Source organism: Mauremys reevesii, linkage group 5, assembly GCF_016161935.1.
Source record: "Mauremys reevesii isolate NIE-2019 linkage group 5, ASM1616193v1, whole genome shotgun sequence".
NCBI classification, from domain to species: domain Eukaryota; kingdom Metazoa; phylum Chordata; order Testudines; family Geoemydidae; genus Mauremys; species Mauremys reevesii.
The window spans coordinates 33,907,159-34,026,761 of NC_052627.1; the positions used below are offsets into that span (position 1 = coordinate 33,907,159).

The 119,603-nt window shown below is 42.2% G+C and overlaps 2 protein-coding genes across 5 annotated transcripts; both read left to right on the forward strand.

Annotated features, from left to right (window-relative positions):
* The first annotated feature begins 576 nt into the window (after positions 1–576).
* UBE2D3 (ubiquitin conjugating enzyme E2 D3) lies at positions 577–29,950 on the forward strand. The gene is made up of 7 exons (XM_039540234.1): positions 577–1,138; positions 20,828–20,891; positions 20,990–21,021; positions 24,742–24,819; positions 25,193–25,298; positions 26,747–26,840; positions 28,646–29,950. Exons 1-7 carry the CDS (start codon positions 1,115–1,117, stop codon positions 28,689–28,691), a joined length of 444 nt encoding a protein of 147 aa, XP_039396168.1. The 5' UTR covers positions 577–1,114; the 3' UTR covers positions 28,692–29,950.
* A 26,752-nt stretch (positions 29,951–56,702) lies between these two features.
* Positions 56,703–113,869, forward strand: MANBA (mannosidase beta). 4 transcript variants are annotated; one of them, XM_039540636.1, is made up of 17 exons: positions 56,703–57,131; positions 67,126–67,220; positions 67,714–67,819; positions 70,515–70,685; positions 73,472–73,595; positions 77,075–77,250; positions 80,889–80,999; positions 87,691–87,842; positions 88,735–88,852; positions 90,291–90,377; positions 91,205–91,372; positions 97,477–97,695; positions 99,184–99,348; positions 99,985–100,129; positions 106,951–107,093; positions 107,599–107,650; positions 109,310–109,414. In XM_039540636.1, exons 1-17 carry the CDS (start codon positions 56,946–56,948, stop codon positions 109,366–109,368), a joined length of 2,277 nt encoding a protein of 758 aa, XP_039396570.1. In that variant the 5' UTR covers positions 56,703–56,945; the 3' UTR covers positions 109,369–109,414. The 4 variants fall into 4 exon arrangements, with proteins under 4 accessions (XP_039396570.1, XP_039396571.1, XP_039396569.1 ...); XM_039540637.1 differs by lacking the exon at positions 109,310–109,414 and adding an exon at positions 109,442–109,633 and having other exon boundaries at positions 56,704–57,131; XM_039540634.1 differs by lacking the exons at positions 107,599–107,650; positions 109,310–109,414 and adding exons at positions 109,442–109,699; positions 111,896–113,869 and having other exon boundaries at positions 56,707–57,131.
* Positions 113,870–119,603: the final 5,734 nt, after the last annotated feature.

The following is a 119,603-nucleotide window of genomic DNA, read 5'->3' on the forward strand; positions in this document are numbered from 1 at the left end:
CAGGACAGAAGAACCCAGCTGGGGACGGGACTGACCTCGACTCCACTGAGGTGCAAACCTACTACGTCTACACTGGAGGTACAGGGACCTGGAAACACACCCAGGGTCGATGGAGACAAACAGGAAGGGGAGGGGCATTCGTGCCACTCCTCCTCTAGCGCCGCCAGGGTTTGTTTCCCCTTCGCAGCGGCTGAGCGGAGGGATACCACTACGACGTTAGCAAAACACGAACGCAGATCCGGTCTCGACGGCCATTTTGTGAACACGCACAGAGGAAGCCGCGGGGCGGGGAGTAAGGAGTGACCACGAGCCAAGCACGCAGGAGAATCGAAGGCCCGGCAAGAGCCTTCGCTTTGTGGGCTACTCCGTTGCCCGCACAGCGACGGACAAACCGCCTACTCAAGCGCAGGGGGAAATTGGGCCCTGCCTAATGCGCCGGTTTCACATTGTCTGCGAAGAAGGAAGCACGGGATTCTGATTGGCGAAGCGGCGGCGCCTCTTTCCCCTCCCCAGAACAGGGACGCGTGCGCTCTTACTCTCGCGAGAGGGGGCCCAGGAGCCTTCCCCACCTCTTAATTCACCCCACCACCGCAGCACTACAAGGCGCGTGCGCGCAACTTGCACGAGCCTGAGTCCCCCCGCGACCACCCCCCCTTCCATCAGTCGTGGTAGCGCGTGCGCAGATTCCCAGGCGGCGGCGGCGGTTAGCGCGCCCCTCCCAGCTCCAGTCAGAGCGGGGTGCAGGCGAGGTTCCTCAGTGACCCGCCCCCAGGGAGCGGGGGGCGGTGCCTGCTGTCCCCTCCTTTCTTCCTCGGCCTCGCCACCGGTGGCGGGTGCGCAGGGGGGCTGAGCTCGGTTTCTTCCGTGGCGGCGGCGGCTCAGCGCATCGTCTGTCCTCGCCGAGGCGGCAGCAGCCAGCGCTCTCTGAAGAAGGGGCCGGACCCGCCCGTCGGGAGGAGGCTGTGGGCGGCTGCGCTCCGTGCGGGCGGGCGCCCCTGGCTGTTTCCGGAGGAAGGAGAGACGCAACTACCCCCCTCCCCCCTCAGCGCGAGCGGAGCCCGGAGTCACCGCGGCGCAGAGACAGGCCCGGCGGGCGGCGGCGCGCACACACACAATGGCGCTCAAACGCATCAACAAGGTGAGCGAGGGCCGGGCCGGGCCGGGGAGACGACGCTGCCCTCCCCCTCCTCCGGCCGACGCCGGGGCTGCGCGTCAGGCCCCGGCGGGGGCGAATCCCTGGGGCGGTGTTGCTGTCGCGCGGGGTTATTGGGCCCCGCACGGGTGTGTGTGGGGGGGGTGTTGTCTGGTGTGTGCGCGGTGCCCCCGGCTCTGGGTGGGGAGTGAGGGAGGCCTCCGGCCGGGGCGGGTGACTCCCCTCCCCCCGCGGTGAAGAGCAGGGGGCCTGATCTCCTTCCGGGGCCTGGGCTGGCTGTGCGGGGCGAGGTGGGGAGAGCGGGTCATGTCGCCCGGGAGCCCTTTTTTGTCGCAGTCACCGGGAAGGTCGCGGTGGCCCCGCGAGGACGCTGTGGGTTGTCTGGAGGGCCTGGACAAGGGCTCTAAATGTCAGTGTCACCCGGTGCAGAGACGGTGTCGGCTTCTCGCCTCTGTCTCTTGCGCTGGTGCTGTTCCTGATTCCCCGGCTGTGCTGTGGCTGTATTTACATCGCAGGGACAGTCAGTGTTGGGTCGCTCCTTCCCGAGGAGGGAATCCGCCTCCTGGCCAGACTGGTTTCTCTTCCCTGGCGTGTAACTTCTTTCCCGCATTGTAAGATGGCGGCGGGTTTGCCTAGTTCAGGCTCTTTCCGGGTCTCTTGCTTTCTGCAATAACATCACACACACACGTCCACGCTCCCGTCAACTCACACTGCACAGCAGCAGCTGCTCCTATTCCTCTAGATTTCCACTTCCCCCTGGAAACCCACCGCTTTCATAATGTCGTAGAGGAATGGCTTTTACCTCATCTCTTGCTTTATTGGGGGCGGAAGACTGTTGTGTGATGATCTATTGTGCAAGGATCAAATTCTCAATCCAGCAGGGTGGAGTAACTTTACAGCTAACTCAAAAAAAATGTTGGGGTGATGGAAGTTTAACCTTTCAAGAGAGGAAGGTTAGTGACAGAGGGTGGGGTTTAGGTAACTTGTAAATCTTCTCAATTTCAGTTGTGACGTTCCTGTGAAACAAAGGTTTAGTGTTATAGTGCAGCATCCAAGCTTCCAAACTGTTGGTGTCTTAATGACAAGCATGATTAAAGATAAATAGCTTAAGCTCTAAATTGGTGTTGATCTGTACTTACAAGCATTACGGCATTTTAAATATTTTGAGACTGGATGGATGATTTTTGTCTTTGTCACTTTACAGCTTGCCAACAAACCAGAAACTCATAGTGCCATTAAATCATGCACTGAAAATGTCAATTTTGGGTACAGTGATTGGGGTTGTCATATTTTTCTTAAATATTACAGTAACTTGACACTCTCTTACTGTGGAGGTCTGGTGGCTTGACTTACTAGTTTGGTTATCTAACAGGAGCATAATGTGGTTACTGTGTCTTAATTTATTGCTTACACTCAAGACTAATAAAACTCTTAAATTCAAAACTGTTTTAAGTAGGAGAATGTGTACATTTGAATTAAAATGACACTCTTAAAACACTTTAGTTTCTGGAAAACTTGCCACCAAAACTTGTTTCCACTGTAAGTGTGGATGATATAACTTAAATTAAAATTCAGCTGGGAGACTCCCTGGTATGCTTTGTCACCAATGTATGCAAGTGAAATGTATCCTGAACTCAGACTTCTTTAGGTCCGAGGAATTTGTCAAGTATAAATCAAGACAAACCTCTCAAATGCATAATCTATACTTAACCTGCTATCTTACTTGGAGCCTTAGCACATTTTTAAAAGTAATTTTAGACTTCTTGGTACATTTAGATTGTAGGATTTTTGGAGTGTAGGGACTGTCTACAGTGCCTAACAAAATGGGGCTGCATTCTTGGATAGTTTTTAAGCACTGTCTTAATAAACATAACTAATAATAAAAGTGTGTCCAGGGGTTCAAATCTTTCCTGTCCAAGGTTAGTGGTTGGAAATGATAACCATTTTCGACTAGTGTAGCCAAACCAGGCTGCAAGATGTGTCCAAATTTGTTCTGTTTACAGTAGTTATGACTTGATTTTCAGCAGTTGCTATCTGAGACCGTTATAGTTAGATTAATCCTTTATCTGTAATTTGGGATTCTGAGATGCTTTCTAGGCCTGGCAAACTCATCCAAACATCAGTTTCTAGCTTTTGTGGTGCAACAGATCAGACTTTGAAACTCCATGCTTCCTTATAGTATGTGCTTGGCACTAGTCCAGGGCTGCAAAATGCAAGTCCAAGACCTCAGAGCACTGTAAGTGTACATACCTGATTCAGTCTAATTTGCAAGTCTGTAGAAATTTTACCTGCCAAGGTCAGAGTTCATTGTCTTCAGCAGATGACATTACAAACACACAAAGGAGAGGCATTTTTCTTTCAATTCCTGATCTGGTTTGATTCCTTTCAGGACCATGCTTTTTGAATGAACCAAAATATTAAACTTGGGGCTTGGCAGGTAAGTAAAAATAGACTTTCAGGTCTTGCTAATGTAGAAATTTGTTCTGAAAAGTTGGGATTTAGGATAAGCCTACTTTTCATTTATTTACAAAGGCTATCTAATAGTGACTTGGCACTTCATCAACCATTTTGAAGTTGCATTTTAGAATATGTGAAAACATTAGGTCAGTGATCCCCAACCTTCTCTGGGTGGCACACGACGAGCCAACAAGGACACTGACTGGTGGACAAGCATCCACTGAAATGCCGCCGAGAAGCAGCAATGTCAAGAGGCATTGCTGCCAAAATGCCGCTGAAAATCAGCGGCATTTCGGCGGCGATGCCTCTTGGTGACGCCACTTCTGGTGGATGCTTGTCCACCAGCCAGTAAATGGCACCCGCGGGCACCGCACTGAGGACCACTGCATTAGGCTATGTATTTTTGGGTAACTTTTTAGGAAAGAATCTTCAATTCATCGAGTCTTCAGTTTTAACCTTGAAGCTACAGTTTTCTTGTTTAAGGATTAAATTAACATTAAAACAGAATACTGACTTTGGTATTTGGGATGAAAATGTTATAACTGACAGCATTAACTTTTTACACACACTACATTACTACCAGTGTACTGGTATTAGGTAGCTTTTAGTTTAGTGGCAGTTTGAGATTATTTCCCAGTGCAAACTCTGTCAGTTTCTGCCCAAAGAAGTGGGATGGTTTTGATCTAATGGGAATCTGACTACATCAGACCATTTTTATGGCAACTACTCTTAAAATAAGGAAATTAAAATACTAATAATCTATTTGTGCACTATGGGACCAAGGATGCCATAATATTGTTCAGGAAAAGTTTTTTCTTCAGTCTAATAGTTTTGGAGAGAGTGCAGGAGCAGGATTAAAAAGCCGATTCAAATGGAGGATGTACACTGCATTTAATGCCCAGAGAGGAACAGTGTGTTTATTTTTATATTATATATAAATAATAAATTATGAAGCAGTATATTTTTCAGATTTGTTGAGGGAAGTTGTCCGTTCACACCTGATAAAGGGTTAGTAACTTGAAATCATACTTTAAAAATTAGTCTTGCTCCAGAGCAAGACTAACAAATATTTTTGCTCTACTATCATTTTTCTAATTTAAGTTTTATTCTGTTGCTGTCTGAGAACCCTACACAAATAAAGGAAAACTGGTTATGCAAGGCAAATGGTGAAATTGACTCTGATAGCCCTGTGTACATATATGTGGAGTACACAAATTGGGCAGACGGGACAGAAGTTTTGTCTAATCTTTTAGTTTTAGTAACCTTAGATTTTGTAACAATACAAACACAGAAGCAACTAAGTGTCTCCTTAAATTAATCAAATGTTTCAACAGACTTTAAACAGATTTCCCACTTCTAGTGCATTCTTATAACAAACTACCGTTCCTGTGCATCTGTTGAATTGGTCTTCAGTAAGAGGTCCTAAGAAGAAATATACTGAGATGCCAAGGTTGTTCAATATGTCAAGCTGAAAGAGGTCCCATAGTTCTTAGTCACTGTATTTATTTAGTACCAATATAGCTATTTGAGGTACTAAAAGTAGTTGCTGAGGTTTCTTAAAATGGCTTCCTTCCAAGTAAGGTGGGAATTGCCACTATACAGCAATCCTTGTTGTGAAGTTTATATCTTGATCAATGATTTGCTCTGTTTGCCTTTATCATGTGATTTGGAGGCAAGGGTTTGAGCTTGTTACAGGAATTGGGAGACTATGTGCTTGTTAAAAGGTTGGGCAAATAAGCGATGTTATAAGAAAATGAGTATTAAGCAGTTGAACAGATCCTGGAAAAAGCAATTGATAACAATAAGATATATCTTTGTAGGTCATCTTTGAAGCACAAACTTTGAGCTTGTTTCTTTCTTGCAGCTTTATGACAGAAGCCTGAAAGGTTTAGACTTTTTTTTTCTCTTTTCGTTATTACTTTTGAAATTCCAGCCCTGTCTAGGCTGACTATGACCATTGTGTACACCAGGGATTTTACAAAAAACCCCAACCTCTGATGTTACCATATTTTCAGCTGAATTGGTGGTAATGCCTCTTTTGTAAAATACTTCAGTTCAGAAAAGGCTTATTCCTGGAGAGATGTGAAAGGGTGCATCGCAAGAGCAAAGAGTGAAAGTTGATAAAGAAGAAGGAAAGGGATTTTCTGTCATTGTTTTTTTTAACAGGTCATTAACTACAGTGGCTAATATTTTGGATAAATGAAGGCTTTGTTACTCTGGCCCCTTCACTTGATGTGTTACATCTTACAATAAACATTCCTGAGAACTGCCACAGGTTCTCCAGCAAGACCATGGGCTTGGCTACACTTACAAATTTGCAGCGCTGCAGCAGGGTGTGAAAACACACCCTCTGCAGCGCTGCAAATTGCGGCGCTACAAAGCGCCAGTGTAATCAAAGCCCCAGCGCTGGGAGCCGCGCTCCCAGCGCTGTCCGTTATTCCCCACAGGGAGCTGGAGTACGGACAGCGCTGGGAGAGTTTTCTCCCAGCGCTGGCGCTTTGACTACACTTAGCGCTTCAAAGCGCTGCCGCGGCCAGCGCTGCCGCGGCAGCGCTTTGAAGTTTAAGTGTAGCCATAGCCCATGACACTTCTGATATTTGAGCTTAAAGAGTAAGGCTGTGTCTACACTACAAAATGTCAAGCTAATCTATGTCAGATTATAGCCACCTCAGATATTAAATAGTTTGTGTGTGTACACATTGGCTGCCGAGGTCAATGGTGTGTTTCCTTACCAGGAGCACTTGTATCGATTGTATTGTCAGTGTGGGGCATTGTGGGACAGTTCTTGAAAACCAGTAATAGTTGACTCAAGCAGCATGGTGTCTATACTGACATTGCGTTAACCTAATTGCGTCAGTTATGTTTCAGTGCCACTTGGGGACATGGTGGTATAGTACTAACTCGGCATAGAGAAGCACTTACGTTGGTGGAAGCCAAATTTAAGGGAAGACCTTCCATAGTGAGGTTGACACAAGGCAGTTTCTGTCACCCTAACCCTGTAATGTAGACCAGGACTAATAAATTTTCAGGCACTCTTTAAACACACACTCACAAAGTGAAAAGGAAAATGTTTTAAAATACTTTTGCAAATTACCTTTAAAATTCTTAGACTCCAGTGTGTTCCTGGTTGAGTGAACTGCAAATATTTTTCTAAAAAGTGAATTAAGGTCCAGATTGCACAAAGAAGTAATGGTGTTCAGCACACAACTAATTTTAAACCTTTTCTTTTCAGCTTGCTAGAAATCGCACTGATAGCCTTCCAGTCACTTTGATCCTTCAGTATGTGTCATTCTTTCATCATACTTGGAGTCTGTTAGACTCTGGAGCTGGCTTTTAGGGTCTCAGCAAATGGGGTCTAGCTGTATAGTATGGTGGTGACAAAGTATCTGTCCATACTTCTTGAGATTAAGCATAACTGTTTGCAAAGTCACAATTAATAAAAAATGTCACTTGCCTGTTTTAAAGCACAGTGGGCCTCTGAAAGTAACTGAAGGCCAAGAATGAATTGTGTTGGTGTATGCAATGTTGTAGCCGTATCAGTCCCAGGATATTGGAGACAAGGTGGGTGAGGTAATATATTTTTTTTTTTATTGAACAAACTTCTGCTGTCGAAAGACAAGCTTTCGAGCTCACAGAGCCCTTTTTCAGGACTGGGAAACATACTCAGCGCTTGTCTACGCTACCACTTCGGTATAATTTACGTTGCTTGGGGTGTGAATAATCCATGCACCTGAGCAAGGCAAGTTACACTGACCTAAGTGCTGGTGTAGACAGCACTATGTCGGCAGGAGACTCTCCCACTGACATAGCTACCACCTCTCACCATAGTGTAGACTACCCCTCAGAGCGTCACAGCTAAATACAAGATGAAACTTCAGGTTAGATAGTACCTTGAAATGTGTTAACACCCCTCAAGTCATAGGGAGGAAAGGAAGGTGGGGCAGAGAAAAAGTCACGTGAGGCTTGGTCTACATTACAGCCTTGCTCCTGCTGATGTAATTGCCCTTCTACACTGATATAACTCCACGAGAGGCGTAGGGCTTATGTCAGCGTAGTTAGGGTGACGCAGTGTCCGTGTTTTGGTGTTGCAGTCTGTGCTCCAACATGTGCTTCACTTGCCTTAAAAACACCAGGGGCATAAATTCTGTCTCTTATTACTATGGGTGAGGAGAGAAGAGAAACAGATTTTGCTCCTTACACCTCGTTAGTTTCACTCTTGTCTGTGTAGATGCTATGTTACTTATATCTGGTGTTGGCTAATATTCTGCTGGTGACGTGAAATGGACAAGAAAGCTGGCTCCCAGACATGCTGCTACTGGGTCTCCGCTATAAGCCAGGCTGTCACCCAGGCTTTCGGCTTGGGCTGCCACTTAGGCTCCCTTCTGGGAGCCCTGCTGTCCCCTGGGGTCAGCAGCCAACTGGACTCTGGGTGCAGATCTCCCCACTGGAGGCGAGAAACTACAGGCAGCTTCTCCCCTGCTCCCACCTAGGAGTGGAGAGGTGAGAAGCCTGGCTCTCAGAACTCTCTCCTCTTTTCCTTTCCCTCCTGCGCGCACACACGGCCCCTCTTCAGTCAGTGGAAGTGCTCCTGGTGAGGACGCATGTCACTGACAGAAAAGTGGGTAATGTGGACATGAGCCACTGCAGTAATTACATAGGTCATCGATTGTAGTGTAGACATGCTCTTAGTCTGGTATCCGGTTCTGCAGCAAAGCAGAAGTTCAGTCCCTCAGGGCACGTCTACACTTAAATTAAAGACCCTTGGCTGGTGCTTGGGTGAAGAGGTTTTTTAATTGTGGTGTAGATGCTCGGGCTGGAGCCTGGGCTCTAGGACCCTGTGAGGTGGGAGGGTCCCAGAGCTGCAGCTGAAGCCCAGATAAACCCAAATGTCTGCACCGCAGTTAAAGGGACCCTTAGTCCAAATCCTATGAGCCTGAGTCTGTTGGCACAGGACAGTTGTGGGTTGTCAGTTGCAGTGTAGACCTACTCTTAGAGAGTGCAGATAGTTTGGTTCATTAGCAGTAGTCTTGATAGATGTTCGGGCATCATGTAGTGTTCATTTAGTAGATATTGGTGCCATGATTTCTCCTGGAGGTAGAGGTTTTTGTAGGTTGTGGAGTAGTTAGTTCCACTTCTTGGATTTGTGTTAGATGGCTGTCATCAGCTTTTCTTGATAGTTTGATTTCTTGCATGATCTTTTTTTTTCTTCCAGTGTGTGGGAACATGTGGTGATTTCTTGTCTGAGGTGGTTCTTTCTGGAGTATGTGAGGTGCAGTAACCTCAGTTTTTATGAAGTCCATCTGCAGAGCTGTTCAGGATATTTAGTTTTGTACATAGAGGTCAAGAGTTATTTTTCATTCCTTGCATTTGCTCAGGAAGTAGATGTCGCTGTTAAGCTGTGCTTCATTTTTCTTCATGTTGTGGAGTTTCTATTTCAAATGGCAAAATTTGGTACCTTGCATTGTTGTATGTAATGTTGTAGCTGTGTCAGTCCCACGATATTAGGGAGAAAAGTTGGGAGAGGTAGTATCTTTTAAGGGACCAACTTCCATGGATAAGAGAGAAGCTTTTGAGTTTACACAGCTCTAAAGTGCTCTGTAAGCTCAGAAGAGTCTCTCTACCCAACAGAAGTTGGTCCAATAAAAGATATTACCTCAGCCACCTTGGTTTTGGTGTTGCAGTCTGTGCTCCAACATGTGCTTCACTTGCCTTAAAAGCACCAGGGGCATAAATTCTGTCTCTGACTACTGTGGCTGAGGAGAGAAGAGAAACAGGTTTTGCTCCTTACACCTGGTTAGTTTCACTCTTCTGCTACTTGAAGCATTATGTATGGCAATAGAAGCATGATGCAATCTGCAACTGAGATGAAAAAGGCAGAGGGATTCAAAAAACATATTGTGTGTTGAGGAGGGTTTGGGTAGCTGTCAAATTTCCTCCTCTTCTTTCTCTCTCCCTTGCCCCCCCCCCCATCTCCCCAAGAGGGGTGGGGTTCTAAGTGGAAGGTTTGAGAGGAAACCAGAGTTTCAGCTGTCTAGTGAAGTCAGTTTGGAGATGTGAAGATGCGGTTCTGCATAAAGCCTACAGTATGCCTTTTCTGATCCCTTCACAATCGCAGATCAGAGGGTCTTTGAGAGAGTAGAGATGGTCCTGCCTGAGGGTTGGTCCTGCCTGAGGGTGGAGAGTTTGGGATAAGTTGACTTATCGGCTGACTGAGCTTCCCTGGAGCATTTCCTTGGAACATGCCTTTTCCCATCACTCCCTTCAGTGCTATACCATCCTTTGTGTGGGTGGAGAGTACAAGTACTTTTCATCTTCCCCCAGTCAGCCTCTTTTGCATTTGGGAGGTGATTAACCATTTCCAGAATTATCCCAGTAGTTTTGAGGGTGCGCTCCAGTGGCTGTTTATGCATAAAACAGTCTCTTCTGTGGAGGCAGCTTCTGCCTCAGGTGGTGGTGCTACATCTTACACCACAGCCAGTGATGTACAACCCTACTTGAGGTCACAGCAGGGCATTTGCTCTTTGAAGGGATGAAAAAAGAGAGGGCCAGTCAGGGGCCCCTTAAACTTCAAAAATCTTTATTTATCCTCTCCAAGATTTAGGGCTTTTCTTCACAAGGAAATATATCAGTATAATTATACTAGTAAAATATATATTGCTACAAGTGTACTGGTGTAACTTCCTGTGTGGACATTCTTTCAGAACATTTACATGCTGGAAGTTACAGCAATATATCTGTAGCAGTAGTATAGTTACGTTAAGTATCAGAGGGGTAGCCGTGTTAGTCTGGATCTGTAAAAGCAGCAAAGAGCCCTATGGCACCTTATAGACTAACAGATGTATTGGAGCATGAGCTTTCATGGGTGAATACCCACTTCGTCCGATGCATGTCATATAGTTATGTTAGTAAGTTTCCCCATGTACATGAGCTCTCATTCACATTCTTGTATTCATAAAAAGTGAGGGTCCATAAGAAATCAGTCACTTGTTAAGTGGTAGCTAGGCCTCACATGAATGAAAAGCTGCACTAAGAATTTCAAAAATTGACCTTGAATACTTTAACATTTAAAATAAAAGAATCCTGGATTAATAAATCAAGTGACATGCTGACATGAGGTTCATTGTGAATCTAAATAGCGATTGTGTGTTCACTAAAAGTGAAAGTTATGATGCCTAACATTGCCCATTATAAAACATCTTCAGAATATTCTGAGAAGCTGTAGTGTCTCTGTGCTTTATTACAGGGAATTGAAATTTGCTGTCTCTGTGGAAAATTTACCCAAGCTTGGCTGAACTACCAGTATGAAAAATCACAATTTGTTTAGTAGAGGCTTGTTTATTTGGCAGAACATTTCTCTTATTGGCACTGAGTATGCTCCAGCCCAGGACACAAGGGCCTGAGCGGGATTCGGTGTTTTAGTTGTACTTACTAGTTGCAGGGGCATCAGTGTGAGAACATGGGGACTCTATCCTGTGTTGTCAATGCTGCTTCTACTGGCTCAAGCAGCATGGAGAAGGGAGGATAAAACTTGGTTCAGATGCAGAGGGTTGGGGACAATAGAGTCTGGGGTAGTGGTGTGGTTAGATAGGAGCAGAGGAAAACAAGAACAAGGAGGCTTGGGGGATGGGGACAGAAGAGTCTGAGTAGAGAACACCACCTCCAGAAACTAGAATTGAACCACGAATTCCTGAGTTTGGACAGTCCTCCACTTACTAGCAAATTGCCAGTGTGTTTTTTACTGTTACCTCAGGTGGTGGTCTATGCTGTGGTTCTAAAGGTTCCAGCTCTGCTGATGACCCATGTTGGAGGGGAAGGGAGGGGTGTCAGTATGTTCCACATGATAGTTTGTTTTTTTAAATTAAAAACATTTCCAAGTTTGTTTGTTTTTTAACATAAGGATTTTCTTGTACGTGAAGATTGCAAAGCTTCTCAAATTGGAGAAATGCCAGAATTTAAATGTACAGGATGGACACTACTCACTAAATGGGTAGCTATTCGATATACTGAAAGATAAGGATAAAAAGAAATGTTGTCCTAGTTCTTATTTACTGCACACTGTCCAAACTGCACTGAATACAGATTAATTAATTTCCACCTAGTCTTTCTGTGGTGTCTACTGTAGCATCTGAGTGCTTCAAACATTAATGAAGTTGTCTTCCCAACACTCTTGTGAGATAGGGATAACCCAATTTTATGGAGAGTGAGTTGAAGCAAAGAGAATAAGGCTGAAAGCATACATTCATATTGCATGCCTAATTTGAGATGCATATGGCCATTTAAAACAAAATTACTTAGCCTTTTTGTAGTACTTGATATGTTGAGAGCACAACTACAGCTGACTTCAGTTGCAGTAAGTTCAAGATGTCTTGAGTTAGGCATTCAGAAAATGAAGAAAACAGGTAGTGGTCACCTGTGAAGTTTGGTTTAAGTAATTTGCCCAGCATCAGGAACTGTGTGTGAAAAGTGGGAATAGAATCCAGTTCTCTGGAGTGCCATTCAACTGCCTTAACCATGAGTCCTTTCTCTTTCTGTAATCCCTGCCTTATTCTCTGTACCCATTCTAACTTCTGTAACAAATGAGACAGGTCCTCAACTACACAATCCTGTGCACTGATTGAGGCAGGGGTCCTGTCAATTAAATAGTTTGTGATCATAATTAGACTAACATAATTCATGCACGTGTACAGGGTAGCTGAATTAAAGTTGCACCTGAGGTCTGACACTTCCTAACTTTTGAGTACTTGACTTACAACCTGCATGTTCTTTTAAAGTAGGGGTTTTCTTTTTATATGTAACAATTATACCATGGTAGCATCCACTAGTCCTGACCAGGACCACATTGCCAGACACTGCATAAACTTAAATTTTGCCCTCAAGAGCTTAGGTTCTAAAGACAAAACAGGAATGTACCTGAAAGGTATGGAATGTACTGGCAAACTAATGAGAATGAAAATGTGGTGTTTTTAAATATATCTGTGATCCTTGGGCTTGTCTTCAGTGTTTTCTGTACCTGTTTTTGTATGATGGCTTTATTCCTTGCCTGTTTGCTCTGGTCACTTTAGCACATGTTTACTTTCTTAATAATGTAATGCCTTTTTCTTATGTAAATATTAACATTTCTGACTGACTTGTTACTTATAAACTGTGACTTGTTTTTAATTTTATATTTGTAATAGGTATAATGAATTTTGTTCCATTATATTTTATTACTTTCCAAATAACTGTCTCTTTGTATATATTTTTGATGGTTATACTTGCATTTGAGAGACCACCTAAATATGAGTAGCACTGGAACTATTATGACTTTATCTGGTATTCTGCTCCAATGATAACTAATTCTAGTACTCTAATGGCTGCTATGAGTGGAGGTTATGGGAAAGGCATTTAACTTCCACTTTTAATCTTAACACAGGCTTACATTTTCTGTTTTCCTTATCCCTCTTTTTAGACCCTTTCAATCTTTCCTGTCACAGAGTAGTCCTCAAGTCTCCTCCAATGAGGGAAGATTAATTTAATAATGCATTCTTGGGTGTTGACATTTTAAGTGTCAAGTTAATGTACTATGAGAAAGCTCTCTGATTTTTAAATGTCTTTTTGCTAGGGCTTAAATATTCCTGGAATTACATTTTGGTCTGTAATTTCTCATTCTTAGTTTAAATAAATTTATTTGAAACGTTAGCAGATCAATTCAGCTTCTTCTATTGTGCCTTTTTCACTAGTTACCAGAAGACTGCAATGTATTTTTCTAATGAATAATCTATTTTAATTATTTAATCTTCAAAATCAAGTCTTAAACTCCCCATTAGATTATTACACTTTATGAAAGTAGGAGAGAAAAAGGCGCCCGCTAGAATCCATGGGGTAAAGTCAGCTGGCATTCATGTTTAACTAGTAGAAGTTATTTCAACTTGGACCAGGGAGGAGCAGCAGCTATGACATGGAATGCAAACTCTAACAGTGAGGGAGAGAAGAGTGGACACAGAGCCTGTTATGTAAGGTGTCTTGCAAGAAGGCAGCTGTAATGCATTAAATTCTAACTTCTAAATTATCAGGTCTCTAACAATTTTTACATTAGCTGCTATATTTCTGAAATGTTCTTAACTGTACCCAGTGTATGGAACTGTATTAGCACACAAGTGCTGTGCCATTGATCCTCTGAGCGGTCTTCATTCTCCCTTCAGATGTCTTTTCTCTCAAACCGTTTAAATAATATCTGAAAAAGGGGTCTCAGTTGAGTTAGTCTTTTTTGTTGCAAAATTCAAGCTTTTCATGCTCCGTAGAGTGGTCTGTACTTGGAGCACAAGTCAGTGTTTGAAATTACATGTGATCCACACTTATAAATGTTTGTACTCAAATACAGTAGTACAAAAATATTTAAGCAAAAACTAGTGTTAAAATTTTGGTTTACTTTCCATCCAAACCCCAAGAAATTCACTTATGGTTCCCAGCATCAACAATGACTTGGCCATTTTGCACAAATATAATTAGCAATTAACTTTTACAGTACAGAGATGGAAAATGTTTCTTGTCTTGAAACCACTGAGTTGCTTTCATATACACATGGAATATTGGGGAAATGGCTGCCTCTGTACTGTCATTTCTTCCCCCCCTTATTACTACTTAATACAAAGTTATTGTAAAACTGCTAAGCCAAATATTTAGCAAATTCTTAGTAAATGCTGAATTTGTGTTTTAAAATCTGTCATGATCATAACTGAGGGTGTCTTTTTTTTTTTTCCACTTTCCCAACTACCTTGCCATGTTCATAACTTTCCCTACTGGGGCAAATTACTTGTACTGCTACTTAGAGCACTATGGGGTGCAGTGTATTTAACAGGAACAGTGGAGTGTAATTAATCCTTAATTAGTGCTTTAAAATGCTGTACATTTAATCCTTAATATGGCTATCACAAGTTTCTAGATTTGAAAACTGAGATACAGAGGTGGTTTGCCCAAAGCTACACAGGAAGTCCATGGCAGATCCAGACAGAGAACCAGATTCTTAGCCCTGTGCTTTTATCACAAGACTAATCCTTCCCTCTATTAGTAGTACATCCAAGTTCTGAACCAAGACTGGTCATTCATTTATTCCTTCCCATCTGGGTCTGAAATCTCTGTAGATGAGTCAGCTGCTTGGATATACTGTTCATGTTTCTCAAAACTGTCCCTGTAAACTGAAGAAAGGTATCATTAGCTGTCTCAAGATGGTGGTAGGTCTATTCTTTATCAAATGGAATCTACACTAGGAATTTTTTGAGGAATCCTAATGGAGTATCCTTAAATATGCCTTCCAAAAAAAGAAGAGGAGACTAAGACTAAAGGGAAACAAGAAGGGAACAGAAACTAGAGGGAACAAGCAGAGTGACACAAATAAGGTATCAAAAGAGTAAACAGGGCCCCTCGTTTTCTGCAGAGAGAAATTACTACAGAATGGTGCTTCATTTTAATTTTTAAAAAACTGCCAGGCCTTATGATTGTAAAGAGAACTTTAAAGTACATCAAATGTAAACATCTTCCTTAGTCAGAGGTGAGGTGCTCCTATTCAGCTCAATGAAATATTAACTTTCAAAGTCTAATATTGAAACTATATCACTGACAGGCTGAAAGGTTCTGCCAGAATATTTGCCCACTGCTGCTGTAAGCAGTGGTAGGTATTGGGGTAGCTGGTCACTGACCTGAGGAGGAAATATGTCCCTTGTCCTCTTCCCCCCACTCCCAAATCAGTCATTCTTGGTCTCTTTTCTCTCCCCCCCCCCCTTGCCTCAGAGGATGAGAGGAAAGATCAGATGTTTGCCTTCCCTAGTGTGAAAAACCTCAATTTTTTTCTTGAATGCCATAACCCAAATGGCCTCACGCTTTTCCAGGTTCCATATGCCATCATGATTTTTTTGGTTGTCTGTAGGAGGAGGTGCTTAGATAATAGCGATAGGCATCTCTAAGAGCCAGCATGGAACTTTTCAACTACCCAAATGCAAAATACTTCTATCTTTTCATTGACAACTTCTTTAATGTAGCTGTAACATAAATGAGCAACGCATGACATTTGAGAATATCATAAAATAGAATTCAGTATTACTATAAACATTGGGAAAACTAGTGTTAGAGGGCTTTCCCTTCACCCTTCCACTTCCCTGGTTCTTGTCACGCAGACGGCTAACAAAAAGACCAGAAGTCCGAAGTGCAGACAATGCAATGTTTATTGGGGTTAGTTTCCAAGCAAGCATGTTCTGAAGCCCTTTACACCAGTCAGGCTTATTTCTTTATGTCGATAGTCTGTTCCCTAGTGTTCCTTTCCCAGCTCTGATGCTGCAGAGTGTTTACCCCTTGTCCCTGTTCCCGTTTTCCCCCCCTTAACAAAGGTGATTCCAATTTCCCTTCCGCTTCCTGTTTGACCCCAGTTTTTATAATAATCTCTTCTATACCTTAACCAATCAATCCTAACATATTATTGTAACGTAGTTCTCTAAGCAATTATATCCCACTATCCTAATTAACTTAGACCTAGCAAAATTAATTATACAGCAGACAGAAACAATTAGAGAACCAGACAGATGAACAGTAGAAAAGTGTGGGCCGTAAAGATAAAACAGTACAGAAATGAGGGTTCACAACAACGGTTGTTAAGTTATTTCTTGCCAGACAGGATGCTATCAAACTAAGTTTTCTTTAAACATCTTAATATCTGTTTCTTTATCTGGTGGTGATGGGAACTTATCAAGACAGGATCATCTTCCTAGCAGCCCAATACCACCTTACTTCAGAGTGACTGGTTTGGATGTGACCCTACACTTCACAGCTTATGGCTGCCCCTGATGCTTAGCCAAAGGCCTTAGCCTAAGAACAAGGTCTCAGACTGTCCTAGTGGGAGAAGTCCCATACACAGGCAGACTGATTTTTGTATTCTTTGTTTTTATACCCCTGTAATTAGCTAAGTGATAAAAACAAATACACTTAGGTTCTATATTCTAACAACTAGGTTGATTATATTAAATGTGAAAATGAACTTAAAATTTTGACTGACTCTTGTGCAGAATTCTCAGGTTCTTGCTGGAGCACTTCTGAAATCAGTTGGCCTTGCTGCACAATTTATTTCTAGCTTGCCACACAAGTAGTGGGGCTAAGAGGGTTGAAAAATGCATCTTTCCAAATGGGGAATGGAGGCGCACAAGGAGTGTTAACCTAATCAGGCTTTTGAAGTTTAATGTTTGTATAGCAGTTGAAATGTGATGTGCTATATGATGCTTTCTACACAGGAATTTTTACCCATTAAATCTGTTTAAAATCAAGACATGTTTTATCTAATCACAGTAGGCCAGCCAAAACCATGGTCCTTCAGGCTGTTGAGGCTACTTATATGCTGACAAGGAAAGTCATTTTTAACCAGTATCTAAAACCATTTTCTTAATGGGTAAAATGTGTACCTTCATATTGGAGTAAATACTTGTGGTGGGTGTGACTTGAGGAGTAAAGAGTCCTGAAACTCAAATGTTATAACTTTCAAACTGTTAGTATTAGCTAAGCTATATATACGCACAATCTTTCTACATATACACTTTGCTTTGAACTTTGCTTTATCCTCCGCTTCATTTTTTTTTTTAGATGGGATTTCTTTTACTGGTAGTCAGGTGTTTCTACCTCTAGCTTAAGTATTGGCATTTTTTTACTAGATTTATTAGAAAATCCCTCTTACACTAAAAGAGAGATCTCATGTCTCAGTTTTTAGTCTGAACTTATTGCTCTGAAGACCTCCAGTATCCTTTGTAACTCTCTCTGGTCCATGGAATTTGCCTCTTACAACCTTTGTGAAGCTGCAGTGCAAACCTCAATTTTTTCTTCCTCCAGTACAATCTCACTTATTTTTGTGTGTTTTTTTTTTTACAAACTAAAGAGCCCACCTATGGCTCTAGGTGCTGTTGGCAGTGTTTGGTAAAAGAACAACATATCAACAGATCTGTTGCTTCTCCCAGATCAAATTAGATAGTCCAGTGATAGTGTAAATATAAATGTATCTCAGTTGTTAAATGCCATATGACTGCTTCTACTCACTGTAGATGAGTCATCTGTTATGATACTTCTAGTATTTAGAGGGGTTCTCCAGTGGAACTCAACAGATTTTAGCTAGACTTTGAGAAAAGTGACCATTCTCATGTACATGGATGTAATCTCATTTCTCATCCACACGTGCCTTTTTAGAGGAATTGAGACCACACATTGAACCTAGGGCAAGGGTGGGCAAACTATGGCCCAGGGGCCGCATCCGGCCCTGCGGACATTTTAATACGCCCTCGAGCTCCAGCTGGGGAGCAGGGTCAGGGGCTTGCCCTGCTCCGCATGGCTCTAAGAAGCTGTGGCGTGTCCCCCCTCCAGCTCCTAAGTGTAGGGGCAGCCAAGGGGCTCTGCATGCTGCCACCGCCACAGCTCCCATTGGTCAGAAACCATGGCCAATGGGAGCTGCAGGGGGCGGTGCCTGCGGACAGGGCAGTGTGCAGAGCCATCTTGTCATGCCTCCTCATAGGAGCCAGAGCGGGGACATATGCCGCTGCTTCTGGGAGCCTGCCCGGAACCTGCACCCCCAACCCCCAATTTTGTGAGCATTCATGGCCCACCATACAATTTCCATGCCCAGATGTGGCCCTCGGGCCAAAAAGTTTGCCCACCCCAACCTAGGGCATTCTTTCTCCTTTCCCTAGTATCATTTCAAGAATTAAAACGAAACCACTTCTCATCCTGTTGGGAATGTTCTTAGAGAATAACCCTGTAACAACATAGGGATCTATCAATATTATGTACCAGGAAATTACCTAAAATCTCTTAAAATTGAAGAATCTCTGCCATTTAATAGAAAACATGCACAAATTGAGTAATTAAAGACATTTCACATGGGATTTATCTTGATTTCTTTGGAAAGAACAGCTGCCCCTATGTCTGAATAGCAGTAGAAAAATTGAACATAATACTATTAATTTCACTCTGCCATTGCTTGGCAAAACTGAACTGCAGGAGAAACATTGCAATACAAAATGTTTGAAGTCTCCAACTGTAAATTCAGGCCTTGTTGATCCATAATTTGTGTGATTTGTTGCGAAAGCAAACACAGGCCCGTTTAGATTGACTTAGAGATGCCACACTTACCTTTCTAGTTACAATGGCAAAGTACCATAAATAAAAGATAACAGAATATTCCAGTCTAGCCAGTATAACATGTCCTGATTTAGAGTGAAGTCATAGAATCTATTGTAAAAGAATGGGAAGGGTGGTATATAGTGAACTTGCCTGTTGCTGTTTTTGTTAAAATGCCTAGACTGCAATTGATTGCTGTGCTTTACATTAGCTCTATAGATGGTCTGAACTATGCTTTGACATTAAATTAAATGTTTAGGAGGGAAGTAGGTCAACTTTGGTTACCTCTGTTTTGCTATATGCAGTGTTGATGTAGCTGTGTCCCTCCCAGGATATTAGTGACAAGGTGTGTGAGGCAATATATTTTAATGGACCAACTTCTGTTGGTGAGAGAAACTTTTGAGCTTCCACAGAGCTCTTCTGGGTTCTTTTCCCAGACCTGAAGAAGAGCTCTGTGGAGGCTCAAAAGCTTCTCTTCCCCCCCAGCAACAGAAGTTGGTCCAATAAAAGATAATACCTCATCAACGCTGTATCTGTTTTGCTGGACAGTTTTCTGCAGTGTTGAAGGAAAAACTACAAAGTGAACTGGTTTATGTTGTCAGGACTTTCTAATGGAGCAGAAAAAAAATTACTACTTACGAGTATTTTGAAGAAACTTTGAGAGGTGAGGCAGTACAGAAAAATAGGTTAACTTTTTTGTGTGCCTTCCAATAACTGCTGTCCTACATAGTGATACTCTTGTTTGACTGAATGGACAGGAAAATTGAAATCCCCTTTAATGCCACATTGGCCTGCATTTTTCTCTTCTGCTGTTAAAGTATTAGCAAGTGGTGAGTTTGCTAAAACCATAACTTGTCAAGTGTTTTTATTTCAAGTGTTTGTAAAATCACCACAGACCAAGATGAATGTGAAAGCTACTTCAGCTATAAAGCTGTTAAGCTGCATCGTCAAAATTTCCATGCGTCTGTGCATCACAGTACTCAAGTCTAAGTTTCTTAAACCTTCGACATATAGCAAAGTGCTTGGTTTTAGTAACTTGTAAGTGAAATGCATGTGATTTCTAACACTAATCCATTATAGGAAGAGGGGCTAGTTTGCTTTCCTTTCACTCGTGACTTCTTGATGTCTTAAGAGGTTAGCTGTGAAGAATTTTTTTTTAAATCCCTCTGCGATCTTTTAGTATACTAAGAAGAATAAGTAAACTGACTTACTTTTGACTACATAAATGGCAGTTGACACTCCCTTTTCAATGAAATTCAAGACAATTGCTATTTTAACTGAGAAATCTGAGATTGAGACTTCTGGTTTTACTGTGTTGATTTCACAACTGCTATAAATGGACTAAAATTTTTCATTCTAAATCCCTATTTTATTCCCTTTTGTGAAGCCACTCGAGAAACCATGTCTGCTGTTCAGATTTCTCAGGAGTTTAAAAACATATTTGAGTGAAATTGTTACATAATGTTAATTGCGTTTTTTAAAAGCATGTTGTATTCCTTTTGTAATCTTTGTTCTCTAAAAGGTGAACTGAAAAGACTGATCTATGGGTGGGCCTCTTTTTTATATATTTTTTTATATAGATATAAAATTGCTAACACCATACGTAGGATCTATCTTACATCGAGGTGGAAGAGGAAATGAAACAACTGTGCTGCTGTTTGTCCAGAATAGAAATGATACATTTCAGATTTTTTGCACAGTGTGAAAACATTTTACCTGTTCTTTGCCTCTTGTGGTGTTAAGTATTTTTAAGGAAGGAAATCTTAAACATTTGTTGGGCTTCATTTAATTCTTAACGCTATTTCTCCTCCCCGCATTGGGGTATCTAAAAACTACAAGTAGTAATTCTGTTTTTACTGTTGACTTTCCAAGTATCAGCGCTCAATTTACTAACTTACTTAAATTGCCAGGGCTAGCAGGTCTTGTTACTCTTTAGTGAAAACATTGCTAATACCAACCACAACTGCTCCTGTTGATAGGTTTGCCAAATCATTCTCTTTATCCAGGAAAAACAATGTAAGGATTTTCTGTACATCCAGTTGGACAGTGGCTAAGGCACTTCACTCACTCTCTCTGAACACAATGTTTTCTATTTAGGAACTTAGTGACTTAGCCCGTGACCCTCCAGCACAGTGTTCTGCAGGTCCAGTTGGAGATGATAGTAAGTAGTATTAAATTTTAATGTAATGTTTTTCATTTTAATTCAAAAAGTATATAGTGTCTAAGTAATAACACTAACACTGACTTTTTCCGTTTTAGTGTTCCATTGGCAAGCCACAATTATGGGACCTGTAAGTATTCTGACTACCATGAATGTTAATACTAACTTGAAATCATAGTTCTTGTTGAATAAGAATTGTCTTCAGATTTCTCCAGTCTTTTTTAATTTAGACATTCTCAAAAATGCCAGTTTGAGAACATAGTGGGGAGGAGGGAAGTGAGTTTTGAGTTATGCAGATTCCTCATTGTTGGCGTGTCACTTCCATAATATGACATGTACCTGAATTAAAATGTCCTGCATAGCAATGCAAGGTGTTGTCATTTTGTCATGTAGAATGTTTGTATGCCAAAGAGTTTCTGTAGTTATGATCCCCCATGGGCCTTGTCTGCATGCTGAATTTCAGTTATCGATATAGCTGCCCTGGTGCAAACCCTTCATGTAGATGAGGAAAATTGAGGTTTGGACTGGTGGAGCTTACCATGGTTTCAAGCATTTCTGTAAAAATAGAAAAGTTTTTCTGAAGTGCAAAGTGTTCTGAGTGCATACAGGAGGAAAATATGCTGTGCATGCTTATTATGCATTTTTTTAAATTTGAATGTGATTTGTATAACGTGACTAGGAAGAAGGTCTAAAGCCCCTTGCCCTTATTAAGGATTAAGAGCATTACAAGTTAGACTTCTTAGTACTTCAGTTAACCAAGTAGTTGAAGCGTCTAGGAAACGACACTGAAACACTAAAGCATATCAAATGGCCAAACATAACTTTATCAAGTTTTTTTAAAAACATGCATATTTGGATTAAAGCTGTTTAAAAAAAAAATACCTTAAGTAGTCTTCCAGGAAGCTGTGGCTAGATACCTTTATAACAAAGTTCTCCCTTCAGTAAAAATAGTACACTGGTGCATGTTTTGTATTTGGGATCTGAAAACAGCTTTTTGTATAATGAAGAGAATTATATTAATGTGCATTTCTCCTCTAAAAAGAGATTTTTTTTAAAAAGATATTAAGGTTCCATATCTAGAACAACTCCAGACTTGCTTAGTTTACAGATGGAGTGATGTGATTGCCAGGTGTGCATACTCAGCCTGGGATCTGAACATTGGATTAGATTCTCTCTGTTATGCATAATGAGCAATAAGATTCTGCAGGTCAAAATCAGGTCTTGGTTACACCTGTACAACCTCACTGAAGGCTAATGGGGTTGCATGTATGTAACTGAAGGCTTGTTTCATGTGCAGTGTCACTGTTAATGGGGTATGAGAAGGTACTAGGTCATTTTCAGATTCCAGGCTCTGTCAGGGCTGGCAGTTCATTCAAAATTTAAAAATCTGAGCAAACTGAATCAAGTGCCAATAAACATGGAACCCCTTCAGTGACACTTTTAGGCCATGTCTAAATTCCAGCTTCTGTGGTGGCATAGCTAAGGTGTCATAGTTATGCTGTTGTAACCCTGGGTTATAGGTGCAGACTACAGTGGCAGAAGGAATTTTTCTGTCACTGTAGGAACTTCACTTACCTGAGTGACAGCAGCTAGGTCTATGGAAGCATCTTCTATCAGCCTAGCTGGGTGTACAGCAAGGGTTAGGTTGGCATAGCTATGGGGCTCCAGGGTGTGGATTTGTCACGTGTGTGTGTTTGTGAGACATAGCTATATTGACCTGAATTAAGTGTCGATTAGGCCTTAGTCATGTGAGAGTAGAACTTAATTATCAGATCGGTGTTAATGTACTACTTTGAGCTTACACATATGTCCAAATGTGGTTTAGATATTCTGTTGATACCAGTTAGTGCAGAGCTTCTTTTGGGTGTCAAACTGAAGAATCCTTTTATCTTCAGTTCAAAGTTCAAATGCTGGATTTGTTCTTATAGCTTGTTATCCCTTTGTATGCAACGAAGTATGCACTCCAGAGAGACCAGAATGTTTGCTTAATAGCTATATTAATACTTGAAGTAAACTTCCAAAAGTATGGAATGATCTCCATTGTATGTCATTGAGTAATACTTACATGATTGACTCTGCATGGTCACAGAACACTAAAAGTATAGTTGGACTTCAAATTCAGAAATATTTTCTTTTCTACCTCTTCCTGCTCATTCAGTGTTTCTCCTCTTTTCTCACTTAATCTTTATGCTATCAGGCAAGAGGCTTTTATTAGTTATGCCCTTTGGAATAGCATGAGCACATACTTTAGAGCAGAATTTTAGCTAGAATTATCCTAGCTTTAGGATAATAGCTTAGTGGTTAGTGGTCCACTAGTGTTGTAGGCCTCATACCTTAATGACAGGGTAGGCGTTGGTAGTCCAGATAGATGACTTAACATATTCCACATCTGAGATCCACTACTGACACAGAAGTCTAATAGTAAGGATTGAGTTCTCATTGTCAGAGACATATTAGGAAGCTTTCATAGTTCTTTTCTACACTTGTTCTAACCAGTTCTGTGACTTCACATTAATAACTACTAAGACTTGCCTTCAGCATGTATACAGTAAAAGGGTTGAAGTAGTTCTTGAACTTCTCATTTGCCAATATAACAGTTTTTCAGTGACTGCTACATGATGCTCTTAATCTCTGCCAAGGCTGTCTCATTGAAGTGTCAACTCTAGCATTACATTTTTGCCCCTTGACTTATCTCTTGGCTTTTTACTACATTGCTTCATTTGCAGATATTAAAGGATTTATAAACTAAAGGAATAGGATGTAGCTAGTCTGTATATAAACAAGAGATTGGCCTTAAAGGATATAACACATAAAAAAAGATCAACAGAATAAAGCCATCTTCCAGTATTCCTGTAGACCAAGTATGTGAAACCCATTGTGACAAGGATCAAATTACCCTTTTTTGCTCAGTCCTGAGGGGTGGGTGGGGGTGTGTGTGTGGCTTAAAAAAAAAAAAGCAATAAGAAAGAACTACAAAATTTGCCTATCGCGGAATGTGCTTCTTTAGCCAGCAAAGTTAAATATTGCACTTAAAGACTTTTTAATAAAGCTTATACTTTTTTCTAAAACTTCCTCTTTTGTATGTGCTTCTCTCCTTCCTCCCTCCCCCCCCCCCCCCAACCTCCCAAATGACAAGTCACTGGCTCAATCTCCACCTTTTGAGAGTATTCTCTGTTGCCGTACTTTGGGTGGTAATTCCACCACCACTTGAACCTGAGAATTTCCCCCCCCTTGAGGTTATCATTATGATTGCCTTTTCCCTGAGCAGGGAAAAGGCAATACATTTTCAGGAACCTGGTTATGTGTAACCCAGAGGCAGGGATCCAGGCATGTGGTGAGAAAGGACTGGAAAGCTAAGTAGTGATGATGACAGGGACAGAATGTGCAGAACACTGGAAAGGACTGCCACTGGCCTACAAAAAACTGCTACAAGGGCAGGGGGAGTAGGGATCAGTTGCTTGTGGCTAGTCAGGCACTTACTCCCTCCTAAGCTCCTCTCATTCCAGCTTTCTCCTGACTCTCTGAGCTGCTGCAGTTTGGATACATCTGAAATTGCAGAGGGAACTGCAGGGTGGAAGAAGCTGTCAGAACCAGATCTGGCCTGCATGTGACACTGACTAATACAATTGTTTTTAGGAGGAAATTCATTGCCAGTGACCAATTGCTGCAGTCAGTTATCTCTTTTTTCCCCAATATTAAGCCCAGGTGTCATCAAAATTCAGTGCTTACATTGTGGATTAAACATCTTATTTGTGTTTAAGTGAATGATTTGCCTTGATAATTGAGTAGTGTATCTTCTTGCAAAAGTTAATTCAGGCGTATAATTACAGTGGACATGTTTCTTCGACAGAATGACAGTCCGTATCAAGGCGGCGTATTCTTCTTGACAATTCACTTTCCTACAGACTACCCTTTCAAACCACCTAAGGCAAGTAGTCTTTTCTTGGTGAGACTAATGCTTTTTAATGAACCGAGCATAGGAATGGAAATCGGGAACATCTGAATTCTAATAGCAGCCCTGCTTCACTTGGGCTTTTTTGTCTTGACAAATCATTTTAACTTCTTCACTGCCAGACAAGTGGAGATGATACTTAACTATATAAAGTGTTGATAACTCATGTTTGTACAGTGGTGAGGAAAAGTAGCATGTAAGTGCTGAGTATCTGATTCAAATGTTTGGTGTTCAGGAGCCACAACACATATTTCAGTAAATCTGGTGCACCTTATCTGTGCTTATGTGTAACTCTTAATTACGCTATTTAGCATATGTGAAACAAATACTTATCTATTTTTTGTTATAGGTTGCATTTACAACAAGAATCTATCATCCAAATATTAACAGTAATGGCAGCATTTGTCTCGATATTCTAAGATCACAGTGGTCTCCTGCTTTAACTATTTCTAAAGGTGAAGAAAACATTACAATTTCCATCTTCCTTTTGATACTGTAATTTTTTTGCTTAGTTTTTCTTGGCATTCCATTAATCTCCCATTATACTTTAGCCTGAGAAGGGCATCTTGCATATGTGGTAATGATTACATTGTTGTATGCGTATTTATTTCACCTTTTATTTAAAAAAAAAAGTGTGTGCAGTTTTACTTTAGCTATTGCTAAATCTTTTTCTACTCACCAACATGAACCAGTGCAGCTGAATCCCTGTATGGATGGACACTTCTATTAGAGTGGTTTATTTCAGTTTTAACCTATTCCTAAATGAAGATAATCTGAAATTAACCTGGTTTTAAACCAAAATAAGAGTCTACACAACCTTTTGCATTCGTTTAAGTAGGTCAGTCTAAAATTGTAACTTGGTGCATCTGTGCTCATAAACTTCCAGTTTTAGATTGTGATTAGTCTAATGCTTTGCAGTTAATTGCTAGCTGCTAGCATGGAGTACTAATTTCCATATATGAATTTAGTAATCATATTTTAGATTGTGATCAGTATTGCTTTATGGTTTTTTCACTTCCATTTCCTGTAAATGTGAATATTCTCATTAAATCTAATGAATTCAACTCTTGAAACTAATTGACTTCAAGAAAAGCTCACCAGAGCTCACTTCCCTTTTTTGGTTTGGTAGATTCTCTCTCTTCCTCCCCCCCTCCCTGGGATCAGTTGCACTAGTCAGAATAAGCAAAGGGTTTCTTTATCCACAGGACTAATGATTCCTGCCTATTCACGGAGCAAGAACCAAGCTTGGGTCTGCATGTTGTGTTGACACTATATACCCCCAGCTTGCTTGCTTCTGAATTTTACACAGTTTTTTAAAAACCACTGATGGGAAATGAAGAATGTAAAAAATAAGTTGCTTCAAACAGTATTTCTCCATAGTAGTCTTGAGTGTTTCCTTTTATCTTATCAGTATGTATCTAGTTTGATTAGCCTAGAATATTACTGTATTATTACTGTTGCAGAGAAGAAATCCCATCTGATTCTAATCTGTTTATCAGAGACTTCTAGCTGTGAAAGAGCTGACCAGCTATATAACATGGCTCAGTAGATTGCCACTCTGTAACGTTATAGTTGGACAGCGTTACCTTTCTCTGTGTATATTTGTAGGACAGTGGGAGCTGCTAGAGTCAGAGGAGCTCAGGGACAAACAAAAGGGGGAGGAGGGGGTTAGTTAAACACCTTTATAAATATATTTTAATGACTGTGAGCCACACATTTAGAGTTGGGCTATGTAATTTGCCTCTAAACTTACTCAGCATGCATCAAACAGAAGACTAATGAATCTTTTCTTTATAGCATACTGAGGTTGTCCTAACAAAGCAAATATCTGTATTTCCATTGTATTTAGTTGAGATCTTTGTTCAGATTTGACTGTTGAGCAATCTTTTCGGTTATTTTGCAGTTCTCTTATCCATTTGTTCACTGTTATGTGATCCAAATCCAGATGACCCCCTAGTGCCAGAGATTGCACGTATCTATAAAACAGACAGAGACAAGTAAGTACAGAATTATATAAGGATAATTTACTAATATACTGTGAAACATACTCTTCTTGTGTTAAAAAAACAATGGTAGGGAATGAATGAGTTACTTGTGATCTCTCCATCTTAGACTGAATTTGTGGCATAGGAAGAAGTAATTGGTATTTTTTTGGTTATGGAAACATGCAACTATGAAGAAATGTGTGCTATCTTTGAAGCTGCAGGGAGGTGTTTCACTAATGTTGTAGCGATTTGTATTTGAAAGTTTATCTAAATTTATTGGTTTACTCTAAGCAGTCTCATGTGAGACTCTGAAATAGTATCAGTTCATATAAAGCCTCTAAAGTTTGAGGAGAGAAATTACCCTTGTAAATACTCTAGTGCCTTCTTTTGATAACTGCATACTTTTTCCATTTTGACGCTTCCCATTGGATAAAGGCTTTATCTTCTATCTGCGTAGAAACTGTTTTGTCTCAAACATGGTTTTTACAGTTGTACTCAGATAGATAGAACTCAGTGAAATAGCTGTTGAAGTTTGTATATTAATATTAAATATACTTGTCCAATTAGGTACAATAGGTTAGCAAGAGAGTGGACAGAGAAATACGCTATGCTGTAGGGTAAGAATATTTGCACTTGACGGTGCATTTAACAAAATGGAGACGGTCAGCACTTGAGTGCTGCATGCTTTAAGACACTGGATTAACTAACAAAGATAATGGATTTATCAGTTATTGAACCTGAATATTTAACAGCTTGATCTGTGATTAGTGTGAAATGTATTTGCCAATTACTATATCTCACAAATAGATAATATTCTTGCATGGCAAAACAAACATAGTGGTAGTAAGAAACAGATTTTTCTTAATTGTTGAGGTTCTGAGATATCTTGTACCTTTGTCCAGGTAAGTATTTAACCAAATTTTGTAGAGACTGGGGGTGGAGGGAACTGGTCTGTTTAGTCAAACCACCATGTATAAATAAAAATCTAGGTGGTCCAAATTCAGACTCTGTGTGTACAGGCAAAATTGAATGCCCTAAAAAAGGGATAAGTACTGTTTTTGGTTATTTGGGGTTTTTTTACTTTATGCTTGTATAGTTAATTTCTAACTTAATACTGACAAGCATGCTGTTAAGAAACTAATTGTATCCGCCCAATTCCTGTAGATTAGTGTGTTGTACAAAAAGTTCATGGCCTATTTTAATAACCTTTTCTAAAAGAAACACTGGCTGGAATTCATTGTCATTATTTTTCAGTTAAAACCTCTGTGCCTGGGCAGAATGCTGGTATGAAAAATGGGTCATCATTCTCCAACTGAAAAGGAAATTGTCAGGACATAACTGAAAATCCACCAATAACATAATTGACTGTAGGGTTCAATATATCATCTCTAATCATAGCATGCAGTATTCTTTAGACTTGGTTCTAAAATCAGGCTCCAAACAACCTAATATATCTATCAAAAAAGTGAACTTTTAATTTTCACCCCTTTTTACTCCCCCCCCAATGCAATAATCTTTCATAACATGCTTCTAGCAACTTACTTATCTTCTATGCAATCTAAGTGCGTTTCAAATAGTCTCAAAATGTAGGCTTTTGTTCTAAGTTTCTTGAAGACGTTCTAGTAAGACTTCTTTTTCTTCAGTAAAAGATCACATGTGAAAGTATAGAAAGAACTGGAACAGCCAGTTGAAAGAAGCAGCAGCAGTGAATTTCTTCAGTAAGAAATTACTGAAAACTTTCTTCTAAAAGTAGTATATTAAATATCACTTTGTGCTTTAACTGGACCTGTTTAATGTGTGTCCTCCTTTATTCACAGATACAACAGAATATCTCGGGAATGGACTCAGAAGTATGCCATGTGATGATACCTTAAAGTCAGAATAACCTGCATTATAGCTGGAATAAACTTTAAATTACTGTTCCTTTTTTGATTTTCTTATCCGGCTGCTCCCTATCAGACCTCATCTTTTTATTTTTTTGTTTACCTCCTTCCATTCATGCACATGCTCATCTGAGAAGACTTTAGTTTTTCCAGCTTTGGACAATAACTGCTTTTAGAATCTATAAAGTAGTTACACAAGAACAATTGCCCAACATTCAGAATTTTTTTTTAAAAGGAGCATGTGTATTATGTGGCCAATGTCTTCATTCTAACTTGGTTATGAGACTAAAACCATTCCTCACTGCTCTAACAGATACTGAAGATATCACCTGAGGGGAGGGGAGATGGATGTTCAATTTTCTCACATCAAAGGAAGTAACATTGCAGTAGCAACATCCATCCTGTTTTAAACCTTCCAGTGTTAGAGATTTGAGGTTTTATTATATGCTTATGCTCATAACTGACGTGGCTGAAGAATTGGTACAGAATCTATAGCATCAGAACAGAAAATGTGATGTATCTTATGCATGTCAATAAAAGAATGACCAGTTCTTGTTCTACAGAGAGTGAAAATTTGGAAGTCAAACATCCCTTGTATTCCAAAATAGGGTCTCAGAACATTTTTGTAATTCATTTAAAATTTGTTAGGAGGCTTGGAGCTATTAGTTAATCTGTCTTCCAGAACACTGTTTAATATAGCACTGAATAAATGAAGCAAGTTGTCAATGGATGAGTGATCAACTAATAGCTCTGCTAATAACTGATTTATTTTCTTCAATAAAGTTGCATAAACCAATGAGTTAGCTGCCTGGATTAATCAATATGGGAAACAATCTTTTGTAAAAGCAAAGCTGGTTTTTGTATATACTGTTGGGATTTGCCTCATTGTTTGACATCAAATAATGATGTAAAGTTCAATAGAGTGAATCTTTTGCCATTTTCAGTTATAATACTTGGTCTGTTGCAGGTTGACACATTGATCAGCCTGATGTATGCAGAATTAATAAGCTAACCTAGTAGTGTAGCCTTAGTGTGCTATACTTGGTACTGGGAGCCCAGAGTTCAAGGATGGACTTGGGACCCAGCAGATCTGAAGTGGTGTATTGTGGAGGCATTTCCAGATGCACCCTGTTTGCTGACTGAGAAGCTTTTCTTCATCTTGTATACACGATAGCTGAAAGATCTTAATGTGGGAGTAATAATGGGGCAAAAACTGCAAAATAAAGTACTGTTTTGATGTGGGAGTTGTCATGAGGCTGTGTTGAAGTGACTTTACTATGTGGGATGTTTGTTATTCATTGAAAAGGACTTGTTCTGCCATGCTGCCATTTACATTAATGAATATTTTAATACAATAGACATTTATTTCAGGTGACTAAACGTGAATGAATAAAGAGTCATTGCTATTGGATTTTTTTATCTGACAAGAAACACTGTCTTGTGCCATTAGTTTCTTTTCTCTGCAACAAGGGCATTATTAATCCTGCTCTTTTCTTTCCTGGCATTTTCCTCATGGATTTCCTTATTTTTTGTCTCCATTCTTACTGTTCATAGCTTTCTTTTTTTTTTCCTGGTCCTATGCTATCAGTTTGTGCATCTGTGACTTCTCTCTGGCACCACTTTTTGCACTGCTTATAGTTCATGTGCATTCTAATTCCTTGTCTCCACATGGATATGGAAAGTTAGATGTAAAATAAATGTTAAACCTTAACTTTTTTATAAAATATTTGAATATGTAGTTTGGTACATGGATTTGTTCTGGTTTTAAAATAGAGGTGCAATTGTAATTTCAAATACCATCTAGTTTTCTTAACTCTGCTTTCTGGAATACTAGGCAAAGGTGTCATTCCTATTACTAGTTCAGTAACCGGATTCTTGTGGCGTTCTTTTCCGTTTCTACAGGGTGTATCTGTCAGTTCTTTTGGGATCAGGTGAATTTTTAAAGATGCAATTAAACTTAATGTTAGCTGAGCATTGCAATTTAAGATTGAGCACATTGTCTTACCTCTCACATAATGTTTGCGAAACAGATGTTGCTCAGACAGATGTCTTTATTGCTTGAGTGTCCATTTGATATATTTACTACCCCCTCTCCCAGGTACAATGTACCCCTCTTCAAACAAGTTATGGGCTTGTTGCAGGAATTAATGGGTGAAGTTTGTAGCTTGTGTTATGCAGGTCAGATTAGTTTGTTACAATTAATAGATTATGCATCTTTCTAAATTTGAGGTTCAGCAAACGCTTGCTTGCTGTAAGAGCAGTACCATCTAACTTGAGCAGAAAATCAAGCCAGAAGACTATGAAGTGACCTGATTAGGAAGAGAAGTAGAATCCAGTTGAGATAGTGAGGTCACTCTCTTACCTGCCACAGGAGAAAAAAAAAAAAAAAACTTGGTCCTCAATCTACCTGAGTAATTCACCTGCAAAGGCACCTACAAATTGAAGCTGGATTAGGTATGTTAGAGTGAGGAAGCATTGTGCAAAATCAAGATAGGATCTATATTTTAGCCAATCAGAAGTTTTCTGATGTTTTCTGTTGGTCAATGTCAGTTTGCTGAAATTGAAAATTTCAGGTGTTCAGTGTATTCCCACTCATGGGATGTGCCAGACAGTGCTGCCTGAACTGTGTGCATAGTGTGAATTTACAGTGCATTTCCATGGGAAGATGTCAACTTCAACTAAATTTAGGATGTAACCCTGCCAGTTTGCCGGCCTAGCTCCTTGGCAACTTCTCCATGAGAGCCAGGGAGCATTTTTTTTTTGTTCTGGAAATACTGAAACATTCTCATAGCAGGAACATTTTGTGGTGTTTCTAAGACTAAATATTATGGAATTTCAATTCTCAAAAGTTTTATGGAGAGAGTTAGGCTTTTGTCTATTGGGATGAAGCTTTTTTCCAGAACCTCAGTTTTTTGCAGAAATTAAATTGTTTCCCAGCCAGCTCTAAGATTTAAGTCAAGGATGGTGCATATAATAATGGAAGTAGCTCCTATGTTCTGAAGCTACTTTACAATTCAGAGGCTTAAATTGAATAGGAAAAACTAGGACTTTAAGACTTAAATATTCTAAATTACTTTTCTCTGATACAGCTGCCAATTAATCCATTATGTCGTCATGGCATAACAGAAAATATCAAATCAGTACAGGTCAGAATTTTCAGTGTTATGACAGCTTGAAGGAAGAAATTGACAAGTCAATTTTAGTGTTAAACTCATACAGTAACTTGCTTGATAAGCATAAATAATCTTTAAAGGGCATGCACCTTTCAGTGGGGTTTAGATTAGGCCCTAAACAAATATTAGTCAAATGTCCCAAATCTTCTAAACCTGTATCATTATCAAAGGTGTTTTTGATGTCAGTTACTTTGAATATGAGAAGCAAAAGACAAGTGGAGAATAACTTAGGCTTTTAGTCTTTAAAAGCTTGTCAGGAAACAAGGGAAGTTGAAAAATCTAGGGTATGTCTACACTACAAAATTGTCAATTTTATAGAAGTTGATTTTATACAGTTGATTGTGTGTCCCCTGTAAGCACATTAAGTCGGTGGATTGCATCCACAGTACTGAGGCTAGAGTCGACTTTTGGAGTGTTGCACTGTGGGTAGCTATCCCGCAGTCTCCGTTGCCCATTGGAATTCTGAGTTGAGCTCCCAGTGCCTGATGGGGCAAAAACGTTGCGGGTGGTTTTGGGTACCTATCAGCTTCCCCCTCCCCCCCCCTCGCGAAAGCAATGGCAAACAATCGTTTCTCACCTTTTTTACCTGGGTTACCCGTGGAGACGACGTACCACGGCAAGCATGGAGCCCACTCAGCTTGCTGTCACCGTACGTCTCCTGAGTGCTGCTGGCAGATGCGGTACTACATTGCTACACAGCAGCAGCTCCTTGCCTTTGCGGCAGCAGACAATGCAATACAACTGCTTGCCATTGTCATCGTCTCCTGGGTGCTCTTGGCCGACCTCAGTGAGGTCGGTCGGGGTGCCTGGGCAGATATGGGTGCTCCTGGGCGACCTCAGTGAGTGGCGCCTGGACATAAATGGGAGTGACTCCAGGTCATTCTCGTCTTAAGTTTTGTCTCATGGAGATTGTCTTGCCTGGAATGTCATGTGAGCTGAAGGCTTCTGCCTCAGGCTGCTCTCCCAGCTGGCAGCACCGCACAGTTGCACCTACCCCTTGTTCCCATGGCTCATGAAACCTGGACAGTAGTAAAGAGCAGTTCAACTATAGGCTGAGCAAGTGCAGAATGGTGTTAGAATGTGCTTTCGGACATTTAAAAGCTTGCTGGTGCTGTTTGCTGACTCGGCTGTTTGTGATTAGAAGAGCACAGCAAGGCGCGCTGTGCATCAGAGGCTTTGAAAACCAGTTTCATGACAGGCCAGACTTCAGTGTGACAGTTGTGTGTTTCTCCTTGATGCAAACCCATTCCCTTTGATTTTAATTCCCTGTAAGCCAACCCTGTAAGCCATGTTGTCAGTCGCCCCTCCCTCCGTGAGCAACAGCAGACAATCGTTTCGTGCCTTTTTTCCGTTCAGACGTCATACCATGGCAAGCATGCAGCCCGCTCAGCTGCTGCTGTTGTGTCCTGGGTGCTGCTGGCAGCAGACAGTGCAGTAGGACTGCAAACTGTCGTCATTGAATGACTGCTTCTGTTGCCACTCTGCTCTCCTGCAGACACCATACCACGGCAAGCATGGAGCCCGCTCAGATCACCGTGGCAGTTATGAGCACTGTAAACACCATGTGCATTATCGTGCAGTATATGCAGCACCAGAAACTTCAAAAGCAGGCGAGGAGGCGACGGCAGCGCAGTGACGAGAGTGTTGAGGACATGGACGCAGACGTCTCAAAGCATGGGCCCTGGCAATTTGGACATAATGGTGGTAATGGGGCAGGTTCATGCAATGGAACGCGGATTCTGGGTCTGGGAAACAAGCACAGATTGGTGGGACCCCGTAGTGTTGCAGTTCTGGGATGATTCCCGGTGGCTGCGAAACTTTTGCATGCATAAGGGCACTTTCATGGAACTTTGTGACTTGCTTTCCCCTGCCCTGAAGCGCAAGAATACCAAGATGAGAGCAGTCCTCACAGTTCACAAGCGAGTGGAGATAGCTCTCTGGAAGCTTGCAATGCCAGACAGCTACCGGTCGGTCGGGAATCAATTTGGAGTGGGCAAATCTACTGTGGGGGGCTGCTGTGATCCAAGTAGCCAACGTGATCACTGAGCTGCTGCTATCAAGGGTAGTGACTCGGGGAATCCCATTGCAGCAAAGCCATCCACTCTGACCTGCACATTTCCCAAACTGTGGTGGGTCGATAGATGGAACCCATATCCCTATCTTGGGACCGGAGTACCAAGGCAGCCAGTACATAAACCTCAAGGGGTACTTTTCAGTGGTGCTGCAAGCACTGGTGGATCACAAGGGATGTTTCACCAACATCAATGTGGGATGGCTGGGAAAGGTACATGATGCTTGCAGCTTTAGGAACTCTGGTCTGTGTGAACGGCTGCAGCAAGGGACTTACTTTACGGACCAGAAAATAACAGTTGGGGATGTTGAAATGCCTATAGTTATCCTTGGGGACTCAGCCTATCCCTTAATGCCATGGCTCATGAAGCCGTACGCAGGCAGTCAGGAGCTGTTCAACTTTAGGCTGAGCAAGGCAGAAAGGTGGTAGAATGTGCATTTGGATGTTTAAAAGCACACTGGCGCAGTTTATTGACTTGGTTAGGCCTCAGCGAAACCAATATGCCCATCGTTATTACTGCTTGCTGTGTGCTCCACAATATCTGTGAGAGTAAGGGGAGAAGTTTATGGATGGGTGGGAGGTTGAGACAAATCGCCTGGCTGCTGATTGCATGCAGCCAGACACCAGGGTGATTAGAAGAGCACAGCAGGGCATGCTGCGCATCAGAAAAGCTTTGAAAACCAGTTTCATGACTGGCCAGGCTATGGTGTGAAAGTTCTGTTTGTTTCTCCTTGATGTGCCCCCCCCCCCCCTTTGGTTCACTCTACTTCCCTGTAAGCTAACCACCCTCCCCTCCCCCCTTCGATCACCACTTGCAGAGTCAATAAAGTTGTTTCAAATTCATGCATTCTTAGCCACCCATTTGTGTGATGAATTAATAACTGCCAAGGTAGCCTAGGAGGGGTGGGGAAGGAGGGAAGCACCGGGTGGGGTGGGAGAGGAGGGAAGGACAAGACCACACTGAACTTAAAAACTTATTGAATGCCAGCTTTCTGTTGCTTGGGCAATCCTCTGGGGTGGAGTGGTTGGGTGCCTGGAGGCCCCCCTACCGTGTTCTTGGGCATCTGGGTGAGAGGCTATGGAACTTGAGGAGGAGGGCAGTTGGTTACACAGGGGCTGCAGCGGTGGTCTGTGCTCCTGCTGCTTTTCCTGCACCTCAACCATACGCTGGAGCATATCAGTTTGATCCTCCAGTAGCCTCAGCATTGCTTCCTGCCTCCTCTCATCACGCTGACGCCACCTATCATCTTGTTCCTGCCTCCTGTCCTTGCATTCATTTAGTGCTTTCCTGCACTCTGACATTGTCTGCCTCCATGCATTCTGCTGGGCTCGTTCAGTGTGGGAGCACCGCATGAGCTCAGAACATTTCATCGCGAGTGCGTTTATTTTTGTGCCTTCTAATCTTTGCTAGCCTCTGGGACGGAGAGGATAGGGCGAGCGTTGAAACATTTGCAGCTGCGGGAGACAAAAAGGGAGAGTAGTATTTAAAAAGACATTTTAGAGAACAATGGATAGACTTTCACAGTGAACCAAGCTGATAACATTACATAGCATGTGTGCTTTCTTTACAAGGTCGCATTTTGCCTCTTATAGTGAGGGCCTGCCAGTTTGGTGTGAGAGATCACACACACAGGGCCGGCAGGCAACAGAATTCAGCTTGCAGGTAGACTTGGTAAGCTGTGGTCTTTTGGCTTCTTTAACCTTCATAACATGTGGGAATAGTTTCAAACAGCAGCGCCCTCATTTCCCATACCAAGCACCCGTTGGGTTGGCCATTTAAAAGGAGGGGTTTTGGGGTTAACATGCAGCACAAACCCAACTGAACCCCTCACACACACCCAATTCTCTGGGATGATCGCTTCACCCCTCCCCCCACCGCATGGCTAACAGCGGGGATGATTTCTGTTCAGCCACAGGCAAACAGCCCAGCAGGAACGGCCACCTCTGAATGTCCCCTTACTAAAATTCCCCTATTTCAACCAGGTGACAATGAATGATATCACTCTCCTGAGGATAACACAGAGAGAGAGGATTTCTGCTCATTCCCCATACACATTAACAGATTTTTTCCAGTTGCTGTACTGGCTGTGAATGCATCCCAAGTCTTCAGGGCAAATTAACCATTAAACATGCTTGCTTTTAAACCATGTATCATATTTACAAAGGTACACTCACCAGAGGTCCCTTCTCCACCTTCAAGGTCTGGGAGCCTGCCTTAGATGGATTGGGAGGGTACTGGCTCCAGGGTTATAAACAGTTCCTGGCTGTCGGGGAAAAGGGTTTCTCCACTTGCTTGCTGTGCACTATCTATAACATCATCTTCCTCGTCCCCAAAATCCACATCCCTGTTGCGTGAGAATCCTTGATGGAATTCATGCACAGGGGTGGGGTAGTTGTACAGGCACCCCCTAGAATGGCATGCAGCTCATCATAGAAGTGGCATGTCTAGGGCTTTGACCCAGAGCTGCCGTTTGCCTCTCTGGTTCTTTGGTAGGCTTGCCTGAGCTCCTTAAGTTTCACATGGCGTTGCTGTGGGTGCCTTTTATAGTCTCTGTCCTTCATGCCCTTGGAGATTTTTTTTTTCAAACATTTGGGCATTTCGTCTTTTGGAACGGAGTTCTGATAGCACGGATTCCTCTCCCCATACAGTGATCAGATCCTGTGCCTCCCGTTCGGTCCATGCTGGAGCTCTTTTGCGATTCTGGAACTCCCTAGTCACCTGTGCTGATCAGCTCACTACGCTGGCCAAACAGGAAATTACATTCAAAAGTTCGCGGGGCTTTTCCTGTCTACCTGGCCAGTGCATCTGAGTTGAGAGTGCTGTCTAAAGCAGTCACAATGGAGCACTCTGGGATAGCTCCCAGAGGCCAATACCGTCTAATTGCGTCCACACTACCCCAAATTCGACCCAGCAAGATCGATTTCAGCACTAATCACCTAGCCGGGGAGGAGTACAGAAATTGATTTTAAGAGCCCTTTAAGTCAACAAATATGGCTTCGTGTGGACAGTTGCAGGGTTAAATCGATCTAAATTTGACCTAAACTTGTAGTGTAGACCAGGGCCTAGAGAGGTAAGTTAGAGGATCCTTTTTTTTTAACCTTCTGGTGATTAGAAACATGTTTTAAAATGTCCTAGTCTTTATGTAATCAGGAAAAAGTCTTAATTCAGATACTATCTACCCCTTTTAATGTTAGAACATCCAAAGCTAGAAATCTCCTCATGTTCGCTGCTATTCCCACTCAATTGCCAACATTGGCAATTATTAATCACAGTGGATCCAATCTGGTACTTTTCTTAAGACCACAGATAGCTGAAAGACTTGATTCCATTGAGCCATTGGATATGGTAAGTGGTTCAAAAGAGAAACTTTATCTGCAAGTATGTCTAATACAGTGAATGACAGCTAAGGGAAACTGGTGGAGATTGGAGCGCAAATTAAGATTTTTTGCTGTGATAAGGTTATCTGAGAATTTCTTAAGGGAGCTTCAGCCCCCCCCCCACTTTGATTGCATCTTTACATAAAGAAAAAATCACCTAAGACCAGTGTTTCAAGCGATAGTAAATGCATTATATAAATTTAGCATGAGAATGTAATGAGTCACAATCTACAGCCAGTTCACTCCTAAAGTACAAATTCTTTACTGCTAATACACAAGCAAAAAGTATACCAAAAAACAAGATTCCTTTCATAAGTCTAAAAAGATATTGACAATGGAGGGTTCAGTGCTCTGCTGAATATTTTCACTTTCAATATAAACCTTCAAACCTGAAAAATCTATCATTCTTTTGTTATGATTGCCACAAAAGTGTTTTGGTGGTGCATGTTTACAGTGTGTTTGAGATAATTTGTCATAATCCCAAGCAGGCTGAAAGCTTCCATATGCTCCTGCATGAAGATTGTCTTAACAGAGTGGATTTTGGACTCAGAACTTGTTCTGTTTGTACCCACCGATTTTGTCGTTTTAGGCAAGTAATTTGGGCACTATTTTCAAAACTTCTGAACTTCTTTGACTTCAGTGAGTTGTGAATGCTGATTAAGTCTTCTGAGAAAGGCAAGTGCGAAATTTTATATAAATCAGCTTTAGCCAAAATGATCCTCTGTACAAAACAAACCTTAAGGCTGGGATTTTCAGGCTCTACTGTTTACCTAACTGCCAACACAGTCCTGAAAATCCCACTCAGCTATCTCACTTTGGAAGCTACTCACCCTTTAAGGTGAAGTAACTATTATTGTCAAAAAGTGAAAATGGCCGATTGAAAAGCTTCTACAGTGTATACTCATTATTTGCTTTTTTTGCAATGTCATATTCCTTTCTCTAATATGACACAGTTTTTGGGAGTTTATATTAATGACCTACTACTCCATCTGCTGGGCTTTTGAGTATTAAAATTAGTTAAGCTGGAGGTCCTTCTACCTTGTATTGTGTCCCTAAATAACTCAATAAAAGTCACTGGAAGAATCTTATAAACTACCATCAAAGGGCTCCATGTGATAAACAATTGAATTGTAATAGTTTTGAGTGAGTCACGGCAGTGCCAGTACTAATTATTTTCCTTAACTCCTATAAATACTTAAAATCAGGTATAAATGCAAAAGTTGCTATAACTGTCTTTGGAAAAACTTCAAGTTTACCTTTTTCCCCACTGTCTTCTAGATCATTTTGTATCTAAATACCAAAGCTTTTACTGGTACTTGGGGAGAGGAAAGAGTGAACATAAGACACTCTGCTTCTTTCCAGAGGCCTTGTTGAACCTTCACCATAACTTGGTTTTTACAACTCCATGAGGAAGTCCAAGATGAAAATTTACTGCTCCTGTGGCAACCCTGGCACTTGAGGATTGTAGGATAAACATAACATGGTGTGCTTATCTGTGCAATAAGACTATTTAAATTGACACATCTAGGGTTTCACAAGTGACTTACTAAAGAACAGGGCTATTCAGACCTCTTATTTTCATGCTGTCTAGCCTTATGATTCAGTTAACTTTTTGAAAACTAGTATCAAGCATAATGTTCACAGTCATGAGAGCTACACACCCAACTTGTTTCAAACATGAAAAATTAGACTTTGGAGCACAACTACACCAAGAAATGAGGTAAACTGAACAACAAAAGGGGTCTGGCCAAAGTTTTTGTTAACCCTGTCTGTTTGTAAAATGACTTGCAGACCAAAATGATTAGCTGTCAGAAGCAAGGGCTCCAATCTCTGCTACGCAGAATCTTAGTCCATTGAGGCCACCTGCTTTTTCAACAGCAGTGGAATCTTACTTCTTTAGATTGTGTAAGATCCGTTCTATGTGGTAACTTCAGAAACTCCTCAAACATCCCCATCTGTCCCCAAATATCATTTGTTCTGTTTCCTGGAGATTGCCTATCATTGGTTAATAGACTATAGTATTACCTAAAATAAAGGTGATATTACTCCCCAGAAATGAACAAAGACTCTCATCCATTTCTTATCTAATGGGTGCTGATCCATCATGGTTTTGAAAAGATTAAACATGTTCATTGCTTTCTGCCAACATGAAATGAAGTCCAGCATTGAATTGGAAATTGTTTAAGCATTCTTGGGGTAGGTCTATACTCAACGTCCGGGTTGACGCGGTGAGTTCGACTTCTCGGAGTTTGAACTATCGCGTCTAATCAAGACGCGATAGTTCGAACTCCCCGCGCGCTCCGGTCGACTCCGGAACTCCTCCACCGCGAACGGCGGTGGGGGAGTCGACCTTGGAGCCGCAGAGTTTGACCCCGCCGCGTCTGGACAGGTAAGTCAGTCGAACGAGGGTACTTCGAGTTCAGCTACGCTATTCGCGTAGCTGAACTTGCGTACCCTAGTTCGACCCCCGCCCCTTAGTGTAGACCAGGCCTTAGAGACTCAGGGATGCTGATTGGCACATGCTGCTTGTTCAACAGCAGCTGTGCCTTGTCAGACTGCATCTCCAAGTCATAGTCTCCCCATGGGTTCTAAAGATGCATTTAAAGCCATGGCATTTGTACTGCTCACCTCAAGCTGTAGAGTGTGGGGCTGCCTTCTAAGTAAGTGACTATTGTGGAGGAGCAGAAGTATACCCATGTTTTAAATATAGTCTTAATCCTGGGTCCGGGAGGAGGTTTGTAGCTCCTGCTCGCAATCTCATGCAGCTAGGTATTAAACTTTATACAGAATCTGGGATTGCCTACAGTGGAGGTGATCAAAATACATTCAGCTATCTAGGAGCTGAAAATTGTACAGCAGTTTACTCTTAGTGGAAATGTAGCTGCTCAATCTTCTTGTTTTGAGGTAGACAGCTCGAACTCTTCTCTAGCTCTCCTTCCATTCATTCCTTCTGGATGCCAGAGCCACTTGGGAGCAGAATTTGGACAGCCTAATAGCTTTATGTGGGGTGAGATAGTCTTCCCCCGAAAAAAGGGAGGGCTGTTTGCTGGACTTAATACCAAAATGTGAGTCCAACTAGGGGAAATAGGCAAGGGAAAGTAGCCTTATATCAGTTTGATTCTACATACCTCTTGTAGCAGTAAGGGTTAACAGGCCATATTTCCATCCTGGGGAATTCTGATAGATGTATAATTACCAGTTCAGACACAGAGAATGTGGTTACGTCTCAACTGTCCTGAGGTAGAAAAAGAACCTCAGGCTTACCTACCTCTAACTCAAATCTGTTTTGTCTCTGGCCAGAGACACTTTAGTGCTGCCCACCTCACAAAAAATAAAACCTGTAGAAACCTTCCTGTGGCTGAGAATTCTACTTCCTGCCCACATTCATGGCTTTTTTAATATGCATGACTTCTGAACCCAATGCATTGGTTTGTTCTAGGTCTCCCATTCCTCTAGGTAGGCAGCTGCAGGATGCCATATCAATCCCAGGGGCCCAGAATCTTCTGTATAGCCTGCCACTCCTTACTATTAACAGACTTGTTTAAAAAAAAAAATGGAAGACACATGCTAATGTTGTGGGCAAACAAAACTCTTGGTGTGGTGGTCTAGATCAACTCCATAGGATTCTGCTGCCTTAAGTACACAGATTTCTTTAGCCTAGACATAGCCTAAGACTTTAGCAGCACAGCTACAGTACCATAGCCGTGCCGCTATAGTGCAGACACAGACTACAGGGACAGAAGGGTTTTTTCCGATGTTGCAGTAATTCTACATCCCCAAGCAACAGTAGCTAAGTCAATGAGAGCATTATTCTGTCAACTTAACTGTGCCTACAGGGGGTGAAGGTCAGCATATCAGTGGCATGCTGATTTGGATTTTTTATACCCTGAAGTGCTGTAACTATGTTGACTTAAGTTTTGAATGTAGACCAAGCCTCAATCAGAACAGGGCTCTGACATCTAGACATGAAAGATTAATTACAATTCAAAGGTATTTTAGAAAAGGAGATCCTATTAAAAGGAGATCCTATTAAAATCCACTAATTCTATGACTTTTCTATTGCAGGGTTTGGAGTAGGAGGTCCATTAAACATACCAATGGAACTCTCCATAAATATACTAAAGTCTCTCCTCATCTTCACAAAGCCTTGCTCGGGATCACTATTGGGGCAGAGAGACTCTACTCTTGTCCGATAAAGTGGGAAAGAAGCAAAAATTTAGACATACTGTGTAGAAGACAAATTACAGGTAAATACTCTTAGGAAAGAAAATGCAGTCCATCTGCAAGCTTCCTTCTGTATTTCACATTCTTCCCAAGGCTCTGATCTGACTGAGCTAGAAAAGCATTCTGAATATTGACATGAAAATCAGCAGATGGACTTGTACCGCTTTCATCCTCAGTTTCAGTGTGAGCAATTTCTTAGAAATAGTGATATATCAGTTAGTAATTGCAGCCTAGTGTAAACACATGAAGACCAAGCTAAACTGTATAGGAAAAACAAAATGGAAAGGGAAATTCCCATTGCAATTCTAGTGGGGCCAGGCTTTGTCGCATGGTCTCCCGGCCTATCAGACTCCCCGGCTTTGTTTTTCTTCCACTACACTCCCTATTCTTTGTCCCCCTCCTCTAGTGTCACAGCCCTGACCTTTGTCTTTTCTCTGCCATCAGATATGAGAGAGACTACTTGTTGCCTGGACTGGTCATGGGGGTCAGGGGCTGGCTGGCAAACTTGGCTAGATTGTGTTTTGGAGTGGCAGCTACTCCTGGTACTCTGGGTGCTACTGAAATGGCTAGGGCTGCTAATGGTTAGATGGAGATGGGAAATGAGGGACAGCTGCTTTGAGAAGGAATGCTGCTGGGGCTCACGCTGAGTGGCTCTGTGAAGGAGAGGAACTACCATACAGGACTGCTAAGGTTATGTTGGAAGGGGTGGGCTGGAGTCTCTGACATTTTTGTAGGCTTTCTTTAAAACCTAGGGATGAATGAGATGAAATGAGGAGCAAGTAAAATACATTAGGGTTTGGCAGTAGGAGTGCAGGCCTGTCAGGACAGGATAAGGAGGAGGTCTTGGATATTAACAGTAATCCAACTGAAAGTTTGAAAAGAAATGACTATTTACACTCACTCTGCCTCTATAGATATGCAGGGTAAAGAAGTCAGGGTGTGTTCAGCTATGTTGCTGCCTTCTGAAAAAGCTGCAGCTAGCAGATAAGCTCTGCTGAGGTAATTGCAATAATCATATCTTGTGTGCTGAGAGGTCAATCTGTGATTTTTTAAAAAAGGGCTCAGACTACCCAATCAAAACAAACAACCCATTGTGTCACGTCTTTTTATGAAAGATCATGGTTAAAGCAGCAGCAAGATTTTTAAGGTGACTTAAGCCAGGTCTATACTACAGACCTATATTGGTATAACTATGTCGCTCAAGGGTGTGAAAAATCCTCACCCCGAGCCATGTAGTTATAACTGACCTAACCCCTCCGTGTCAACAGTGCTATGGCGAGGAGAGAGCTTCTCCCGGCAACATAGCTACCATCTCTCGGGACAGTGGATTAACTGTGCCGATGGGAGAAGCTCTCGTGTTGGCATAAAAGTGCCTTCACTAAAGCGCTACAGTGGCGCAGCTGCACATGACAATGAGCACTAAGAGACTCTGAATAAGCAGGCATACAAATTGACAATTTCTATCTACTAGCAAAAGTTTGCTTTGATGGTACTGTGAAGGAAGCTCTGATAGATCCAGATGCTCCTGTCATCTACGCAATCCTTCATGGCCAAGACTGAACTTGCTAGGTCCAAGGAGCATGGGAATATACAGTTGTATATCAGAGTACTGGGGAAACTACCTCATGTTTACAACTGACGTCACTAGGTGGTATGATTGACTTCAGTACGTCCAACACAGCTACAACACTGCATTCAATAGGCCAGATCCTTTGGGGGAATGCTGCCTATCAAATCAAATGGGAATTCAGAAACTCTGTAGTCAAATTGTCCACTCACTGATCTGGGTCTCTGTAGAACCATTCAAGGGGCAGGTCCAGACACCTAAGGAACATATTTGCAAACATAACATCCCATGGTAAATCTTTATCAAAATAATGAGAGGTCCAGTGTAACCAGAATGTTGGGTCCTTTTCACTTTTACTGAAAAACAGGGATGTTTCCGGGCTACTTTTGTCTACTTTTTTGAATTATAACCTTATGTTTTATGTATGTTTATATCCTGTTTGGATTATGAGCTAATTCTGTAGGACTGACGGAAGTCTTTGAGGGAAGTCCTTCTAATTATCTTTTCACTATTTGATTAGTGTATTCTGTAAACATACTCAAGGTGCAATAAAATTAAATGAAATATTGGCTGAATATTGTCATTTAAAAAATCTAAACTTAGACTGAAGCTGGTTCATCCTGGTGTTTAGTGGAGATTTTAACAAAGAGTCCAAAACACATAATGCAAATTTAAATGTGAAGGGCCAGGTGCAGCTGCTGTAAATCAGCAGAGCTTAATTAAAACCAGTGTTGCTATGGCAATTTAGCCCTGCTGTGGATCTGGCCCAAAATGTGTTAGAACTGAATTGGCTAAAACAAACAGGTTCAGTGGCTATGTAAATGTGAGCAAGATTTTAGTGCTAAAATAAAAGGGAGAATTCTGTGTAACATCTTCAGTAGGGTTGGCTAATGTCAAATGTTTTTCTGTGGTTTCTCTAATTGTTTTCCCACTGATAGGAGAGCAAAGTGGTCTTCTACACTATTAGTAAAAAGAACAGGAGTACTTGTGGCACCTTAGAGACTAACAAATTTATTTCAGCATAAGCTTTCGTGGGCTACAGCCCACTTCTTCTATTCTATGCATCCGAAGAAGTGAGCTGTAGCCCACGAAAGCTTATGCTGAAATAAATTTGTTAGTCTCTAAGGTGCCACAGGTACTCCTGTTCTTTTTGTGGATACAGACTAACACGGCTGCTACTCTGAAACCTACACTATTAGTATCATTTGTAGTAACTGTCAAAGCTGCAGATGATATTTTAAGCAAATGAAAGTTTCTATCCACTACACTGAGGATGCAGAATTTAGCTGGCAGACCAAGAGGCAATGCATTTGTAAATGACTATTTTTTTTTATTTAAAAAAATAGTCCCACAACTTTTTCTCATAGGTTCAGTTGAGGCTCATTGCTTTGGTGACGAGTAAGTTTGAAGAAACCAGGTTATTTCCAAATTCCTCTACTGTATTATTTATAATTGACCACAACAATTACATTTTCCTATTGGAAATATACAAACATGGTAACTTTTAGCCTGAGCCCAAACATGGAGTTTAAACTGAAAAGGAAATACTTTTTAGACCATTATGAGCAACTGAAAGAGGTTTAGAATGGAAGTGTCTTCCCAAATTTTTTTATTGTATATGCTAGAACAGCAATACACTTGTCTTTTCTTAGGCATGTGACTATGTAAAAGGGTGTTTTTTTTTTTTTGTAATGCTATTAGTGTACTAAGTGCATTACACCTAATTCTAGCTATCTCATGGCTTTAAGAGCTTGACCAATGTTTTACTGCTTAATGACATATGGCTAACAGCCAATAAGTCTGTTCCCTTAGCCCCTTTCTATGTATGAGAAATTTGCACCAGTGTAATTACATTGATGTGATACGCAATTTACTGGATTAACTTCCACTATTATAAACACCACACTACATTGATGCCCTATGTCCACATTAGGGGGTTGCAGCAGACTAATTTACTGCAGTGCAAATTTCTTAAATGTAGGCAGGATTTTAGTCTGGTCTAATTTGTAACTGGAACTTTAATGGTAACTAAATATATGTCTACATCACAAATTGAGGTGTAATTACTAGTATGGCTGTCCGTCATATTGGTCAATGACATGGCATCAAATGTATTCTCATGTGGCTGTATAGTCTGGTCCATAAGGAGCAAGACTGTGAACAGATATGACACAGGAATGTGCATGTTCTCAGTGAAGACTTGACATGACACTTGACTCTTTTCTGAATCAATTTTTTTGTCTGTTTTCCTCAAAGTTTTGAAACCTTTATTGATGATTGTTCACATACAGCATAGAGATGGTAGTTGAATTTATTTCCGTCCCGCAGATTTATGAATTTTGAATTGCTCATGATTGTTAGTGCTATTTTTTTTTAAGGAGTGAGCTTATAAAGACTTACTTAGACTTTGAAAACAACCAAGACAAAATTGTAGGGCCGAAATCTGAGATTTGATATTTTGTTTGATGCCCCAGTATGAAGCTCTATACCAGTGAGGCAATTAACAATGCGCTTGCTTAAAATTAATCTTCATTTGTTTCCTAATTTTGCTTCTAACATCCTCTTAGGAGGAAACTCACTGTCATAAAGCCTGAAATGCATTCTCTATGCCTATCTCTCCCTGAGTCCAGAGCTAAGTTGTGGTATTGCAGTGCAGTCCTAAAGCCTTTATGCCAACCCATAGTTCGGCCTCCTCACATGGACACTTTGGCTGTGGCTCTTCACCCTTCTGGTTCAATCAACCATGAATTGGAAGGCTTGCCTACCTTAGGGATTGCTGCACAGATGTAGCCACACTGGTGCAACCTCCACAGTATAGATATAATTAGCCAGCAATCCCTCTGATTCTGAGAATGATTGTCTTCTAAGAAATGATAACCAGTTATCGCTGGTGGATCTGCAGGTGGCTAATTGGATTCCAGATGGGTCTCCAGATCTTATCACAGTTGGAGCAGACATTTCCTGGTGGAAGGGGTGGATATGGACTGTTGAGTTAGGCTGCGGCACATTCACTCCTTTCCCGTTTCTCTGTTTCTTGTTGTTGTCTCCCTTGGGTCTTGAAATGGTGGAATCCTTGCAACAAGGTCCTTCTCCATTTTAATCAGTGAAAGGCTTGGGTTTCCCATAAATTTATATCGATGTTGTACTTCTTGGTTGGCTTAGAGGGTGTCATTGAAGTGCTTTTTTGCCCTCCCCTCATCCATTGGCCTTGGCTCAACTACGAGAAAATGACCTGCTTCGGGAATCATTTTGTCTGGCATTTGAGAACATGACCAGCCCAACGGAGTTGGTGGCAGATGATCATAGCTTCCATGCTGGAAGTTTTGGATTGGCACAAAACGCTGATGTTGGTGCATCAGTCATCTGACTTGATTTGGAAGATCTTGTGGAGGCACAGTTGATGGTATCATTCAAGAGCCTTGAGCTGCCTTCTGCATGCAACCCAGATTTTGGCACCATACAATAGAGCAGGGATAACAACAGACAGATACATGTGAAGCCTGGTTTGGGTCTTGATGTCACGAGTCTCAAAGATATGTTTTCTCAAGCCTCTGAAAGCTGCACTGCTGCATTAGAATCGGTGTTGAATCTTCTCATCAGTGTTGACTATTGGCAACAGCTGCTGAGGCAGGAGAAGTGCTTGACATTCTCCAGGGTCTCTTCTTGGTCTTCATTGTGGGAGCAGGATCTTGGGGATTTGGAGCCTGTTGATGGAGAATTTTAGTTTTCTTGGTGTTGGGTTTGAGGCCTAGTTGGTTGTAGGCCTCAACTTGTCAAAGAAGATGGTGAAGAAGGTTGGAGCGATGACACAGCCTTGCTTTTATTTCTGTCTCAACTAGGAATGGGTCCATTACAGATCCATTGCTGATGACCATCACAGATATGTTGTCGTGGAGCAGTCAGAGGATGTCAACAAATTTTGGTAGGCTTCCAAATTTTAGGAGAATTTGCCACAGAGCCTCATGGTTGATGGAGTCAGTTGCTTTCATGAGGTTGATAAAGGCCATGTACTAAGTTTCTCGGTGAGGCCCTGCCAGAAAAGGCCAGGTTTGGTTGGGTTCTTGAGACTCTCAATGTTGAACTTTCATCTGGCTGATTTCTTCTGCATTCATTGTTTTGAAGCAAGTTTGATGGAAGTAATTGAGTGGATGAGGTGATATGCTGATGGTTGTTGGACAGACTAAGTCATCACTTTTGTGATATAGACCTCTTCACAGTCATGAGCATGGACAATGACATAGTCGATCAGATGCCAATGCTCGGATAGGGTTTTTTCCAATGATGTCTTGTACTTGTTCTTTTGGAACATAGTGTTTATGCTTATTTAGATTGTGTTCTGCGGATCTGGTCAGGAGAAGTATTCCATTGGAATTGATCTTGCCTACTCTTTTTCCTTTCTGATCGTGCCATTCCAAAGCTCTAAGTCATGTCCAACTCTCGCGTTAAAATCAGCAAGGAGTATAAACTTGTCCTCTTTGGAGATGGAGGAGAGAATTTAGTCAAGGTTGGCATAGAATCCTCCTTTGGTTTTGTCATCAGCATCAAGAGTTGGAGTGATGCTCTGAGTGTTGCATGCTGGTTCTTGGCAAGTTTAAGAGTCATGAGTTGTTCATTGTTGCTAACTGGTAGTTCTGAGAGTTGGTTTATTATTTCACTTTTGATAGTGAAACCAATACTGTGGATTCATCATTGCCTATTCCTGTCCAGAAAAAGATGTAACCACCACCTTGTTCCTTTAGCTCTCCCTTTCCTACATGTCAGGTCTCCCTCAGTGCAGCAATGTTGATGTTATATCCCCTGAGTTCTCTGGCCACAATCTCTGTTCTGTGCTCTGGCTGGTTACTATTTGGATTGTCCATCAGGGTTTGAATGTTCCAGGTTCTAAATTTCATTGTTCAGTTTTGAGCACAGTTAGATAATCCCTCTGGACATGGTTATCCAGTCGGGATAGGCAAGGAAGACTGTTTAGGGGACCTTTTGTTGCCACTTCCCCATGTGGGATGTGCAGTCGATCCTAAAAAGGGCAGCTCAGTTGCTGTTGCAGCTGCCGAGTTGCACTCCTGCCTCTGTCCAAATGCAAAAACAACCATCTAACAGCCGCTTCCTGCATGCCAATCCGTGACTAGGAGCTTCTGGTCATCGCTGCCTGCTCCCATTGCCACTCGCCGATCACCATAGGACTTGATCATGAATATGGAAGACACTTGTGCATGATTTCTTTTAACGTGGAGACATTGTTGCATACCAGGGTCTACAAGGTCCTTGAAAGGATGAAGAACTTAATCCAGTGGCAAGGAAACCAAGATGATGGGAGACTGCCATCCTGCTGCAGCCTTCAAAACCGTTGAGAGAAATTTTCCATCCTCTTGAGCTGCCATTGAGGATATGGGGGTGGAGGGTCAGATCGCTGTTCATCTGGAACCTCACCTTTCACCTTGATGCACTGAGTGATCCTACCAGGATTGCAAGACTCCTGACTGCACTGCTCTCAGAATTATGGGAACACTCAAGCCACATCCAGGTCACGATCCTCCAGGGCAGAGTATAGATGATGTACTGCTTTAGTGTAAATTGAGGCTTCCTTCGGTATGATGGAACAGAGGTAAGTCAAAGTCAAATCAGTGCATGTTGCACTTTACAGCACAGCAGCACATTATCATGGAGTTTTCACCAGTGCTGCCACATCTATAGAAAAATCCCTAAGGTAGACAAGCCCTTAGCTGATGCACTATGTATTGCATGGACCCCCTGTACCAGGGTTAATTTTTACCCCTTTCTAACATTCATGATCCGGAAGGAGTCTACAGCATGTTAATGATGATGATAGAGATTGCTCTGGAAAAAAAGATCTTGGCTCAAATTTTTCTATGTTAATCCATTGTCAGTGGAATTATTCTGAATGTATTTAAGTGTAACAGAGCAGAGTTCTGCCTGTGGGTTTTTTGTCTCAGAATTGATGAGGAATATCTGTTGACCTAAAGTCTCATAAAACTGACATAGTAAAATCCAAAATTTGTGGCATTATAGAAAAGGATGGAGCAGGAAACAAAAGAGAAAACTGCATTAGTTCAAAAGATCCTTTTTCTATAGGTACAGAAGTTTGTAGTTTTAGTTTTTACTGTGCCATAACAGTTTAAAGATATTTGAAGAAAAAAATCTGAGGCATGTTTTAACTTCGTTATAAGCCTTGAACAAGGAAATAGCATGTTCTCAGCATAATTAATTACAGCAGTATATTTTCTTTGTGCAGCTTTAGCCTGCCTTTAGGAAGGAAGAAAAAAAAGACAAAACACGGAAGTACAGTAAACATCTTGAAATGCAATTTCCTTCTTACCGGGAACTACCACATGACTTGCTGAACAACTTCAAAACAAAACAAAAACCTTGCAGTTGTACTGGAATGTAGTCAAAACTCAATTTCCTGTAAACTCTGCTTCAGCGTAGAAATAATATCCAACAGGATCTCTTTGAAGCAACATTGCCTTGTTTCAATATTTTAACTTTGTGAATTTAGTACATAGGTCCTGAAGTCGTCCGCCCTCCTGCACCCAGCCCTCTGCCTGAGCCCCCTCCTACACTCCAAACCCCTCGGCCCCACCCTTGCCACAGGAACTTTATGTGCACCAATATGGAGGTGGTGTGTGACATATCACCTCTATATTGGTGCACATAACAAAATTAATTGTGTAGCAGTGTTCCCTCTAATTTTTCTCACACACATGTGAAGACTTACTTCCACTATTCATCTTTAGAGCAAGGTAAACTTGGGCAGAGGTAGAACATGCTTTCTATACCATCAATGTATCTGGCCTTGTAGGTTTAATCTCTAGAAATAAGTACTCCTTTAAGACCGGATTCTGCAAGGAGCTTGAGTCAATGAATTGGCCCTCTTGCTGAGATTGCTGAAAGGGTTGTTGCGATAGCCTTTTCAGAAATGTGGATTCGTGACCACTGGGAACTGGATTGTGACCATCAGAATTATTGCACATAGGTCACTGAACAACCATTAGAGGATAACTTTTAGTCATTACTGACCTGGGCTGGATATGAAACAGCAGGTTAGAGGTGAAAAGCTCTACATCCCATTAGAAAACCCATGAGCTGCATGGTCCCTTTCCATTTCACAGTTGATGCACTTTTTACAAGGGAACACACACAATGCACGTGTTTGCTAAGATGTGGCTGAATCCACATGTTCATTTCCTTCAAGCTCTGTAGTGACTTGAAATGGTAACTAAAGAGGATTCAGTATGGCTTGTACCTCCTAGTCTAGCAAGATCTCTGATTCAGATACCCTCATTCATGTTGGGTAGCCCCTTATTCGGCAACTGGCTGGCCAGAAGGGGGTTGTTCTGAAAAGACATAAGGGGCTCTGTTTAGATTAGTATTTCTCAACTGGTGGCATCCCCCAGGCCATCAGGGGTCTTCTGAGATATTGAGAATTTTATTACAATCTAAAGCAAAGAAAATTTTGCTCCATTGCTCCTGCGCACCCATAACCTTCAAGATCAAGTATTCTCTGTTGACCTCTCAAAATACACATACAAATAAATTATATATGGTTATCACTGATACATTTGTTCTTCTATTTTTATAGTAAATGAAAGGGGGTTGCAAAACTTGTTGATTTCCAGTAAAGGGGAGCCAGCCTGAAAAGGTTGAGAAACTCTGCAGTAGACTAAGATGTAAAGGTATGTTGTTTGCTAATGCATTCTAACATGTTCTGTCTAGCATAAACAATGCAGCATACACTTTAACATATGCTAAGCTGGTTGAGTTAAAGGCGGAGTGCTAAAGGAATTCTATAGTGTTCCTACTCCTTTCTCACCTGCACTTCACTTTCAAACTCAATAATCTTGCATAGCAGCTGCAACAACATGTTGCCACTTGACAGACTGGTCTTACTTTATTTCAGCATTTACTTGACTTGAATTCATAAGCATAAAGAACTGTATTATAATGTATAGTCATTATTAGTATTTTTATTAACTATTCAGTGTCCAAGGATATGCTCGGAGATTTGTGGACATAAAAACACATTCTCTTCCCTGAAGAGTTTATAGTCTATATTTTAGACAATAAACAAGTGTGAGAAACACATATTGGGGTGGGAGTGGAGGAACGGAAGACAAAGATAATGTCATGCTGTTCATAAATTCCAATTCAAGAAGGGACCATTATGATCAGATAGTCTGTATAACACAGGCCAATGAACTTCCCCTAAAAATAATTCCTAAAGCATATCTTTTAGAAAAACATCCAATCTTGATTTTAAAATTCAGTGATGGAGAATCTATCATGAACCTTAACCATTCGAACAACTTTCCAATTACTCTCACTGCTAACAAATTTTAAGCCTTACTTCCAGTCTGAATTTGTCTAGCTTCTATTTCCAGCCATCAGATCATGTTTTACCTTTCTCTGCTAGATTGAAGAGCTCTTTATTATTTGTTCCCCATGTAGGTACTCATAGACTGTAATGAAATCACTCCTTCTCCTTGTTAGATTCAAAGAGCCTAAATCATGTTTTTTCTATGAACCCTCTCCAATTTATCAATATCCTTCTTGAATTGTGGACTGCAGAACTGGAAACAGTATTTCAGTAGCAGACACCCCAGTGACAAATAGAGGTAAAACAACCTCTCTACTCCTATGTGAGATTCCAGTTTATGCATCCAAGGATTGCATTAGCTCTTTTGGCCACAGTGTCACCCTGGAGCTTGTGTTATCCACTGATTATCCACCTCCGCCCCCAAAACTTTTTCAGTTACCGCTTCCCAGGATAGAGTCACCTTCCTGAAAGTATGGACTACATTTTTCTCCTAGATATATAAATTTATATTTAGCCATATTAAAATACATATTGTTTGCTTGCACCTAGCTTATCAAGTGATTCAGATTGCTCTGTATCAGTGACCTGTCTTCTTCATTATTTACCACTCCCCAAATTTTTGTATTATCTGCAAACTTAATCTGGGATGATTTTTTCTTCCAGGTCATTTGATAAAAATGTTAAATAGTGTAGGGCCAAGAACAGATCCCGGTGGGACCCCACTAGAAATACACCCACTCGATGATTCTCAAGTCTCAAAATGTAATTGTAAACAATCCATTAAACAGCTTTTAATTCATTTAATGTATGACGTGTAAATTTTGTATCATTCTAGTTTTTAATCAAAATGGCATGTGGTATTAAGTCAAATGCCTTATAGAAGTCTACATCTATTATGTCAACACTATTACTTTTAGAAGCCAAACTTGTAACCTCGGAAAAGAAAATCAGCTTAGTTTCACAGGATCTATTTTCCATAAACTGATTGGCATTAATTATATTACCTGCCTTCAATTCTTTATTATTTGAGTCCCATATCAGCTGCTTCATTATCTTGTCCAGGATCAATGTCAGACTGACAGACCTATAATTACCTAAATCATCCCCTTTTAAAATATTGCCACAGTATTATTAGCTTTCTTTCAGTCTTCTGGAATTCCCCCAATATTCTAAGACTTACTGAAAATCATCTTTAACAGAGAGTTCTCCAGCCAACTCTTTTAAAACTCTTAGATACAAGTTATCTGGACCTGCTGATTTTTAAAATGTCTAACTTTAGTAGCTGCTGTTTAATTGCCTCATGAGCTACTAGTGGAATGGAAAGAGTATTATCCTATGATTGCATCATCTGTTTTCCCCCAAGTATGGAACAGAAATATTTATTGAACATGTCTGCCTTTTCTGCATTATTGATGATGATTTTACCATTTTAGTCTAGCAATGGACCCAATACCATTATTAGGATTCTTTTTGTTCAGAATATACTTAATGTCCTTATTGTTTGGCCACAGATTTGTCCCTTTGCTTCCCGTATCAATTTTCTACAAGTCCTAGCTTCTGATTTATATTCATTACTATCAGCTTTCCTTTTCTTCCATTTATTATTATTTTATTATTGCTGTCTTCACCATCCCTCTAAACCAGGTGTTTTCAAACTGGATGTCAGGACCCCTCAGGGGGTCTTGAGGTTATTACATGGGAGGGTCACGAGCTGTCAACCTCCACCCCAAACCTCACTTTGCTTCCAGCATTTATAATGGTGTTGAATATAAATTAAGACTTTTTTATATAAGTGGCGGGGTTGCACTCAGAGGCTTACTATGTGAAAGGGGTCACCAGTAAAAAAAAGTTTGAGAGCCACTGCTTTAAACCAGGTTTGTTGTTGTTGTTTTTAACCAATATGGCCGCCTTCATCAATTGTGGCTTTTTGGGCATCTAGTAAAGTGTTATTAAACAATTCCCAATTATCATTCACATTTTCTGTTTAATTTTCCCTCACAGCTGATATGACTCATAACTGTTTTCAGGTTTGTGAAATTGACCTTTTTAAAGCACTGGGTAGATATAGATATATGTATGTCACTGCTCTGGACCTTTCTGTTTGCACATTATAAATGTGATCAAGTCATGATCATTTGTACTTGTTACCATTAATTTTTAGTTCTGCGATCAGTTCCTCTTTATCGGTCAAGACGAAGTCTAACATAGAATTTCCCCCATGTTGGATGCAACATTTTTGAGTTAGGAAATTTTCATCTATAATATCTAGAAATGTCAAGGATGCTTTACCACTGGCAGTAAACTTCAGCATCTGTCACTCAAATTGAAGTCCACCATGATCAGGCACCTTTTATTCCTCCACATTATATATGTAGGTGTGTAAGGCTCGTGGGGGGTAGGGTGTCTTTGCATGTCTTGTAGGTTCCACATATATGCACATGAAACCACCTTTATATGCATCTACATCAACTTTTAAAAATACAATTTAATTTGTCTGTTCTGATTATACTTTTTCAAAATGGTTGTGTGTATATATAAATGCCTCCATTAAAAGCACTTGCTAATTTTTTTAGTTTTTAAACACTTCTACCCTCCCTTCTTGCTCTTCATAATGTTTTAGTAAATAGGCAGGGCTGAGGTAGCCAAGTGCCTGCCTCATAAAGACTCCAACCTTTGTGATTATGGAACAAAAAAATAGAACTTGTGGACTAGGGCTCCCTCAGATCAACATGTACTCTGGCACAGGAAAATAATTACTTTTAGTTGATTAAAATTAGTGTACATTTTTAAATGCACTGGAAACCTAATCTAAAATTTTCAGTGTGTGCTGAAACTAGCACCTTCAATTTCACTTTAAGCTATATTTTAGAAGGAAGTCATTGTCAGCTCAAAACTTGGCAGTTTGGGGGGGGGGGAAGCTTCTAGTATGTTTTGTAGCTGAGTGCATACACTGGAAAAGTTTTCCTTTAAGTTGCTTATATCTCTGTGGAGCAGCTTTGGTCTGAGTCATGGCTACTACAGAAATACAGCAACCTGAGCTGGAGGTGATTACAACCAACCATAGAGCTTTTAGGATCAAAGTGCCTTTTGTGTATTTGTACACTCTCAAAGGGGTTATGTGGAATTTAAACTATGTTTCACTTATTGTGGCTTTGTCCATATGAGGATCTCAGGGAGCACAGTAAACTTCTCATGATGTGAATCTTCCTGATGCAGAGGACCAGTGCAAATCCCTCTCCACCACCAGTGTTATTGGTCTTATTCACAATTGCCGATGGTCTTTCTAAGCCAGTTTGGTATTGCCCATGCAGGGGACCATAAGACCATGCAAAGGACCATGGAAGAGGAGAACAGGGGGTCGGACAGACCAGAGGTGAGAAAAGGAGGTTGTGTGCCCTTGCAGTGGTCCACAGAGGTCACTGAAGCAGGAGCACAAGTTAGGGCAGCCCTTTGGCTCCTGCACCAGGTTACATTAGTCCTAACTGTCTAGATGCTACTAAAAAAGGGAGGCTTAAGTTACCTGCCTGCACTGGTCCATTGGTCCTATTTTCAAATGGGGAAAATGCAGACAGGTCAGTAAAATCACAAAGGAGGCTTGTGTGAGTTTCCAAGGTTATCAGGCTCACATAACAGGGCTGAGAATAAGACCCAGATCTCTTGGCTCAAGATTATTATGGAATCTCAGAGTTGGAAGGGACCTCAGGAGATCATCTAGTTCAACCCACTGCTCCAGACAGTTTTTTTTTAACCCCAGTTCCCTAAATGGCCCCCTTAAGGACTGAACTCTCAACACTGAGTTTAGCAGGCCAATGCTCAAACCACTGAGTGATCCCTCCTCCTTTCCTTTTACAAATGTATACATCTAATAATGCATTACTTTGCAAAACAACTCATTCTGTTAATTATGCTTCACCATCAACCTCAGCTTGATCTTCATTTCACAGCTTTTTCACTTCTTTTAAAGCAAAATTCAGGCGGGATGGAGAACATCAGGCAAAGGCATATGCTCCTTCATAGGGGAAAAAAATATTCCATCTGAACAAAATTTGACAAAAACAGGGTGGAGAAGAGAACCAAGGCCCTATAAAGTCTATGTAAACTGATCAACAATGAATTTCACCTGCCTTAGTGTTTCCCAGCTCCAATGCTTTGTTTGGTAATTTACAAATTCCTTGTAATTTTCTATAGTCTTAACTAACTTAAATAATTTTGTGATTTCTGCAAATTTTGCTACCTGACTGAATCACTTTTCTAGACTTCTGATAAATGTATTGAACAATACTGAGCTGACTCCAAAACATGGGCGATACTGCTGTTATTTTTTTCCCACAGAGGAAAAACTGATCACTTGTTCCTACTTTAATTTTCTATTAGTTTCCGATCCATGACCCTTCCGCTCCTACACTTCTATCTAACCTTGCACTATGATGGCTTAATTTCTGTAACTGTTTGTTGTGATGGACTTTGTGAAGGGCCTTTAGAAAGTCTATATAACTTATAGCAACTATTGTGTTAAAGAATTATAGTAAAGAGAGAGAAAGAGAGAGCTTTCTGTTGGAAAAGCTGTGGTGGTTTGTCCTTTATTGATTTATTTCCATTTATAATTGTTTCAACCACTATCCCTAATATAAAAGTAATGGTGACTGGCCTGTAATGTCGAGTATGATCTTTAGCTTCTTTTTCACCAAAGGTTCACTAAACTACTACCCCTAACTCTTATGGTATTTTAATGAAACAGTATAGTACTAAGCTCAGCCACTTAAATTATGACTCTCACACACACACACACCCCTCCCCTCTCTGCTGCGTATATTCTACCCATTTGTTACCTTAGTCAACACTCCCACTTGCCGCCACCTCAGCTTGAGAGCCTGAAAGGGGGAGGTTAGAGACAGATCAGCGCTGGAGCCTCACGTCCAGTATCCTGCGAGCAGCAGGACCTGAAGGGAAGGAACTGACTTGCCAGGCTGTGTGCATATTTCCAACTGTCACCAGCTGTAAACCCCCCACCCCTGGCACAGGCTGCGGGGCATCATTTGCTCCTAAACGTGTCTCCGAGTGAAACACACAGGGCGCTAAGGGGGCGAGGAATGCAGGCCGCCTGCCCTGCCCACTGCATTAACCCCACTCATCCTAGTAAATGCCGGGAAGGCGTCTCCTCCTCGCTCCCCTCCGCCAGCGCCGCGCGTGGCCAGCGGCGGTGGCTCTTCTGCACCCGGGCCCCAGCCGGGTTTGAGGCGGCCGGGCCGGGGCCAGAGCCAGGCTCTCGCCTATCGCTCCCCGGGGGCAGCGGGCGGGCGGGCGCCCTGCAGAGGCGGCGCAGGCGCCCTGCTCCCAGCGGAGTGCACAGCGCTGCCGCCGAGCCGGGGCCTGCAGGGAGAAGGCGGAGACCGGCTGTGGCGCTGCACTAAGCCCCTTCCCCCGCGGGCTTCGGAGCCCTATGCCCCCTCCGGGGGCCCGGCTGGGGGCGGCTCGCGGTAGCTTCCGGGATGCTGCTGCTTCTGCTGCTTGCTGCCTGTTGGGGGCGGGGGGCGCTGCCTGGCAGCCCCCCAGGCCCGGCGGTGCACAGCCTGCGGGGGAGCTGGTGGCTAGGCAGCGGGAACGGCTCGGTGGTGCTGAGAGGGGATGTGCCCGGCTGCGTTCACACGGCCCTATTCCGCCAGGGCCTCATCCAGGTACTGCACGCGCGCCGGGCTGCGGCTCGCTCCTGGCAGGGGCCCCGCCCGGGGTTAAAGCGAACTGCGCCTAGGAACCCCCCGCCGACGCTGCCCCCAGAGATGGTGCCTCCGTCCGTCCGTCTGTCTGGCTGCCTGTCCGGCTGCTGGGATCAGAGCACCGGCCTGGGCGAGGGCAGGGGGCTGGTGGTGGGTTCCCCCCCTGCCCCCTCGTTCCTGCTTTAGGCCAGTGCTGCGGGGTTTAGGGGGTGGGCAGTGCTCGGGTGGCTTTGGTGGATGTGCATAAAAAGAAATGAATAAAACGTGGTGATTTGGGGGCTCGTGTTCTGTCAAATGTAAAAACATGAAATAAAAGGTAAGTAGCCTGAGAGCACTTGAAAGGGAGCCCTAAGGCCCTGCTTCTGAGAAACATTTACAAATGTTATTAAAGCTAATGTTTAAAATCAAATTTACACAAGTTAAGAGGGAAGGTACATCTGGGGTCAGGCTTGAGTGATGAGGGATTACAGGTATCGGTTACAAGGTTCACAGGATGCATACATAGTACATAACCAGCATAGACCCAGATTGGGGTGTAGGAGTTTTTAAAGGAGTTTTTAGAGTCCAAGTCAGTATGGGTGGGGTGTGTCCCTTGGTCCTTCAGGGAAGGAAGGAAGTGGGTTATTGCCCTGACCGACGTTCTCACCCGTGATGTGTTCTGTGTAGATGTCTCTGGACCACCTCACCTGATGGTGTCAGACACCATGAGCTGTCTCATGAGCCGGGCGTAGTGTCGACTGACTCCGCACGCTCTCAGCACCAGCTCGTTGTGGGGGTCCCACGCACCCAAGGCTTTACAGTTGTCTCAAACACTGCAAGCTTCACTAGCATGACTGCAGTATCTGGGGCTATTCCTGTAGCAATATTTAATATTTTTTTCACATCTTTAATGTCAAAGGAGGCCAAATCTTGCTATATACAGACAGCATCACTAAACTGCAATCGTCTCTGAGTAGTCCAAATTGGGTGTTGGTTGCACAGTCTGGGGGAGTGCAAAAAATGTGGCCAACACCACCAGCACAAACGTCTTGTCTTGTGAAAAGCATCCCACTCTTATAGTGCCTTTGATGTCCACTTGGTACAGACAGAACGGAGGTGTTTAAAGCCCCACACAGTGGAGTGCACATTTATTCAATTTGTCTACCTCAGAAGGGTGAAATCCTGAATCGACCCTGTGGAAATTTGAGTTGTGTTTGCAGGGAGTTTGGGGATTTCGAGGCTGATGCTTAGTCCGCTAAACAAGCCCCTCAAGGCCCTGTAGGCTACTGCAGAATTTTGATAGCATGCATAGATTTGTAGTATTGTAGAAGAGGCAAGTCTTCACTTTCATGTTGTACCACGACATACTTCACTACTTTTAGAGAATTGTTCATATTAAAAGATTTTCAGAGTTTTTGCATTTTTGTATCCTTTCCTGCTTTTAGCTTTCAGGTTTGGGAGAACTCCTTTCCTGTAACAATGAGTTCCAATTCTTGTTCTATAAATCAGTGGCAAAACTCCCTTTTCATCCATTCAGAGCAGAAGCAGACCCAGTGTCACTACCAATCCACATGTTTTTTGTCTGGGGTTAATCTAGCCTCTTTCACCCAAATGGGGGTTTATAATTGATAGACTCTTATCTCTGCTGATGCAGCCAGATGTTGCAATAATGCTGTGAATAAGTCCTTTAAGGGCAATGGAAGCTATGGCCAGTGGGTTGAGTCACACATGTTGTAATGGAAGACTCAAACATTTAACTATCCTTTTTAAAATAAGGAAGTGTGGTCACTAATTTAACTGAATTGCTGTAAATGGGCCAATAATTTAAGTTTTGAACGGGAGCCAAGCATTTTGGGCTTAGGCCACTGTTATGCAGAAGGGCAGAACCGCTGTGCCTTGGCGGAGCCCTGTTTACTTCCGTCAACCTTCAGGGTCAGTTAGCCTACAGCCTTAGGGCTTGTCTACTCACAGATTTGCATGGGTTTAGTTAAACTTGTGAAAAACCTTATGTGGGCATTTAAAATGGCTTATTTTGGTTGGGGGAGAGGGAAAACCTTTGAGCCATCTGGCAGAAGTGGAACTCAGTTGCTTGTGATGTGATCTATTCATTGTGGCCAGGAATGTAAAAAAAATAAATAAAAAAGTTACAAGGGACAGTTCTCCAAATACGTGTAAGGTCTGGGTGACACTGGGTGAGGGAAAAAAATGGGGTGATTTTTCAGAGGTACTGACCACCTGCTGCTCACTTCAGTGACATTCATTGGTGCTTAGTACCTCTAAAAATCAGGGCACGTTTTTTTAAGGTGTCCAAACGTGGACTTAAGAGCTTAACTTTAGGCACCTAAATTTGAAAATACTTGGCCTTGGATCATTTTTCTTTTGCTTTTATTACTCCCTTCCCCAGAGTTGATGTCCTCTGTCTATCTTTTAGGTCTTATTCAACCAAGCAAAATGTATCAGCATGTAACTTACGCATGGAAGCTTTATGCCAGCAATGGTGATCCTCTATTATGTGTACACCAAATATTATATGATGCCATTTCTGCTGACATGTGACTCCTACAGAATTCTTGGCACTGATGGACAGGGCGCTTGTAGCCAGATTTTCTTACCAGCCATTTGCCTTTACATGGGGTCTCTGTTTTGTTATATTAGCTGCTTCTCTGATTTGTAGAGCACTGTAGTGCAGATAATTCCATAAATATCTGAGCTCAAGTGTCTATATGTCACAAGTGATGCTTGTGCAGTTCTGAAAATGAAATCTGTTTTTACCAGGAACTTAGTTACCAGTTTGTCTAAATTGTTGTGTTTGACATTTTCTCATAAGCTGGTATTTTTCAGAGCCACTCAAAGAACAACCATGTCATCCATCAGGTGGTTCTATTATTAGTTATTATTTATATTGCTGTAACGCCTAGGAGCCCTAGTCATGGACCAGGATCCCATTTTACTAGGCATTAAATGGCATTCATTGAGGAAAATAATTGGCTAATATAAATGTACAGTTTTCTATTCAGATGTTTACTGCAGTATGTGGGTTGAAACTGTCCTGATAAATTAAAGAGCCAGAGTGAAACTGACTAGTACTGAAGGGTCTATACATTCAAATAGATTTTAATTGGTACTGTAGGTCCTCTTTACTAGAGGGGCCTCTGAACTTTTCTTGAGAGTGTTCCAGTTGGGAAGATCCAGTGTGCTGCAATCTAGCCTTAGCAACTACAACTCCTCCAGGGTTGTGCAGGGAGCAGGGAGGGATCCATTTTTGGGGAGAGAAGCCAGATTGCTGGTGTGGAGCTCTGTCTATACCAGGAGCTGCTGCTGGGAGCCTACTGGGGCTTTGATCAACCAGGGAGCTTCAGAGGTGGTTGGTGGCTTCACTGGAGCCAAGGCAGAGACTATTGCCTAGAGCTGACTGAGGTGGGCCTGCAGTGAAGGAACTGTGAGTAACCCCCACTCTTGTTTGAGAAAGTACTTGCAAGGGAAGGGGCACAGCAGAGAGACTGAGTCTGAGGAGAGGCAGAGTGATTTTTCCTGTCAAACCAGGACTCAGAGCTGCTGACATTTGGTGGGGCCAACTCCAGTCGTCAGAGGGTGTGTGCAGCTTGTTGTCTTGGCTGGACTGGTACACAGAACCTATAGAGTGCTGTCTTCAGCTGCCGATATACAAGTGCGCCCATGCAAACGTCTAGGACTCTGAAATCCAGAGGAGTGTGCGCTCCGGTGTGGGGTAGATGGTGGCAGTGTAAATGCCAGTTAGATAAGTTTAATTTATTACTGTATATTATAATTGTTAATTGCTTTTATTCATCTGCCCCCTGTGGATTTAAATTAGAAGTGACATTTAATCTTAGTCGGTTATACCCTGTTTCTTTACGTTGTTAAGTAAAGGTGTGTTAAATCTAATTTAAGTATATTAGATGTATATTATTTATAATTGGTATTTTTGAGTTAGACCCATGCCACAGATTATTATTACTATTTGAAGGGGTTTATTCCGGGAGGTTCCCAAGGTACACCATTGAGTGTGTACAGGGGCCAGCCAGGTGGAGGCACTGCCAATTTTAAATTCCTTTAGGAGTAAGGGACTGCAGCAGAGGGGTGGATAAAAGATTCCCACCTAGCCAACATCACCACTGGGGTACTGAGGATCTCCTTTAATGTAAACAGGTCAGTGTTGCCTGCTCCCGAGAAATCCGGGGAGGAAAGTGGGGGTTTAGACATGAAAAGATTAAATATCATTGCTCAATACAGCCTCTTTTAATTAATGTCTTGTGAATGGATATGGAGTTGAGGTAGATGGAGAGATGTATTAGTAGCCTTTAAAATAGAGTATAAAACCAATATTCAACAGCAGATATTAAAATTTTTGTCAGCTTCTCAACTTGTCTTGTAAAAAACGTGTCTTTCTATTCTGTAGCTTTTGGCTTACTATTCAGCTGAAACACATCGTATGAATAAGGTGATATTCAGTTAAATGTCTTGTCTGAATAAGCACTGAAAACATGAATGGCTTAAGGGTGAATTTATAAAAACTAGTATTCCAAGAATACAATCTCTTCATTACTACCATGAATTAAAATTCACATGAAGCGGTAAATATGTGAAAATGGGCTTTTGGAAAGATGTATAGGTGTTCTGACTGCATTAGTTTCACAGAAATTAAAGTATCTTTGGGTGTAGATAAATATTCTAGCAATGTGACTTCCATTGTTTCAGAAGGCACTGAAAATGAGAATGCCTTGACGTTGGATGTAGTGACAATTCACTATTGCAAAATGGGTTTATGTAATGTGAACATGCAAAGCAATTTCAAATTGCATCACAGCAAAACTATTGCAATAGAAAAGACTCCTACTTCTGTTTTTTATTATTATTAATGTTTAAATCACAAGGAATATATAATGAAATACAAGAATTGTATTACAGGAAGGAGTCAAAAATCAGTGTAGCCATCTGGGGGAGACAAGCAATAGAAAGTATATAGTAGTCATTTTTGCTTTCTTAGGGCCTCAGCCAAATCCCACTTCTGATTACTTAAAGAGCATGGGATCAGGCTCTCACTCAACAAAAATTAGAAAGATACGATTTAAAGTATTCTTAAAGGTGGGTTTTATTCTGTCAACTGTATTGTAAAGATCTGTCAAAACTGGGAGGGGGCAGAAGATTAGAGCCTATATTCTGCTTCTATAATAAAGACAGGCTATGAGATTTTGGCTATTTCCTAGACTTAAAGGTGACCTGCAAAAGGAAAAAAATGGTTTTGTGCCCCCTTTTATTCTTTATAATGTATAAAGAAGGCTTGATTTCCACCCCTCCCTCACCCCCCAAAAGCAAACCCGTGGGTTTTTCCTACTTGTTTGTTACATTTGAAGTTCAGATCCTGTCTAACGTGGAAGGCTCTACGATGGCTAAAGAGTTAGTGAAATGATGGCCTTCCGGGACTTGAGCGCAGTTGAGAGGGGAAGGGATTTTTAGTCATACTGTTTAAAACTGTTTGATTTTTGTGAACAACTTCTTCACTTACTACTAAACATTCTGGAGAAAAGGTGTCACTCAACACCTTCACTCCTTCAGTAATGCGTCAGAGCTATATGTGCTCTGAGACCCCTAGGATGTCCTCCAGTAGATTGTAGAATGACAAGACAACATTCCTATTAGTTCCAAAGTAACGCAAAACAAACCAAACCACACCCTCAAAAAACCAAGTAGGAAAAATTCAAACGAACAAAAAATCTTCTGGGTTCAAAATCAGTTTAAATAAAAAATTCACAGATCATCTTTAAGAAACACGAGGAAGTCTAGAAATGTATTGGATACGGATGTGGTTGGTGGAATCAAATGAAAAGAAATTTTCGACATTGCACAAAGCTCTCCAGCCAAAGGCAAGGTAACAAAATTACTATAACCAGTAGGAAATGGAACACCAGCTCACTTTAGATAGGATGCTGTACAGTCATTCAATGGTAGCAATGTTTGGTCACTATCAAGTGGAGCTAGATTCAGACTAGTGGTCTAGAGTTGATGGCTCAGGAAACAGAACCCGAGAAATTCCTTACTGTGGGTTTTCTCAGGCCTAGGACGTGATGATCTAATCAACCAAAGCAATGGGGCAGGACTGATCATTGAAAGAAGTTTTGGATGAATGAATGAATGAATAAAATAATCTTGAGCTAGTAATTGCTGTTCTGGGTAGAAAACTGAACAAAACTGCAGCATGTTTAACAATCTAGAACAGTGGCATTGATGGCATCAGGCTTCAGATTGCACGTACCTGCGCGCACACGCATAAAACTGCATGAAAAAGTCTAGTTATCAGTGTACTACACATATGCTCCTGCAGTTGAAGGGATCATTGCCATGTAGTTTTGGCCCAAGCTTTATTTTGTGTTAAAGGTTTTACAAAAGCTAATAATAGAAATAGCTTTCTGAAATGTAAACCAAATAAAATTAAAACCAGACTATTCAGATATAAACATCCCCTTGTGTGTCTGCAACTAGATCTGAGTAATTAATACATAATTTGTGCTGAATTGAGCCTCAAACATTTGTGACCCTTTTGCAATTTTCTTGACTGTATTTCTTTAAAATTATTTGCTTACATGAATTATTATTGATCTTAAGATTGTTCACTTGCAGTTTGTTGTATTTGAAATACAAAATATGATGTGTTGGTTAATTATGATTGGACATGTAGGTCATGTGGTATTTTTCCATATTCAGGTTGGCTGAGCATAACTCTTAGATCAAATTTTGAGAGTGGTTGCTTGTGTTTATACATAGAATTACAGAAATCATAGGAAGGGACCTTGAGACGTCATCAAGCCCAATCCCCTGTGCAGAGGCAGGAGCAAGTAAACCTAGACCATCCCTGATAGGTTTTTGTCTAACCTGTTCTTGAAAACTCCAATGATTTTCAGACCTTATTTGTGAATGTTTTCTGATCTCTGCTTTAAACTCTTTGTTCCTATGAGCATTCCTGCCAGGAAACTCCATCACTAAAATAGTAATGGAAAGTGAATACGAAGACATGTGAATACAGGTACAATTTTGAATTCACTGTTTTTTGTTTGAGGGAATGTTTGCGGGAAAACATTTTGAGGTACCTGCAGAGCAGCATTGTGTTGATAATAAAACCGACTAGTTTAGTTTTAGTCAATAAACTGAGAAGTGCAGAAAGACAACAAACTGCTTAATTGACAAATAGCTTGAAGGTCTGATCGCCCTCTCCTGTAGAAATACTCATGGGAAGAGTCTTTGCCAAACTGTTCTGGGAATACTAGATCTTCTCCCTTCCACCCAAATAAACATAGATAAATAAGGATTTGCCCTCTGTCCCTGAGCCCACAGAGCCCCAGAATCTTCAGGAGGCCAGGGATATCTATGTGGATGTTTCTGCACCAGCTGTGAAGCACTTGTCATCGTCTAACTCCCAATCTGTGTGGCTCCTCTGGCACCGTTTTGCCAGCACTTCCTCTTCTTGGAGTCTCCCTGAAGAGGAGGAAGTGGGGGCCACAAACCAACTACATCTTTTTTTGGATAACACTTTTCAGGTGCCAAGTAGGTCTTTGGGGGAGGAAAGTAATGCACAGACTCCCTGTCCCATCCTGTCTTCCTCCAGCTTTCTGCTTCAGTGGCCCCAGGTCCAAATATTGGAAAGGGCATTCACTATGCACATTTATTTCAAGGAAGTGACCAGACTGTAGGGTTTTGAAATGTTTTTAGAATGTTAAATGTTGTCAGTGCACAGGTAAGGAGGTAGTTTTGTGTGTGTCATATTATTTTAACTTGGTGTTGCCCCTTTAAAGATGACAAAGTGATGAACAACAGAACAGAGCATTCCAAATCGGATGCGGTTAAGGTGGAATAGTCTCCCTCAAAAGCTTGTTTGCTGATCTTTCACATTTGAAAGCAGTAAGACATGACCCTTGTGCACATGAACAGGCATCCTTCTCAGCCTGAGCCAGATTGTGATCAGAGATGTGCTCCAGGAGAAGGCCTCCACACTTGTGTGGCCTGCACGAGGGCCAGTCACAGTAGCAGTTCCTGCTTGCTGCTTACTCTCCCTGGCAAACAAATTGCCTGAGAGGGGGTAGCAAGGACGCAGGGCCATGCCTCTGCACAGGCCCATGAAGTAGCGTATGTGCTGCTGGGGAGCTCCAGAAGAGAATATATTACTTGAGACCTATCCTCTCTTGGTGTTCCCTCAGGTGCTGTGACTCTCTTCTGTGCCCTACACATGACTGTGTGTAAATCACATAATCTAGCCTTATATGTTGTAAAAGGAATCCAAGATACCAGAAGAGCCCTTTCAAAGAAATCTGAGTGCAGAAGGGCTATTAATATTGATACTGATATATGAGATGAGAAGAATTGAGTTGCATCAAGGAAAATAAAAGGACTGACCAAATTTTCTTTCTCCCAGTTTGAATCTGGACATTCAGGCCCCAGGAATAACTCTTAACATTCTAGAAAGCTTCTAATGTTACGTAGTGAATCTTGATGCCTCTGTGCTCTTTCCAGCTAAGCTTTGGGTAAAGTACATCAGCAGAATCTACAGCTATTTGTTTTAGGAAACCAATTCAGCTGAGAAATTGCTGGAGAAAGATGAGATGCTGTCTAAGCAGGTGCCTCTGATATACACACTGAACTGTCTGACATAAACATCTTTCTCATGTTCAGACACCACAGTGAGACTGTTTATTAGCTGGGTTCCACTCTTGCAACTCTTACACTAGTTCATGTGGGTAGTCCCACAGACTTCAGTGGGGCTAGCTGCAGGATTGGGCCCTTAGTATATCATTGTTACTATTATTGCTACAGGGCCATTGTTGTGCGTAGTGTTTACTGACAAGTAGAGGATCAGGCACCTGGCTCTGCACTACCATCTACATCTGTGCAAAGTGTGTGTGTGTGGGTGGAGGGGGTAAAATGCTACCAAAGGGTCAGACTTCCTCACTGACACTCACTTTTTCCAGGAGTAAGTGGCTGCAAAGGTGCAAGGCAATGGACTATCCGGTCCATACACCTGCCCTGAGTTGTTTGCAGTCTAGGTGAGGTACAAAATGACCCAACGTAAGGAAGGGAACATCAGGGAAAAGGAAGTGGGAATGAGTTGTAAGGAAGGGGAGGGATAGTTCAGTGGTTTGAGCATTGGCCTGCTAAACCCAGGGTTGTGAGTTCAGTCCTTGAGGGAGCCATTTGGGGATTGGTCCTGCTGTGAGTAGGGGGTTGGACTAGATGATCTCCTGAGGTCCCTTCCAATCCTAATAATCTATGATTCTATGCTTGAATGTGCTTATAATTCTTGAGTGAGCAGTATGACTAAAAGGAAAATAGCACATTTGTTATAATTACAGTGAGTTTCTCACATAACTGTTTTTTTGGGGGGGGGAAAGAACATAGGTAGACATTTTAATTTTTACTCAACCAACCAAACTGTGTTTCCACTTTTCCCTCCCCAAATATAACAATGTAATGTATTCCTATCATATCAGGAGTGATTGGTGTGGATATTCTGTTGTTTAAAACCATACAGGTTTGTTCACTATAGTTTCTAGAGATTTGAAGAATCTATTTCCCTGGCCCCATATCATCTTGTCTGTTCTCTATCCTCTGTCATTGTGGTGGTGGTTCTGCTGCTCTCTCTCTCCTTTCGAATTGCTACCTCTGTTGAATTTTTTCTGTTTTCAGCCCAGCAAAATAAGGCCCAAATCCTGCTCACCTTACTTCTAAACATGAATGCAGCAAGCAGGATTTGACCTATATACAGTTAATGTCAAAATGTTCTAAAGCTGTTGCTTTCACATATCACTTCAGAAGTGGAAGAAATATCTGTCCTCCTAAAGCTACTGGTAACCAAAAAAGATAATTGGATTGTGCACTTGCAGAATATCTGAAAGAAAATGACTCACCTACTAGATAACAATATTCATTTTATTTGTGTAACACTGCAATGTTTTTGTTCGTCTATCAATAGGATCCTTACTATAGGTTTAATGACCTGACCTACAGATGGATCTCCTTGGATAACTGGACTTACAGCAGGACATTCAAAACCCCTTTTGATGTCAGGTATGCAATAAGAATAGTTTTATGTTATCTTCCATGCAGAAATGCTTGTTGTTAAGCAATCAGCCCCAAATTCACCTACTTCTTTCAGATGTAATAAACTAAATTCTGTAATGGGATATAAGCTTTAGCCTGTTGCTAAATGTCATTTAGTGGATTTCTTTTTTTTTCTTAAACATTTTCCCCCCATTGTCATAAAAATGGTGTACAAATTGCCAACTGCTGAAATGTAATAATAAAGCTGATAGGAAGCAAGCAGCCACACATCTGATATCTATTGAACATGGGATGTTGTGCTGTATTGAGAGTCTGATCCATGGCAGCTGTCATTTTAATTTGAAATGATAAAGATGGCTACTCTGAGGAAAGTATTTTTGTAACCCATTGAAACAGTTGCTATTCAGGATACTGGGGACATAGATTTCAGTATTGACTCTCATGTGTAGTTAATTCAAAGTACCCTAATAATTTTACATTCCTGTGTCATCATTCATAGCAAATGGCAGAAAGTGAATTTGGTTTTCGAGGGAATAGATACAGTAGCGCAAATCCTGATCAATAATGTCACTGTTGGGAGAACGGACAACATGTTCAACAGATATGTGAGTAATGCTGGTATTTCTAAAGGCAATTCTACAGTTGTCTCAAAGCACTTTTCCCAAGCAGTTTGTACCTAGACAAGTACACAGTAATACCCCCAATGTGTTCAGTCCAGAGTAAAATGTAATGGACTAGACTTGATAATATGTCATAGGGTTTGAAATGTCTTTATCTGAGAGCCACCTCAGTGCTGGGAAGGGGAGGTGCATTGGCTTCCCAGTGGAAGCAGGATCAGGCCTAGAGAAGAACATTTCATGTTGTAATCTAGAAGAAGTATGGAAAGAGGAACAGTTTACCTAATAATATAAATCTTGCTTTTTGGGAACTGTCACAGCTCTAAGAAAACTGAAGCTTAAAATAGTTATATTAGCTGGAAATCTGCTTACTAATTGGTATTAGAATGCTGCTGCTTTACATGTGAATGCTGAAGTGTAAATGCATGCAGTGTAAAGCTTACTTATAAATGTTTGTATGCAGTTTCTTTCTTTAGTTCTTCCATTCTAATATAGTATCTAATTCCCAGGCCTTTTGATGTCATTGTGTTCTCTCTTTGGTCCTAGTCTGTATCAGTATGACAAGATCAGGTACAGTCTCATTTTAGGATTGCTATAATTATACAAAATAATTTTGTAGATTTCAATTATAAGATTGTGCTGGGTGCTATGAAAACACTTAGTAAAATACAGTCCCTGCTCCAAAGAGCTTGCAGTATAAATAGACAAAACAGACAAAGACTGTGAGAAAGGAAAGCCCATATCCATTTTATAGATGGGAAACTGAGCCACACAGAGATCCTTAGTTTCTTCATGTCTCAACATTTACCTTCATGGCTTTAGAGAAAAGGGGGTCTTATGGCTGAGGCACAGAACTGGGACTCAGGAGATCTGGATTCTGTTCTTGGCTTTGCCCCAGACCTGCATGACCTGGAACAAATCAAATAGCCTTTTTGTGCCTCGGTTCCCCACCTATGACATAGGAATATTAATTCTTCTCTCTTTCACAGGTTTATTGTGAAGTTTTAGTTAATGTTGGAAGGTGTCAAAACAGTTTACAGATGGAAGATGCTGTAGAATTGCAATGTATTATTATTCAGTATTTATTTCTGGATCTTCATTTTGGTAGGACACTAGTAGCATCTGCTTTGTGAAGTGACTGCGTAAAGTAGAGTTGAACAGAGCCAAGGATTGCAAGACTCTGGCAGTTACTCTATTCAGTAGCTCCATTTCTAAAATACTTTAGTGGTAAATCTATTCTGTGGAGGCTGCTTATGTTGTAATTTGTTGTGTGGTGGTCTGCTGTTTGGTCAAGGACAGTGGCTACTGATTGTGGAGAGGGGCAGGGGTACTTCCACTTGGTAGAAATTCAAGAACAAATAGCAGGCATGCCACAAACTAATAGTGTGGAGAAAACACTAATAACCTATTGAAATCTTTGTTTTACCAGGTGAAATTAAATTGAGGGGTGGGTATAGTGGTGAGAGCATAAGAGTTTTAAAACTAAATATGTACCTTTCTGTCCATCCACAAATAGAAGAAGGTTCAACACTGTGGTGGGCAAACTTTGTGGCCCAAGGGCCATACTTGGGTATGGAAATTGTATGATGGCTCATGAATGCTCACAGAATTTGGGGTTTGGGGGCAGGAGGGCTCCAGCTGGGGGTGCGGGCTCTGGGGTGGGGCTGGGGATGAGGGGTTGGGGATGCAGAAGGGTGCTCTGGGCTGGGACCAAGGGATTTGGAGGGTGGGGGGGATCAGGGCTGGCGCTGGGGTGTGGGAGGAGGTCGGGGGGCAGGCTCCGGGCAGCAATTATCTTAAGCCGCTCCCAGAAACAATGGTATGTCCCCCCTCTGGCTCCTACACCACCCCTGCGGCTCCCATTGGCTGCAGTTCCTGGCCAATGGAAGCTGTTGGGGCGGTGCTTGAGGTGGGAACAGAGTGCATAGGCTCCTGGCTGCCCCTATGCGTAGGAGCCAGAGGGGGGACATGCCATTGCTTCCAGGAGCCGCGCGGATTGGGGCAAGCCCCCGACCCCATGCCCCAGCGGGAGCTCGAGTGCCGGATTAAAATGCCTGGAGGGCCAGATGTGCCCCCCGGGCCATAGTTTGCCCTCCCCATGTCTAACAGGTCAATAAATAAGTCCTACAGAGAGTTCTTTGCTCAGTGCAGAGATGCTAGTGTATATATATTTTAGAGATGGGAGTGGAGGGATGGGGAACCATACTATGCCTCGGCAGCAGAGGATTGTATCAGGTGCAGCTCGGTACTCACTTTACGTAAGATCAGGCGCTGAAGCTCACCCATCCTCCTCATGCTTCACAGCCCAAGCTACATCTTCAAAGTGTTGTCTGCATAGCTATTTTTAGAGTGCTAGTGTGAACCTGCTAGCTCTAATCTGTCAACCTGGGCTGGGAGGCTCACTTCTGCAGGCTGTATAGACATACCCATAGACTCCGACTGATTGCAGTGGGGCCGAGGGGGTTGCCCAGAAGGAGCTACATGTAGGACTTAGTGTGCCTTTTTTCTTCGTTTGAGAAGTATTCTAATTTTCTTTTCCACCAGTCCTGCAACCTGTAAAGACTAGTTCACAAACATATTCAAATAATATCTATATGGTCTAAAAGGAATATGCCAATCTTTATAAAGCTCACAGCTAACCTTCAGTGGTATACCGTTTTGTTTTTGTTTTTTCCTGGTGCAGAGCTTTGATATTACCAGTGTGATCAAGGAGGTCAATTTTATTGAGGTCCATTTCTTATCAGCCATTTCATATGCAGCAGAGCAGAGCAGATCTCACAGAGCATACAGTGTGCCACCACAGTGCCCTCCACCTGTGCAGAAAGGGGAGTGCCATGTTAATTTCATCAGAAAGGTAAGAGCAAGATCATGTGTGTATGTGACTAGAGGCTTGGATGCAGGAATGCACAATGTACTGTCATAATAAATGCACTCTGAAACCTCTGGTGTAATTTCATAATTAGGGCATATTTTTCATAGCAAAAAAATCCCATAATCAAAAATATAGATCTACTCTGTAAGAAGCATAAAAAGGCCGGGGTAGCTATCTGTGTGACAAGAATTTTTAAAAGGTTATCTTTGTCAAGATGTCAGCAAGCAGACTGACAGCCAGAAGGGTGTTTCTGTGGGGGGCAGATTGTGTAGTCACTATCAATCTATCCACTGGGTGAGTTTAGCAAGGAATAATGACAATAGTTAGCTGTTGTAAGTGCCAGAGTTTATTGCCAAGGCTGTGGAAAATCTCAGCCAAGCAGCTTTGTCAGTGTTTGCCATTGCTCATGTGCTGTGCTATTTATACTGTGTATCTCTGGCATGTACCGACAAGAGTTATCTAACGGAGAGCCCACTTTCATCTTAAGGTGTTGTGAAGTGTGATTTTATATATATATAAGTTAAAATTACAGACTAGCACAAAACTACCAAAGATGGGAAACTGTAAGTCTTTAGTGCATGCTGTTATAACTACCTATGGCAGAATATCTTCTGTGTAGGATCTCACGCTGTTCTGAAAGAGCCTTGCAGTAACGAGGCACAATTGGGAAAATAACGAGTTTCAGAATTGCCTTTCCTTTGTTGGTCTGTCACAGTTTAAATGCCTTCCCTGCTAAGTGACCCCTGTATTCTCAACAGAGACCTACAGATCCTCCATTTTCAATTACCTCAGACAACATGCCCAGAATCCTTCTGACCTATAACTGAATGTAATTCATCTGGAACCTGTAAACAGAGGGCTTGGTGCCTTGTTCCCCAAAGCACTCAGTTCCCTTCTCTTCTTGGAGCCGAGGAAGACATTGCCTTCACAACCATTGCAATCCCTACGGATTGCAATTAGAACTATAGCAGAACTAAGTATTAATCTCTGGGCCAACCCTGATTATCCTTGCTATGGTTGAATTTGATACCTAAGTGGGGAGAAGTATAGGGGGTTCACTTTTATCATGAAGGTTAATTAAAACTTGGAGAGTTGTTTAATCCTGCAGAGTCCATATGTTGTTTCCACTATGTTTGTTAGAAATCAGTCCAGAGGGGAAGGAGCTTGAACAGCTGTAGTCCTATTTATAGAGGTGAAATTGCTAGGAATTATTTTTATACTTTGTCGGGCTATATATTTAAACTCGTAAGACTTGTGGAAAGTACCTTTAATGATTTTATCCTCAAAGGAATTGCATTACTCTACTTGCAGATTGCTTGGAAAGTTTCCTAAAATGGCTTTCATTTCAAACATATGGGTATAACAGCAGAGCTGCCACATTTGAAAATAAACAAACACAACATTTTTAAAGTTTGTTTGAGTCTTACCATTGTAAAGTAATGGAACACTATGTATATGTGTATGAGGTTCAGTATTAAGAATGTTAAACTCATCTAAATCTTCATGGGAGTCTTGTGGCCTAATCACCCCAAGCCCACACTGAAAATGTACCTTTTAATACTTCGAGATGAGCATATTGCTCTGGTGGCTTTTTACAATAGCTGGTGAAAATATAAGGGATTATATTAATGAACCTTGACAGTTTATCAGTGATACAGTTTTTAAAAAGAAAAAGCCTTTTCCAGTCAGGACTGTTTTCTAAGAACTGGTTGTCCCTGCTGTTAAATTTGAAATTGGTTCATTGCTTTCTTCCTAGAAGAAGCTTTTGCAACTTGATAGACACGCAAGCTGACTCCAGTGATGCAGGGAATAGGCTTGACTAACACACTGTTGCTTGCCAAAATTAGTATGCTTCAGCTGTAAATTATTGGTCTCTAAATTTAGAGTGGTAGGTCACTGTACAAGACTTTAACAAGAGCTATTGTATTTGCACGAGGGGGAGGACGTTGTGGAGCTTGGAGGTCAGCTCAATAGATGTCTTAAAGTGATGCTGTTGACTAAAAATCTAGTCAGTTTTTAAAAATAAACTGAAGGTCGTTTCAGGTTCTATGCTTGGCCGTGAGTATTTAATTCTGCCAATTTGTGTAATCACAATGACATTTTCCTATTTTTTAAATGTGTTTTTTTGTTTGGTTTTTTGTCTACCTATTGCTGTATGAAAGAACCGTGCAAACAAAAGGGAGAAAGAGTGAACCTGATTATACACAAAACGCACCAAACAAACACACTGAATCTCTGATCTCTTTCAGTTACACTAGTCTGTGTTACTGGTAACAATAGTAGACATAACATTTTTATGCTCCTGTGATATTTGGTTGATAGTGTCCCTTTAAATTATTGTAAACACCTTTATACATCAATGTGCTATTCCTTTCTTTGTCTCTTACATTTAAAATTAAAGGTTGACCTTAAGACTGTGGATAAGTCAGAACTGTTTTGAGAGTAACTGCTGGTTTGGTGCTATTGAATTTTTTGCTGTTTTTTGTTTGTTTTGTTTGTTTGTTTTAAGGGAGGGGGTAGGTGTGATTTTGCTCTTCCACTGATTTTGTATGGTTTTAACTCTCAGCAGATTTTAGCCAAAGAGTAAGGAAAAGATACTGTATGTTCTTCCTGAGTTATTGGAAATTGGAGAACCTTTTATTTGGTTTATAGGAATATTTTATTTAGATACAGTAGCTAATTTTTATAAAGAGTCTGTTTATTGTCTTGAACAATAATAGTCCCTATGTGAAAAATACATACTTGTGATACATCTTTCTGTATTCCAGGAACAATGTTCATTCAGTTGGGACTGGGGTCCCTCTTTTCCCACTCAAGGAATTTGGAAAGATGTTAGAATTGAAGCCTATAACCTTTGTCACCTGATCTACTTCACTTTGACCCCCAGCTATGGTAAGTCATGATGATATTGCCCTTTATTCTTGTTTCACTTGAGAAATACAGCCGTCTTATTCTAAGTTCAGTTACTTAGTAAATTGGAATAGGAACATAAGAACATTGTTTTTTGTTGTTTGTATGGACAGTGCTGAGTACAATGGAGTCCAGATCTCATTACAGAAGTATAAATAATAATGGTAAAATTATTAAAAGTCCAGAATGCAAACTCTGTATTGCATAAAGAGACCAGCATTGCATCAAAAAAAAATGTGTGTTAGGTTTTTAATAGTGATTTATCTCTGTCCTAGAATCATAGAATATCGGGGTTGGAAGGGACTTCATGAGGTCATCTAGTCCAACTTGCTGCTCAAAGCAGGACCAATCCCCAGACTTCCCATATAAATTGCTCTCTTTTCTCCCCTGACTCTTACACTTCCATTTAAAAAAACCCAAACAGATAGTGCTGCTGTTTGAGCAGTAGTTCTGTCTTGAGTGGACAAGTGCATGTCAGCACAGTTTCAACGGTGCTGAAATTTCAGGGTTCGTGGAAGAGACTGGAACAGAAAAGCAACTATGATGTGCAAGGATTGTTTTTCTCAAGCTGCAATTTGAGAGGACTTCCCATTGCATGTTTGCCACTTAACCGGTTTCCTTGCCTGGCTCTGCCATTTGTTTGTCTTTCATTTGTATTGAAGATTGTGGAAGCTGAACAAAATTAGTTGTTCTGTTTCAACAGTCTGCAAGTGTAATGCATACCAGTAGAGACCACCCACACTACCCTCCGCTCCACGCAAGACCCACTGAACATAGAGCGGGTGGGTAGTGTGCGCGCCCTCTTCACTGGGCTGAATTTCATGCTTTACGAAGAAAGATGTGTCTAAATGGAAGGGGAAGACGTCACTTCCCTGGATGCTTTTATAGCTTCCAAAAATAGCTGCAGCTCTCAGCCAGAATGAACGTAGTTGAAATTTCAATGGAAAGCCTCAGCATAGATTCAGTACAGCTTCTGGGAAGTTCAGATATGTAAGTGCTGCCTGGTTCCTCCCACATCCCCACAACTCCACCTGCTGGCAGCCAACAGATGGCTTGTTGGATAAGGCAGCAGGGCCCTCTCATTCGGCAGACAAAGCTTTCGGAGTCCAACCTGGAGACTGAGCTCATTAAAATTAAATTTGAAAGAATAAACAGTGAATCAGCAACTTGTGCTGTGTTGAAACAGCGCAGTCACTTGTGTTGCTTGCCAGATTGTTGAGTCATAGCCTCCTGAGCACTGGATCTCTAAAGGAGCCCTTGTTCCCTTTTTTTGCCATCTAGTGCCTAGAGTTCAGGAATGACTTGGCCTCTCATGCCCGGGGAAGGGAGGGGGACAAGTTGATGTTTTTGACCTTTATGTAGTGTTTCTAACCTTAATTTTCCCCACACACTGCTCTCATTGACTTCAATGTGAATTTTGGGTGCTCAGCACTTCAGAAAATCATGCCCTCTGTGCAGGCATGATGTCAGCTTTGGGCCAAATTCATCCCAATGAATTCTCTTAAGCCAGTGAAGTTACACCAGGGATAAATTTTGTTTTGAGAGAAGCTGCTTTCTCTTTTATCCCAGATCAAAATGGAGATACTACAACTTAACTATCAGAAGGAAGTAAATATGATACACACAGAGAGGAAATTGGCAGTTAACAATGGAGATTAAACAAAAGGGTTTTATAGTCCTTTTTCTCAGTGGTTCTTGCATTGTTATATTACTGTACAGGCAGAATGACCAGTGGAAGAAACACAAGCAGGAAAAATTATTAGACCAGTGCAAATTTTCTTGTAGTAATAATAATAAAAAAAATACTAAGTCTCCCCTGTTTTGGTTTGCCTTTGTGCATGCACAGTATTCAGCTGTGTTTTTCCAATATCGTTGTTACAAGAAGAAGGGTAAGGAATACACGGCCACAGCTGAGACTACTACAGGAACACTACCAGGTACCTCCATTTGCCATCACTAGGCTCTGCTGCCCCACACCCGCTCCAAGAGGGATGACCCCTGTGAGGAAGTGCACACACACACACACACACACACACACACACACACACACACACACACACACACACACACACACACACACACACACACACACACACACACACACACACACACACACACACACACACACACCCCTTCCTTCCTTCCTTCCTTCCTTCCTTCCTTCACAGGAGTCCAAAGAGCTGCATAGACGTTCATCGGTTAAACTTGAGACCCCCACCCCCAGGAACCATATTCAGCTGGTTTATGCAAAGTAAAGGGGTAGACAGCCTTTGGGTATACATAACTTAATTACCCAAAGTTAACACAGTAACAGGAAGTTTCAGCAAACGTTAGTTGGAGATACCCCTTTTACCAGATTACCTTGTTAATGAATCATTCTTTAAGCAAGAGAACACTTTGGCATAAGTGCAGAGAGATGCAGACAAGTAGTCATTAGCATGTTTCATCTAGCACGCTTCAGTGACAAAAGAGAAACAAGCACACGGACCCCTCAGGTTTAGACACAGTGGGCCCAGTTCATCCCCAGCATAACTCAGTTCATTTTATCTAGTGACATGGGGGGTAGGGTTGCCAGGTATCTGGTTGTCTACCAGAAAGTCTGGTTGAAGGGGGACCTGTACAGTGTCCAATCATATGTACCAGACACCAAAAGTCTCGGTGCTGCTTGCGGGGGTCAGGTGCCGGGTCATCAACCTGCACCAGCCCCTGCTCAGTCAGGGCCACCATCTACCTGCGTCTCACGGGCAGGCAAACTCCACATCAAGGGCTGCAGCCCCAGAGCAGAGGGAGCACAGCTGAGGGCGGGAGGGAGGCGGAGAGGATCAAGCAAGAAGGAAAGAGATTTCATTGGCTCGAGGGAAGAGGCAGAGTAGGGGCCTGGCCTTGGGGATGAAAAGGCGGAGCAGGGGGCGGCGTGAGCTTCCGACACTCCTGCTGTAGTGTCCGGTTTTCAATAATTAGAAAGTTGGCAACATTAATGGTGGATGAATTTGGCTCATTTATTATTAATACTGTTTTTGTTCAATAGACAAAAGTGATTGTGTTGCCTTGTGTTTGCAACCTTTCCCGAAGAGGCCTGTGCTCATATGAATACTGACAAAGCAAACATAATGACTGTGGAAGTTAAGTGGGAAAAGTTCCTTCTTAATGATAAAGAATGAGAAGTTCATGCTCTGTGTTGTACAGAACTTTCAAAGGTTGTATGTTGTTTAGGAATGGGGGAAAAAATGAGTTACAAATTTCCATTACACTGTGCCTGGTCCTTGTCTGAATGAGCAAACGTAAACATAGGTATCAAATGCACTAAACAGTGAAGCGTAGGTCCTGTTCGAAAGCCAACTTAAAAAAAACTTGTTGCATTTCTTTTGTGTGTGTGTGTAATTGTATCTTTAATAAGACTAGGGACATATGAATTAGTATGTATAGAAATATAAATAAATACAATTTTTTTCTTTGCTTAGTGAAGAGTGCTCAGCAGTGGAGTCTTGAAGTAGAGTCTGTTTTTGATGTAGTCAGCTCTAAGCCAGTTGTTGGTCTCGTGACAGTGAACATTCCTAAGTTGCAAACACAGCAAACATATACTACAGAACTTCCTCCTGGAGAAGGCAGAATTGTGCTGCTTGTAAACATCAATAAGGTGAGGGGGTGAATCCTGAACAGTCCCAAGTAACAAAATGTTTCCTTCTGGTTGCTTGAAAGAAAATGCAAGATGTTTCCAGCACAGTTTTAATTTTCCTGTTCACTTTCCTCTTCTCTGTCGTGTTGACTGTGCCTGGCGCCTTTTAGGGCCGGGGAACAGCTCTCTTACCTTCTCACAACTGACTCCTCCATTAGGACACCAAAGAGCAGTGTGGATGGGATATGTGGCATTTCACTCCTAATAAGTGAGAGACAGAGAGAGGTCACATCATCTCTTGCTTTTGTTGGCCGGGAAATCATTGTGCTGGTGTTAATTCTCGAATCCCTTCTTGTTGTTGGTACATATTGCGCAGATTATCCCACATCTACCTACTGTGGGTTTCTTTCACCTTCCTATGAAGCATCTGGTACTGACCACTGTCAGACAGGATACTGGACTACATGGATCTCAGGTCTACTCCAGAATGGCAGTTCTGTGATCCTATATGATAGCACTATTTCCTGTCCCAGACCATTGTTTTCTGGGCAGATAGTTACTGTCGTAGTCAGGATGGAATATGTTTGGCCCTTAGAGGAGGAAGGAAAAGCATTCCTCATACAATCAGTAATGATACCTTTGGATACCTAAGGGCAAACGAGTCATATATAGAGTTTGGCTAGCCGGGAGGAGGGTGCAAAATTAGTGAAGTTGCACCTCTTTCACTAGTTCTGAATTTACTCCCTTGAGTTAAGGGATCTTTAAAGACATGTGGAGTGTCAGAGAAATGAAGCACTCCATGGGAGAGGAAACGCAACTGAAAATAGATTAATAGGTATACGCCCTAGAGTTAGAATGAACAGAAGCTCTCTCTGTCAGACCCATCTCCCATCCCCGACCTTGCAGTGGTGAAAGGCTGGCTACGGGCAAGGTTAATTTACATAAATTCTAATTTCACTTCCATGTAGCCCCATAGTGTGTTGTGCTTATGTTTTTAGGAATTCTGTTAAATTTGCCCTGTAAATGTAGTTATGAAATTATTAGGGAGATTCTGGAGAAAAGGGTCAGCCTGTGCTGAGAAGTAACGGGCTTGTATTGGGCAATGAGCCCGGGATGAGTAAAATGGAGTAGTGGTTCTTTCCTGCCTTGAGAACTGGACCTAGTGGAGGTGCCTCTACAGAACTGAACTTGACAGCAGTGGACCTGAACCAGGGTCTGGCACTAGCTGACCAGAGCAAGAGCTGGTAATGCTGACTTCTTTGGAGTGGGGCAACCAAGCTGAGGGGAGCCTCCTCCCATTTGGCCACCACTAAGTCTAATTGGATTTGTGGGTGAGAACAAGAATCTTGGTATCCTGACAAACCCAATTAATAACCTCTGAGACTATGGGGATCTGCCATACCCTTCACACGTTTTTCTGGCTTTGTTAATTTAATTTTGCTATGTAGTTTAAATGTGTAGATCCCCCCCCCCCATTAAAAGGTATTTGGTTTATATTCCCAAGGACTCCTATGTGCTGTGTGTGTGGAGAAGAAACACCTATTAAGGTGAATCTGGGAGTGGAGAGTGGTGTGTGTGGCCAAGGTTGATTCAGATGGTTTCGTTATTTTAAAAGGGACTATTATTGACCACTGGCAGATGGCTAGATGAAGAAGTACAAATATCAAGGCTAGAGGGTTTTGTTTAAAAACAAATATTAGCCATTAGTGAACCTTTTTAGTCTGCAGTACTACATACAGTGTGAAATGAAACTGAACATGATTTCGTGCTTTGGTGCATTTGCCCCTCCTCTGCCCCGGGGAAGAAATTGGTTAATAAAATACAACCATGAGCCTGAGAGTAGTTTGTGAGGAAATGGTGCCCTCAGAGCAGAGACAACGGTGTATTGTTATTCTTTGTACATAAAGGGCTTTTGCTGCATGAATTCACAGCAGCTGATTTTACAAGAGACGCAGCAGTGTGCTGTTACATATCTATGAGCCAGACTGAGCCCATACAGATTTGCATGGTGTGACAAACAGCAAGACCTGGCAAGAAATGAATTTCTGGTCAATGAGAGCTCACTTCAGATGATGATCTAGGTCCGAGACTGCTCAAGTGGATTGTAACAACCTGAGATGTACAATAATCACCCTGAAATTCACTGCATAGTGTTTTCTTGCTGTTCTGAAATTGCTTGCTTATCTGCTAATAGGTGGTTATGGGTATGACATCATTACCAACCAATAAGAAAGCTCCATTTGTGTCTAGCTTTCTAAAGCCACTCCATATTTGATGAGGCATGATCTGATTTTTATGCTTCAGTTTTTATCCCTTGAATTTCCAGATTAGTACTCAGATACTATTGCTTAAGATAATTCCAGATCATGGAAGCTGAAATAAGTGGCTATAGCTGATTATGTCTGGGTATGGCTACAGCAAATCATATTACTGAGGTGTTCTTTGGCCTGGTTTTATGCAAAAAGATCCTGGCACTTCTTGCATTAACATATTCTTTGTGGATCCTTCCTTTGTTTGGTGCACATATTACTGCTTTCTTTCCCCAATTTGTGTACTGAACTGGTGAATGCAGCTCACAGTATGTTATAGAACTGGGCAGCTATAGTATGCTGTTGGCACGAAGAGATAACTATATGAAATGGATGTTGTTAACCTTGCTCCGTCTCTTTTGGGAAAACAAGATGATACTAAATCACAGTGGGAAAGTTACTTTTTTCTGTTTCAAGAAATTAAATCAATCAAAACTAATAATATGGAGGAAAAAGTCAAAGGCCTGAAGCCTGAGAAGGGGATGGATCCTTTTCTTTTATTTAAAAGCTCAATTTAACTGAACCGGTGAGTGCAACCAACATTTGACCCAGATTATGCTTGAAGAGGTGGCTATAGGTAAATATTTAGTTTCACACACAATGGGTGAGGGGGAAGGTTTTCAAAGGTACAAACGGCAATTAGGTGCCTATCTCCCCTTTCCATTCAATGGGTATTCTCATTATTTATTGTTATATTGTTGTTTTATTTGTTAATAATGTTTATTACAATAGTGCCTGAGGGCCAGCCAAGACTGGGGCCCATTGTGCTAGGTGCTGTACAAACACAGAGTAGGAGACAGTCCCTGCACTGAAGAGCTTACAGTTGAAATAGACCAGACAGATACAGGGTGAGGGATGGGGTAGAACACACAAGCAGGTGTGATGTGAGACTGAGGGAGGAAGAAGGTGAGGGTTGAAGCAAACAGCCAATCAGCACAGAGCAGAGAAAGTCCAGTCCAAACTACAAAATGCTTTGAATCTCCAGAAGTCGCTGCTCTGACTGCTTCTGCTCTGACCAGCTGGAGTCTCCGACTGGCTCCTCTGCACTTTCCCCCCAAGGCCATGTGTTGGTGGGGGGGTCGGAAGGAAGGAAGGGGAGAAACTTCTGGGATTGTAGTGCCCCTGTAATGGGGTGAGTCTCCCCTGACAGTTCTGGTGCTGTGGGGAGGGGTGGCCCTGGCTGGATCCCATTTTATCCCCTTCCACCTTGGGGCTCAACTGCCATTTATGTGTTTGAAAATCTCCTACTGGATGCACAGTTGTTATTGTGAGACACATGCCTAACTTCACACAAGTTGTTCTGACCTTAGCTTCTAATTGTTTTTTGTTTTTGTTTCCTCCCTCCTTAAGAGTGCTACAGTGCAGACTTGGTGGCCTAGTGGCCATGGAAACCAAACTGGATATGACATGACAACAACTTTCAACATGGGGGCAGGATACAAGATTCAGAAATTTTCAAAGGTATATAAATCCTCTCAGTTAATATGGTACGTAGGAAGTTAGTGTCAGGAAGCGTCACTGAATAACCCAGTAGCTCTCATGCAGTATTAGAAAATGTTCTGCTGGGTTGGAATTTTTACACAAGACCATTATTTAGAAACAGGATTTTCTGGAACCTTAGATATAAGGTAACTAACACGCTGGCAGCTTTCACTTGTGCCAAAACCTGCACTTCCAGTCTTACTAGGGGACAACTTGCAAACTAATTTGAAATTGAAAAAAGAAAAGGTGTTTTGTTTGTTTTTAAAATTCTCAAACTGAGGGAGGCGGGGGGGGGGGGAACCAACCAACCAGACAAAAAGCTCTTTGTTTAATCATCGTGGTATTTTGCTTGTCATCTTCAGATGTGATAAATGATATTATGAAACATGAAATTTACCATTGATGGTTTGGTAACACACATTGAAAAAAACTTGTGTATAATTATATTTTTTTGTTTTTAAAAAGAGACGTTTATTTGGAATTTCAGTGTATAAAACTTTTGGGATGTGCTGTGAGGTACAAATCTGAAGTAACTTCAATTACTAGAGCATGCCGGACGTATTAAAAACACACAACAGTATGCGTCCCAGCTGTCAGAGGAAAGCAGTATCACAAATCTGAACGCCTAAGTAGCAATTAAGTACTTTATTTTACCCAATGTAATAGATTCTGTAAAGTACCTGTTTATAGAAGAAAGCTTTTTCATTACTTACTAGGATGTTCAGAAAATTTGGGACATTTAAAGAACCACTCACAAATCTTCAACCTATTCAAAAATTCAGATAAAATTAGACTGGGTCCTACATGCTATGAGCATAAGGAAACTATTAAATAAATCTGTACATTTGCTAGATGATATGTATGTGTTTTGCACCACTGAAAATTAGTCCAGGAGCTATGCTTCTGCAAATGTGTTCATTGTAGTACTTACAACTGTGAGAAGCCCTGTTGAAGTTACTTCTCATTGTAGTTACCTTCCATCATGATCAGTCCTGCCAAGTGTTAACAGGATTGGGCCCAAAGTTTGTGTTCAAAGTGATGGAGATAATTTATGATCAATATTTTCAGTATAGTTCAAAATATAGGTTTGGTTTTTTTATGTGCAACAAGATAAATTCAGCATGGAGTTTTGGAAAGTGATTTTAGGTTTAGAAAACAGTGGTGTAGGAAATAACATCTATATAATCTTGTGAGCAAGCCACATAGTATTGGGGAAGCAAAGTGATTCCTATTGGGCAGGTGCTCCAGGAGCCCCCACGTTGATGCGTGGCAGAATGGTCACTGAGAATGACAGCAGTACACAGGACGTTGTTGCTCCTTTTTAAGAAGCAAAATGCACCTCAGAATACCTGCTGAGGTATGGCCTATAGGCTATGGCCCCTAGCCAGCAGGCCACCCCCACATAGGACCATATTGTACTGGCTCACATGGTAGCTGGTCTTCCTCCCTGGCACTCTGTAAAATCCTGCCCTGCAGCTGCACAAGGGGGAAAGGCTCCATATAATCTCTTCCCATTCTAGCACATCCCAGGAGGATTTGCTCTTATGCCAGCAGGCTGGAATTTCTGCTGGGAAGGAGTAGAATAGTAGTAACGTTCATCCGGAGACTCAGGAACTGGGAGTGGTTCTGGAGATTCCAACAGGGACAGATATATTTCTAAAACTCGTTGTGAAGTTTCTAGTTTCATTCACACTGCCCTTGTATGTGAAATTAAGCTATATAAAGAGAAAGTATTTAAAAATGACTTTTCTGTACCTATTGCACATCCACCTAACTTGGGCAGGGAGAGAGACATACACGCATTCTGAGTAGCATTACACCACCTTTGCAGCTGCCCAGTATTAGGGCTGGTGCAAATCCCAGAGTAAGTTAGTGCAGGCTCCAAGGCTGTTCGGTGGCTTCCTACAGCCTCCTTCGATACACCTCTCCTGCCTCTGTCCTGCCTCTACACTGAGGGCAGCATAGGATCATCACACCAATCCTACTCTGAGGAGAGAACCCCTCTGAGGCAGAGGAATTCTTGGATGATGGGATCTGTCTGCTTTCCAGCCTCTTTAAGCTGTGAGTATGGCATAAACAACTCAGAACATGGCCAAGAACCAGGCTCAGAGTCTTATTTTTCCTTTTCTATAATTTAAATTGTTCGGGTTGGAATTTGTTTCTCAGAAGATTGCAGAATAAAATCCTAGCAAAAGCCAGCATAAAGAGTAAGTGTTTTCTGGAATGTGGGAGTGCCTTTGTCCAGCTCTGTTGATTATCCATAGCCTCTTTCTCCCCTTCCGTGGCTCCATCAAACAACTTCTTGCCACTTTAATTCTCTCTTTAGTCTTATTGAAACCTCTTTTCCTCCCTCCTGTTTGTTTGTTTTCTGAGATCTTTCTCTTTCCCTCCTTGCACTCATTTCTGCCTCATTATCGGAGCTTTCTATCTCCATCCTGCTGCTGCTGTTTTTAATACTTTGGGTTTTCTTTAACCACCTGTATTTTTTAACCACCTGTATTTCTCCCCCACTAGATTTTTAGCATCACTCCAACAGATCTTTCCTGTCTGACTCTGTCTAATCCATCTTGGCATTTACACCACAAGCATCATCACAGTATTTTAGTATCCTGAGTTCATTTATTTAGGTATCCTAGCTCTCTCTCCTGATTTTCAGCTCTGGGCCTCTTCCTCTCCCATTGTATCTTTCCCATTGCTAAACGCCCAAATCCAAATCTATTCCACACACACACACAAAAAAATCAACATGTCCTGACTCTTTTGGTTCCTCCAGTTGATCGGATTTGCTTGACAAAGACTTGGAATTCTTTAGCTTGTCCCATAATCTGGTTATTGATTGATTTTGATGGTGATGCAAGCTGCAGAGTTGTGTGAGAGAAACTTCCGTTTATCATTTTATATTCAAGAAGCATAGATGTGGGAAACAACAAATGCCAGGAATGGGTAGAATGCGTCAGTCCTAACCCTAAGTTCCTCACAAAAGGAGAGCCAGAGAGAGAGACTGTGATAGTTCTCAAGGGGCCAGACTGTGAGTCATCTTGTTACCCTCTTGCCTCCATTGAGAAGCGGACTTGCTTGTGCTTAACTGGGTGTCAGCTCCTTGACACCACCTGTCTTAGCCACCCAAACAATCTCCTCTGGGCAATGCCAGCCCTTCCTTTACCTCGAAAGTTAACAACAGGTGTTTTCCAGTCCTTGAGCTCCTTTGAAGTGTTCTCCTGTAGAGTCCAGCCCCTTTTCCATTGAGCACTCACAGAAATACCAGGTCTGCTGTCCCCAAGGGAACAGTGTACACACTAGCTTGTATGATTCAGTTTAGGATCAGCACCTTGTTTAATACCACAGCACTGAGATGTATGTATAGTGGTGACAATCATACATTTATTATTAAAGATTCAAGATTTGAGAGAGAGTGAGTAAGGATAATGGAAACAGAAGGGTGACCTATGAAACAAAATTACAACAGACTAAACTTTAACCAGCTAATCTCCATTCTAAATAAGTTTATATCACCCCAAAATGTCTTCTGCAGTGTTTCAACCAAGGCTGATTAAGATCCCATTTTCATGAACGTAAATGACACTGCCTGTTTACTTCCTAGGTGCAGGATAAAGGGGTGTCTCCTTGCCTTCTACTTCTATCCAAGTTAATTGTCTGTCCTCATGGACAGTAACGCTCCCCTGCCTGCTCTTGTTGCTTGTTTTTTCCTGTGTCTCTGCTTCATCCTTGTTGATTTCACATCCCTCTGTTGATTTGGTATGTAGATGTGCAGCCACTGTGTTGACTTACAATGCTTAATTTAAATACCAACAGAGAGACAGGTGAAAAAACATCTCTTGTCTGACAGAAAACCTGTTTGTCAACTCTGCCTTGATACAGACGTTACAACACATTTTCAGTATACATACCTAACTCTTTACATAGTATCTGTTCATACATTTCACAATGATATTAATGACTCGTGTCATCCTGGCTTAAGATCTTACATGACATTCATAGGTGAACCAAAATATACATATCAGGTTATTCTTTAACCTTCTTGGCCAGTTGGCATTGCGGGGTTCCTGGATCACAGAGACAGATGACCTTCCCCCAAGAACATGCAGATATGGGGCTAACATGTGGTGTCACCCGTGGTGAACTTGGCCTTCTGTACAGAGGTGGATTAAAGCAGAAACTGGCTCTGGACTCTGGGCTTTTAGGGAACCCATGGACTCCTAAAGTTTGGATTCAAGGATCCATAAGGTGGGAGCCTGCCACCAGAGTGTGTTAGGAGCAGTGGCAGTAGGGAGCCAAGAGTGCCATGAGCACGTTGGTTTGGTGTGAAGTGACCTTTGTATGATTGGGGACTCTTTGATCATACTGGATCTGAGCACCATTTAGCCTTAGTCCGCGGCTGCTTCTGTACAGTATTATAATTACTGCTGTCTATTATTTGTATTGCTGTAGCACACAGGAGCCCATCATGGACCAGGAGTATGCTAGGTGCTGTACAAATACAGAACAAAAACTGTTCCTGCCCCAAGAGCTTACTATTTGTATGCATATGAAACAGTCGTTCAGGTTTCTGCCCCATACTGTAATATTTGGGTCAGGCTGCTGCTTCTGTTTTTCCTTGTGTACCTTTTTGATCGTTAATTTGACATAGGAGGGATCAATCTGTGACAGATGATCTGTGATCACAAGTTTGGTTTGTCATACACATTGCCTGCATGAGGATAAAACTAATCGTTGCACAACTTGACTCGAGCACCAAATAGGAACCAAGTAGCGCAAAGTGTGTGTTGTTTCTTTTCTTGCCATATGAAATACTGTTGTTCCCCCTCCTCAGTATTTGTATGATTGATAAGATTAAAATATTTCACAAAATAAACTATGGGCATTGTCAGTGGCCTTTTGAATTCCAGCCTATGTTTGATTTGTGGAATTAAAATGTTTACCTCAGTTGGTAAATGTATCAATTTTATTTATTTGTGTTAAGTTGACCCCTACTGCTACATTCCTAGTATACATACTCACCCCTGACATATGTCCAATTCAATTCTAGAGCCTGATATCTTGAAAATGTTACAGCAAATAGTAATTTAATCTTGAGGGAGGTGCAGTTTAGTAATTTAAGGTTAGGCCTGAGAGCTAGGAAATCCCCAAGTTCTAACATAGACTCACTGTTTTGGTTTTGTTGGCTGCAGTTCCTCAGTTACTTTTCCCTCACTTCATTTGAATTAATTTCACAATTCTCTGTCTTCTATACTGAGCAATAGTAGGAAACACATGTACTGATATTTGTGTTACATGCACAAAGAGCAAACTGGATATATTCTTTTTAATCTAGATGACTTGTATCAGAGTAAGGAAAACACCAAAGAAATAACTAGAATAAAGTATTCCTGAAAGAGAGAGAGTCTCATTCAGTAACATTCTGCAGCTGAACAGGAACCTAAAATGGCAACTGTCTCCCAACTTCTCCTACTGTGGTTAGGGAGACACCTTTGACCTCTTCATTCAGTCACATGGCTAAGAATATAAGAACGGCCATTCTGGGCCTGTCTAGCCCAGGATCATGTCTTCCGACAGTGGCCAATGCCAGGTGCCCCAGAGGGAATGAACAGAACAGGTAATCATCAAGTGATCCATCCCCTGTCGCTCATTCTCAGCTTCTGGCAACATAACTATATAACTGCTCACTTCCATATTGCCCCGGAAGTCTTTACGGTACAGTTGTCAGTGCAAACAAAATATTCTTCAGCACAGTGCATTTACTTAGCCCAAATAAAGAGTCCCCAAAACAGTCCAGCACTCTCCAGTCCTGTTCTTCCACATGCAGGAAAAAGATTGAGAAAGCTTGCATGGTTTGTAATGCTTTGTCCACAAGCACAGATCTAGCAGATGTCAGGATGAAAGGGCAGCTGTAACGGATGTGCAGGCCTCTGCTTGATGAGTAACTACATGACTGCAGTCAGGAACAGCCTTGCTTGTAGCCTTATCTAATCTAGCTGTTGTATGTCTGAGCTGGTCACCATGGTATCTTAGTGCTGAACTGCACCTATTCAAATATAACTAAGCTGTCCAAAGGCGCTCTCCTCTCCTTTGGATAGTTGCCATGGGAAAGATGTCATTACTAGGGGAACTGGCTTTAGTAAAAAGATGGGTCTCATATTTTGATCTGAGTAGTCAGGCTTGGGCTTAGTATCATCTTGTCTGGCAAAGAATTCCACAGCTGGGGTCCTGCAATCTCCTTCCATAAGAAGAGAAGGTGTGGGTAAAATACAATTAATGTTTAATCTAATGCAGCTTCTGGATTTCTCTCACTGGTCTCAAACAGGCCATATGCAAGTCTGCTGCAGCATGAGCAGTCTGCGCACATATGCACATGCTCTCTTTCTATTAATAAGCCAGAAACTTCTGGCAATTTTCTGTTTCAAGCTCCTCTTAAAATGAAAGTAAGTTGATATTGTGCATAGATGGTTTAGCAAAATGTGCACAATGGTTTCATTTGAAAGACCTATACTCTTATACTTTACCTATTTTAGAAATAGCTCAATAGTGTACTAACAAATGAAAGATGTAACTAACAACTCCTGAAGGTGAAGGTTAGGTTTTTAGATTGCTTTCTTTATATTTTTCATGTCTCTGATTGCTCTAAAAATGCACACATTTCAATTCTCCACAGGCTTATTTTCGAACAGTGGAACTGGTTGAGGAGCCTATACCTGGTTCACCAGGCCTGAGTTTCTACTTCAGGATCAACGGACTCCCCATCTTCATTAAGGGATCCAACTGGATTCCAGCAGATTCTTTCCAGGACAGAGTTTCCTCTGATATGTAAGTCATAATCAATATTCTTTAGATATTGAATACAAAGGGACAGATTCTGCCCCTCTTTATTCAAGAGGACTAGCACTCACTCTATGAGGAGTCCCACTGACATCAACAGCGGAACTATCTTCAGTGTAAAGTGCTATTCAGTGTGAGCAAGGGGAGTAAAAATCAGGTCAATAAAGGGGAAGAGAGCCTGATTCTGCCACCCTCAGGTCGTTAGCAGTGGGACTACTTCTAGGGTAAGGTGTCTACTCAAAATGACCTGAGGTTGGCAGAATTGGGCCCAATATGATTTAAAAATGTCATTCAGGAGGCCGTAATGCATCCGTTGTTTTTTGACCTTTTCGCAACATGCTTTGTGGAATGTATGAGAGATATGTTTCAGAAATGGTTGGAAATGATTAAAATTCAAGGTAATAACAGGGTAAAATCCAAAGGGAAAAGACTATAACAAATCAAAGGAGCTACTTGGATAAATATAGTGTTTAAATTTTTTTTAAATAAAACATTTTTTGAAGGGTGTTTGACTCTTTCTGGGATAGAACCTTAAGATCCAATCCTGCAAACACTTGTTACTGAGTGTAGTACTTACTACCACAAGTAGTCTGTTTGGTAAGTGTTACCAGGATTGAGCCCTTTTATTTGCAAGAATTTAGCTTTGGGAGTGCAGTGAACATTTATACAGATTTCTAGGGTGTCAGAATGGTGTTTCTGTCAAAGTTACTAGTCTTGGCCTGTCTGCTAATGATATACATAAATTGGACATACATATTTTTTTTTAAAGAAAAAGGATACAAGCCTGTGTAGGTTTCTCCTGGCTATCTAGTTTGGGTGTGTGTGTAATTTCATGCAACTGTTAGCTCTCCTGATTTAATTCTCTTTTTGTATTGAACAGGTTAAAGCGCATCTTGCAGTCCACAGTTGATGCTAACATGAATGCGCTTCGTGTATGGGGAGGAGGAGTATATGAGCAAGATGAATTCTATGATATCTGCGATGAACTAGGAATAATGGTAAAAAAAATAAACAAATCAACTCAGCTCCTGTATTCCAAATTGACAAGAAAATAACAAATAGAAAATACTGGTGTATGAACGAGGCAGCTGAGTTAATACTGGTACAGGAATCTGGGCTACATTTTCCAAAGGAACTAGTGATTTCTGGATACCCAACTTGAAACAATATAGGGGCCTCATTTTCATAGGACAGGTGCTCTGAAAATCAGGGTCCTTTTAAGGTCTCGCAGGTTGGGTACCCAAAAGTTAAAAACTTAGCCTAACATTTGAATTTCCTTTTGCATGTGCATGTGTGCACAGGTGCACTCTAATGTCTCGACCTTAACATTAAATGTATCCTGCATGTTGTTCTTTAGTTTCTCATGTTTGTTTGTTTAAAGAAAATAGTGGAGAGGAAAAAAATGAGGGGACGGTCAGAGGCCATGGGCAGTAAGTGTCTGCTTATAGGTACAGCACCTTTCTAAAAGCTATCCTGTCTTAGGCCATGGGCAGAATGTAACTGCTGTTGTTATGCACCGAAAAGGTGTATAACAACAGCACAACACCTAACTAAAACAAAGCGCTGTACAGCTCGCGCAATTCTTTCTCCAGAAGAGAAGATGAGAGATAGAAAGAACCTCACGTGACAGACGTTAGTCATGTTGATTAATGCACTGCTGGAAGACACTCAGATACTACAGTGATAAGTGCCGTAAAAGAACCTATATCAAATAGAATTCTCTGTGGATTGGGCACAAAGAATGACTTGTAACATCCATGAAACAGTGGGCTACTCAAACACATGATTTAAAATATTTATAGCTAAAAGCGTTCACCTTTTCTCCCCTCAAATGTGGTTTACCTTTGCTTTTTTTTCTTCCACATGGAGATTGTTGGACCTTTTACTCATGCCTGGAGTATTACAGTAGCTGTACTTTAAATCATAAAAAAATTAAATAAACACATCAGTGTAACGACTTTCTTCTGCTAATAAGCAATGGGGTTTTGTTGCTCTACTCATGGGTGTATGCAAAACACACCGTAAAAGCCATAAGAACTCTGTTCACTAATGGACAGGGTCTTCCACCTTTACTCACATTGAGTAGTATATGACTTCCATGTATTCTTATTGAAAGCAATGGAGCTACTTGCAAACCATGAGTAAGGTGGAAGAATTTGGCTCATCATGATGAAGAAATGGCTTAAAACACTAAAATTGAGGAAATTAACTCTGGGGGTGTATGTGCACATGAAAGTTGAGCTGATCTGGGACGTAGCTGTTTTGGTGACACCTCCGGTATTCATGTACAATGAGTAAGTTAAAAATTTCCACCTTGTCTGCTGTTTAAAACAAATAATTCCATCTGAACCAAAGTGCATGAGAGCTGAAAATCATTGTTTAAGTGTAGAAAATATTTGCTGACAGGTTTTGTATTTCCTTTTTCTTGCTCTATAGATTTGGCAGGATTTTATGTTTGCATGTGCCCTTTACCCAACTGACCAGAACTACTTAGAATCAGTAAGAGCAGAAGTTACTCATCAGGTATGTGGTTCAATAGCGTCAAGGACTCGTATTTCCATATACTTGTATTGACTAACTGTGTAGTTCTGTTTAGTTTCTGTTACTCATTGTCTGACATGAGTTTCTTTAAAGACTGCAGTCTATTGTGCACTCAAGTAATAAACACACACACAAGCAAGAAAATGGAGTGAGGCCTGTAGAGAAGCAAGGCAGAACATGGTGGGCAGAGGAATGTCGAGGTCATCCTTGGGGTAACAGGGAGTCCCCCTGTCCTGTCTTCCTACTCCACATCTCACCTCTACTTGTACGTGTTTTAGGAGAAGAGAAGATTATATATTTTGCTGGCCTGGGCCATGTATCATTTCATTATTAATTTTTTAAATATATTTTTCTGGCCAGGCAGGGAAGTTGGTTTTTTGTGGGTTGAAAAAAGTGTTATCTTATATGCCTTGTGGAAAAGAAAAGATGAAAACACAAGATACTTTGTTTTTGTAGTCTACCAAAAATGTGAATTTCCAGTAGTTTCAAAGATGTGCAAATTTAGGACTTCGTTTTACAAACTCATGAGTAACTTTATTCATGTGAGTATTCCCATTGAAGTCTGTATGATTACTCATGGAGTAAAGTTACTGACATATCTATTTGCAGCATTGGTTCCTTATTCCCATGGCTGCAATAGTACTGTATCCTTTGGAATCTTCATATTTCTTGTCATTGAGATCACTTCAGCAGGTGGAGAAACCAGCCAGTATTGTTTAAACTCTCTGCAACTTGCATAAACATTACAAGATATCCTGTTAAAGGGAAGTAATTGAATTTTAATTTTGAAACTGTGATTTCTGTTTCAGGTGAAGAGATTAAAATCTCACCCATGCATCATTTTATGGAGTGGAAACAATGAAAATGAGGCAGCAATTGCAGGCAACTGGTTCGCTATACCACAAGATAAGATGAAAGTTTATATCCTAGATTATGTGAAACTTTATGTGAAGAACATCCAAGAAATTGTTATTGCTGTAAGTGAAATTTTCAGGGCCATAGCCCCCACCGCCAAATTGTCTTGCAAAAGGTTTTAAACTCTGCAATTTGGGCAAAATTTCCTTGAGTTGTTTAGGTGAACAGATTTACAGAATCTGTATGGACATGCTGATAGCAATACATAAAAGCCAGGGTGAAGGATGCTATGATTGTGTTTTACAGATTCTCATTGCAGTTTTTGCAGCTTTTCTCCTTGTTCTGGAAGTTTTAGAGCTTCGCTTGATGTCATACATTGGTACCTGCTCATAATGAAGTTATTTACAGAGAAATTCCGCTTAGAACGGAGTGGATTGAAAATCCCAAATTGCTGGACTTTCACTTCTTGTGGGTTATGTATAGACACAGAATGCAAAAATGTGACTTGTCATTTGCCACCAGTGCCCGCTGATGCAGCTCCACTGACTATGGTAGGAACATAAAGCAGGTTTATAGGACATGCTGGTAAAAAGGCCTGCAGCCCATGTACAGTCTTTCTGGCACCAACAGAGTTACATGTGATGCAAGATTTGCCTAAAATTCTCAGTATGGATGCAACAGTAATGGAACTCACTCCACTTTAATCAGGTTCCACTGCAGTAATTCCAGATTAAATGCTGCATTCCAAAGAGGTGATTAAATCCTACTTTACCTTTGTTTTGACTGATCAGAGGATGAGGGAGAAGACTGATGAAAAAGAACCTGTTAGAGGGATAAGGATGAGTAAGAATTCCTCTCTCCCAGTCTTGCTGCAGCAACTCTCAGTAGGAGATGAAGTCAAGCTGGTTTACCTATTCCCTTCTTGGAATGAAGGCCTGGCCTTCCTCAACATCTGGCAGTGCCCCCTACAATTGCAGGGGTCGGAGGGAACCTACCACCACTTGTGGTGAAGAGCTCTCTCTCTTCTTGCAATGAAACTACACTGTTTTTTGACTTTAGAGAGAGAGTAGACTGAAAAGACTGAAAGTTGCCTCTGACACCAATAAAGAATAAGTTGCTCTACATGGCATTTCATTCCTGAATAGCTATGCAGAGAGTAATGCCTGAACCACAGATGAATGCTTTGATTTCTCTAGTTAGTTAAAATATACAGTATGCAGTACAGAGATATGCAAAGTGAAACTGACATTCTTCCAGTTAAAACATTTTTCTTCTACCAAGAAATATGAATTTTCTACCCTGCAGTAGCAACCCCCTTATCCCTGTTGCTTCATGGTTCACAGGCTACTTTAGAGAACGCTGATGTTGGACTAAACTGGTTTTACTGGCTATGCTGAAATTACAGTGGATGCATACCACCATGAATTTACATGCATCAACCCAAGATTTTCAAAGTGTAATCTAAAAACAATATAGATGTTGTTGTTAGTGATTGCATGCTACTGACTTTAAGGAGCTTGTATGGCCATTCTAGTCCTGGAAATTTAAGGGTACAGGAAAACCCTAAGGGGGAGACAGGTAAAAGGGGAAGCTTTGAGAGAAACTGCTCAATAAGGGTCGAGCTACTGATAAACCAAAATGGCTGATGTGTTATACTCAACAAATTTCTGCATTAAAGCTTAAATCTAACAAGTTTGTATTGACTACATTGCTAATATATTAACCCATCTGTGTTTTACAATTACTGTCAAGGTTAATCTAAATTGTAAAATGGACTCAAGAATAGCATAGTCCTGATTAGTGTCTTGGCCAAAAATAATTCTCTGCTCAACATTTATTTGTTTATTATTTGTTAATAACAACAACATAGAGTACTGAGACACTTTACAAAATATGTGATAGATGAGGTCACTGCCCTGGAGAACGTATATAATCTAACTCTAATACATGTGATTTGTCTTGTAATTAAAATCTCTATCTGTTATAAATGCTATTATTATTTTAGTATCAACACATTTAACAGGAATACAAAGGTATGTATTTTAGTTATCGTTTTGGGCATAATTCTCCAGTAAATACACCATTGTGTACCTGTATTTGTAAGTTCTTCTTTGAGTGCTTGTTCACATCAATTCCAATCAGCAGCCAGAAGATTTTTCTCATAGCAGCATCTGTCGGGTTGGCCTGGGTGCCCCCTGCAGTCGTGCCCTCATGGCACTCAATATAGAGCCCTGCCGACCCGCCACCCCCTCAGTTCCTTCTTACCGTCAGTGACAGTTAGCTGGAATGTCCTATAGCTCTTGCTTTATCAAACGCCTCTATCTGTGTCATTTGTTTATAGTTCTTCTGTAGTTAATAGTTGTTTAGAGTTAGTTTAGAGTTTGTTGGGGATTCCCCTCTCCTGACTCCCCAGAGCTGTGGTATGCCGTGATCCCTGAGGTTCAAAAAGTGTGGGGTCTGTGCCAAGTGCATGCCAAAAAGTGACCCAGGAGTTATGCCCCAGAACTTTGAAAGAGAGGGAACAGTGGCTCAAAGTTCTGCTTATAGAGGCAGCTATTCGCCCCAATTCAGACCTGGAGTGTGGGATCCCGCACCCAGCACCTCCTTCTGGCACCGTCATCGCAGGAACCGTTGCCAAGGAAGGACTCTTCGCGAGATGCTCGGCACCGTCATGGCTCCTCCTGCGTCCATTCAGCAGGTAGGCACCAGTCTCAATTGCCGGTGTGTCAGAAGAAAAAGAAGCCAGAGGCGGCTCAGGACTTATTGTGCCTCAAGGCTCTGTTCTCACCTCCAAGGAGGGATGAACCACTGGCACTGACAGCACTGGCTTGCCCCACAGTATAGTCAAGAGGGAAGCTGGCCATGCTGGCTTGCCTTCTCCACAGTGCCTCCTGGTGCCAGTAACTCTGGAATGAGAGCCCAGTCGGTCCCCTAGCTCCTGACACTCTCCGCCTCACAGCACAGCTCCTCCATGGTCTTCATTTTCAGAGACCGACTCCCTCCTATTGCTCCAACAGAAGTAGGAGCAGGAGATCCAGGTCATGGCAGGAGAGACGAGTCTACCCGGCACCGTGGCCTCCGCAGTGGCAAAGCCTGATGCAGTGGCCTTTTTGGGCACCCTGGGCCTTCCATCAAAGCCAGAGACGAAGCCAGGAATTGCGCTCAGCAGCAACATCAGTAGCTTTGGCTACTTTCGTACCACCTTCTTCCCTTCATGGATCTGAAGCTCTGGTGCTCTCTGATGCACCACCACTTACGTCAACGCCGTTGGCTGCGGCACCGTTGCCAGCACCGACAGTGCTGCCGACAGCCCCAGCATGGGTGTCTTCTGTCCTGGCACCTAAGGGCACAGCACCGTCTGGGTCGACACCATCCCAGGATCCCCAGAACTCATGGAACCCCTTGGATGCTGATGGGAGGGAACAGCCGCCCTTTACAGGGGCCTCAAAGGTCTCAACAGGCTATACCCACGTGTCCGACAGCCTGTCCTGGCTTGAGACCTCAATCTGGTCCTTTCCAGACTGACGGGGCTGCCCTTTGAACCACTGGCAATATGCTCCCTGCTCATACAAGGTGGTGTTTCTGGTAGCGATAACCTCAGCCAGGAAGGTGTCTGAGCTCAAGGCCCTAACATCAGTGCCTCCTTACACTGTGTTTATATCAAGGCTTCAGCTCAGGCCACATCCAGCTTTCCTCCCGAAAGGTTGTCTCCCAGTTTCACATGAACCAGGACATCTTCCTCCCAGTGTTCTGTCCTAAGCCGCACTCAAGCAGTAGGGAGCAGAGGCTTCACTCATCGGATGTCCGCAGAGCGCTAACCTTCTACATCGAGAGAACGAAACTGTTCCGAAAGTCCATTCAACTGTTTGTGGCCATGGCAGACAGGATGAAAGGACTTCCAGTCTCCTTTCATCGTGGATCACATCCTGCATCCGTGAGTGCTACAACGAAGGGGTACCTGCCCCTCCACTCACAGTGCACTCCACCAGGGCGCAGGCTTTTTCAGACGCATTCCTGGCGCGGGTTCCCACTCAGGAAATATGCAGAGTGGTGGTGTGGTCCTCCATACACACTTCCACTGCGCATTATGCGATTACCAAAGACGATGCGGCCATTGGTAGAGCTGTGCTCCAGTCAGTGGACAGTCCCGACCCCGCCTCCCAAATTTAGGCTTGAGTCACCTGGGTGGAATTGACATGAACAAGCACTCGAAGAAGAAAAAATAGGTCCTTACCTTCTCGTAACTGTTGTTCTTCATGATGTGTTGTTCATGTCCATTCCAATACCCACCCTCCTGCCCCTCTGTCGGAATAGCTGGCAAGAAGGATCTGAGGGGATGGTGGGTTGTCAGGGCTCCATATTGAGTGCCATGGAGGCGCGACTCCATGGGGCACCCAGGCTGACACGACGGATGCTGCTATGGGAAAAACCTTCTGGCTGCTGTGCCCACACCTGGTTGGAATGGACAGGAACAACACATCTTGAAGAACAACAGTTACGAGAAGGTAAGTAACTGTTTTTTTTCTAGGTTTCTATCATTTCTATGGTCACATACACAAATTGGGTTACTGTGCATGCAGATGGCTTAGTGAAATGCTTCTGGTAGGCATTTTATGTCACCTGTGATTTGAATACACAGTGTCTCCAATCCAGTAAAGCACTGAAGCATCTGCTTCACTTTAAGCATATAGATAGATAGATTTTTAAGGCCAGAAGAAACCGTCAAGCAATTTCTCCATCAAGCCAATTAGATTCTAGCTTAGCCAGATGTATCACTTGGAAAAACATCCAGCCTTCATATCAAGGCTTCAGTAATGGAGAAGCCTAAGATAAACAGTTCTAGTGATTAACTGTTCACACAGTAAAAACAAGTGAATGGAATTACTTGTGCTTAAACTGAAGCCTGTGGCTAACTGCTTTGCTGTATTTAAGCTAATAATGGTAACTGTGAATGTAGAACCAGGGGCTTCCCTTACTGAAAATCTGTCCCTAAATGTTTTATAATTGCAGAGAAACCCTTCAGTATTTGGCACAGATAAGATGTAGTGTGCAGTAGTGGTTAAATATATGTAATTTGAAACGACTCTAAATCTTGCCCTTCATAAAGTTGCATCTGGCCTAAAATGCACAGCCAGGCCAAATAAAACCAGACTGTAATGACAGCATACCTTGAATGTATTAAGACTAAGGCTTGTTGATTGTCTGTAACAAGGGGGGGAAAGGGAAAAATCTTAGCATTGCCGTTGCAAAAAATGCCATTGCAAAAGTAATCATTTTACTTAAAGGAACTGTCTCACCACACTAATGTTAATGATGATTTTGTTTATTTTCCACTAGAAGTGCTTTAAATAGCTGTTACTAATAATGTAGAAGCATTTAAAGTTAGCAAATCCCTTGTTCTGAGGCAAGAGAATCCCTTTCGCCAAGATTTTCAAAACTGCACTTTTTGTTTGAAATTCCTCTCCACTCAGAATGAAGCCTACATTGTACTAGCAGATGAGACTAACAAGCTTCCATGAGCAAGAAGGAGCTGGATCCTCCTGCTTTGTAACTTATTAATTCACACCTAGAGTTGGGTACATTGAGGATAGTCTCCACTTTCTGTCCTGGGCTTACTAAAGTACTAGTTATGAATTAAGGGCCAGATTGTGCAGCTTTTCACACTGCTCACAGTAAGTGGCAGTGCATAGCCTGAGTGCCCCGGGGGACAATGGGAGGCATTGTGCCTCAAAGGAATATAGTTCCTCTAGTGGTATCCCTATTGCACTATGAGGAGAGGAGGTAATTTATGACACCACTTGAACGGGGTGCAGTATATTCCTCCCTCATAAATGTGTCCAGCCAGTTTTGCTGATTTTGGTAGGAGGGGGCAGTGGAGCCCTGGCATAGTTTTCTCCCTGCCCACTTCTTCAGTGGGAGCATCTGGCTGGTACTTGTGGTATCTGAGGGCCTGATTCGTGTAGCGCGTACATGGCCATGAAGGGGAGGAGGAATCATAGAAATAGAAAGCAGTAGTATATCCTGTTAGGCCTCTGATTCCAGGAATTAAAAATGATTAAATGTGAGGGAGGAGATGAATGTCAGGGCACAAAAGCAAAATATTTCCTAGGCAGTGACTCAGCAATTTGGCAAAGGCATTTTGGTTTCACTTCCCAAAGTAAGGTCTGGATATTGAAATATTAGAACCAATCACTTTATTGTGGTGTGTTTTGTTTTATTTACCCAGGAGGATAAGAGTCGTCCTTATATTACATCCAGTCCCACAAATGGCAAGGAGTCTGTTAAAGAAAGATGGCTCTCCCAAAATCCTTATGACACCCATTATGGTGACACTCACTTTTATGACTATCTCAGTGACTGCTGGAACTGGACAGTGTATCCTAAAACTCGGTTTGCCTCGGAGTATGGATTTCAGTCCTGGCCCTCCTTCAGTACATTGGAAAAGGTAAGGTAAAGCTTCCATTTTCATAGCTTTCCCCCTCCCTGTTCCCTTTTGGTCTTGACAGTGAATCACTGGCCAAGAAACTCTGGGTGCGTGACTATATTTGAAATGACACACATTCCTTATTAAACGGAAATGTAAGGTGTAATATGAGGAGTAGAGACAGAGTGGGATCTACATCTTTCCCTTTTTAATACATTAAACTTGGTTCCTCTCACTGTAGGAAAGATAAATACCTACAGTCCTAATTTATTACCATAGGCCATTCTTGCTGTGTCAGAGTCCACAGCATTTCTATAATGTATTATAATCTATCAATGTTTTTAAAATTTCTTTTCCAGTTTTAAACAATTGGTGACACATTCTTGAACTCTCTAAATACAGGCGCTTGTATTGATTGATGTGTTAAGACATAGATTGTTGAATCCTGTCTCCTCACATCACAAACTTAACTCTTGATTAACCAACTGTTACACACAGCTTCGACCTCCATTGGATCAGAATCAAAAATATGTTGTGCATTGTTGCTTGCTGTAGTAAAAGCAAGCTGGCTAGTGGGCGATGGGTGAGCCTGTCTTTTATAATGTGTGCACTGTTGTTGTAGCTGTGTCAGTCCCAGGATATTAGAGAGACAAGGTTGGTGAGGTAATATATTTTATTGGACCAGTTTCTGTTGGTGAGAGAGACAAGCTTTCAAGCTTACACAGAGCTCTTCTTCAGGTCTGGGAATGTCACAGCTAAATACAAGGTGGAACAGGTTGTTTAGCATAAGTAGTTAACACACATTTCAAGGGACCATTCACGGTGAAGTGGCCTGTTAACATCCCTCCAGCCATAGGAGGGAGAGGAATGGGGAGAGGCAGTTGCAGAGCAGGGGGTTGTTAGTGGGTTATAGATTGTTGTAATAAGTCCTAAATCTGTTGTCCCTAGTCAGTCTATGATTTTTAACAAAGTTATGAATTTAAGCCCTCAGGCTCGTCCAGTAACAATGACACACACACACACACACACTCTCTCTCTCTCTCTCTCTCTCCCCCCCCACCCCCGCGGAGCCCTCTCCCTGCAGCTGTTTCCCTCCTCCCTTCCTTTCCCCTCTCCTTGGCCACTGACTCCGTGAAAGCTTTGTGGGCCAAATTCAACTGTAGGACAAATAAGTGAAGTTCCACAAAACCAACAGAGCTACTCGTGCTTGTGTGCTGAGCCCTCTGAATTTGGCCCTCTGTTCCTTGGTCTGTTCATCTGTAAAAGAATATAATACCTACTCCACCGGGTGTTGTGAGCTTCAGGACTTAAAGGTCCTCAGATGAAAGGCACTATAGAAACGTAAAGTATTATTTTAAATACTCTAGGTGATGGCAAGAGGCTGAAATGGATATTATTTACCTTCTTGCCATTCAGCAATCACTAAGTACCTGGTCCCAAAGATCAGGAGCATGCATGTTTTGCCATTTCTTTATGATCTGTTTTCAACCTTTTCTGTGTTTTCAAAAGGTCTCCTCTACAGAGGACTGGTCTTACAAAAGCAATTTCTCCCTCCATCGACAGCACCATGCAGCTGGTAACAACCAAATGCTTCATCAGGCTGGACTTCACTTCAAGCTGCCCCAGAACGCAGATCCCCTAAAACTGTTCAAAGATACAATTTACCTCACTCAGGTAACCGTGTGTCACAATCTGGTGGCAGATACTTCTATCTAGTACAGCCATCGTTGTTATTAGCAGCTAGAGAGCCTAGTCTGGGTCAGTATGTTAGGCACTGAAGGGACATGTAATAATGAGATAGTCCTTGCCCTGAAGAATTTACAATATAATTTAATATGGGTAAATTTTGTGTGTCCCTGGCCCTTTGCAGAGGAGAAAACTGGGCACGAAAAGCCTCTGCAGTTTCCCCTCTTTGTTTCTCTTCTCCCACACCAGGACTAGTGATCATCTCAGGGGATACTTCTTTCATGCAGCACAAATCACTCCAGAGAAAATGGGAGAGGCAGGAAGAAGTTGGGCCTTGACACTGACCCACCGAGCAGGTTGGACTCACTGATTGCAGCAGGCTAGGGAAAGATTGTACCTCCTTGACACACAACACCTTGCTGAGATCCCCTTGGAACAGCACTACTCCTGTACTGTGTCTGGGTCAGAGTTGTGCCTTTCAGGTACAATCTAGCTCAGAGAGAGCATGTAAAGCCTTGTCTGTCTGTCTTTCTCTCGCTGACACATGCAAACACACACACGAGGTTTTAAGAGTAGTTAACCAAATTAAAAATAATACTCTTTTTAATATATTTGCTGAACAAGGTTATGCAAGCCCAGTGTATAAAGGCAGAAACAGAGTTCTATCGGCGTAGTCGAAGTGAGATAATCAATGGAGAGGGACATACAATGGGATCACTCTACTGGCAGCTCAATGATATCTGGCAGGCTCCTTCATGGGCTTCTCTAGGTAAGTCTTCCAGTTGCCATCAGTGAAACTGCTAATTGTGCTTTTTAAATTTATTTTTATTATCTATAACCTTTTTCATCAGAAATACCAGTTCAAGAAATAAGGCTCACCATTATTGCCTGGATAACTTTACAAGAACCAAACATATTTCTAACCATCTACAAATACAGGGGGAGGCAACCTATGGCATGTGTGCCAAAGGCGGCACGCGAGCTGATTTTCAGTGGCACTCACACTGCCCGGGTCCTGGCCACCAGTCTGGGGGGCTCTGCATTTTAATTTAATTTGAAATGAAGCTTCTTAAACATTTTAAAAACCTTATTTACTTTACATACAAGAATAGTTTAGTTATATATTATAGACTTATAGAAAAACATTAAAATCTATTACTGGCACGCAAAACCTTAAATTAGAGTGAATAAATGAAGACTCGGCACACCATTTCTGAAAGGTTGCCGACCCCGTACTAATACATCTCAGCAAACTGGTTTACAGGATAAGCCAGATGTGTAACTTGCTTGGGTAATAAATAGTAAGTGAAGGAGAACTGCATGGTCTGAGTGAAGTGGCTGCATTCCATAACTGCTCATATCTAGGTGAGCATATTTTGAGATTTAGAGGTTTTTTAAGGTGGAAGCATTCTTCTGTGGAAATATATAATACATGTACCTAGTTGTTATATGATGCTTATCATCTTTAAATTTCAAAGCATTTTACAAACGAGGGCAGTATCATTATCCCCATTTTACAGATGGGAAAACTAGAGATAAAGTGACTTGCCCAAGGTCATCCAGAAGGCTAGTGGTAGAGCTGGGAATTGAACCCAGGTCTGCCGAATCCCAGTCCAGTGCCCTGTCTATGATTTCAACCTCAATTATTTCTTTATTATTGTTATTGTTTAGTTTACTGATACATGCTGCAGAGAAGAAGTTCATAGTTAAACGTTGGAATATGGTCAGTTTATGAAAAGGAGGTAAACATAGTTTTTTTTCTACACCTGCCCCTGGGTCCACCTACCAATTTTTGTGGTTTTACAGTGACATCTTCTTACTTCCTAAAGTTTTTCTCTTCCCTTTTCCTGTGTGGACGACTTCCACCTGAAAAACCAGAGGAAACAAACTGTAGTGAAACTGTCTTTAAACATCATGCTACCTTACCTTGGCCTCATGTCCAGCCTTAACACTGAGGTTCCTGGACTTCAGGAACTTATGCTATAGAAACATAATGTTCTAATGTTTGTTTATCTGGATTTCACTATAATTAATAAATTCTTACAAAATAAGTACCTTAAAAAGGAGGAGGAAAAAAACTTAGTAAAATATCTCAATGTACAGCTAGATGCATTGACAGATGATCTGATGTGATGAACATAAGCATGATTTTTTTTTTAAGTACAGAACAACTAACGTCATCACAGCAAATGTCAGAAATAGTTTAATTAGTCATAGTCTTGTTAATGTCAATTTTCAGAAAGGAAGCTCAGCAGAGATACAGCTGTCCCTTTGTTTCATTTTCTTCTGTCAGTGGATTGAGGAAAAATTTAATTTTCATTTAATTAGGCGATGCGGTAGAGGGAGTTTTGAAATGCAAATGTTGGAATTATGCAAAACCTCAAATAAATTAGTTTTCTTTGCACTTCAAAAGCACATTTATGCATCTCTTTAGGTTGCACAGTGGCATCATTGATGAATACTTCCTTTATTTAGATTTGTTCTTTCATAAATGGAGTGCCCTGGAGGGGTTTACATAATTTCCCATATGAAGTGGAAGTGTGTTCTTTTTTGAAATGGGGAGAGAATTGAGAATTAAATATTTGTTTATATATTAAAAACATTTACCTGGAAAGTAAGAAAACACAGTGAAGCCCTCTTTTCTGCATGTGAGTCTCTTCCTCCCTTCAGAAGTCAATGTATTTCTTCAGTGACTGGATTTTGAATGTTTGATTATGGTTTTGGAGCCACTTGTGCCGCATTGATTGCTTTAGCATCTGTGTGGTGTGTTTTCAGTGAAGAATGCGAAGCTGTAGCTGGAATTTCACCACCTTCCTGCACAGATGTCACCTTGAGGTATCTGATTCAGCTATCAGGAGTTTCACAGATTGCTGAGTTTTATTGGTTAGAAGTGTGGGTCCAATACTTAGTGTCTAGTGAGCTGAAACCACAAGCTTTAAAAAAAATAGATTTAAATTTGTGAGATTGGATGTGAGGAAAGAACTTAGCAGCATGTTTCTCAGGTTGTGTTTAATGGCGTTGAGCAATTAATTTAGAATCCATTACAGTGAAGAAAGCTATTTGCTCTTATTCTAGCTGTTAGATGAAAAGGCTTCAGGGAACAGTGAAAGATCTGGGCAGCGATGTCTTATTCCAGAGTGAGTCATCACCTCTTGTTCTGAACGTTGATGTTTTGATATAAAGTACAGTCCCTGTTGTGTATGTCATAATTTGGAAGAGATTTGGGAACTCAGATTTAATCAACAGTTCATTTAAATTCAGAAAGCTAGTCCCAGGTTTGTTTTAAATAGCTTTTGCTCCATGTCATCCGTGCCTACAACAGGAATAGTTAAAGCCAGAAATTTTCACACTGGCTGCTCCCTCCCAAGATTTCTCACTGCCATTTTTACATCAAGAAATCTGTCTCCTGGTTAAGTAGATCTAGACAGTCAGGCTTAAACACTTGAGCTGTCTGCTTTGCAGCCAGCATGAAGAGGGCTCATCTCTCAATTCTACCAAAAGTCACTTTCACAGTTGCAGCAGCCATAGTAATGGCTCCAAATATTCTGTGATTTTCGGCTGCAGAATTAACTGTACAATCTATCCTTTGGTCCGGAACTGTGCTCCAAAATGTAAACGGCTGTCTTGTATTATTTAAAAAACATTTATTTGGCCTTTGGTTACAGGGAAAAACAACACTTTAAATCACGGAGAAGGTGTAACTGATGTATTGGTATCTGCTTGGGTCTGCAGAGAGCCTGAAACAGTAGCTGGGGAGGTGTGAACTTCTCCCATTAATGTCAATGAGATGTGAAAGCCAATGATGAGTTTATATGTTAGCATTGTTAGCAAGTTCATTTCTGATCAGTTTTGCAGAAACATCCAGTTAATGAGTTTTATCCCCCCCAGTTGTGAGCCATCTTGCACTTCCCACAGCACTGTATACACACCACCCGGATGTCAAAACCATCAGCTTTCCCCCAGATGATTTCTGTGATGCAGTTGTGTTATCAATTCACAAATCTGTGGCATGTTGAAAAGTGAAAACATGTGTTTAGCATAAAATAAATGAAATTTAATATCGGGGGATGCTCTTCGATATGCTTAATTTTCATATTTTAATCCAAGAAAAGACGACATTTTCAGAATGTAAATGAAGCTGCTACAGAATTTCCAATCTGTTAAATTAGCGTGCCACGGAAATCATGGGCCTTGCCACAGAAATTAGTCTGAGCCTGCAGCAGACTCTGCTCGAAACCTATGACTAAAGGCACCTGTTGCAGAGACTGCCAAAATCCCTGAGATTCTCGTGGCAGTTTTGAGAACTCCACTGCCTTCTTCCACTCAAAAGCCTGAGGCTAGGCAGGGATGCCCCTTTTCCAGACAATGCCAATATATTTTTCTTTGCTGTCTGTAAATCTAGACTTCCATTTTAGAGACAAGAAGCTGCCACACATTTTGCTTTGTTTTGGGCAAGCTACTCCCAGTCCAAGACTCCACTTTCTCTTGTTCATTCAGGTTTTCTGAAGGCCCACAAGAAGCATGTGTGATTTAAATCAAACCAACCACAGAGTTATCCCCATCTCTGAATTTTGCCAAGACCTGCTGTGTGTCTGCCATTTTAGACTGTAAACTGTTTGAAGCCGGGATTATCTTTGTGTACTATACAGCACCAACACACTGTCTGAGCTAAACAACTTATAATAAAATTACCGGACTTGTATGTTTGAAGAAACTCTATGAAATGTCTGGTACTGAATAGCAACTAGGCTCAGCAACCCTCCAGAAACTCTTTTCAGATGTCACCCCTTCATGCAACTCAACAGCACTATGGTAAAACTGGAGTTCTTCCCTGTGCTGTCAGCCTGCATTGACCATGCTTTGGTGTCATAACTTAGAAACCAAGGCTGTCCAAGGGATAGTGCCCAGGATACTGAAATGTACAAAGTTGTACTTCTAAACAAGCACCAAAGCAAAGCAGAAGTTTTTGGTTATTGCAAATATCTTCCAACATCATGAGCTATGTTCGTATTATATAAGATGAAAAGCCACAAACCAAAATTGGACAGAATATAATTTTCTTTCATCATAAGGTTATGCAGACAAGTTGGTGCCTCTTTTTAGTGATATGCCAATGGCTAGGATATATGGCTGAGCAAGGACGGAGTTAAAATGTTAACATTAAAATATTGACCTAGATGGGAAAGGAGTAGGGAGAAGATGGACATCGACACAAAGATCCACATTTTCAGAATGCTACATAATGAGCATTCTTACAAGATTACTTTTCTGGAAGTATCACATCTGAAAAACTCCACTGTGGCTGGCTCACCCACCATGCTGAGCTTTATACTAGGGTTTTGGTGGTATTTGTGAGGAGACGACATTTGATGGTTTTTCTAATCTGTGAATGGCTGAATTTTTGTAATAAAGTACAGCTCCCCCTAAACTGGTATAGTAAACTGGAACATGCACATACAGTATGTGCAAGTATTTTATTTTAAAAACCCCAAACAATAGAGGTAACTTCTACAGATGGACCTAATTTTGAGTCTGCTTGGATTCATGAGTTTGAAAGTCTGACTCAGGCTTACAGGTTTATGTTTCGTTTAGGAGGAGTTGCAAAAACTGACCAAGAGAATGGGAAGAGGGAGATTCTGATGAAAAATGAAATACAGTAACTCCTCACTTAACGTCCTCTCGCTTAACGTTGTTTCGAAGTTACATCGCTGCTCCATTAGGGAACATACTCGTTTAAAGTTGTGCAGCGCTCCCTTATAACGTTGTTTGGCTGATTTTACAAGGGAGCATTGCACAAGTTCCTCTTCTCTGCCTCCTCCCCCTCCCTTCCTCCCAGCGCTTCGCCCTGTTTGGCGGTGCTTAGGACTTTCTGGGAGGGAGAGAGTGAGCAGGGAAGCGGCCCCCCCGGCCCTGGCAGGTAGGGCCACCCGGAACACAGGGGCTTTAAGGGCTGCAGGGCCCTGGGACCGTGGCCTGCAGCTCTAAAGCCCTTTTCGGAATGCAGCCCTGCGCGCACGGGCCAGAGGACTCGGGAGGAGCAGGGGCAGCTGCGCAGCCAGCGGCCAGAGAGAAGCGGTGCTTTCCCCTTCAAAGTGCCCCTTCTCTCCAGCTGGCTTTGAAGGGGAAAGCGCCACTTCTCTCCGGCCGCTGGCTACGCGGCTGCCCCTGCTCCTCCTGAGTCCTCTGGCCGCAGGGCTGCATTCCGAAAGGGGTTTTACAGCTGCAGGCCAGGGCCCCGGGGCCCCCTTAGCCCAGGGTCCTGCAGCCTCTAAAACCCCTGCATTCTGGGTGGCCCTACCTACCGGGGGGCGGAGGGAGGGAGCTCCCAGAATCGTGGCCATGGGGAAGGTGCCGCGCTGCGCAGAGCCACCTGCATACCCCTTGCACGAAATAGGAGCTGCCCCAGGTAAGTGCTCTGCACCTCCTGCCTGCCCCAGCCCCGAGCCTCCTCCTGCACCCCCATCCTGAGCGCCCTCCCACACCCTAACTCCCTCCCAGACCCTGCACCTCCAGCCCTGAGCCCCAGGGGTAAGCCAGGGGCACCTCCCCACCACAGTACAGTGCTGTACAGTAGATAATGCCTTTTGTCTGCCCCCCAAAAATTTCCTTGGAACCTAACCCCCCACATTCCCATTAAATCTTATGGGAAAATTGGATTCACTTAACATCGTTTCACTTAAAGTTGCATTTTTCAGGAACATAACTACAACGTTAAGTGAGAAGATACTGTAGCATAGGCCAGATTAATCTCTCATTAACAGTGGTGTAAATCTGTAGTAACCCTACTAAAGCCATTGGGTTACTCTGGATTTTCAACAGCATAACTGACTGCAGATTTTTTTCTAGCTGTACATGCTATATACATGGTACACACTTGTGCCAGTCCTTTGTAGTGGTGATTTTTTTATCCCTATATACAGCATGCATGCCTTTTTTTTTTTTTAATTGAATTACCCTGAGAGGAATGTTAATTACAGGAACCAAAGGTTTGTAGAACTCAGACTGGTATTGTGAACTTCAAAATGAGTCAGAGAGATTTGTAAACCCAGAACACCACAAGATGGCCCAGTTTATTATTGATTGATTTTTTTTCTGGGTTACTTTGCTATTCTGGTAAATTTGGTGGGGAGGGTTTGAGCAGCATGTCAGTTCCAGTTATTACTACTATCGACCTATGTAAAACAATTGAATTCTTGGTCACCATACGATAGGCCAGATTGTCCTGGGTCCTTGTGTGAGTATATAGAAAGGGGAGAGAGTGGGCATAAAGTGCCTCCCGTCTTTCTGTGTTTGTCCTACACAAGATCCAGGGACAGTCACAATTACTGTGCTTGAGAGACTGCAGGAGCTGCTTCCTCTCTGCGGCCCTAAGATTGCAGATCCTCCCCCAAAGGGAGCAAGAAAAGGTGTGGAGAAGCCAGGACCGTAGCTCCTACTTTCCTCTCCCCCAGACCCTGGTGTGGGCCAAGCCCACCAGAAACGAGGAGAGGAAGTGCAGTGTTATCACCTATGCTCTGAGGCGGGATCATGCCCTGCATGTTCACAGCCAATCTCAGACTGTGTCTGAATCATGCTTTCTTTAATACTCAGAGTATGGGGGCAAGTGGAAAATGCTCCATTACTTTGCCCAGCATTTCTTTGCCCCACTGTTGCCTGTGGGATATGAAGATGACGGCGTGCTGTACATCTACGGTGTGTCGGATCTTCATTCAGACTGTGAGCTGACGCTTCAAGTAAGTGCCGCCTTTTGTCTGTCAAAAGATCACCTCCTGCTAGGGAAAAGAATAGAAAAATATAAATAAGCAGTTGGTTATGGAACAACGATCCAGTAAGTCCATGCCCAGCCCTATCAGCCCTCCCCTGCACCAGTGCTCCAGCTTCTATGAGAGCCTATTTGGAATGTCGTTGTGGGCCAAACTGAGTCCTGGTGTAAATGAGTGCAATTAATCCTCCTCTTTTGTCTTGTTTTTTAGACTGAGAGTTCTTTGGGGGCAGAGATTACCACTAACTAGATCTCTGTACAGTGCTTAGCGCAGTTGGGCTCTAACCTGTAGGTGCTACCGCAGTGTACATAGGATCATAGAATTATAGAAACACAGGGCTGGAAGGAACCTTGAGTCTTACATTTTAAATGGTAAAGAAATAATAATAGCTCCACTAAAAACATGATCCAGATGTAAAAGGCGATTAAGTTTAAATGCAAAACAAATTTAAAAATTTCATCTTGTAACTCAACAGATTCAAGCCCTGGATGCATTCAGAGTTAGATCTGCAGACCCTAGTGAAAAAGGTCATTGTTTGTTTGTTATTTTATTTTGTATGATTATTTATTATTACTGTTAGCCTTCCTGAACCACTACAGCTCTGAGAAAATACACTGGATTATTTTGTGGCTTGTGAAGCATCAACAGAACTGGTAACCAAGTTTCAATTGCAGGCCTCCTGTGCAACCCTATTATCTTAAAATTATGCCCCAAGCTACATCTGAATGATCCCACAGATAGTTGTAGGATTATGCACATGTATATAAGGGCAATATTATGCATGGGCCAGAAAGAACCCTGTTTGACTTTCAGATTCCATGGTTGGTTTGTTTATTATTATTTATTATTTGTATGATAATAAATAATTCCTCTCTGCGGCCCTAAGATTGCAGATCCTACAGGCCCCAAATGAGATCAGGGCCCCATTGTATTGAGTACTGTACAAAAATACATTGCAAAAGACAGTTCCTGAGTTGAAACATCTACAGCATAAATAGACAAGACAGACAAAGGGTGGGAAAGTAAGCAGGCACAGAATGGAGAAGTGACTTGTCCCAGGTCAAACAGCAGGTCAGTGGCAGAGCTGGGAATAGAATTTGAGTCTCCTGATTCTCAGTCCACTGCCCTGTCCACAAGACCTTGCCGACTCTTTCAGTTTACAAGAGTGGCTGTTTAAAAATAAACAAATGACAACAAAAAACTCTTGTAAGCTGCAAAAAAAAAATCAACATGAAAAACACAGTGCCATTTTTGCAAAGCCGCTTTTCAGTACAGAGCTGCACCTAGTGGAGTTGCTTATCTCTGGGCTGAGTTTAAGCCTGTGTCTGTAATTCCAAAGTTCTGGTGAAGTTAGAGAGGCGTGTGTCTAGTATTCACTTCTAATGTAGATTTTTGATTAGCAGTTCAAGAAAATTTTAAACTCATGAAAAAGAGCAATTAGGAGGAGCTTTAGGATCTATTTCCGGCTGCTGGCACCTCCAGGGCTGCCCAGAGGATTCAGGGGGCCTGGGGCAAAGCAATTTCGGGGGCCCCTTCCATAAAAAAAAATTGCAATACTGTAGAATACTATATCCTCATGGGGGGCCCCTGCAGGGCCTGGGGCAAATTGCCCCACTTGTCCCCCCTCTGGGCGGCCCTGGGCACCTCTTAGGGGCATGAGTGCCCCTTCATCCATTGTATGGTGTTATGATTTTTTCACATCTGCTCTTTTGCAGTTACCTCTTGCTAAAGTAAACCAGCTGGATCACAGTTTTTGTATAGGAGGCCATTCCTATTGATACACTTTCCCAGAGGATCTCATTTGTATTTCATTGCGTTAACACAATTTCAGGGATTCCCCTTAAAATCATTGCGTGGCATTTTTGTTGATCAAATATATTAAAATTCTCTGTACGAAAGCTCTTGGCACCTCAGCATGTCTCAGGTAATACAGGTCAACTTTATATAAGCACAACCAGCAATTTCCTGAACCAGAAAAGGGAGAGGAGGAAATAAACCCTTACCCCAACAATTCCAGTCCCTAAACACCTGGCATCAGCTAGAGAAGAGCTTTGCAGCATGTCAAAGAGATCAACATGTTCAGGCTATTTGAGACAGAATTGTTGCCTAGTTTAAATAATAAAATGGGTAATATTTATATTCGTTATTAGTTTAATCTTTGTGTTGTCTCTTCTTGCCTGGTGTAGAAATCACCTTGAAGCTATGTGCCATGAACTTCCAGGAAAATGTCTCATTTGATGAGTAGCTGGAAAATCTGGGATGTGGGATATTTTTGTAGAGGTATTGTTTTCTCTGTTCTCTGTTAATGTCTCTCACAGGTCACTTTGCACCGGTGGAGTTCTATGGAGCCAGTGTGCACCCTTGCTAAAGAGGGTGTGACCCTTAAGGCAGGGAGTGCTGCCCCAATTTACAAGGAGCCCATAAATGACCTGTTGAAAAGATGTGGGAACTGTACCAGGCAAAGCTGTGTTGTCACCTTTTACCTTATGGGAAAAGGCGAGCTCCATAGTCCTGGCAACTATCACTTCCTATCTTCGCTGAAGGATGCGGTGGGATTGGAGAAAGCACAGCTCAGTGTAAGCACCAGCCATCCCGAGTTACTTTCTTTAGTCCTGCCAAGCTTGTCTGCTGTGGAGTTGTGGGGGCTGGGGGTGGTGTCTATAATGTGATGTCTTTTGCTGTTCAGTCATTTGGCAGTAGCTTTTCTGAAGCTCTGCAAAGGAGTTCAAAGTGAGTTTTTCTTTTTCTTCTTCACTGGTTGTTTCTGAAAAAATGCCTAAAGATCACTGTCCCCCCTCCCCCCTTTTACATGAAGGCTGCATTTCAGTCGATCAGAGTACAACCCGCTTGCTTGATGCAGTGTCTCCTCCTTCATCTCTTTTTTGTGGCACTGTGACAGACATTCCAGCTTGTGATTAGTATCCGTTTCCAGTGTTAACTGCTGGTACTACGGTAAATGCCGCACAAAATACCAGTTATTGGTAATGGTGTTACGATGGAATTGCCTCTGCTCTCCCAGGGATGCTGGGGCATGACTGACATGCAACTTTTGTATGGTTATTTCCGTGTTATGCAAAATTCTGCACTCCAGCTGAGGAGTTCTGATTTGCATAATGGCTTTACAGTTACTGCCCAATATCTGTACAACATTTCAGTCCTCATGACTGCATGAAAAGCAGCATAAGTGATCAGTACAATTATTTACTTTGTTGGCTCTTGCCCCCAGAACTGCCTGCTGCCTTAGAGTCTCAGACTCCCTTCCTACCCTGTTCCCTGACTGCTGGTGCTGCTGCTCTCCAGGCCTCCTTACTTGAAAACTCTTCCGCAGTAGCCACTGACAAGGCACTCTAAAAATGGCAGGATGGGTTTACACTGGGTTGTCTCTGTGATTCCAGATCAGATTTGTTCCGTTAATAAATAAATGAAGTGGGTCTGATTCTCCTGTTACATCACTCTTACGCCAGCGTAACTCCATTACACCAACGTACATAGGAGAAGAATTGGCCTATTTTCTTGGGGTTTTTTCCACACAGGACTACAGACTCAATCTGGAATCTGAAAAGAGAGATTCTTTCTAGCGGGCATCGCCAATAAGAAAAGCTCTGCAGTTAGAATTTAGTGTGTGATTCTCTTGATTATGCAAATTCTGCTCATTCTCCCATAGCTGTGTTGGCTCTGCAGTGCGAGCAGGAGAGAAACATAACAACATTAATTTTGTCAGTAAAGTGAGCAAATATGATTCAGAGTATATGTACATAGAAGATCTGTTGAGTAAAAGGGTGGCCTTTTTTCTGATCATAATCTCGTTTTTAAATATCTTTGTTAACACAAATGCTACTTTTTGTATCTTTGTTCTGGCACAGGTTTCACTGCAAAAGCTTATTTAAAATATACTGCAAATCTAACTTTGAAAACAAAAAAATCCACAACGTGGTTTCCCTTACAAACTTAAAAAAAAAAGAAAAGCAGTTTTTTGGTCATAACATTTATATAGTACATACTTAATATGTAATTTGCTGATTTTTAATATACCATTAGTGTTCAGAAGAGAAATGTCTGTAAAAGAAAAATGTTGAGTGAAAACATATTCTAGTTGTGTTTTTAGATTGTGCAGAGTGCTATTACTGAAAACTTTACAGTAAAACGCTAAACATATTTCTGAGATCTCTCAGCATGCCTTAGGTATCAGCTCTAAATATAGTTTAAAGACCCTCCTTTCTTACACTAGCAGTAGGTGACCTCCTACATTGTCCTGATTTACTCATCTTTTACTTCCCCGGATTTTTATTACTGATATAGCAAGAAGAGACAACAACCTTAATATTTGAATGTATGGGTTATGAGAGAAATGTGTTGCCACTGGGACAAATCTGTCTAGCACCTTGTGACTATGATGGGATTGCACTGGGTGTAAGTCAGTCTAGAATTTATCCCATTATTTTTAGAGGAACTGTCTTTATGGAAAGTAAATAGTGATAACATTACATAGAATTTTTAAACTAGTCTATAGTATTCTGTAGCAAGGCCATACATCTCTGTTAAGTTCTGTAGGTTTCTGGGATGCTTTGTATAGAATCTTATCGGCTTTATCCCTATTAAATTATATAGAACATTCCGTAAAGGAGGTGTAGAGGAGAAAAATAATTTTAACAAATGTATTTTCAAAATACCTTCCGTTATACTGGCCTACAACTTTTACAGTGATTGGTGCATTTGTTTTTACTAAACAAACTTCTGTAATAATACTAATTTTATTTTTCTTCCTCTTTCAGGCCACTATTTCTCAGCAAGGTGACCTGTATGCTTTTGTTCTGCAGACCACAGCAGTCACTCCTTTTGTTTGGCTGGATGTAGGGAATATACAAGGGAGGTTTAATGACAACGGCTTTCTCATGACTGAAAAGAGAAAAGTTGTGGTGTTTTATCCATGGGAGCCCGTCAGCATCGAGGAACTCGAAAAATCACTCAGCTTGACTTCACTGATGGACATTTACTGAGGAAATCTCATGTCCTCTGTAGGAAATGCTTCCTGTAGTGGTAGCAGAGTAGAAACTGGAAAACTTCAAAGGAGTATAACTAGGGCTCCGTGTTTGTCACAGAGGTTGCGGAGGTCACGGATTCGATGACTTTCCGTGACCTCCATGACTTCTGTGGTGGCCAGTGTGGCTGACCCCAGGGCTGCCCAAGCAGCTGGCTCCAGGGTCAGCTGCTCAGGTGACCCCAGGGACAACCAGACTGGCCACTGCTGGAGCGGTACCTTACCCAGCCTCTTGGGCCTGCAGCGGCCTCCTGCGGGCGCCTCCCGCACAGTGACATGCTCCCCCTGCCCCAAGATTTAGGGGTATAGTAAAAGTCATGGACAGGTGGCAGCCGTGAATTTTTGTTTATTGCCCATGACCTGTCCATGACTTTTATTAAAAATACCCGTGACCAAATCTTAGCCTTAAGTATAACTAAAGATTAAGAGATATAGCAGATAAACTGACCACAGAATGTGTAGCTCATGCTGTCATTTGTACATTCCTAGCTCTTGGCTTGATGAAAAGATGTCAACAGCAAAATTCACATACAATATATATCATATGTCGAGGGTGAGGCTACTTTCTCAGGTAACTGAAAATATATATACCAAGGGGTTCTGGTGCAGCATGGTAACCAGGAAGTGAAGCAAGTAAGATCTGTGATAGTTTTAGAGCCCGGAATATCTCTCTAGCCTTAATTTTTCACCTCTGGCTCTCAGGACGGGGCGATACATTTCAAATTAATGTCTCGTAGGTTCGTCACAAGCCCCAAATAAGAACCAGCACAACCCTGCTGCTCTGGGAGCAGACCAGGGACCAGACAGTGACTCAAGAGTCCCAGTTAGTCCCTGGTTCTCCTTTGATCTAATGGAGAAGTTGCCTTTGCGATCCCTTTTCTTAGTGCAGACCGCTACCTGCCCCCTATTGATACACCTGTGCCAGACAGTGTGTCTCTACTGATACACCTGTGCCTGATCCCAGGGAGGCTTCTTTCCTCTCCGTGCTGTGACCTGCAGCATGGGAGTGAGGGAGAAGAGGAGAGTGTTGACAAAGCCACAAAAAATATAAAATGAGGAGGAGATGAGGCTGTGACAGCAATTGAACAGAACATTTTTTTATTTTTATGACAGAATTTGTCATTTGAAAAAATTCAGCTAATTCTAGTACCCTTGGCCATAGCAAAGCAGCCCTTCATCTCCCCAAGGAATCTAAATAAATATGGTTTTATGTGACGTTCCTAAGGTTTTTCACTATTCTGTTCTTCATACACAATTTTGTACCTTTACCCTGCCCCACTCAAACACGCCCCACAAGTTCAGAATGCAGCACTGCAGCACCCTCTGGTGTTTATCATAGACTTCAACGAACACCCCCGCCTGACTCCAGAACGTCACACTAGTGAGCAATGCACTTTGCTGCAGAGTGCTGAGTTAACAAGGGCACTTAAACTTTCTGAGAAGTCTTTTAAATCAAAGGAGCCTTTTGTGAAGAGTTGGAATGGAGAGAGGATCTTTGCGGCGCTCTGTGAATCTGGAGTGCTTTTGTTTTATGTGTGTGTATTTTACAAAAGCAGGGGAAACAAGCAATATTGCAAATTGAAATGATCTGAAGAGCATATTTTAGTGTTTTTAAAAGTTTAAAATAATCCTTCTAATGAATATTGTTTTCAGTCTGGACCTGTAATTCATTTAAAAGTAAATGCCATTTGGTTAAGGATGCATTAAGCTTACGGCTCACTACAGTCTTTATTTAAATGTCACTTTTTTTACCTATTGCCTATCTTATGTTACATATTTGGTTATTGATCAACTCTGGAAAATAATCCGGGGAAAAAAGCAGCCTTTAACAAACTAGTCTGAGGAATCATTGTTCCATGAAAAGCAGAGATTTTCAGCAGCTATAGATGGGAACAGTGACATCAGCACTATTAAAAAAAAAAATCATGACAGTAGCACCTTAAATCTGTTTGAAATTGTCAGGTGATTTTCAACTATTTTTCCATCCCTAAAATTGTTTTACGTACAAGAAAAAACACCCCCACATTGTCTGCAGCAGCATTCATGTTTAGAAATGCTAAAATAACATGCTACCGTTGCCTGTTGCCAGAACACCAACCACCTTGGCCAAGTTAGTATTTTCTGTTCATCATGTTGCAGTAGTTATAGTGCCGGGGTTTAATTACACTCCAGTTCAATCTAAAATGTAACACTTTGCCCAGAAAGAGCTCCTACTATATTTTAATAAAATAATACACATGGTGCCAGAGGCTTCAGCCATAGTTTCTGATATGACTGTAAAATACTGTGTATGCACCAGAATGCCCAAACTTCTTACATTTTTAATTGAGAGTGCCTTGCTAAATTTTTGTCTTACAAACCCAGTATGGAGTAGAGTGGAGACAGTGCCCAGATGGTAACAGAATCACTGATCAAAAGGACGTTTTCAGCCACTATGACTTAAGGCAGTGGTTTTCAAACTGCAGGTCATGACCCAGTACTGGGTTGTGGAGTGTAAGGCTCTGGTCAGCACCACTGACCGGGCTGTTAAAAGTCCCATCGACGGTGCTGCCCAGCTAAGACAGGCTAGTCCTTACCTGTTCTGACACCATGCTGCGCCCCGGAAGCAGCCAGCAGCAGGTCCAGCTCCTAGGCAGGGGGGCCACAGGGCTCCGTGCGCTGCCTCTACCCCGAGCACCAGCTCCGCACTCCCAGCCAATTGGCGGGGGGGGGGGGGTGTTCCTGCAGCGAGATCTGTGCGGAGCCCTTGCACGCCTCCACTTAGAAGCCAGACCTGCTGCTGGCTGCTTCCAGGACGCAGCAAGATCCATGGTACCAGGGCAGGCAGGAAGCCTGCCTTAGCACCCCCACTGCGCCACTGGCTGAGAGCTGCCCGAGCTAAGGCCATGCCTCAATCCCCTGCCCAAGCTCTGAGCCCCACCTCAAACCTGGAACCCTCTCCTGCACCCCAAACTTCTCATCCCTAGCCCCACCCCAGAGTCTGCACCCCCAGCCCAGAGCCCTGACCCCTTCCTGTACCCCAGCCCTGAACCCCCCCAAACCCAGAGCCCCCCCAAACCTGAACCCCATCATCCCCATCCCACCCCACAGCCCTCACCCCTGCACCCCAACCCTCTGCCCCAAGCCCCTCCCACACCCCAAACCCCTCATCCCCAGCTCCGTTGGGTCGCGGGCATCAATAATTTTCTTCAACTGGGTCACCAGAGAAGAAGTTTGAAAACCACTGAATTAAGGCCCATATTCGGTAAGGCACTTAAACACATGCCTAACATAAAGTGTACATGCTTAAGTTACTTGTATAATCAGAGCCTAAATCTATTTTAAGTACTTCTATGCCCCCCAATCCCTGCAATTCCACAGTATCTGAGAACCTCAGTCTTCTAATGCATTTATACCTGGGGCACAGCTGGGGAACCATTGAAGGACTTGCTAGAAACAGACAGGAGAGGGAGGAGCTTCATCACTGAATAGGAACATGATGATGCTGATCTCTTGAGTAAAGCATTTAGTCCTATAGTTCCTGAATCTTTTCTTACTGTGGCATGTGGTACATCTTTAAGCTGTTTAAAATAACTAGCTGAATCTTCTGGCTTTGCTATGATGAATTGACAGACTGGAAGAGCAGAAAAACTTGCAGATTCCACAGGTAAGAGGTGCTACCCTGACCCTAGTGGTTTCTAATTTAACCCTTTGTGTTCAATGTTCTTAAGTACCTGAGTAGCATAAAAAAATGCTCATGGGTTCCAGTTTTTCTCATGTGGATGTTCACACTGGGTTTCAGGCAGGGCTCCCCCTCCTTTAAGGTAGCTAGCTAGCTGCACCAGCAACACAAGTATGGAGCTGTCCTTGTGCTCAGGAATTTTTACACGGACTCTGATTGGAGCTGCTCTCCGGAGGCGGGGAGACTCTTTGTTTCTCTTTCCTGCATATTAGCATAGGACAAGCCACAAATTGACTTAGTCTTCCTGTGTGGTCCTGGGTATGGCAGAGGTAGGAATAGAACCCTACCTTACCCCCAGGCCTGCAGCTTAATTACTGTCCTCCCCTTCCCATATACCAGGAAATGCTCAGCTCTTATGCTCTGTCTCAACTGCAGCAGCTGCTGAGCAGATCCCCGCCACCCCTGATCACTGCTGCCTCACCGCAGGAGGAGAGCTGCCCTGGCTGTTCTGCTAGGCAAGAAGTGTGATAGGGAGCCTGTAGCAGGATTGTTACTCTGTTTTGGCTCTATGGGGAAGCAGGGGAGCACCAATTACAGGATTGTTCATGGCTTTCCAGCCATAGAAATGAAGGAGGTAGTTGACTCTGAGATCAGCCCTTCATTGGTGTAAAGACCCGCCTCCCCCCCCCCCCCAGTAAATAAAACAGGGGCAGAGGGGGAGGACACAGATCAGTTTTGCTGTAGGGAGGAGAGTGCAGAGCACAGCATAGGATCAGTGGGTGGTCTCAATGGGGCAAGTGATGACCGGCTGGAGTCCTAGAGGAAACTAAAGGATGGTAACAGCAATGGGATTGGGAGCCTGTGGAGGGAGGGGATAGAGAATTGGTAGCTTGGGGGCAACAGAATTGGTTAAGAACAGAGGATAGATTCAGGGATACTGGTGGGCAGGGCATAGTGTGATGGAGCATGGCTTCTGGGAGTGCAGAGTATAGTGGGAGCTGAAAAGAGGGACAAAGAGAAATTGGGCTGGAGAGACACAATGTATTTGGTGGAAGGGGGGTGGGAGATGTTCTCTTTTTAATATTTGCTACTACAGACCAGACCATATTCTCTCATGATGTGCTCACCTCAACTTTCTGCAGTGGGTCCTTGTTCAGCTGGCTGGAAGAAAAGGGGTTGTTGCTCCATCTGCAATGGTAGCAGCGGTGGAAGGAGAGGTAATGCTTTCCTGTACAGAGTGGTGAGGAGTTGCAAGTGGCTGGTCCACCTGTGTAAGGGGAAACTGCCCTTTTTGCTGACTGAAAGGGGAGGTGTTCATATCCCATGCAGTCCCAGAGAAGCCTCCTTGATCCTGGATCAGGTTGACAGCACCCACCCTCTCACGCATAGCGTCTAATAAAGGACTGGTTCCTTCATGATCCGCTGTGGGTATCACGTTAGTCCCCTTTTTCCAGGGATTTTTCCACCTTCCTCACAGCAGGTTTGAGACCCAGCAGGGTAAGGCATGGGGTGCAAGGTTACAATGTCAACACATAGGAAGTAAAATTTGTGCCAGAAGTCCAGTGTGGATACTCATGATGAAAGGGATATGGCTATTAGATAACGTGCATTGGAAAAAGATGTAGAGGAAATCATGCGCAGCGCAAGAGATTACAGGGTCAATTAAAAGTGGAAAGTCAGAAGCAGCACTTGCCTACTTCAATTTTCTGAATACTGTGTGTGGTGCCCAGTTTTCCCTGCAAGATGCCAACTGAAGGTGTTGGGGACAAGAGAGAGAGGTGGCCCCCCTCCTCCGAAGAAGACAACAGAGGTCAGAGGAGGGAGTGTCATGGAGCTGCTGGGGGATGGGGGGAGAGACTCAGAACTTGGTTCTGGCTCCCCACCCCCAAGAGTCTGGCTGAAGTCACATCTGACTGCGGAGTTGGGGTGCAGGGACCTCTGGCTGCCCTTTGAAAGGTGGTTCCAGATCCAGCAGCCCCTTCCACCCCATGCCTTCCTTCCCAGAAGTCCAAGGCACTAAACACTCCTCCCTCTGGCCTTTGTCAAGAAGGCTAACAGCATTTGGGCTGTATAAGTAGGGGCGGAAAAAAAAAATCAGTGGAGGAGCAACAAAAATGATTAGGGGCTGGGCACACATGATTTCTGAGGAGGGCTGAGGAACTTTTGATTCAACTACCTGATAGGGGTTACAAAGAGGATGGATCTAGATCTGTTCTCAGTGGTGCAGAGGACAGAACAAGGAGTAAATGGTTCTTCTCAAGTTGGGGGGGAGGGTTTATGGATATTAAGAACTTTTTCACTAGGAGGTGGTGAAAACACTGGATGGGTTACCTAGGGAGAGGTGTGGAAAATCCTTCCTTAGAGGTATTTAGGGAATTGGGTCCTGCTTTTGATGATGAGGTGGATTAGATGACCTCCTGAGGCCCCTTCCAACCCTGATCCACCCACCACCATAGCCTCACTGGGGGGGGCTGCCCCTTTGCCCAGCATGGTGCAGGAGTGGGGACTGCAGGGTAGCTGGGGAGGGCACAGTATCACAAATTCACACCTAAGCCCCAGCACAGCAGGTCTAAGAAGCCCTCCCCAGTGGTGTAGCCAGGTTCTAACATAATAGGCTATAACAGGCTGCCCCCCCCCCCATCCCCCTGAAAGCAAAGGTAGGGGTAGGCACCACCATGTTGTGCAACAAACACTTGACAAAATGTCATTCAATCATTCAAACCAAAAAAACACACACATTTTGCCTCAGTGAAATTAAATATCCAGAGAATACTGGGCCTGTGATGATGACCAGGGCTTGCTCACCTGTGGGCACCCCTCAGGTGCAGCTCCCATGGGCCTGGCCACACAACTAGGAGCCTCCTCCAATGGAATGGGCTGGGCTGGGATTTTATACCCCCCGGGTGTGCATTGCTGCTCCTCCCCCCCCCCACGGCTCATCCTGTGTCCCCCCCCAACCTCCCCTGTGTGTCTGTCTGTCTGTCCCCAACCCCCTGGCTGTGGCCTGGTGTCTGTCTGTCCCACACCCCCCTGGCTGTGTCCTTGTGTCTGTCTGTCCAATCATCTCCTAAGGGAGCTGAGGAATGAGGGTTCAGGGCTCCTCCATCTCGTACAGTGGTGAGCTGACCCCCTCCTTTTGTAGCCCTCTTAATCCTCTGATGAGGGAAGGGCAGCGAGGTCCCAGCAACAGGATGGCTGGGACCAAGGTTGGGACATGTGGAAATGATTAAGGAGACAATAATGACCTGCACTATACTATTGTTGGGTCCTCCCAGATATTACAAGTGAATAATGTTGTGGTTTAATTAGGCCACATTCATTGCCTGCTGTCTGTCTTCTAGCATGGCTGAACAATGGCTGATGACAGGTTTGCAGCAGGGTTGCCTGACCAGTGTGGGCATGGATTTTTTTCACTCTAACAGCCTTGCACAAGTAACAGGTTGGAAGGATAGCTTAGTGGATAGAGCACTTCAGTGGGTCTAAGGAGCAGAGCTGGTTGGAAAATTTTCACTGAAACAGTTTTCTGTCACAAAATGCTGTTTCGATGAAACTGAAAGTTTTCATGAAATTGTATCTATTTCAATGCAAATTCCTGTGAAAACCAGTTTTCCTGAAAATGTGTTGAACTCTTCCATTGCAGCAGAAACAGGAGATGTGCTTTGATCTAGAAAATAAGATGGTTCAGTCTGTACTATATCAGCTGCCCTTAATGTTTTTATCAAATAGATTTTCATTTGTCATTATGACATGGCATATCTTATGTACTACTGCTACTGAGGTG

Coding starts and splice junctions, on each gene's coding strand:
- MANBA (XM_039540634.1), top strand. CDS start 56,946: ATGCTGCTGCTTCTGCTGCTTGCTGCCTGTTGGGGGCGGGGGGCGCTG. Junction 81,000..87,690: donor AGATTCAGAAATTTTCAAAG/GTATATAAATCC, acceptor AATTCTCCACAG/GCTTATTTTCGAACAGTGGA. Junction 99,349..99,984: donor ATACAATTTACCTCACTCAG/GTAACCGTGTGT, acceptor TTGCTGAACAAG/GTTATGCAAGCCCAGTGTAT.
- UBE2D3 (XM_039540234.1), top strand. CDS start 1,115: ATGGCGCTCAAACGCATCAACAAG. Junction 1,139..20,827: donor CGCTCAAACGCATCAACAAG/GTGAGCGAGGGC, acceptor TTTTCTATTTAG/GAACTTAGTGACTTAGCCCG. Junction 26,841..28,645: donor TATAAAACAGACAGAGACAA/GTAAGTACAGAA, acceptor CTTTATTCACAG/ATACAACAGAATATCTCGGG.